We start from the raw sequence: 120,826 nt of genomic DNA on the forward strand, positions 1-120,826 counted from the left end.
TTACATAAAAGTGCTGCCTTGGACTTGATTTTTACTTTGGTCTAATGTTTTCTTCTAATCTGGGATCACAAAACACAAAAATACTTAAGAAATTCTTGTTTTTTATTCAGCTGATTGTTAAAAAGGAAGATTATTGTTTATCAGCTCCATGTTTTCAGGGGTAAAAAATGATTTTATGTGACCCCTAACCACAATTCAAGAATGATACTATTTAGCTGATGCAGATGGATACTTTCTGTCATGTTTAGGACAAGATTTTCCCTGATTAGTCAACATCTTGCTTTCATTTTAACATCACAGTAAGAAGAGCAAAAACATCCATCAACTTATTACTCAGTAACAGATTTGAGCACACACCCATTTATTATATTTGGCTCAATAAAACAAAGGTTGGAGGAGTAGGTTCCACTTTTCATTGCTGAAAATAATCTCAAAACAGTCTTTTCTACCTTGTTTTAATAAAATATTGCAAGTTTAATTTATTGCAGACCGGGTAAAAAGAAACAAATTCACAATAATGTTCATGTTTTTAATGTTTGTGTTTGTAGTTCGGGGGTCGGAGTTGTACGATCCTGAGAACTTTCAACTTAGCAATTTTGGCCCATGGTGCAAAATGTTTTTGACACCGCTGCACTGTAAACCCATATAAGTAGAATCTACTTAAAAAATCAAGGTAACTCGATGCCTTAAATGTTTTAAGTAATGAAGCATTAGTTGAATGAGTGAAGTGGACTATGTTCAATGTATCTGAGCCCCTAATGGAATAGAACATTTGAGCTGAATGGACTAATAGCAGTAACAGGAGTAATAACAGTAACTGAAGATACTTAGTTTAAACAATTAAATTAAATTGTTTATTCTAATTCCTGTCCAGGGTGTATCCCGCCTCTCACCCATAGACTGCTGGAGATAGGCACCAGCTTCCCCGCGACCCACAATGGAAGAAAAGGTAGAAAACGACTTCTTAACTTCTTCACTTATTGAAATTCTAAATATGTCTTTCATGAAGGTTTGAACCAGCAACCCTTGGGTTACAAAACAAACTCCTACCACCGCCATGACCCGGGTACCATCACAGTGAACCTCTGTTAAAACTGGTTTAAAATAGATTTTTGGCAGGTTGGTGAGGTTAATGTGTTGCTAACAGGAAAATCTTGGGTTGTTTGAGCTCAAACATATAATTACACTAAATACACTAAAACAGGCCATTAAAATTAGTTTACTCAGAAATAACAATTAATGTAAAGAAACGAAATACAAACTCAGTTTGAGTTGAAACTAATAAAAGGACTTATAAATTGTTAGGGTTTGAAAACTTTTGTATTGTTTTTCACTCATGTCTGCTCCAAGTGCTTTTCCCTCCTTACATGTCACAGAAAGGGAGATGGGTCAGACGAGTGAGTTATGCTTTTATCAGCAACATCTAGGGACTGGTATGAGTCCTCACTCACTCTCTCTCTCTGCTTAAGATCAAGACACATGAACCCTGACCTTTCTGACCCCACACACACACACACACACCCTGAATGTTTGTTGAACTGTGTGTGAACCAGCATGTATAAATAAAGAGGGTGCTAATGCTTCGTAGTCTGTATTGCACAGCTACCCTTGCAAGCAAGTAAATCTGACTCTGTGTCATTCCTTGCCTCTGAGTTGACTAATTAATACCTAACATAAATACAATTACAATGAAAAGGACATGGAAAAGTTCAGCTTAATCTGAATTAACAAATGATATCAATAAATTAGACCCATTTAAGTCATATAAACTCACTATCTTTGAGTTGAATCAAAATCTGGGTTTACAGTGTGGTTTCAATCCTTGTCTGAAACACAGATGGGTGGTAAAACAATGTCAGGATGGAAAGAGATCAGCAATAGTCTTAGAGAAGCAACTGGTCTGCATTTTGATCTGTACCATTCACGAACAAGGTAATCTAGAGTACTTTACAGGAAAATAAAGGAACAAAGCCGGATCCCTCCTGGACGCCTTCCTCAGGAGGTGTTCCAGGCACGTCCCACCAGGAGGAGGCCCAGGGAACGACCCAAGACACGCTGGAGGGACCATGTCTCTCGGCTGGCCTGGGAACGCCTTGGGCTCCCCCCGGAGGAGCTGGAGGAGGTGTCTGGGCACAGGGACGTCTGGATGTCTCTGCTGCCCCCGCGACCCGGTCCCGGATACAGCGGAAGACGACGAATACGAGTAAAGGAACAAAGCTTTAAAAAAAATCATTGTAAACAAGAAATATGTTTAAAAAGAACAGAATATTTTCAGCATTACATAAAAAGAGCAAAGAAGTAAATTTCAAAACAAATAAAAGAGACAAGACACAATGATAATAAACAGATAAAGTCATGTTTGACCTTTATTGGATAGATGTAGTGAACAGTAATATTTCCAGTCCCGATTTAAAGAAGCCAACAGTTAATGTAAATCTCAGGTTTTTGCAATATTAAAAACAATCACCCACTGGTCTTAGACTAGATTAGCTATTACAGTCCTGGACAGTGTAGATAATTAACTTCTGGTCCCAGACTGTTTATCTTTGCAGAGAGGAGAAATCCGACAACAAGGTCTAAGCAATGGCAGATTTCTCATTTATTAAAAGGAATAACATGGCTTATATAAGAACAGACATAGAGGTGATCTCTTAGATCTGTTAAAGTATTCATTTAAGTCATTATGTTTCAGGAACAGCATGGTGCCTTAAATAGAATGAAAAACCAAGAAAATCTGCAGCGTCATTGTTCATACCTGACCACCTCTAAGATGTATTTAATCTCAAGACCACTCAGTTCAACAATAAGTTTTCCCATTTTATCCTTTTACAAATTGGGAATGGTGTGATATGATCCAATTTCTTGGTTTCTTGGTCAGGACTCTGGCAGCAGCGTTTTGAATAAGCTACAGTTGCCTAAGTGATTAATTAGGCCAATTCAATAATCTACAGAAAATAAAGGCATGCACCAGTTTTCCCATGTCTTGATTGGCTCTGGAAACCTTTTTTGCAGGCTTAATGCAGGCTTAATGTAAGGCTTTGCGGTTGCTAGCCTCATACAGTGTAGTTGATTCCTGATCTCTAACCCTTTTAACATTCTTTGGACCAAAAACAACCACCTCTGTCTTGTCTACATCAATTTGGAGAAAATACTTGGGAATATTTGGAGATATGACTCCAATAAATGTTCAACCTGCAGGTTTGACAGGGTCCAAAATACAGGTCCTTCTCAAAATATTAGCATATTGTGATAAAGTTCATTATTTTCTATAATGTAATGATGAAAATTTAACATTCATATATTTTAGATTCATTGCACACTAACTGAAATATTTCAGGTCTTTTATTGTCTTAATACGGATGATTTTGGCATACAGCTCATGAAAACCCAAAATTCCTATCTCACAAAATTAGCATATTTCATCCGACCAATAAAAGAAAAGTGTTTTTAATACAAAAAACGTCAACCTTCAAATAATTATGTACAGTTATGCACTCAATACTTGGTCGGGAATCCTTTTGCAGAAATGACTGCTTCAATGCGGCGTGGCATGGAGGCAATCAGCCTGTGGCACTGCTGAGGTCTTATGGAGGCCCAGGATGCTTCGATAGCGGCCTTTAGCTCATCCAGAGTGTTGGGTCTTGAGTCTCTCAACGTTCTCTTCACAATATCCCACAGATTCTCTATGGGGTTCAGGTCAGGAGAGTTGGCAGGCCAATTGAGCACAGTGATACCATGGTCAGTAAACCATTTACCAGTGGTTTTGGCACTGTGAGCAGGTGCCAGGTCGTGCTGAAAAATGAAATCTTCATCTCCATAAAGCTTTTCAGCAGATGGAAGCATGAAGTGCTCCAAAATCTCCTGATAGCTAGCTGCATTGACCCTGCCCTTGATAAAACACAGTGGACCAACACCAGCAGCTGACACGGCATCCCAGACCATCACTGACTGTGGGTACTTGACACTGGACTTCTGGCATTTTGGCATTTCCTTCTCCCCAGTCTTCCTCCAGACTCTGGCACCTTGATTTCCGAATGACATGCAGAATTTGCTTTCATCCGAAAAAAGTACTTTGGACCACTGAGCAACGGTCCAGTGCTGCTTCTCTGTAGCCCAGGTCAGGCGCTTCTGCCGCTGTTTCTGGTTCAAAAGTGGCTTGACCTGGGGAATGCAGCACCTGTAGCCCATTTCCTGCACACGCCTGTGCACGGTGGCTCTTGATGTTTCTACTCCAGACTCAGTCCACTGCTTCCGCAGGTCCCCCAAGGTCTGGAATCGGCCCTTCTCCACAATCTTCCTCAGGGTCCGGTCACCTCTTCTCGTTGTGCAGCGTTTTCTGACACACTTTTTCCTTTCCACAGACTTCCCACTGAGGTACCTTGATACAGCACTCTGGGAACAGCCTATTCGTTCAGAAATGTCTTTCTGTGTCTTACCCTCTTGCTTGAGGGTGTCAATAGTGGCCTTCTGGACAGCAGTCAGGTCGGCAGTCTTACCCATGATTGGGGTTTTGAGTGATGAACCAGGCTGGGAGTTTTAAAGGCCTCAAGAATCTTTTGCAGGTGTTTAGAGTTAACTCGTTGATTCAGATGATTAGGTTCATAGCTCGTTTAGAGACCCTTTTAATGATATGCTAATTTTGTGAGATAGGAAGTTTGGGTTTTCATGAGCTGTTTGCCAAAATCATCCGTATTAAGACAATAAAAGACCTGAAATATTTCAGTTAGTGTGCAATGAATCTAAAATATATGAATGTTACATTTTCATCATTACATTATGGAAAATAATGAACTCTATCACAATATGCTAATATTTTGAGAAGGACCTGTATGTGATGTTTTATCAGAGTCTACCTGCCGAAACGGGGATCAGAACCACTATCAACTGATGTAGGAGGTACCAGTTTACATGGCTGATGCTGGAAACAGCTGGAAAGGCTAAATTATTAGAGCTGATTGAGTGACGATCATCGATCTCCTTTGGTAAATATGATTTTTTCCATAACAAAGCCTTACTGCCGTTTGCTGTAGAGAAATATGTCTTTTGTTGAGTTGAACAAAGATTTCTGTTAATTTTATGCAGCCTGAAACATATTGGTGTCAAATTGTTCATTCAACTCTGTTTTTATACCACTTTTCAATCCCGTGAGAACCAAAAAACAGACAATTTCACAAAACACGACAGGGGTCATAAGGTCAAACACAGGAAACAAGAAGGTTCAGCCGTAAACTTTCAAACACAGAAATTATTTTGGAAAATAGGTCGTGTCTCTCAATACCAGGAGGCACAACTGTACAGAACCAAAATATAAATTGGGTTTTACGTCTGTTTTAAGTGAACTGATGACCTCTACGTCTCAAGAACAAACAGGAAGCTCTTCGTCCCCTCTGAGATTAGCATCAACATGTTTACATCCTGTATTCCTCTCTTCAGTGACATTAAGTCTTTTTGTTCGTCCTACATAAACCAAACTGCTTATTTGCTGAAAGAACATTTCAGTATTTACAAATGTTTGCATTACTTTTAGAACCTTCAGTGTCTGCAGCAGGATGCTGCAGATCTTCTGCAGAAGTCTGTAGAGGGTAGAAGGATCAGAGCCAGAGACTTAATCAAGCTAAACAAGCTGATAAAGAAGGCTGGTTCTGTTCTGTGGATTCCTCTAAAAAACCTCTGGAGATGATTGTGTTAAGAAGGCCTCATGAAATGAAGAACATGACAGACTACACTGAATATCCTCTTGATCACAAAGGCAGATCTGAGGTCAAAAATGGGTTCAACTTTCCATTAGCAAAGTGTCCCTAATAAAATGGCTGGTTGTGTTTTTCTTCTGAACTGAGAAGCTCCTGGGAACCTACTGGTGGAGCTGGAAGTTGCTGGTGGGAAGAGATAAGTGAAAGATGATAGGTGGTAGCTCAGAACAACCGCTGTCTTTGGTTAAATCATTTATTTTTAAACGTTTTTTTACAGGATTGTTCTGTCAGGAAGTTTTACTTTGAAAGGGCCGATGTCTTCAGCAAAATGCTTTGAAATATTCTTTCAACCCAAACAGCTAAAAAGCCTCATTTTCAGACGGATCCGGGCTGCAGGTGGTTCTTGTTTCCTAAGAGAAGCAGAGACTCAAACAGATTTCCATCACTGTAAAATAACTTATTTTATTTAGTTGAAAAGTGAGACAAACAAAGCTGTTTACAGGAATCAAACATGCACAGTTTAGGTTCTCTGTTCTGGGAGTCAGAAAATCAAAACGTTAAGTGATGAAGAGGAGCAGAGCCAAGTGGGGAGATTCCTCATACAATCATTAATAATGGCACATCAACACAACACATTTATTTAGACATAAATGCACATTGTTGTTCATTTCAGCTTCTTTTATGTGATTATTTTTGTTAGATTTCCTCTTTAAATGTAAAAAATATTTTGAATCTTGGAGAAACGAGTCATCCTTCGATGTAAATTTGGGTTTTTTTAAATATTTCAGCGTGTTTCAGAGCAGAAATCATTGATCTGAAGAGAAAAGCTGCAGCTCTGATTCAATGTTTAAAACTGACAGAATAAAAAGCTTTAGGGTTTCGTTATTTAAACTTTTAGCAACTAGAGGTTTCTCCAAAATCAAACTGAAGTTAAACAAAATAACTGAAAACAGAGCAAGAAAAATGCAAACATTTATAGGTGTAGCTGTATTTTTCTGCTTCAGTCGTCACAGACTGGACCCCTTTAGACAAATACATCACTTTTTGTTTTTACATCTTTTATTAACAATTAAAATATCTGACAACTGATAAATATTTCCATCCATGTTTGATTTTCTGTCGGCAACATGTCTTTTAAAGTTACAAATCAAAAAAGAGGAACAACATCGGAGCGGAAATCAGTTACTATTAAGGTTATGAAGCTGAGTTTCCTCCGTCTGTTCGTCTAAAATAGATTTTCTCACACAGTTTATAAAATTTAATAAAAGATGAATCCTAGCAGTAACTTTCCACAGCTGAACAGGTTCACTTTCTGCTTACGTACAGAGTTATTTAGTGAATGCTTTATATTTAATAAGTGACTTGAACGCATTAAAGGCTGAGCTCAGAGCTTTTTCTAAGAAAGCAAACCCAGCGTCTGTATTTCTGCAGCTACGGAGCAAATGTCAAACGTTTCCTGACTTGTTCCACAGACGCTGCTGGAACATTGAGGGTGTGTCTGCATTTTTACTGCCAGCTGATTAAAAGAAAACTCTGAACTCTCCTTTAAGGTTTCTGTCACATTCGCCCAGCAGGTGGAGCCATTGCACCACCGACTGCCAGCGTGCTCCTTAATAACATGTTTTTACTCCCCGATGAAAGTTAATGAAGGTCAGTAAAGCAGCTTAGTCGCCAAACAACTGAAAATATCCCAGGAGCCGCCATGTTTAATGTTACAGAGCAGCGGTTTGAAGATACAGACTCGTTGCACAGATCAAAGTGCTACAAAAGCACACTCGGATAAATCTGAAGGGCTTTTATTTAGGAGCAGATGAAACTAACTTAAATAGGATTTCCCATGATCCTCAGCAGCAGAGGCAGAGATATTTTTGAGCGGACGAACTGGAGGACAGACGGATAAAGGTGTGTGTTGGTTTTATGTATGCAGGCAGTGTGTGTGTGTGTGTGTGTGTGTGTGTGTGTTATCCAGTGGAGCAGCATCCTCCGGCGGGCGTGGCCTGCGGCTCGTCGTCGACGATCTGTACACCCCGCCTACTTGATGATGATTGGCTGGCTCCGTTGCCCTTTGCTCTCTCCTCCGCCTGAGCCGTCTCCATCATCCCTGAGGGAAAAACAGGAATTAGAAAGTGTTGCCTGGAAAGTTTCCTGCTTATAAAAAAGAACGGAGTACGAAGACGTGAAGGCAACAGCAACTGATGGGTTTTCAACTCAACCTGCTTCAGTTGGGTGGAGGTTTAGGTTTGGAAGACCGTCTAAAAAGTGGTTAGAGTAAAAATCTCTCACCTTTCAGCCTCTAAAAAACTAAAAAGAACAAAGCGGTGGGTTTGGGGCCGGATCGGAACCTTTAACTGTAACCCAGGGAGGCAGAACCAACGGTTACCATGACAACCAGGAGATATGACTGCATGACTTCATGCTTCGGTGGCTTTGAGTCAAACATCCAGCAGAGACGTGACAATGATTTTCTTAGGATATGATATCTGAGAGTAAAAACGGCGCTCAGTGTCTGCTGAGTGATCGGCGCGAGCAGCTTTGTGAGGACCTATGTTGGTAATTTAGGCCTATGTGCCTCCTCTCGCTTTAAAATAAACTATGGCACCTTCAGATATTAACTGAAGGCTTAAGCTTCAACCCATAAAACCATTAGGTTGCACTAAGAGGCTTCATGTAGCCCTATTTAGTTTAGTTCATGAATAGTAGACAAAGCGAAGGCGAGCAGAGAAGATGCTGCTTCATACTCCTCTCTCCAACCATCCTGAAGGCGAACAACTGAAGGAAAAACTCAGACCGGTTAAATTTCCATGACTGAAGATTTCTGTCAGCTAATGCGCTCAAATAGAATAGAGGTTTTAATAACAAAGCAACATCATGGTGGGTTGACTCACTTTAATGTGATTTTATGGCTGTAAAATTATTTTTAAAATATGCAATGAGACATTTTCCCAAAACAACACAGGACACACACTCTCACACCTAAAGGACGACGGAGTACCCGGAAAGAAACAAGGACTGCACAGGGAAAACATGACAAATAGGTAGAGGGACCAAACCAAACTTATTACAGGTAAACTGTGTGCAGTTTGGTTTTAATGCAGAGGACTAAGATAGGACCGAGGAAGAGGAGATGATGAGTCCCTACTCTGCAGTTTTAATCTCATATTGTTGCTGCTCTGATCTTTGCTTTGTTTCAATTCAAAAACCTGATCTTGTTTTCTTGAAATAAAATATTTTGGCACATTTACCTTATTTCTGCAACCTTCCGCTTGATATGAACATCTACAGCTGAACTGGGTGTTAGAACCCGGAGAAACCAAAAATCAGGATCAGATTCAGCTCTGCTCTTACGTTTACACAGGTCCAAGAACAGCTCCTCGATGCCTTTATTTAGCTTGGCTGATGTGTGGTAATGTTTGGCTCCCACCGACTCTGCATAGCTGCACAGAAACAGAGGACAGAGGTCAGCAGGGAGAGACTCGTCAGCGCCATCTGTCTGCCTGCAGCAGAACAGCTCAGCATGAGTAGTTGTTGATTTTGCCCAGTGCTCCTCACCTCTCAGCGTCTTCCACTGAGACGTTTCTGTCTTTGTCCAAATCTATTTTATTACCTGCAGAGACACAAACGTTTCACATGATAAACATGGCTGCTTTACAACCAGGCAGATTTCCAGTAGATTTCTAGAGATCCAGTGGTGTCTGACAAGGCTGAATACACTAGTGGTTTATAATTATTAAACTAGATCACAAGTACAGAAATATCACGTTTACAACACTTCTCATCCGCTTGGAAAACATTACAAAAGATCTGGATTTATAAAAATGGGTGTTTTAGAAATAAACCAGCGAACCTCTGGTTTCAACAACAAAAACTACAGCTTTAACTGACAGTTTGGACGAGTTAAATATAATTCCGCTTGTAAAGAATTTCACTTGTTTTTACATCTTTTTTAGCTGCATACAAAAATAATACAGTCGAAAAGATTTTTAAACGAGTCAGAGTTGATGGGAAGATGGATGGAGTTAAATCCAGGACAATCCTGAAGGAAAACCTGCGGACGACTGGAGACTGGGATGGAGGTTCACCTTCCAGCAAGACAACCACCTAAACATAGAGCCTGAGATACAATGGGATGGTTTAGATCAAAGCAGATTCAAGTGTTACAATGGTCTAGTCAAAGTCTTGGTTTAAATCGAACTAACGATCTGTGGCAAGACTTGAAAACTGAAGTTCAGAGACTCTCTCCATCCAGTCTCACTGATGTTGAGCTGATTTAGGAAGAAGAATGGGGAAACATTTCAGTCAAAGCTGGTGGAGACAAACCCCAGAAGCCCTGCAGCTCTAATTGCTGTGAAGGGTGGACCAAGATCCACTGATGCTGCCTGATCAGCAGGTTAAGTGTCTTAAAGACACAAACTGAGAACTCCATGAATGAAACACAAACAGCTGTTATGAGACTGCAGCGTCTTCATCCACCCGCTGAATCACATTTCCAAACTGCATATTCAATCTGGTCCGAACACATGATGGCCACAATTTAATCCAGTTAAAACACTGGAAAACATCCTCCCATGAAGCCAGAGCTGCAGCAGCCATGACACCAGCAGCAACACAACAAACTCAAAGTTTCTCTTTAACCTGAAATCTAGATGATGGAGTCTGATAATGAACAGTTTTCTGAGCAGTTTTCCTCTGCTGATATGTTCAGTTTTATCTGACTCCTTACTTCTCTTCTGACCTAAACAACAAGTGATGAAATAAACACAATCATACCTGCCAACATCACATCAGAGGCCTCAGTTTGACTGAGATGTGTTGCTGGACCATTTCCTCTCAGTAAATACTACGGTTTTCTGTCAGTAATGTTTCTCTTAGCTCATTTTTGCAGTAACTCACCTATTATGCATAAACAAATCTCGTTTCCCAACATTTTCCTCAGCTCTTTCACCCAGTTCTTCACCTGCAAACACAAACACAATGAGAACAATCTAAGTAAAAGGACACCACCGATATTTTTGTAGTTCTTTCATTTTAGGAAAAATGTAACATTTTGGGCAGTGTTTACATTAAACGATTTCTTTCAGCTTCAGATAAGCTGTGCTTCTGGACTCGTTGCTGTTAGTAAATCCGGCTTGTTTTAAATCTTTTCTTACCGGAACATCAGGCAGTTTCTGCTTCACTAACTTTGGTATAAAAACATGTTTTTCAGGAAAGAAAAACCTGAGATGATTCCAGCAGAGGGCGCTCTCACTCCAGTGTTTACTGTTCTTTAGAGCAGAACTAATGGGATGGAGAAGAGCGATAACTCCACATTTTCTCCTTTTAATAAAAGTGAAGATGACCTTAGAAGACCTCTCCATCTTCATGCTGTGGTCCTGAATAATTTGGTGGTTCTCACAAATTTAACTTCCTGACAGCCAGATTCTCCTGGGATGAAGTGGAAAATCAACTAGTGGTGATGCATCTCTCAGGGTCTGCGTTTGGTCTTTCTCCGTGGTTTCCTCAGATTTTTAGAGAAGTTTTTCTGAGAAAAACCAAGTTTTCAGTCAACCGCTCCTTGAGAAACATCTTGCTGAAGTTCAAGTCCTATTTTCGGTGTTTTCTCTGGGATCAAACAGAAAAATCTGTTCGATGTCGGGAACTGGTTCAAAATATAGACCAAAATCAGGAATGTCTTAAAAAATAAAGAATCAGTTCAGAGTCTGGAAAACAGATTCCCTAATTTGTACAAACTCCTGAATCTTTTAGAGAGTCAGGATTCTGTTTTTGGGAACAGTTCTCCAACAGAAGACGGTGTGACTTCTGTTGACCTAGATTACCGATCGTTACCTTCTGAAAGGAGTCTTCGTCTGTGATGTCGTACACTAGAATGGCTCCATTGGAGTCTCTGTAGTAGATTGGACCTAACGCGTGAAAACGCTCCTGACCTGCCGTGTCCTGCAAACACACAAGATCAGGTTACAGTTTTGTACTTGAACGCATCACGATGGTGGCATGAACCCAGGATCAGAGCGCGTCTTACCCAAATGGCCAGGTTAACCCTCTTCCCTGTGATGTTAAGCTTCTTTGTGAGGAAGGACGCCTGCAGAGGAAGAGGAGGAGTTAATAATTGAACAAATCACTCCATTAAACACGGAGGCATTCAGCCAGAGTGAAGAATTACTGGAGAGGAGCTACAACACTTCATCTGCCTTTTAGCCAGACGTTTAGGAACATTTCTGGTCATTTCATTCGTCTGAAACACATTTGAGATCAACTGGTTGAACATGCAACATGTGTGTGAGGTCTTGTGGAGACAGAGGTCATCTGAGGTTAAAGTCTGGATGGACAAGGAGACAATCACAGCAACAAGGGATGGAGACAGGACAGCGACACGGGGACACTTTGGCTCAGTCGCGGGTTCCATTCCTGCTTCCTCCCCTGCTACATGTCTACCACCCCCTGAGCAAAGCACTTATCAGTGAATGAATGTGTGCCTGTTTGTGAGTTCGGCTTGGCCAGTGTGGTTCTGGTGTAAAAACAGACCCACTGGACCCACTGGTTGACCCCTGGATCAAGTTACAGTTGGTGCTGGATCAAGCTTCTTTCATTTTCAGTTTATATGCAGATCCTAACCATAACGACACCTCCACCATGCTTCACAGATGGATGTAGACAGTTAGGCCTCCGTTCTACAGCAGCATAAACAGCTGTAGCCCGACGTCAGATGAGACTAAAGACATCAGCGTCCAACAGCCTGAAAGACGTCGTTTTTTTTGTACTGCTGTCGTTTCATCCTGGCCCACAGGAAGGAAAACACATTTACCAACATCAGTGTGGAAGTCCTCAGCTTCTGTAACCTTAGATCTGCCAGTTTAACTTGAACCTACAAACCGCCTCCAGCAAACAGATTGCTCAACACGCATCGGGCAGGAAACTGAAACTCAAAGTCCATTTGGGGAACAGGTGTAGCTTTTAGGCCTCCAGTCGTTGGAGATTTAATCTAAAAGGTTCACATAGAAACAATCGGAAGGATCAGAAGCAGATCCAAACACATTATTATTTCCTGTGTGACATTATTTCTCAAAGACAAGCAGACAAACATTAAATATGACTGATTTCTTGTTGAAGACACGACACAAACTGCAGCAGCTGTTTTTATTGATCCTAAGTGTTTTTTTATCACCTTTTCTCACCGGCGTCCCACCCATGACACGGAAGCTTATTGTGCAACATCTAAACTATGATATGAGCTGCACTCACAGTCCCATGACAAACCATGATGTTTCATTAATGTAGATCTCATGCCTCGTTTATCGCTCATCCCTTTCAGTCTGAGGATCTGAGTCGCTGGAGCAGCTGAGAATTAATCGTTTATCTGCATCCAGCAGTGACGCTGCTCATGTGAGAAGATGAGCCCTGCAGCCATGGGAGGCGGCGGCCGTGTGACTGCAACGGGGTCCAAACCCCTCCTCCATCTGTCAAACACCTCCACTCACTCAAACAACCCAGTTGATACAATTCTTCGCCTCGGTTGTGACAGACCGCAATTCCCAGAATGCAGCTCTACAAGTTAAATCTGCATAAAGAGAAGAGAGTTGTGTGTTTAACATTTCAGCTGCAGTTGTAGCTTTGGGGCATCCTGGTCCTGACCATCAGAACATCCCAGATGCAGCTGTAGCTCAGGTCCAATGTCTGGCATCAAAAATGATGTGCAAAAGTCTTAGGTCAATGTGCATTTCTGTATTTTCTTTCTGCATGAATTTAGAAAAGCGAAAAATTGAAGCAAGCGTAAAGAAATAGAAATATCACCAGGAAGTGAGGTGAAGCAACAATAACATCCACCTTCAGACTTTACATGTCTTCCTAAAAGTATTTACGCCTTAAACATTTCGCCATGTTACATAATCAAACCTTAGTGTATTTTATTAGGATTTCATTTGACCAAAACAAAGCAGTGCAGTAATCTGAAATGGAGCATCTCTAAAAATCTATTTTAAAGTCTTGAGAGAAACTCACAATTGGATCTAGGTCTGTACTTTGACTAGGCCATTCTGACACATGGATCTGCTTTGTCATTTGACGCTTCAAAAGGGGCATAAGTATGGAAGATGATGCTCTGAGAAGGGGGAGCTCTGTGTGTGGAGGTGCTCTAACACTGAACATCACCCTAAAGGCACCATGGTGGTGGCAGCATCTTGCTGTGACTCCACAATTGACACTGTGGAATCTTTCCGCTTCCTGGGAACCATCATCTCCCAGGATCTCAAGTGGGAGCCAAACATCAGCTCCCTCATCAAGAAAGCCCAGCAGAGGATGTTCTTCCTGCGGCAGCTGAAGAAATTCAACCTGCCAAAGACTATGATGGTGCACTTCTACACAGCCATCATTGAGTCCATCCTCACCTCCTCCATCACCATCTGGTACGCCGCTGCTACAGCCAAGGATAAGGGCAGGCTGCAGCGTGTCATTCGGTCTGCTGAGAAGGTGATTGGCTGCAGTCTACTGTCGCTCCAGGAACTGTACACCTCCAGGACCCTGAAGCGGGCAGGGAAGATTCTGGCTGATCCTTCCCACCCCGGTCACAGACTCTTTGAGACTCTCCCCTCTGGCAGGAGGCTGCGGTCCATCCGGACCAAAACCTCACGCCACAAGAACAGTTTTTTCCCATCTGCCACCAGCCTGGTTAACAAAGCCCGGAAACCACCCTGACACTCCCCCCCCCCCCCCCCCCTTTTGTTTTTCGCTGACAGGACACCTGTAACCTGTAACTCTATGTGTTACATTAACGCTCAGCTTGGACTCCTGCTTTAGTTGCACAATGATCACCTGCACTGTTGTATTGCTCTATATTTACTCTCACTCACTTAAAACTGTGCACATATATTTATATTATATTGTAGATATGTTTATACTGTTTAATTTGTACTGTATTGCACCGACTACGCCAAAACAAATTCCTTGTATGTCCAAAAACGTACTTGGCAATAAAGCTTTTCTGATTCTGTGGGAAGCTGATCAGAGTTGATGGAAGATGGATGGAGTTAAATCCAGGTCAGTCCTGGAGAAAAACCAGCTATGCCTCTTTTAAACTGGCTCATTTTAGCCGGTGCAGCTCTGCACCACTCGGTTTCGCTCTACTCGGTACAGTAACTGTTGTTTCCACTGACCCACCGACGGCTGAAGCCCCGCCTCCAGCCGTGAGCGCTGTGCTGCTATTAACGTTACTGTGGTGAAGCTCCAAAGTGTAGCTGAACAAGTTACAATTTTGGGCTTTATAAGGAAGTTTTTGTCTTATCTATGGCAATAATGAGTAAGAACTTTAAAGTGCAAAACCGTGAACTTATGACCTTTGAAGTTAGTTTTAGGTGTGATGTTGGACCCGTTTGATCCAATGAAGGCAGTCTGATTACAGGTAGCTGCTCTCTGCCCGCTCCCTCCTCCTGCAGACGCTGCTTCGCTAAAGGACCGTCAATAAATGTCAGAACCAAACACGCTGTTTCATGGTGGTTTTGTTTGATGTGTTTTTGGGGGAAATGTTTGTGCGTCTGAACACCTGATTTTATGGGTGACCAGCTGGCTTAGGATGTTATTAAATACAGCGCCCCCTACCTGCGTGTAATTCAGAAAGCTGATGTGTCCTTTTTCTTTTCTGTCAGCCTTCAGGCTGGTTTATGATCTGTAAATGGTAAAATGACATGTATGACCTTCTCCGGCCACTGTGGTCCTTAATATTATTGTAGTCTCTTGAGTTTTATTAACTTTTCCCTGCGCTGTCTCAACGAAAACGATATGGAAAAAACAGTAATGGAAACGCTCTCAAAGCGAGCCGAGACGAGTCGGGTAGGGCCAAATCGAGCCAGTGGAAAAGGGGCATTACTGTGTCCTCCACTACATGGCTTGTGGCACACTGCTGCCACTCTTCCATACAGATCAGATTACAGGAGTTTATGAGCTGTGCCACAATACTTCCACTTTTCCTCAGACTGAATCTTTCACCTTTAAGCTGTTTTCTCTTTCGTTTTCCCCTGAAACCTGCAGAAAGTGAGAGTCTCTGCAACCTGAGCAGCAGATAAACAGTTTAAACACTCTGAGGATGAGCAGCAGATCAGGAAGAGGATAAATAGTAGGAGGAACCCAGCATAACTGTACCAATCTCTCATGTTTGTCTCCGACTGCTTCAACAGACTTTATGTACAACATGTGAGCAATATTAATGCCTCACTGGGATCCGTTTTCTGATTATTCCTGAAAGAAAAACATTTGAAAGAACTGCTACTCTTCCCAGGAGTGGATGTCACAGATAATCCTCTCCGAAGTTGGACCTCAGCACCTTGCAGTGACCAAGTCGACCATGAACTCCTCCATATATCAAACTATTCTAGAGTTAAATGTAAAGGCATCGGCCCAACAGCTGACGTTTGGCCCAACCTGGGTCCCAAAAAGTAGGAAATCTAAAACAGGACGAGTGAAAGGGAAAGAATAAAGACAAAAAATATGAGAGGCTGATAAACTCAATAAGGTCCTACAGGTTTTGGGTCAAGGGATGAACTAACAAGTCCTTGCAAAAATATTTACACCACATGAGCAGGACAACAAGGCTGAACATCACCCTGACCACCATGCCCCATGGCAAAACATGGTGGTGGCAGAATCATGTTGTGGGGATGCTTTCTTTCCAGTGGGATGGTTAGGCTGGTCAGAGCTGATGGAAAGACGGATGGAGCAAAATATCAAGGACAAAACTGGAGAAAAAACCTGTTAGAGGCTGCAGAAGACTTGGGACCGAGGTGGAGGTTCACCTTCCAGCAGGACAACCACCCTCTGTTTGATTTTCATCAATATACAAAACTTTGTTTTGGTCTATCTCATACATCCCAATAAAACACACTGAAGCTTCATCAAGCAATATATTTAAACGTTTGAGACCTTCTAAGAACATCATGACTTGTTTTATTCTGATGTGATCACACAGAGCTGCAGATGGAGGCTTTCGATTAAAAATGTAAATAATACTCTTCTTTCAGGACATGTGAGGGTGCCATAAATATCTTTTATGGGAGTGAGGTGAGAGCGGACATCCTCTCTCCGCCCAAAGCTTCTGCGGAAGTGGGTCCAAACACTCTGATCGCGTCAGGAAGTGAAACCAGAACCATTCCCGGGTCTGGATCAACAACCCTCACAAACACCTGACTGCCCCCCTCCCCGCCGGATCGCAGCTCCGGCTCCAGCCACGACCCTGCTCAACCCCTGGGGTGGCTTGGGCTCACCAGCAGCCCGGTTCGGTGGGTTCGGGTCCCCCTGGACGTCTTACCTGCAGAGTTGTGATGTGTTTGTCGTTGAATTTGTTCTCGCAGTATCTCAGCACCAGAGACGTTTTCCCCACGCAGCCTTCCCCCAGTAAGACCACTTTAAAGGAGTAGGTTCTGCCGCTGCTCCCGGCCGCCCCCGCTGTTGCCATGGTGTCACTTTAGTCAGGAAATCCTCGAGATTTTATCCAGAAAAACAGACGCTTATTCTCGAGCTGCTAACAATGCTAACCCCGTCCGAACCTTACTCCGACTTCCGACTTTAAAAAGAGGCTAAAAGCATCAGAGCAGCTCCGGTCCAGCTCACACGACCCTGACTTTCAACAGTATCCGTCGGCTGCGAAAGGAGAACGGATCATAAAATGGGAAACGGGTCGTTTCTCCTTGATTCTTACGCCTTCTTTTCTCCAACTAATGGCGTCAGTCTGAGTTAACAGCTAGCCAGCTAGCTTTAACCAAGGTCGTCTATTTACAAGACGATGACTCACTCTGAGAAGATTTAAATGCTGGTCTTTAACCATCTTGTATTACGGTAACGTTAATAATAATTTCAGCGTTTGTCTCTTGATAAATGAAGTTTTAATTAGTCAATTATAAGTCAGATATTTGTCTCAAGAAATGTTCCTACTTTTCATGCTTAGCTGAAGAGCTACAGTATCATTCCACATGTTGATACATTACAACCACAAACTTTACTGTATTTTATTGAGATTGTATGTGATTGACCAACATAAAGTAATTCATAATTGGGAAATGGAAGGATAATTATATGGTTTATATGTTTTATTTTACACATAAAAGTGTAGAGTGGGTTTATATTACTTTTACACCCCCTAAATAAAATGCACTGCAACTAATTTCTTTTAGAAGTCACCTAATCAGATAAGAGAGTCCACCTGCATGTGAGTTATTCTCAGCATAAATCCAGCTGTGATGGCCTCACAGGTTTGTCAAAGAATATTAGTCAACAAACCTAATCAGAGAAGCAGCCAAGTGGCAAATGTCAACTCTGGAGGAGCTACAGAGATTCGCAGCTCAGGGGGAAGAATTTGTTGCACAACTATTAGTTGTGCACTTCATAAATCTCACCTTTATGAGAGAGTCAGTATATATATTGTTGGGAGAAGACCAGAAGAACCTGTACAGGTCCTTCTCAAAAAATTAGCATATTGTGATAAAGTTCATTATTTTCCATAATGTCATGATGAAAATTTAACATTCATATATTTTAGATTCATTGCACACTAACTGAAATATTTCAGGTCTTTTATTGTCTTCATACGGATGATTGTGGCATACAGCTCATGAAAACCCAAAATTCCTATCTCACAAAATTAGCATATCATTAAAAGGGTCTCTAAATGAGCTATGAACCTAATCATCTGAATCAATGAGTTAACTCTAAACACCTGCAAAAGATTCCTGAGGCCTTTAAAACTCCCAGCCTGGTTCATCACTCAAAACCCCAATCATGGGTAAGACTGCCGACCTGACTGCTGTCCAGAAGGCCACTATTGACACCCTCAAGCAAGAGGGTAAGACACAGAAAGACATTTCTGAACGAATAGGCTGTTCCCAGAGTGCTGTATCAAGGCACCTCAGTGGGAAGTCTGTGGGAAGGAAAAAGTGTGGCAGAAAACGCTGCACAACGAGAAGAGGTGACCGGACCCTGAGGAAGATTGTGGAGAAGGGCCGATTCCAGACCTTGGGGGACCTGCGGAAGCAGTGGACTGAGTCTGGAGTAGAAACATCCAGAGCCACCGTGCACAGGCGTGTGCAGGAAATGGGCTACAGGTGCCGCATTCCCCAGGTCAAGCCACTTTTGAACCAGAAACAGCGGCAGAAGCGCCTGACCTGGGCTACAGAGAAGCAGCACTGGACTGTTGCTCAGTGGTCCAAAGTACTTTTTTCGAATGAAAGCAAATTCTGCATGTCATTCGGAAATCAAGGTGCCAGAGTCTGGAGGAAGACTGGGGAGAAGGAAATGCCAAAATGTCAGAAGTCCAGTATCAAGTACCCACAGTCAGTGATGGTCTGGGGTGCCGTGTCAGCTGCTGGTGTTGGTCCACTGTGTTTTATCAAGGGCAGGGTCAATGCAGCTAGCTATCAGGAGATTTTGGAGCACTTCATGCTTCCATCTGCTGAAAAGCTTTATGGAGATGAATATTTCATTTTTCAGCACAACCTGGCACCTGCTCACAGTGCCAAAACCACTGGTAAATGGTTTACTGACCATGGTATCACTGTGCTCAATTGGCCTGCCAACTCTCCTGACCTGAACCCCATAGAGAATCTGTGGGATATTGTGAAGAGAACGTTGAGAGACTCAAGATCCAACACTCTGGATGAGCTAAAGGCCGCTATCGAAGCATCCTGGGCCTCCATAAGACCTCAGCAGTGCCACAGGCTGATTGCCTCCATGCCACGCCGCATTGAAGCAGTCATTTCTGCCAAAGGATTCCTGACCAAGTATTGAGTGCATAACTGTACATGATTATTTGAAGGTTGACGTTTTTTGTATTAAAAACACTTTTCTTTTATTGGTCGGATGAAATATGCTAATTTTGTGAGATAGGAATTTTGGGTTTTCATGAGCTGTATGCCAAAATCATCCGTATTAAGACAATAAAAGACCTGAAATATTTCAGTTAGTGTGCAATGAATCTAAAATATATGAATGTTAAATTTTCATCATGACATTATAGAAAATAATGAACTTTATCACAATATGCTAATATTTTGAGAAGGACCTGTATTTTCAGGTTGCCACAAACCAAGTAGGAGACAATGAAAACAACTCTAGGCTTATGATGAAAATATTGAGTTATAATAGAAACAAATTTAAAGTTTATATTAAAGCTAAAGTGAGTGGTCAGTTTGGTTACTGTAATGTTTTACTTTTCTACTAATAAAGTGCTAAAACGGAGCATCCTGACAGAAAATACTCAAAGTACCACAGTTTTTTTCGTCAGCTTCCATAAGTATTAATTCATTTCTTTTTTTTAATCTCAGTGTTTGGTTTTGTGTCTTTGCTGAGTATTTTACTCTTTATTATGTGAAGTAGGAACCCCCTGGTGATTTATTTTTAAAATAGTTTTTGATCGTAGTTGTTTATCATGTGCAGAACATCAATAAAAATAATTACAAACGTTTTGCAGTGGTGAATCATTAGATACGTCTAAACTGCTCTCTGAGACGTCTTTAACTCTTAATTAGGGCTTTAAACAGTAAGTAGTTTATAAAATGACTGAATCCCATGTTTAGAAATGGCAGCAGAGTGAGACGTCCTCACTGTAACATACTCTCTGCTGTATCACGTGATAAGGGCCATCAGGGCTGCTGGAGTTTCTCACGTTGGCTCACAGACAACAAACAAGCTGAAGGAGGAAACAGGGTCCGTTTCGTGCCCCCGTTTGATAACCAGACGTTGTCATTTCGTGTCTATCTATTTCCATTTCGTACCCCTGTATCTAAACCAGGTGTTTCAGTTTATTTTTCGCTGTATAAGTATTTTCAGGAGCCATGGCGAGTAATTAGTCACATATAATTATCTCTTTCTATGCCACTCTAATCCCATTAATTTTGGTTCTGCCATTTGGCCCATTTTTGCCCCTAAACAAACCTTTTCGCATCCATGTCTACGTGGGTGCTGGACATGTAGTGCCTGTGCAACTTTGTACCGTTGCAATCCTGTGGTTTTTTCGTACTCATTTCAGTCGATACGAAATGACGCCGTTTATCACAGGACGTTTACCGAGTCTTCGTCATTTGGTGGTTGCCAAGCCTGCTCTTGGTTCCTGGTTTGGTTTAAAGTGATTTTCTTATTTCCCCTTGTAAAGTACTGTAAAGAAATGTGGTTGTATAATATCTACCAGCAGGAGTCGTTTTATTTTCCATCAGGGGTCCCAATCAGGCAGGAGGCAATTGGACAAAATGGAACTAGAACCACAAGCAAGGAAAATATATTTTAATAAAAGTTTCAGAAATAAATATAGGGGAGTGTATTAAATTACAGACAAGATTTGAACATTTTGATGACTGTAACTCCTAAAAATGTTAAATGCAACATACAAAAACCTCTTACACAATCGTTTGAGTACATGGATATGAAATTGCTTGTTTGCCGAAACGACTTAACTGCAAAGCAGTACGAAATGGCTAAATGACCAACACCGGTCAGGAGAAAGTTTAAATCACAAAAATGAAGTCACTCAAAACAAACTGGGCTGCACATGTTTATATTTCATATAAATGAAGTAATATAGTATTTCACCCATGTAATAATAAATGTTTGAAGATTTGTTTTCTAAACATATGGATAAATCCTTAACTGCACATGTATGTTCAGTGTTTGTTTACTACATGCACTTCTCATATCATACCTGTCTTATACACTGCTGAAAAAAATAAAGGGAACACTTAAACAACACAATATAACTCCAAGTAAATCAAACTTCTATGAAATCAAACTGTCTACTTATGAAGAAACACTGATTGACAATTAATTTCACATCCTGTTGTTCAAATGGAAAAGACAACAGAAGGAAATCTTTGGTGATTATCAAGACACTCAATAAAGGAGTGGTTCTGCAGGTGGGGACCACAGACCACTTCTCAGTACCGATGCTTTCTGGTTGATGTTTTGATCACTTTTGAATGTTTGTGGTGCTTTCACACTCGTGGTAGCATGAGACGGACTCTACAACCCACACAAGTGGCTCAGGTAGTGCAGCTCATCCAGGATGGCACATCAATACCAGCTGTGGCAAGAAGGTTTGCTGTGTCTGTCAGCGTAGTGTCCAGAGCCTGGAGGTGCTACCAGGAGACAGGCCAGTACACCAGGAGACGTGGAGGAGGCCGTAGGAGGGCAACAACCCAGCAGCAGGACCGCTACCTCCACCTTTGTGCAAGGAGGAACAGGAGGACCACTGCCAGAGCCCTGCAAAATGACCTCCAGCAGGCAACAAATGTGCATGTGTCTGCACAAATGGTTAGAAACCGACTCCATGAGGATGGTATGAGGGCCCGACGTCCACAAATGGGGGTTGTGCTCACAGCCCAACACCGTGCAGGACGCTTGACATTTGCCAGAGAACACCAGGATTGGCAAATTTGCCACTGGTGCCCTGTGGTCTTCACAGATGAAAGCAGGTTCACACTGAGCACATGTGACAGACGTGACAGAGTCTGGAGACACCGTGGAGAGAGATCTGCTGCCTGCAACATCCTTCAGCATGACTGGTTTGGCAGTGGGTCAGTAATGGTGTGGGGTGGCATTTCTTTCCGTGTGCTCGCCAGAGGTAGCCTGACTGCCATTAGGTACCGAGATGAGATCCTCAGACCCCTTGTGAGACCATATGCTGGTACGGTTGGCCCTGGGTTCCTCCTAATGCAGGACAATGCTAGACCTCATGTGGCTGGAGTGTGTCAGCAGTTCCTGCAAGATGAAGACATTGAAGCTATGGACTGGCCCGCCCGTTCCCCAGACCTGAATCCGATTGAGCACATCTGGGACATCATGTCTCCATCCACCAACGTCACGTTGCTCCACAGACTGTCCAGGAGTTGGTGGATGCTTTAGTCCAGGTCTGGGAGGAGATCCCTCAGGAGTCCATCCACCATCTCATCAGGAGCATGCCCAGGTGTTGTAGGGAGGTCATACAGACACATGGAGGTCACACACAATACTGAGCCTCATTTTGACTTGTTTTAAGGACATTACATCAAAGTTGGATCAGCCTGTAGTTTGTTTTTCCACTTTAATTTTGTGTGTGACTCCAAATCCAGGCCTCCATTGGTTAATAAATTTGATTTCCATTGATGATTTTTGTGTGATTTTGTTGTCAGCACATTCAACTTTGTACAGAACAAAGTATTTAATGAGAATATTTAATTCATTCAGATCTAGGATCTGTTATTTGAGTGTTCCCTTTGTTTTTTTGAGCAGTGTATTGTCAGATTGTTCTTAACTATTTCATTCAGGGGTTCATTTACTATATTCTTTATGCATCAGTTCACTCGTTCAAATAAAAAAAAGTAGATTATACTGTAAACCTTTAAAAGAGACAAACTTGATACAGAATGATGAGGTGTGCAAACATGACAAATAAAATTAGGTGAATCAAGAGATTATTGATGGAAAAAGATATCAAAACAATGTTAAATGTTAAAGATAAGACAAAAAGCTGCTTCGTATTCTATAAATAATCCATTTATATAAAACTGGGTCTAACTTCAAAGCCTTAAATCGAAAGTGAGAGAAATTTCTGTCCTGGAAACTCCTAGGAACCTGGAGAAACAAAACAACCTGGAAATATCTTGCAGTGTAGCTGCTTGGCCACAAGATGTCAGTGTTTCACCGAAAAACATAGAAACAAGAAACTTTAACAGTAAAATATTACAAACTATTGTTAAAATAGCAATAACAGTTATTTCAAAAACAATCTTCGGTGATTTAGACTTTTTAAAAGCAGTATTGCTACCTAAAATAGAAATTGAATGATTTTTATTTTTCCTTAAAAATCTAGAAAAAGTTAAAGGAGCGTTTAAGTGTTGATTTCACTTATTCGCATACCTTGGTTTTGCACAGAGGTTCAAATAATAATAATAACAAATAATAACAAAAGCAGTTCCTGCACTGGAGTTCACATTAAACCTTAAAGGACGATTGCTGAACAGGCCCATTATTAAAAGTCTTGCAGAGCCCCCTCCTCTAGGTGGCGCTGGACTGGCCACCTAGAGGATGACCCAGCCATGAAATGTTTGGACTCCCCCCGCAGGCGATGCATGACATCCTCGCCATTGAAGCTTCAACTGATGGACAGATAGTCTCACATTTGGGTCCACTCAATGACTGCAAAAAAAGCCCAAACCATCACTCCCCACCACCGTGCTTTACAGTTTACATAAGGTGTTTATGCTGACATTCTACCTTTGATTTTCTCCAAAGAAGGTGCTGTGCCTTATGGCCAAATTTCTCATCTTCTTATTCATTTAGATGCAACTTTGCAAATCAAAGCCATGTCTACTGCTGGGGTGATTGAAACCTCCTATTGTTGCAAAACAAGCCCATACCATAATCAATCTACCACTGGGTTTTCTTCCAAGATGGCGCTGATCTTTAAGGCCACATATCTCTACTAAGGTGTTATCTGCCCAAGTCTTGTGGTTCATTCAGAGACAGATAGGTTAACCTTACTAAATAACTCCAGATCCTTGGCCCTCCACCACCGTCCTTGAAAGTTGACATGAGACAGTTTGATCTCATGTTAATTTGAAAGGAATTAAAAGAAAATGTTGCTTTTTTTTCTTTTAAATTTCAACTCATTCTTTACTTCTTTTAATTCAGTTGAGTTTTAACTTGAGTCAATGATTTTCCATTTCACCTTTAGGATTTTGCTAAACATCTACTACTTGTTTGAAACAAAAACTACAACAAAAAAAGTAATTTATGGTTAACGTAATTGTTTCTTTAAATGAACGCTGAAGCCGGTGTCTGTCTTGTTTTTCCTCAAGTCGCCTCATATTACATCATCACCGCCTTTCTGAGGGTGTGATAACATCTTCATATCTCACCTTTTCCTGCCCCCTGCCCCACAGCACACATTTCTAACATAGTAAGCTTCACTGTCTGATTTCCATAAAACGCACTGACACAGGAAGTGAACTGTACTAATCATTAACCTAGAGCTGCCACTCTTCAGTCTCTTTCAGGACTGAAGAGTGGTGAAGACATGTGGTCCTTCAACGGACCTGACGGGGGTAAAATTAAAGTCCTGAAGCCAGATTTACTTTGTTTATGTAGGAAATTAGCTTGAAAATTGTTTATGAAAGAAGAAAATTAATAATATGAAGTCTTATCTTTGGTCTTTCCTTATGGCCTAACAGTAATATTATATGCATATATATTTTATGGTTGGATAGTTAAGGTAGAAGTATCACCAAATAACAACAGTTAGCACCTGAAAACATGTCACAAGTTCAAATAATAGAATCACGGCATGAAGATAACAATAAAAGAACATGAAAAATCAGCTGAGAAAAACAGTTCAAACAAATATTTAAACCGTTTAAAGGAGTATAGAGCGAAACAACCTTAAAGAAAAACCATAACTACAAACTGATAAGAAGAGATACCACAGACGTAAAAAATATAAGCAAAAAAGTGTGAAACAACACAAAATAGATACTTAAAGAAACAAGCAAATGACTAAAAGAGACAAAACAGATAAAATCCAAATAAACAGATAATAATTCATACAGTGGAAGACACAAATAAGTCTCAAATTACAGAAAATAATTATTTAAATTAAAAAACAACTATTATAACAAGTCAAAGGAAATTTTTAAAATCTGAAAAGTGTGGAGTACATTTGTATTCAGCCCCCCTCAGTATTTATAGAACAACCTTTCATTAAAGTTACAGCGGCAGGTCTTTGCCTCTACCTCCTTTGGGCATCTAGAAACTTTCCACAGATTTTCTGTTGGATTTAGGTATGGACTTTGACTAGGCCACTCTAACAGATGAATCTATCTATACCATCCCATTGTATCTCTGGCTGTATGTTCATGGTGGTTTTCCTGCTGGTTTTCTCTGACTAGCTTCCCTGTCCCTCCTGAAGGAACAAGGTATTTTAGGTCTCATCAGCCGAGTGGACCTTCTTCCATATGTTTGCTGTTTATCCTACATGGCTTTTGGCAAACAGCAAGCAGGAGTTCTTATAGATTTCCTTTCGGCACTGTTCCTAAAAGGCAAAGATTTGTCGACTATACGCCTAGCAGTTGTCCTATCAGCAGCAGAGAGCACAACTGTTGTTAGGACAACTACCACCTGAAGCACATCTTAGCTGCTTCTCTGATTAATGTCCTCCATGCTGTCAGTTTAGGTAGACGTCCATGCCTTGGTAGGTCTGCCGTTGGTCCATCCTCTCTCCATGTTCAGATGATGGACTGAACAGAGCTCGGTGAGATGTTCAAAGCTTGGGATTGTTGGGCTGGCGTTCATTTTGGGGTGTCAGAGTAAAGAGGGCAGAATTTGAAAGCAACTCAATTTCTTTCATTTTATCTGTAAAACGTTTCAAAACCAAGCATGATTTAAAATCCCAATAAAATGCATCTAGCTTTGTGGTTGTAACATGACATGTGAAAAGTTGAAAGGGGTGTGAATACTTCTGCAAGGTGTCGATAGACTTGAAATGGACAAATCAAAAGACAGATAAGACCAATAAGAGACCAGAAGAGCAAATCCAGGAAATAAGAGATGAGGTGCAAAATACTACTGCAGAACGAAAACTGTCCAAAAAGACTTTGCAACAATTCAAAATAGATCCAAATTGTGTTAATGTTAAAAATATCACCAACCATCACAGAACTCATTAAAAATACGCAATTTAGTCAATCGAAACTTTTTTCCATAACTTACACACAGTGAAGCCAGTTAGAATGACCTCACATATTTCCATTTTATATCCCATAATAATGGAGGATGTTTAAAGACATTTTCCTTACTTTCCTCAAAAACCCAAACTACAAAAAAGTGTGAAAAACAATCAGAAGACTAAGCTGTTAAGGAGAGTGAAGACGCTGGCTGAAGGACAAAGTCATTAATTTTTGGAGGCATGTCCTGAGGTCTGATGAAACGAAAAGTGGCAGCATCGTGTTGTGGGGGTGTTCTGCTGCAGAAGGTACTGGTGCAAAACATCATGGTGAAAGAACACTACATTTCAAATCATCCCCCAGGATGTTAAAGCTTGGACCGAAAACCATCCATCCATTGTCTGTACCTGCTTATCCATGCATGGTGGCGGGGTTCTGGTGTCTATCTCCAGCTGTCACTGTGCGAGAGGCTGGGTCCGTCAGGAGCAACACAGAGACACAGGATAAACAACCATGCACACACACTCATACTTAAGGGCAATTTAGAGAAACCAATTAACCAATTAACAGTCATGTTTTTGGGCTTGTGAGAGGAGAACATGCAAACTCCATGCAGAAAGAATCCAGGGAGTCCAACACAGGCGCTTTATGCTGCAAGATAACTTTGCTCAAACACAATGGGTCTTCAGATGAAAACATATTGACTTTATTTAATATTTCTGTGTGCAGCTGTAACAAGTTATCGTCCTTATCAGTTCGTGTAACACTTTTCCAGTGTAGACAATTTTTCTAAATGAAGTTTTGCTCATTTTAAATTCTTAGATTTGCACAGATTTAATGTTTCAAATCATAAAAAGTTTTCTCGACTTAAATGACAAACATATAATAATTAGTGTAAAAAGAATATCTAATATTTTCTCTCCAGCTCCAGTCATGCAGCTGAAGGAATAAGTGGTTTATTTAGACGCAGTGAAGCTGTTGAGTGATTCCCCCCTGTGATCACAGGGGCAGGCTGTGCATATATAAGTGGACAGGGTTTTCACGCCGCCTTGCTGAGTGGAGGGACTCACACACACTGCAGATCCACGCGTTCAGCCTGGAAACAGACCAAGCTGCAAACTTCAGCTCACACAACCTGCTTTTGCCCAACTTCTTCATCAGAGGAACTACAAACATCTGAAGCTGAAAGTTTTCTGTCTGATTCACCCCTTTTCCTTTTTGACACTGCGCTGCAGCTGGACAAGAAACTTTCACCCTGCGTGGAGAACCTGTGCGGGACATGCGGGGGTTTGGGGCTTTGTTGGCTGCGCTTGCGGTTCTCTCGGCCGTTTTGAGGAGCTCCGAGGCCGGGGTGAGGATGCAGAACGGCGCGCCCGGGGTGCAGAAAGCTGGAGAGGCGACGAACAGTTCCGTTGTTGACCGGGAGGAAAGCTCCAGAGCAGCGGGACAGACCACCTGCCCTGACCGCTGTCGCTGCGAGGGGGACGGGCGGCTGCACCGGGTGGACTGCTCGGACCTGGGGCTCCGGGAGATACCGAGCAACATGAGCGTGTTCACATCCTACCTGTAAGTCATTAAACAGGGCAAAGCAGCAACCTGTTGCTGTTTGCCTGCACAGATCATTCACAGGTTGTTCTGTGAGAAAGCACACATGTTATGTTGCGGTGGGAATCAGAACACCTGTCTGCGCTGCATGTTTCTGTCTGCGCATGTCATGCGGGGTTGGCGGCAAAAAACTTCATTTACTCTGAGAAGTCATTAGATGAACCTGAAAACACCTGATCCATCTCACTGTTTCTGTGAGTAAACATCAAGACGTTCTGGTTCCTGAAAATCAAAGTTCTAAATTCTTTCTGGTACCTGGAAAATATTTCCAGATTTACTTCAGAAGGTCTTCAGGTCCTTCCACCAGGCTTGATATTATGACCACCTGGCCAACACTGTGCTTTCCCTGACTTGTTGGCACATGGACCCCACTAGACCCCTAGTGGTGGGTGGTGACACCAAGATGTTCGGAGGTCTTTAAGTCCTGCAAGTTGTGATGTGGGGTCTTCATTGCCACATGTGCTCAATTGTGTTGAGATATTGAGAACCAGAAGAGCAGGACAATTCCTCAAACTCCTTCTTCAGTCAAACAGGGCAGCATGATCTGGGGTTACGAGAATCTTTGTCCAGATGGATAAAATCATGAACAGTTAAAGTCCAAGAATCAAAATCCACATTTTCTTCCTCAGCAGATGATAATTAAAGGTTTGGAACGGCCTAGTCAAACGTTAGAACTAAATCTCTGGGGTCACCTGAAGAAGAAAACAGATGTTCTCACAGTCTGAGAGATTTGGAGAACTTTAGTAGAGGAGAGTAGACAAGATGTGGGATGGTGGCAGACGGCTACCTAGGAAGTCTGGAGGCTAAAATGAAATCAAAAGTTTAAGGGTGTTCATACTTATACATATGTCCTTTAAATTAAGTTTGGTGATAAAAGTTAAATTGGAAGCATTTGAAATAAGCAACTAAAATATTCCTACTTCCTACTTTTCATATTGGTGCATCCCTAATTTTTTCCAAGGATGTTCTAAACTTTTCTCGGACTATTTAGCAGCTTTTTAATAAATTATGTCGGCATTTAAAGACCGTAAACTGGTTCTACAATGGATTTGTGTGCATTTTTTATGTTTTTTAGGTGTTTTAATTTATTATAGAAATGGTAAAGTTCATAAAGCTTTAAAGAAGATAAACGGTTTCTGGCACCACAGGAAAGTTCTGGTCCTGCTAGTTCTAGGTGAAGACTTAAGGAAGAATCAGTCTGAAGCAACTTGTTTTGTCTTCTTGGGTTTTGGAGAGTCTCCAGGGTTTTTTTTAAGACCTCTGATTGTTGCCAAGAGTTTCTAAAAAGTTCTAGGTGTTAAATAAATGTTCCTTTGTGGGAAATTGGGGGGTGAATGGGGTTAAACTAGCGTAAATAAGTTTCAGCAGCTCTGAAAGACGTCTGAGGACCTGAGTGCTGTTTAAGTGTTGGGGTTAGGGTTTCCTGAAAGCAGCTTCAGAGGTGTCAGATGTCTGCTAGGATCTCTGGGGTTCTGAAAGAGCTTCCAGGTTCTGGTGTGCTTGTTAAACAACTGTAGTCAGCTTTTATTGTTTCTACTCGAGCGTAAATTCTTGTAAAGGCAAGACAATAAAATTAATTGAAATGTATTTCGCCTCCCAGCAGGTGACTGACTTTGATACAACACATATCTCAGCTCTGGTGAAGCATTGCGTCATTGAGGGGTGTGTTGTGTGGAAGGGAAACCGGCTTTTCTTGGCTGCAGCCTGAGAGCCGGACAATGTCTTGGATTTAAATTTCACTCTCATTAAGGAAAACTCACTTCTATTCAGCACGGCCTTGAGTGTGTGTGTGTGTGTGTGTGTGTGTGTGTGTTCCTCAGGGTTTGTCTACGGAGGGCAGATGGACGCACAAAAACACGCACCGACAGTCGATCAAAGGCTCTCTGGGTCTTTATTAGAGCTGCAATCAGGAACTGAATGTAACAAAAACATCAAGGCGTTCCTTTGAGAGCGCAAAGCTCAATTTTTAAAGTATGCCTTCCAACCAGGCGTAAAGTTGTCCAAGACAGGAAGGAATGCCTGTTTCTACAGAATAAATTAGACTTTTACATCTGATGTTTGCTGGTATTTGCATGAGCAACATTTAAGCTCATATAAAATTACTTATACAAATGTTTTAATTATAAAGGCTGCAGAACAAGTTCTGGAATCATAACATAACATTTCTGATGTTCTAAACCTGTCTGCTTATAAAGTTTTATGCAAATTAGATTTATTGTCAATGTACAAACTAGAAGCTGTGTGCATAAAACTAATATAAGAACAATTAAAATGACTCAACACAAGTAATAATAAAAGTTGTTTCTCCAAATGAAGTCTTCTTTAATGATTACCGCAGTCTCAAATTATTTGACCCATTTTAAAACACATTTTAATACTTCTTATTAGGGTCCTGTTTTGTTCTGCAAACATGATTTATAATCAGCAGCTTCTGGCAGCGATCCTGAGGAATCTCAGCCTGATCTTCATGGCCAAAGGCCTCCAGCTCATTAACAGTTTTGAAGTTTGGAGTTTTTGAGCTGTTTTTAAATCCCACCAGAAATCTTCAACAGAATTCAAGTCAAGGCAACTTTGCTGGTTACTCTAATATCTTCCATCTTCTTCTGAAACCAAGACTTGGTGGCCATTTCCAGGTTTGCTTTGGATCATTGTCCTGTTTCAAGGTCTAATGGCGCCCAAGGTTCCTCACAGAAACCTTCATATTTTCTCTCAGGGTTTCCTGATGCTTCATTGAATCCATGTTGCCCTAAACATGTTGCAATCTCAGCTTTTTGAGATCATTCAGCCTACTTCATGATGTCAGACAATTCACAAGACAGGTGACAGGTTTTCACACAGGATCTGGTTGTTTAAGAGCCTTCCTCCTTTAATAAATAAAATCATATTTATACAAGTTGTGTTTGAGGACCTGAAACATGCAAAGCAGCATAGTTAAAAAAAACATCTGTGTCACCGCAGAAACCTCTGATCACGACTTTAGATTGAATCAATCGGTTAGAAAAATCAGCCGACTTCTTACAGTTGTCCTGTTATCAGCATCTCTACCAGAAACCAACCAGCTGGAAGGAGCTGAGATTGTGTTTCATCCCAAACTTTTACAGCCTTCTCAGTAAAGAGTAACTGATATCAGACATCACAGTTAACAACCTCCAGGCTTCTGCCTGTCTGACCGCCATCAGTGTGAATGCTGCCATCTGTCAACGCCTTTATGTATGTGTGCTCTAGCTGCATGCCTAAGCAGCGCTGCCTGAAGCGTGAATGGGCCTGTAAGTCTCCTTTCTCCCTCTGACTGACAGGAATGCATTTAGCCTTGCTGTGATGAATGAACCCATGTGCATATGAAGGATTCTGCTGCCACGCCCCCTCTGGCAACCTTATTGGACTTCCTGAGCTTGGACAACTTAGCCACGGCTTTACGTACCTCCTTTTGGTTCTTGCTTTTCCACATTCAAACCGAATGGTCCGTCAGGGCTGTCTTGAATGTGTCGGTTCTCTACAGTCCACCGCACTCTCACACAGGTAGCTCAAACATGACATCACAGACAGGTGGATCCATCTTCCTCAGAGGTCATGAGAGAGGTCAAGCAATCAACAGAAAGTGATACAGAAGAAGGTTTAAGCGCGAGGCTCGTGTTTTAAATGTTCAGCTCCAAAAAACACCATCTCTGAGTAAACTACTGGTCAGTGGAAGCAGAATGTTCAGTCCACTGATTATTGGAGTTATCAGATAAGAAATGCAAAAATGAGGGAAATTAACTGGTTTAAAAAGGTTCAAATTACAGGAAATTTAATTTTTATTTTTGTGTTTTGTTCCTCCCAACTTGATGGGAGGCAGAAGATTTTTCCTTTCTTCACCGAAGGCTCTCTGAGCTCTTGAAGATGTAAGTTAAAGGTCATGCCAAGGTCAGACCTTACCTTGCACTTAGTAGACCTGCTGCACAGATGGGCTTCTGCTCTGTTGTCCTTTACTGAATTGTTTCTCGAACTGTGGTACAGGCCTCGCTGTGGTATTAATACAATTCATATAACCAAACAGATGAGCAAACACAAAAATCAGTTTTCGAATGATAATTTTATTGATGAATGGAATAAAGACTCTCCAAACCAACCTGGACCTACATGTAAAAAGCAATGACTCTGAACATAACTCTGTGAGTCCTTTAAATCACTGTGGAGGATTGTTGACCTACTCTGCTTTGCAGAATTGTTTTTAATTTGACACATCTGTATTGTTTTAGCATGACTGACCTGTTTAAGGTCATGCCACAGCAACCCAGTTGTATTTAAAACCAGAGTTTGACTAGGGCATTTCAGTACCTTAATCTTGTTTGTAGGTTTTTTTTTTACCTGTTCAGAGGTGGACTCACTGGAGAGCTCCACAGAGATGATGTTGGGATCCTGAAACTTTGCCCAGCCCAGAAACAGATTAATTTTCATTTAATAAGGAAATATTTTTTTGGGAGTTTATTATCAAAATGATGTAGACAGTGTTGGTTTTTGATATGAACAACATGGGTAAGCAAATTTATCTTTATCAGAGTCAGACAAAGGTTGCCCTTAAACTCAGAGAAACTGAACTTAGCCGAGGTCCCATAGGTTTGGTCTTCTCATGTTCCTGAAGTTCCTGTTTAGATTTCATGGAATCGTCAAAGCGTTACACTCCTTTTCTTCTTTGCTGCTTCCTTTTTCTATGACAGAAAGTTTACAGCAATAAAATAATCACATTTTAAGTAGATTTTCTCAGGCCTTGGTCAAATGATTTGATCCTAAAAACACAAATTATTCAAATGTTATTAATATTTAGCATTTTTTGTTTTCAAATCTCCCTCATAGCTGTTGTAATTTTGATCTGCATTAATTCGGATTTACTCAAATCTTTTCAAGTAAAAGTCTCAGTTTGGTTTTTGCTTTAATAGATTTGAGAGAAAGGCAGACTCATCATAAGGAAATAAAAAAAGGTGAAAAGAGGTGTTTCTATTTATATTGTTTTTTATTTTAAGCATTTTTTAAACTGCTCTGCTCTAACAGAAGACATTTTTTCTGCTTTATAAATGATGAAACATCTCAGATGTGTGACGGATGAAGCGGCTCAGCTCTGCTGTTACCGTAGCAACAGGAGGAAACTTTTCCTCCTCCATAACTCAGAAATGTATCGTTCTGAGTAATAAAAGGAATGTTTTTGGCATAAAACCAGCAAGTTGAAAATACTAGGGCAGTGGTGTTCAAAGTGGGGCCCGGGGGGCATTTGAGGCCCTGGGAATGACTTTGTTTGGTCCTTTACCACAATAAAGAATGGCATAAATTTATTCTGCCAGCTCAATCAGTTGATGCCGATAAAAATGTAAGGGTGATTTTCGCTGAGTGGAGGCTTTCAAAAAAGATACAGAGAAAATGTTCTTAAAATGGAAAATGTATTAATCTTTCATCCACCATGTTTTTTTGTTTTTATTTAATCCGATAGTAAATAGGACCACAAAGCAGACTTTGGCTAAACCATTTATCAAACATGAGAAAATAAAGCAAGTTCTAGATGCTGAAAATACACACAAAAAATCCAAACAAAGATAATCAACCTGAAAAGTTTTGGACATGTGCGCTACTTTATTTGTTAGTTTGTTTGTTTTTAACTGGACAAAACAGCAAGACCTGATTTATAGATCCCTCTTCTACATCAAGACAATGTTGCCCCCCCCAGATTTAGCAAATTTGTAACTTTAGAAATGAAGTAAACATGCAATATTTGAACAAAATGAACATAGTAGTCTGATTTCTGTAAACAGAAGAAAGGGAATCACATGTTTTTCTTATTTAAACAAAAGCATAAACATTTTAGGTCAGTTATTTTCTTGGACTACAAACAGGTTTGAGTCTGGTCTCAACAACAACAGGATATGGGTCTCTTCTTATTTGAAAACACAATTTAGCCAGGTTGAAGGAATAGTTAAGCATGTCTGCCTCTAAGTAAAAGTCACTGGATGTTTATGATCCTATTCACTGTGAAAATAAAGTAAAAACCAAAAACAGCATCAATAAAAGACAAATACTTTGTGTTGCACCTAACATTTTCCATTTGAAAAGATTTTAATAGGTGAAAATGACAGTTCACATGAACTGCATTTGGTGTTTGGCTAAATTTGTCCAACTATTGAACTGCAGTTGGGCCGCACATTCAACATCTCGTGCCCTGCAGGATTTTGCTTCGATGTTTCTTCTGACTATTTTAGTAGTTTTCATTGTTTTATATAAATAAATACCAAATGTTGTTGTTCTTACTGTGCCATAGCTTCATTAAACTATCAGGAATTTTCATCATAGAGGAGTTTGGTTATTTGGAGTTCAACCTGGGTTCTTGGCACAGAGGTGAGGTGGTTCTGGTTGGGTTGGACTCCACCGAGGATTTGCACCTTGTCACGGTGATCCTTTTTGAGGCGACAAATGTTTGTTTTTTGGGAACCTCAGGATTTCATCTTTGCTGTTTGCTTTTTGTTGTTGTCTAAGTCTATGGAGATAAATTTGTTCCAGTATTGTTGCAGGCAAAGAATGTTTCAAAGATGGACTTTTCAATCAAAAACTAAGGTTTTGAGTAATTTAAAATGTGTAGTCAAAGCTGGACCTATTTTATTGCGGTTTGCTGTTTTTCCAAGGCTTCCACTAAAGGGTGGCGCAAGGATGCATTTCTATTGGTCCGCGCTTGCCTAAATAAACAACAAAAAGGTCACGACACTGAAGAGAAAACCAGATCCAGTAATTCACCCAATCCAAAATTCACTTCATAGTCCAGCAGCAGAAAAATTTAATATGTTCAAATGGTGTCACATCAAACAATATCCCCGCTTGTCACACGCTGACCTTCAGAGGAAGCCCCACCCTCAGAAGTGTGGAGAAAAGAAACATAGAAAAAGTAATCGGTAAAATAAAAAAAATTAAAACTCGCGCAATTCATAAAACACAGTCTCCAAAAAATTATTGTATATTACTTCAAAATCTTATTTTTGACTGAGAGGTTTTTTAAAGTTCCATTTTTGAAACATGTTCTTTGCTTGCAACAACATTGGAACAAAGTTTTCTCAATATACTGGTCTGGAACTGGGAAAAGGTCCACTGATCCCTCCAGGGTGTTTTTCTTGTTCATGAACAATGGATGGATGAAACAGGAGATGAATGAACGTATCAATAGTAAGGACGTTCCCTCACCCATGGTTATGGGATTTGAGTCATAAGCTACAAACCAAGATCCTGGACGTTAGAAGCTGAAATGAGCTTCCTATGTAGGGTGGCCTGGTTCTGCCATAGAGCCAAGATGAGAAGCTCCAACATCCAAGGTAGCTCAGAGTAGAGCCACTGCTTCTCCACATCAAAAGGACTCTGCTGAGGTGGTTCATCTGATTATGATTCCTTCTGGATGTACCTTTGTTTTGAGGTTTTCAGGCCTGTCCATGCTCAGATCTCTCTGGAGCCACTACATGTCCTTTCTGGTCTGGAAACTTGGTGAGATCCCCCAGATGGAGCTGGAGAATGTTGTTGCTTCTACATCCTGGATCTGTTAATGCCACAAACTGATCAAACTGATGTGGAATAAGTGAAGGTCAACAGGTGAATTGATTTCTGAAATAAAGTTTTCTGCAAACATGAAGAATAATTTCAATAAACTAAAACATAAAAAGACAGCGAACCAAAAACAGACACTAGTGGCCTTTTATTTTTGTTATTTTTTCCAAAGTAGGCAGACCGGAAGTGGGGTGGAGAGAGGGAGAGACCTGCAGCATAGGTCTTCGAGGTAGGGACCCAAGACAGCTACATCGAGGACTACATGGGTTGCGCGCTGTACCACTACACCTCGCACTTTGCCCAAAACAGACATTTTTACTGCAATGCACTGTAGCATCACACATAAATCCCTCTTCATTGCTGAGTTTATAGATGTGCTCCTTTTCTTTCAATCTTCTGCCCTCCTTATCAAAACTTTAGACTTCTCCTTTAATGTTTAGAACTTGGATCTGTAACCTAAAAAGTGTCAAACAACATCAAAAACCCTAATAAATCTCTCTGGATCAGTGTGACACGTAAACACGGGAAATGTGATAACAAAATGGCAGCTTTGTTTATAATCAGGGTGAAAGTAAATCACCAGAACAGCAGCACAGTGTAGCAGTAAAGATGAGCTTTGGTTTTGATAAAGAAGCAACATAATGTTTATTTTTACAATATAATGTTCAACATTTTTTAATTTTAAGGCTTTTAAAAGATAAAAACATTTCTCACAGAAATCACAACAAGCATATACAGAAGAATAATAAAAATACACACCACAAATAACCATCAACATGGACATCAAAACTATAAAGGAGCACTACAAACAGTGTTAAAACAACTGAGTCAACATTTACAGCCAGAAATGTGTATAAATATTTTAAATAATTTAGGGTAGCTACTCCTGCTGATAAAAGTGGATGGATGGACGGATGGATGGATGGACGGACGGATGGACGGATGGACGGACGGATGGACGGACGGATGGATGGACGGATGGATGGACGGATGGATGGATGGACGGACGGATGGATGGACGGACGGATGGATGGATGACATATCCAGAAGTCCTGATCGTTGTCTATATTCTGTCTCCCAAACTTCAGTCTGACCTTCAAACGTTTCCTCTTTGCACACCTCGCATTCTGTAGGTCCCTTGATGACATGGAGACGTCTTTTAGCATCTTGCGGTCTGCTTTTCAGGTTAACTTGCTTGGACAGCCAGACCTTGACTTGTTTCAGTATTTTGAACTATTTTCTTTACAGTAGAATGGCTGATTTAAAATTATTTTAAGGTCTTTCCTTACCAGACTCATAACCTGCTACAATCTTCTCCCTGAAGGCCTCAGACAGATCTTTGGATGTCACCATGATGTTCCCTCTCAGTTCAACAGTCAGGAGCACCAAACTGAATGTCTGAGGTTTTAATGATGTTGTTATCGTGTACACCTGACGTGATATTGCATCAGTAACCATTAAACCAAAAGATGATGTCCAGACCAACAGATCATGACTATATGAACTGATTCCTGACAAAATGAGTCATCAGACCTGAGCAGCTTCAGGTTTCCTTCAAAGTAACTGATCTGCCAGAGCTGTTGTTTGTCTTCTTCAGACTGATCTGACTAACCAGGGGATGAACAAACCCCCACAGGTTTTGCTGCCCCAGGGGGCCCCCCACTGACCCGCCTCCCAAAACACTGAAAGAAGAAATGAAAGAGGACAGAAACAGAAAGAGAGGCCTCACTGTCACACTACGCCTCTTTTTTTCTTCCTTTCTGCAGAGTTTGTCTTTCTGCTGCCCACCGACATTTGAATAATCGTTTGATATCCATCAGTCTGAGCTAGAGGAGACGCAAAAAGGACAACCCACACCGTGTAGCCACACAATCAAAAGGCAAAAACACACAAAAAGGCTAATGCATGCATCTCAACTTTCATCCATCTCTCCTGCTTCTTCAAAACTTTTAATCCTCAGAAACATCTTAAGGTCCTGGACTTGGATCTGTTACTCCAGCTGAGACTCACAAGATAACAAAAGTTAATAAGTGCCTCAGGATCCATGTGGTATATAAACAGAAGACGTCAGATTTAAAAACATGGCAGCTTTGTGTTTAATCAGGATAAAATCTTTGTTGAATTAATCATCTGAACAGTACAAACTAATTGCAAAAGGCCTACATTTATTAATTATATTTTGGTGATGTTAATTAAGTATTTTAACTTTGTCTCTTATTGTTGTACCTTTAATTTTTAAAATACATGTTTATTTTTCTCAAATTTTGGCTTCAATAGGCTAAAGTTTATTTAGGCAGTTTCACTGCAATATTATTCAAAATATTCTTAATTTCTTTTTATAAGATAATACATTTTTTCTTATAACTTTTATTTTAATTTATTCTAATAACATTGAAAAAAAAGTCTCCGCTTTGTTTTTCAAATATTTAAATATATTATGTACATTTTTGGTTCTCTAAATTGAGTTTATTAGGCTGGTGAATAACATTTTTTAACAGAATTTATATTTGCTTGTAATATGATTCACATGTATTATATTTTCTTTAATTTTAACTTTCTAAATATTGTTAATTTTGATAGGTTAATTGCAACTGAAATGAGAAGGACGCTGGTTTTTAGTCATGGTACATTTGTTCTTTTACCTTATTTTATTGAGACTTTATTGGTTTTTATTTCCTGCATATCTGATTATTTATGTATTTGTCTTGGTTATTAATGTCAGGGTGTGTCACCTTTTGGACTCTGTGTTGGCTTTGTATTTTGTTTTCTCCTCAGTTATTTTGAGTGTTAGGTTGTGTTTCTCTCCCTCCTCGTTCATAGCTCATTTAGTTAGTGTTATCTTTCTTAGTTATGACTTAGTATGGTTTTCTCTTTGTTGTCATTATTGCTATTATTATTATGTTTATTATTATTGTGCTCTGTTTATCATATTTCTCCAGCCCCTCTGGTTAGGTTGTGTTTACTTATTGTTTACATCCTAGTCCTCATGTTCTCTGCTTCCCTTCCTGTCAGTTCAGTCTGTGTGGTGTTAGGTTTCGTTACTCTGTAATCTGGTTTGCTTTATGGGTTCCTTGTTCGTTCTTAGGTTATGGTGGTCCTTATGTTCCCTCTAGTTTCTCGGTTCATGATTATTCTTTACTCTCATGCTTCATTTGGTTATTTGTTTATAGCTTCGTTTTGGTATTGTTTATTAGTCCGTTGTCATATTTTAATCTATGTATTGTTTTCACCTGTTCCCTCTGCCTTCCTGACTCCTTGTCACACCTGTTCTTAGTTCCTTGATTACCTGCCTTTGTTCTCGCTCTGTATATTAGTTAGTTTTGTTTCATTATCCTTTGCTGGTTCCTCATTTCACACCCGATCACAACCCCTGATTAAGTTCAGCCTTTGCTACGTTCCTGCAGTGATACTCGAGTAAGATTTGGACTATTTTCATGCTTGTACCTGCATTGAGTTTTGTTACGTTTTGCTTCGCCTTGAAACCCACGTATAAAACTGAAGACGATTCACAATGCTGCTGCCAAGTTCTGGTCTGCGCTTTGGTCCACCCCAAAACCACAATGTGACAATTAAGCCTTGTTCTCCTCTTCTGCGTCTTTTTGATTTGATTTGTGTAGTCTTGAACATTTTTAGTACATTAATATTTTATGGTTCCAGTTATGTTATGTTTTTTTTTTCTTTTCCAGCGTGTGTTTAAATGTATTTTGAACCCAGCAAAACAAATCTACCTACGGTTAAAAATAAGGTAACCATGAACATTGGACCTTGAATGTACCCAAAGATGTGTAAGATTATTTTTAAGAATAATGCTTTTTCTATGCTTTAGTATTATTTTTAGTACTTAAATGTCTTCTCTTAACTAACACAAATATAAACGAACAGAAACAAATGAAATGAACACAAATCGAAAATTTCAATGAGTTTTGACCAAGATAAGTACATCAAAAACACACAAAAAAGTAGTTCTGTGCTTCTAACTGCCCTGGCTAATGGCTATTTTATCCACAAATTTTCGTTCCAATTCAGTCTTTAATAATACATGACAAAAGAGAATCATTCTCAGCCCCTTCCTGTTAGATATGTAGTGATAAAGGACAGAGTTTAGGCACATGCTGTAAGTACGACCACTGCTCCGGGATACCACATGTTTATATAAGCATATGTCGTAAAATGATCAATTAAAAATAATTACATTCTCAAAACATAAAAGCACCACAAAACACCCAAATTTATATAACAACCAAAATAAAGCACACAACATACCAGTCTGGGTCGCCAATGCGGTTGGCTGCTCAGTCAGCTCAATCTTTTCATTTTTGTGCCTCATATATGTATCGCTGCACTCCCTCATCTGTTTAGACAACAGTATTAACATTATCTATCTAGCTCTATCACAGGAAGTTATTACGCTGTTGTGTTTACATCTGGGGTGCCTTGCCCTTGCTACACTGCCCCCCCTGGCGGTGACCATTGGTGAGTGTTTAGCTGTTTCAATATCCATCCCATATATTTCTTCATTCTATTCAAAGTCAGTGCTCTAACTTTGAGTGCTCTAACTAGTGTCAAAATCTTAGTCTTAGGTTAAAAATCCATAAAACATTACAAACAGGTGCATAGTTGAGATAAGGCCTTTAAAGGTTTTTTATTACTATGACAGTATCAATGTTCAATATTCAGATTTGTATTATGACGATGATGATGCATATCATGAGTTTATGCTTTATTGAACTTAATTTATATTTTTTCATTGTGTAATTTATTCCATATCAGATATTTTAGTATATTATCTGAAGCATATTTTGAAATTATTCATGGTTATTATAGTAATTTCCGAAATGATTTCATATTGGTGGATTTATTAGCTGTAGTACCTGATTCAAAAACATAATGTTAATCTTTCTGTACTATATCTTTGATTTTAATATTTGTTTTATTTTGTATTTTTCAAATATGTAATTTACTCTAATCAATTAGAATATTTTTCAATTCTATATTTAAACAATCTTCTGTACTCAGTTTAGTTTAATACTAGTACTTTACCTTTCAACATTCAATATTTTTTTAGCACTATTTAAAGTTTTTAGCATATCATTATCTCCCGTATTATGCACCCGTCTTTTGATTAATATTTGACTTTATTAAAGCTCAGACCGATTAGACTTAGGTCTGGGCTTTGACTGGACCATTCTAACGCATGAAACATACAAAGATTTTGTTCTTCTTGTAACAAACAGAATGAAAACGCTGAGAAAGCAGTGAGATGCTGTGAAGTCACAGTGGTCCTCAGAAAGTAGTGAAAACCAGAACAATCAGAGTGCTGTTCACTTCATATGAAGTCATATGACATAACTTTTTCCCCAACAGGGTAATCGGGTTATTCTTGTAAACCACCACCATCATCTTCGTCATCTTTGTTGCTGTATTCAGTCCCTCATGTCATGACTGAAGGGAATCAAAACATGTGAAACCCTGTTGGGACTGTCTCTGTGCCGGTGCTTGTGGATTCGAAAATAAACACACAGTTTTTAGATATTATGTGACTCTAAGTTCTGAATGGAGATTTAGTTTTACTCAAGTGGAAGAAAACTATCTGTTTTATTACCACCTCTCAAAATCCAATATGTCACTGAATCAAACCTTTTCTTCCCTTTTCTTAGACTAAACAACTATTTTTAACAGATTATATCCTAATGCCTCTAAAAGTTAGAAGTTTTGCAGATTCTTCTTCAAATGTTAACTGAAACTAAGCATAATCTAACCTTCCGTGAGTCTTTCACAAATCTACCAACTTTAAATGAATCTTCATGCCAAATTGTCTGAAATTTCCCACCTTAGTGACATTTAGGCGTCCCTCAGGGAACACTCCGAGTCCCTAACATTGTGCAAACCCCAGGAAACCTTTAGAGAACATTCAGTGATCATTTCTACTACTACTGCATTAATGAATTAAAATGTTCTTTTTTCTGAATGTAATGATTTTTGAATTAAATTGGATAGTATAGTGTAAATGACACACATGATTCACCTAGAATTAGTTTGTCTGAATCCCAAGGCTCCCACCTTCACCATCCACTGCATCTAACATAATAAGAACAAGATGATGGATTTAACAGACTCTGGGAGATGTTCAAAGCTTGGGATATTGTTGTAAAAACTAACCATGCTTTAAACTTCTCCAGAATGTTCTCCATGACATATCTGCTGTGGTCCTTGATCTTCATGATGCTGTTTGTTCTTTAATGCTCTCCAACATACCTCTGAGGCCAGAAATAGAACAGCTGCAGAGCAGCTGACTAAGATTAAATTACACACTCTATTAATTAGGCAACGTCTGAAGGTAATTAATTGCACTTGTTTTAATTTAGAGGTATCAGAGGAAAGAATGGTGAAGACAAATGCATTATTCAGGATAGAGTGATGGCTAATGTTGATCCCTTGTATGTATGAAAAGTACCGGTCCTGCAGCCTTCCATCAAGCTACATATGTTCATAAAACCTAATTCATTTTCTCAGACTGTTTCCACTATAAATAATTTTTTAACCATTTATGTAATTTTGGGGTCATAATGGTAAATATTTATGTTCAAATCCAGTATGTCGGCACGTATAAATCACAGAGGGCTCATTCTGGCTTAATGAACAACTCACTGTCTGGAAACTTGTCTTCACAGTCTATATAACCATATATTTATGTGAGAACAAGCTAATGAATGAATGAATGAATGAATGAACAGAATCTGCTTTAATGCAGCAGTAAAATCCAATCAGCTGTAACTCTGTTAGCCTTCTCAGAGCCAAACAAACCCTCTCTGTGTGCCAGCAGTCTACCTGTGGACAGTGTTGTAAAGCTTGCACACATTAACAGGCTTTATTGAGTGTTGAGAAAGTTCCTTAACAACAAGTATATTCAACATGAAGACACGCCCTCGAGCGTTTGAGACAGAGACAGCCTGTCTCTGAGTCCCTTTCAGACCCGAGCCTTCCTAAGTGGAGAGACGCTACCTGCCGATTTTTATCAGGCAGAGCAGAAAAAACGAGGCAGATAAGGAAAAGAAAGGAGGAAGAGCGTCATGGTTGCACGCAACGAACAGCAGCATGGATCCTGTTTCTGGGAGCCAAACACTGATGTCAGGCTGTTTTGACTTTAATATTAATCTCTTTCAAAAATGGCAAACTGATGGTGTTTAACAGTAAATAGAGATGAAGTCACATCAGATTGCTGACATGCAGAAGATTGCATGTGTGTAATTCTGGTGATGTTTTGTTAAAAAGGGGCCAACAGGAAAAGAGACTCCTCGCTTTAGACTTCACAACATTTATTTTCTTTCTGTTTTGTTTGTTGTGTTTCTACCAGTTATTGTTCTACATGTTCAAAGCTTAATGTTTCTGTTACGTCATTTTATTTATTATATTAATTATTTTATTTATTATGTTATTATGATCAGTTTCTATTTAACATTTTCCAATCGGTGACTGCTATTGCAAAGCATTGCATTTTTATTAGTTTAAATTGGACAAATAAACCCTGTAAGACTGGAATTTTCTCACGACTGTCTCAAACTTTTCTGTTTAACTCACCCTTGCGTCTACAAATGTTTCCATATGCACGATTTCCTGTTCTTTTGTAAGAAACCTTTCAGACAGTTTCTCTGTTGTTGCTGTATGCTTTATAGTTTTCTGACAAATTGTCTCAGAGTGCAAAGAGGTCACTGAATTATGCCAATTGAGTTTAATGCATTTGGACCTGGAAATGTCTTGTAAAGTGTGGATTTGAAAGGTGTTTTTACATTATGACATCAAAAGCAAAAATCATAAGCATAAAAATAATCATGAGCATGCAGCAGATCTTTCTGTCACTTGCTTGCCAGAATTTATTCCCATATTACCGACAGTTTTTGAACAATTTGCATTTTTTCAGACCTTTGAATTTTGTGGGGTTTGGGGTTTTCTCTATGAGAAAGAGATACACTGTGTTATCCTTCTCACACCTGCTACCCCCAAAAATTTTCTTTTGAAATAACCATTTCTAAAACAAGCAGACAATGATTTTGAGCATATTTTTTATCATATTTTTGAGCATATATATCCTTATTTTAGAGCAATCAGTCTGCTAGTTAGATTGATCCAGGGATTTCCACTTCACCTTTTATGATTATTATATATATTTATTTATTTATTTCACATTGCACAATAAAATAAAATAGATGCTAAGTGTCATCACACAAACTAAAGTTGCAAAAGATGCAAAAAACAACATTTGTGTCACTTAAACCTTCTGGCTATTACAGACATTCAAGTTTCATTGCTTGTTGTTTTTGTTGCTCTGAGTCTAAAAATGTTTTTTATCTAAAAAAACAAACCACCCTCACATGATCGCTCAGACAGCAAATAAAGGCTTCCCATTAAATACATACATGTTTTCCTGTGAATCTTTTATAAATGAGTTCAGAATAATTTTAAAGCTTGTTTTCCCAGAGAAAAAGCAAAGAAACCACGTCTGCTGGGAGGAAGAAAAACCTCCCAAGTTCATTCATCCATTTATTCCTGCTCTCCTTCATGGTTTTCCTGTTTTGTCTCTGTGTTTCCAGTAATTTCTACTCCGGTCTTGTTTCTCACTCAGGTGTGTGTCGACTCTTTGAAGGGGCCGTAAACTCCCCCGTGTGTTTTTTTCCAGTTTCAGATTTTGGCTGAAGGCCAGCCAGACTGTCCTCACAAAGACGGAAAAGTTAGCAGAGGTCTCAGCTGTGGGACCGAATGTTTCTGCATGTGAAATTCACTGAATGGCCTCAGTGTTCCATGTAGCCATCTTTAATAATTCATGAGTCATTAGCCCTGTTTATACTACTGATTTATGTTTTTGTTTGTTTTCAGATGTTGTTTCATGCTCCTGCTTTGTTTTAACTGCAAATTCCAGCTTATTTGTTTATATTTTAGCACTTTTTATATATTAGTCCTGCAGTTATGAAAGCTGTTTGATCAATCAGGATGTAAATATAACTCAATTATCCTATTTTCTTGGTCTGTCTGCAGTGATCTCAGTATGAATAATCTGACTGGGATGTCCAGTGGAGCTTTATCCAACCTGTACTTCCTGGAGGAGCTGTGAGTCGCTTTAACTTGATTTCATTCCCTGCAGAAATAATATTATCTTACGTGTAACGTCATAGAGATTTTCATATAAAAATGTTTGATTTCAGCACTTAAATGTAAGCAAGTCTTCCTTTCTGATAATTTGCCACCTTCTTAAAATCTTTCTTTGTTTGACCAAATATGATTTGAAAAGTTATCCTTTTAGTAATGTTTTTGTCATTTAGATGATATTTTAATTGTCATGGTAGACTACTTTGTTTCTTTAAGGGTTTTTGGTTGAAGTCTTTCAGCTGATTTTAGGTATTCCAGAGTCTTATGGTCAGTCCAGACTACAAACTGCACATCGGCCCCTTCCAAACACTGTCACCATTCTTTGAGAGCCAGCTTAACAGCTAGTTCTCCATCTTCAAAGTCATGGTTCTGTTTAGCAAGAGGGAGGCTTCCAGAAAAGAAGACATATGGGTGAATCTTGGCGTCGGAGAAATGAAGCCCAAAAAAGACAATAGACTGGTGAAACTCCAGCCCACAAAGAACAAAACCACCCCAGCAGGTGCAGAAGAAGGCCGAATGATGCCTGCCTGATGTTCAGGAGCAGACAGAGTATACTGGGGTGCGGTGCCAGGTAATAAATCAATAGGACAATCATAAGGTCTGTGAGGAGGTAAAGACGTTGCCTTGTGTTTGTTAAACACCTCTGACTGGTTAGTGGTTGTTTTGCTCTTATCTGATACCAGTTTCCCCCAAGGCTCTCTTTTTGTGCCTCAGTTTATGTGTTTGTGGTTATTTTTGTCTCTGTAATGTTTTTTATGCTTGTTATGCTGTAATTTTCAATTCAATTCAGTTTCAATTCAGTTTATTTATATAGCGCCAATTCACAACACATGTTGTCTCAAAGCACTTCACAAAAGTCAGGTACATACATTCCAATTAATCCTAATCATTGAACAGTGCAGTCAGATTAAGGGCTTTATATGTGAGGAGGAGAATTTTAAATTCTATTCTGGATTTAACAGGGAGCCAATGAAGGGAAGCTAAAATAGGGGAAATATGATCTCTCTTTTTAATTTTCATCAGAACTCTTGCTGCAGCATTTTGAATCAGCTGAAGGCTTTTAACTGCATTTTGTGGACATCCTGATAGTAAAGAATTACAATAGTCCAGCCTTGAAGTAACAAATGCATGAACTAGTTTTTCAGCGTCACTCCTCGACAGGATATTTCTAATTTTGACAATGTTCCGGAGGTGAAAGAAGAAAATCCTAGAAACCTGTTTAATATGGGATTTAAATGACATGTCCTGGTCAAAAATAACACCAAGGTTTTTTACTTTATTACCGGAAGTCAATTTATTGCCATCCAGGTTAAGTGATTGACTAAGCAGTTTCTTTTTTAAAGACTCCGGTCCAAAGACGACAACTTCTGTCTTGTCTGAATTTAGAAGCAGAAAATTTAAAGTCATCCAAGTTTTTATATCTTCAAGACATGCTTGTAGTCTATCTAACTGGTTGGGTTCATCAGAATTTATGGATAAGTAAAGCTGAGTATCATCAACGTAACGGTGAAAATTTATCCTTTGCTGCCTGATAATTTTACCTATTGGAAGCATATATATAGTAAAGAGAATTGGCCCGAGTACTGAACCCTGTGGTACTCCACAATTAACCCTGGAGTTTAAAGATGATTTATCATTTACAAGAACAAACTAGAATCTGTCAGACAAATAAGATTTAAACCAGCCTAGCGCTGGACACAAGTCCATTATCTGAGGCTAGAAGAATATTATTAGTGACTTTCTATTTTTCATATATTTTCTTTCTTTTTCAGGTTTTTCAGGTTTTTTTGTCTATTTATAGTCAGTTCTCCCCCTTTAGTCTTTTAGGTCTGCTTGCTGGGTTAAACACCTTTATTTAGCTACTGCAGTGATCCATAATTTGCAAAAAAAGGATCCCTTCTCTAAAAACATGAAGGTTCAGAGCACGTTAAATATGTTGGGATGAGTGGAGGTAGTTATTTGCTTCTGTAATTTTGCAGACACTTTGTAATGTTCTTAGTCATCCTATTGGTCCTCCAACCTGATCAGATCTGATCTGTGGTCAGTTACTGCCGGACTGAGATGGATTATCTCTGAAGTTTGGGTGTCTGACCGGGCAAGGGGCTCGAATATCTTTGAGGATGTGATATGTAATCTCATCTTTCCTCACCTCCCAGCAGCATCGTGTCGCGTATGAAGGTTTTCCCAAAGCTCAACTGGCCTAAATTAAAAAGCAGCGATGCAGCTGGGAGAGACGGGCTGACCTCACCGAGACCTGAACATGACTCTGGCCGCTGTTCTGCTCTGCTGCCAGCTGTGTGTGTGTGATATTTGTCACCATGGCATGAGAAACGTCATGACGGCGATAGGACACCGCAGGCACGCAGAGAGGCTGAACTCTGAGTGGCCTCTGAAAAACAAACAGACTTGGAGGATTCATTATCCTTCGGTGTTTTTACACTGGTTCGGAAATCAAGACTTACTGGGAGATTGTTGCACCCTTGCAAACACAGAAATTAAAAGCTGGCTTAAAGTCAGAACTCCTAAAGATATGGTCCCTTGCAAAAGTATTTATACCTTGGAACTTTTTCACATTTTGTCACATTCCAAACACAAACTTCAGTGTGTTTTATTTAGTTTTCATGTCATAAACCAGCCCCACGTGGTGCATACTTGTAAAGTGAAAGGTCCAGATAGGGTTTTGAAAACTTTTCCAAACAAAGATGTTAAAATGGTGCATGTGTAAGCATTCATTCCCCTTTACTCAAAAACCCCTGAATGAAATTCAGTGCAACCAACTGCCTTCGGCATTCACATATTCACTTTCTCACAGTTCAGGTGGGGAAAATCTGTTGACAGGACAACTATTAGTGATGCACTGCATAAAGCTGGCCTTTATGGAAGAGTGGAAAGAAGTCCCAGTGATTAGCTTGCAGCAAGCGATCTAGAGGATGCAGCAAACATGTGGAGGAAGGTGCTCTAGTCAGATGAGACAAAGGTGGACCTTTCTGGCCTCCCTACACAATCACCATAATCCTAACGGTGAAACAGAAAGGTGGTAGCATCATGCTGTGGTCAAGCCTGTCTTTCTATAATGGATGGAGCTAAATACAGGACAATCCTGGTAGAAAAACCTGTTGGAGGCTGCAGAAGACCTGAACCTGGAGCGGAGGTTTACCTTCCAGCAGGACAACAACCCTGAGCATACAGCCCGGTTCAGATCAAAGCATAATATAAATATATTAGTTTAAGTACTAATGACCATTTTGTTCCTGACCACCTGTGCAGAAGTCAGATCTTTGGATTAAAAACATCTGCTATAGTAAAAATTATGTAGTTGCATGATTTTTTGGGTGGATTGGTGGATGGGGGGGGTGGATGGATGGGTGGGTGGCATAAATGGACATATTGCTGTGTCAGGAGTGCTGTGGTGGAGGACCCCGGATTGCAGACGGACAAGGTGGTGAAAAAAAAAAACGATTACAGGCATGGATGACAAAAGAGAAGTGGTGATGTTTCCGCGATGAGCAAACAGACTGATGGAGTATATATGGAGCGTGGTACAGGTGAAACAAGAAGACTGATTAAATGATGCAGGTGGACCGAATGAAGCTGATTACAAGTTGACAGATGCAGAGAGTGAAAACGAAACGTGACTGGGACAAAATAGAAATCCAAAGATACAAAATAATCGGGAAAACATAACGTACACAACATGAACAATAATAAGAACCTAAAGCACAGCCAGGAAAATAATAAATAGAAACAAGATCCAAAACGTAAACTGGAAATAAGAATAACTAAAACCCCAACAAAAACCAAAACACCCTCAAATCATGACATTCTGACTAAATCAAACACAAAGTCATCAGGAAGACATTTTTTGTTCACCATCTTTGTTTCTGTGTCTCTCAGACGTTTGGCAGGAAATGATCTGTCCTTCATCCCCAAAGGAGCGTTTAACGGCCTCTACAACCTTAAAGTGCTGTAAGTGCTCATATGTTTGTACTCCAACAGTTTTTATGACTGTGAATGTTTCCGCAAGCCATCACTTGGAAAACATTTGGACTTAGGCATGTTTTTTTTACTCTGAACATTATCCTTCCGTGATATTCCTGTTTGTCTTTAAACCTTATATTGTTGTGTTTTTGCAGTATGCTACAGAACAACCAGCTGAATTCAGTTCCTGCTGAAGCTTTTAACAACCTTCACAACCTTCAGTCACTGTGAGACAAATGTATTCTTAAAAAACACTTTGTTTTTCCGTTTAGATAAGTGTGTAATTCTTCCTCTGTGTTGATTTGATTTAAATATTTGCTTCGCTTTTAAACGCTTATTCTCTGATGCTATGTTAGCCATGTAATGCTTCTGCTTTTTCATTTTAATATCAGACAAAGGCAGCCATAGTGAAAACAAAAGACTGTTTTTTAAATGATGATTTAATTTATTACTGGCTTTGTCACCCTTGTCAGCAACAACTACCAGCATTTGTAATAACTGTTAATGAGTCTTTTACATTGCTATGGAGGAATTTTGGCCCACACTTCTTTGCAGAATTGTTAATATTTAGCCATATTGGAGGGTTTTCCAGCATGAACGGTAAGTTTAAGGTAACGCCACAGCATCTGGAATGGATTTAAAGTAGAACTGAACCTCAAATCCCATTTTTGCAAATAAACTGTACAAACTGGACCTTAAGTGTGCCACCTTTATGTTACCGTACATTTGTTTTACATTTTCATGTAAACTCGTTTAACTCTGCTATACACACTGCTAAAAAAAATAAAGGGAACACTAAAATAACACATCCTAGATCTGAATGAATTAAATATTCTCATTGAATACTTTGTTCTGTACAAAGTTGAATGTGCTGACAACAAAATCACACAAAAATCATCAATGGAAATCCAATTTATTAACCAATGGAGGCCTGGATTTGGAGTCACACACAAAATTAAAGTGGAAAAACACACTACAGGCTGATCCAACTTTGATGTAATGTCCTTAAAACAAGTCAAAATGAGGCTCAGTATTGTGTGTGACCTCCACGTGTCTGTATGACCTCCCTACAACGCCTGGACATGCTCCTGATGAGACAGTGGATGGTCTCCTGAATGATTACCTCCCAGACCTGGACTAAAGCATCCGCCAACTCCTGGACAGTCTGTGGAGCAACGTGACGTTGGTGGATGGAGTGAGACATGATGTCCCAGATGTGCTCAATTGGATTCAGGTCTAGGGAACAGGCGGGCCAGTCCATAGCTTCAATGTCTTCATCTTGCAGGAACTGCTGACACACTCCAGCCACATGAGGTCTAGCATTGTCCTGCATTAGGGGGAACCCAGGGCCAACTGCACCAGCATATGGTCTCACAAGGGGTCTGAGGATCTCATCTCGGTACCTAATGACAGTCAGGCTACCTCTGGCGAGCACACGGAAAGAAATGCCACCCCACACCATTACTGACCCACTGCCAAACCGGTCATGCTGAAGGATGTTGGAGGCAGCAGATCTCTCTCCACGGTGTCTCCAGACTCTGTCACGTCTGTCACATGTGCTCAGTGTGAACCTGCTTTCATCTGTGAAGACCACAGGGCACCAGTGGCGAATTTGCCAATCCTGGTGTTCTCTGGCAAATGCCAAGCGTCCTGCACGGTGTTGGGCTGTGAGCACAACCCCCATTTGTGGACGTCGGGCCCTCATACCATCCTCATGGAGTCGGTTTCTAACCGTCTGTGCAGACACATGCACATTTGTGGGCTGCTGGAGGTCATTTTGCAGGGCTCTGGCAGTGCTCCTCCTGTTCCTCCTTGCACAAAGACGGAGGTAGTGGTCCTGCTGCTGGGTTGTTGCCCTCCTACGGCCTCCTCCACGTCTCCTGGTGTACTGGCCTGTCTCCTGGTAGCGCCTCCAGGTTCTGGACACTACGCTGACAGACACAGCAAACCTTCTTGCCACAGCTGGCATTGATGTGCCATCCTGGATGAGCTGCACTACCTGAGCCACTTGTGTGGGTTGTAGAGTCCGTCTCATGCTACCATGAGTGTGAAAGCACCACCAACATTCAAAAGTGACCAAAACATCAACCAGAAAGCATCGGTACTGAGAAGTGGTCTGTGGTCCCCACCTGCAGAACCACTCCTTTATTGAGTGTCTTGCTAATCGCCAAAGATTTCCCCCTGTTGTCTTTTCCATTTGAACAACAACATGTGAAACTGATTGTCAATCAGTGTTGCTTCCTAAGTGGACAGTTTGATTTCACAGAAGTTTGATTTACTTGGAGTTAAATTGTGTTGTTTAAGTGTTCCCTTTATTTTTTTCAATTCAGTTTTATTTATATAGCGCCAATTCACAACAGTCAGGGACATACATTCCAATTAGTCCTAATCATTGAGTCAGAGTTAGTTATTTATTAAAATTGGATAAAAAGTTTTTCTGTCTAAGGAAACCCAGCAGATTGCATCCAGTCAGTATCTTGCAGCATTCACTCCTCCTGGATGAGCATGTAGAGACAGTGGACAGTCACTGGCGTTGACTTTGCAGCAATCCCTCATACTGAGCATGCATGTAGCGACAGTGGAGAGGAAAAACTCCCTTTTAACAGGAAGAAACTTCTAGCAGAACCAGGCTCAGTGTGAGCGGCCATCTGCCACGACCGACTGGGGGTTTGAGAGAACAGAGCAAAGACACAAAAAGGACAAAGAAGCACTGGTCCAGGAGTACTTTCTATGGGAAGGAAAAGTAAATGTTAATGGATGTAGCTCCTTTAGTCGTTTCATCTAGAAAGAAAGAACAGATAAACTCTGAGCCAGTTTTCAAGGTTAGAGTCTGAAAGAGAGCACATAGAGTTAGTCACAGTAGAAGCTCAGTCAGTAGCCATGTCTAGGAGAGAGAAAGGGTTAAACACTGAAAGACAGGGCCATGTGGATCATCGGTAGATGGTGAGCATTAAGTTGTTGCCAGCAGAAGCTTGGACGATGCCCCTCTCCAGAAAGGTGTCACAGGTAGACACAGAGTCAGGCCAGGTGTAGTTTCTAGGAAGAGAAAAGAGAGAACAAAGTTAAAAGCTGAAATAACAGCAAATAATGCAAAATTGGAGAGTAGTGTGAGAATGTAGCGAAGAGGGTGAAAGTGGTCGTTATGTCCTCCAGCAGCCTAAGCCTATAGCAGCATAACTACACAGATAGTTTCAGTTCAGATTATTTAGTTAAACGGCACTTATTTACAACAATGTTGTCTCAAGGAACCCCACAAAGGGTCCCACTGATGTTATACTAAAAACCACAAGGATTGGGATACCTCTCTCTGTCAGACTGATTATAACCATTGGAAAAGAGAAGGGGTCATACAGGTAGCAGAAATGGAGGGTGTGTTTGCACCTCAACTATAACTGAGCCGGTTTAGGCTAAACCTGACTCCCCCTTACTCCAACCAACAGGGAAGGAGGAAGGCTCCTTCCCTGATAACCTAAGCCACTCTAACTATAAGCTTTATCAAAAAGGAACGTTTTAAGCCTAGCCTTAAAAGTAGACAGGGTGTCTGCCTCACGGACTAAAACTGGGAGCTGGTTCCACAGGAGAGGAGCCTGATAACTAAAGGATCTGCCTCCCATTCTACTTCTAGAGACTCTAGGAACCACCAGTAAACCTACAGTCTGAGAACAAAGTGCTCTGTTAGGAACATATGGAACCATCAGATCTCTGATGTATGATGGAGCTAGATCATTAAGGGCTTTATTTGGATAAATAAAGCTGAGTATCATCAGCGTAACAGTGAAAATGTATCCTATGCTGCCTGATAATTTGACCTATTGGAAGCATATATATAGTAAAGAGAATTGGCCCAAGTACTGAACCCTGTGGTACTCCACAATTAACCCTGTAGTTTAAAGATGATTTATCATTTACATGAACAAATTGGAATCTGTCAGACAGATAAGATTTAAACCAGCCTAGCGCTGTTCCCCTGATCCCTACAGCATATTCCAGCCTTTTTAAGAGAATATTATGGTTGACTGGATCAAATGCAGCACTGAGATCTAACAGAACCAGTACAGACACAAGTCCATTATCTGAGGCCATACGAATATCATTAGTGACTTTCAGCAGAGCTGTTTCAGTGCTATGATGAGCTCTGAAACCTGACTGAAACTCTTCAAACAGGTCATTGCTGTGTAAATTATCACACATTTGATTAGCAACTATTTTCTCAAGAATTTTAGATAAGAATGGAAGATTGGATATAGGTCTGTAATTTTTCAAGTCATCTTGATCAAGTGAAGTTTTCTTAAGTAAAGGTTTAATTACAGCTACTTTAAAAGCTTGTGGTACATATCCATTTACTAAAGATAGATTAACCATATCTAAAATGGGGCTGGTATTCAGAGGGAACACTTCCTTAAATAATTTGGTTGGGATTGGGTCTAACATACAAGTTGAAGGTTTAGATGAAGCTAATATTTCTGATAACTCAGGAAGCTCCACAGGATCAAAACAGTCCAAACACAAATCAGGTTCTGCAGTTATTTCCAATGTTGTCTCACTTGCTGAGGATGAAGTAATCATCTTCGGGAGTATGTCAAAGATTTTCTTTTTAATAGAATCAATTTTATTTAAGAAGAATCCCATAAAGTCATGACTGCTAAGAGCTAAGGGAATGGATGGCTCAACAGAGCTATGACTATGTAAGTTTAGCAACTGTACTAAAGAGAAACCTAGGATTATTCTTGTTCTCTTCTATTAATGATGAGAAATAAGCTGTTCTGGCTTGGCGAAGTGTCTTTTTATACAACAGTAGGCTATTTTTCCAGATTAAGTACAAGTCCTCTAGGTGAGAAGAGCGCCATTTGTTCTCCAACATTTTCTCTAACATTGTGCTTTAAAGTACGTAGATCTAAATTAAACCAAGGAGCCTGCCTCCTATGAATAATTACCTTCTTTTTCAAGGGGGCTGCATTGTCTAATGCATCACGCAATGATGAAGAAACACTATGAACAAAAGAATCAATTTGTGAAAGGGATGAAACAGAATTATTGCCCTCCACTGTGCTTTTCAGTAATAATGAGAAAATTAAAAGTAGAACAGATTCTTTAAAGGTTGTTACAGCATCGTCTGATAATGATCTACTATAATGAAATTTTCTTTCAGGTGTGGAGTACTCAGTTAAATTAATCTCAAAGATTATTAAGAAATGGTCAGACAGGACAGGGTTATGAGAGAATATTGTTATGTCTTTACACTCAATGCCATATGTCAGCACAAGGTCCAGAGAATGAAGACAAAGGTGGGTAGATTTGTTAATGTTTTGAGCAAAGCCAATTGAGTCTAAGATAGCATTAAAGGCTATATTTAGGCTATCACTTTCAGTGTCAACATGAATGTTAAAATCCCCCACTATAATAACCGTATGTGTATTTAACACTAAATCAGATAAAAGGTCTGAAAACTGATATAAAAATTGACAATAAGGGCCTGGTGGACGGTACAAAACAAGAAACAGAAGTTTTGAGTAGTGTATATGTATATTTACACATATATATACATATATATATATATATATATATATATATATATATATATATATATATATATATATGTGTGTGTGTGTTTTTTTAATGGCACTAGAGGCCTTTTATTTTTCATTTTCCGACCTTAGGTAGACAGGAAAGAGGGCAAAGAGAGGGGGAGACATTCGGCAAAGGTCGCCGGGTCCGGGACTGAAACCCGGGACAGCCGCATCAAGGACCAAAGCCTCTGCACATGGTTGCGCGTTTAACCCCTACACCACCAGCGCCGCGTCCAATTCTGCAATATTTGTCCTAAAACCGTCTCAGTGTTGCTCTCTTTAGGTTGAATGGTGGCTCCTGCAGTTGAATTTTCCAATTGATCCAAACGGTACAGCTTGGTACATGTCTACATCACAGCCACGCATTCAGGTATAAAACCATCTCACTCCACTAGATCCACTTTAAGTCCAGACGTGGACTAGCCCAATTCTTTTTGATTAATTCAGACATGGACTTGCTGTGGTGGGCTTGCTTGTGTTTTGGATTACTGTCCTGCTGCGTATTTCAAGTGCGCTTTAGCTGGACTTTCTCCTTTCTGATTTTCTACCGGACAGCAGGATTCATTAACTTTTGCTTTAGGACTATGGTCAATCAACAGAACCATCTCTTAGAACAGTTAGCTCCAGACATTGCATAGAAATATCTGTGTCCTTTAAATTTAACTCATACAAACTCGTCCTTTAGTTTCATTTTACTCTGCTGGAAAGGATCCCCCCCACACACACACATGATAACGTATGTGGTGCAGGCATTGTGTACTCTCAGCCTGATGATACACAGTAATTATACTGAAACTGTACCCATGTGTGTGTGTGCGTGTGTGTGTGTGCGTGTGTGTGTGTGCGTGTGTGTGTGTGTGTGTGTGTGTGTGTGTGTGTGTGTGTGTGTGTGTGTGTGTGTGTGTGTGTATGTGTGTGTGTGTGTGTGTGTGTCTGTGTGTGTGTGTGTGTGTGTATGTGTGTGTGTGTGTGTGTGTGTGTGTGTGTGTGTGTGTGTGTGTGCGCGCGTGTGTGTGTGTTCAAAAAAGGGTTTAAGAATGGAGATGTATTTAGGACTAAAGTCTCTAACTTATCTGATGGGTGATTATGTGAAGTCCCATCCTTCTCCTCTCTTTGTGGCCCAACAGAGGAGCCATTGTGAGGATGGTCACTCAAACAGACACAAAGCTCTCCACAAGCATGTTTCTGTAAGACAGCCTAATGAAAGACTTGTTGGTTTTTATATAAACCTTAGAGGCACCACCAGATTAATAAAGAGAGGCAACTGGCTGAACATTAGAAGTATTTGATTCTTAACCACAACTCCTTTCACTGATAATATTTATGAAATAAAAGCTCTGAAATATATCATACCTGTATCCTAAAATAGGGCCTACACCCAGGTTTCAGGTAAGCCCTTGGCTATAATTCTTAGTCTCACCGGCTACAAAGGGCTGTGGTAAAACATTAATGGGCAAATTTTAATAAACGGTTTTGCTCTTTCTTACAATGGATATTGGTAGGTAAAAGTTTGCTTTATTTTCTTTTTAAAAAACTAAAATGCAAAGAAAATCCACAAGTTTTACCACTTTCCAGTGTTGCTGGAAATCTAAATGGTCTGCAAACAATTTTTTTAGACTGAAACATTTACTCAGATTTGCCATTTATTGCTCTAAATGCCGCTTGTAATTATTTTATTTTGTTTTATTATGTTTTAACTCTGTAACATACAACATATAAGGCTTTAAGTATTCCTGTAGGTAAAGTTTTATGGAACATTCAGTTCATCTGGTCTAGAAGAATAAATACGAATTCTTAAAGTTCTGTTGATAAATAAAGCACTCCATAATATTCTGAAGCTCTTTGCCTTTTCCAATACAAAAAGGAACAAAAAGATAGATTTTCTTAGAAAAACGTCTGCCCTGAAAATATTCATCTGCTAAATAAGACCAAAGGAAGAACTTTGTTGAGTTTGTAAATATATATTAAATACTTTACTTCCCTCTTGAATAAGAATGCTCCTTAAACACACTGCACAATAAGTTTGTGCCAATTAAAATGCCTTGGTTGGACCTGAGAGCCTGCTGGCTGGTTGAGAGGCTCTCAAGCAGCCAACCGATCATTCCTCCACTGCTGGTCAAACACTTGATGCCTAATTTTCCTCTTAAGCTACTTCAGATTTAGCTGTCTTTCATTTTGTGTTGTTTGTGAGCACAGACCTCTTCTAAGAGGGCTTTAAAAGGTACATCCGTTGTTTGTTCGTGCAAACACTTTAAATAGCATCTCTTATTTGACTTTGGACTTGGATAGCAGTTAAAATCCAATCCTTGCTGAGATATATGGACACAATCCAACATTCCTCAAACTACTCAGAGATACCTTTATGAAGATCTGCCAAGGGTTAACCAGAAGTTTCCTAATGCCTATCTGATCGTGTGTTTCTTCATAGTCGCCTGGATGCCAATCATATCTTCAGCGTTCCACCAGGCTGTTTCTCTGGGCTGCGTTCCCTTCGCCACCTCTGGTTGGATGATAACTCTCTGACAGAAGTCCCAGTTAAGGCTCTCGCAGAGCTGCCGACCCTGCAAGCCATGACGCTCGCCCTCAACCACATCACTCACATCCCCGACCACGCATTCAGCAAGTTGGGTCGCCTGGTGGTGCTGTACGTACACAAAAAACACAGTGAATAGAGAATAAAATGAGAAAGTCTGTGCTTTATTTTACAGACATTGATTGTGTCTGTAGCAGCTGCTTTTGGACTAACAGAAATGCATTTATTTGGAAAGAAAAAAGTTACATTAAAAACTAGAAATGGAGTTTTTTCAGTTTATTGTCGTCTGGACTTTGACTGGTCCATTGCGACACTTCTTTTCTTTTTCAGTCATTCTATTGTAGATCTGCTATTGTGTTTGGGATCATTTTCCTGTTGATGACCCAGTTTGGTCCTGTTGGATAGTTAATCTCACATCTGTCTTTAGAAATCCTTGTAATAAGGAGTTCATGGTTGACAGAACGTTCCCTTGTCCAGGCGGCTGAAAATCAAGCCCCAATTATGACTCCTCCAACATCGTGCTTAACAACTGGTTATGAGAAGTTTGTGGTTAAATGCGATATTAACATTATATTACATCAAGTCATCCTGCTGTATTGTTTGTAGAGAGAAGAGACTTCCAACCCATCCAAACGAGCCATCCTTTTTTGATGAAACTTAACATTAAACATGCTAACTGAGGCCACCTGTGCAGCATGAGATAAAACTCTTGGGTTTTGGTGTCATTTCTCTGAACTTGGGCTCCTGCAATGTCCACTCCTAGTTTCCAGAGGGATTCTGTGATGGGGACAGCAGTAACAGGGTCTGGGTATATGTTGCATGCTAAAGCTAGGATGCTATCCTCTGCAAATAGTAAAAAACAATTGGTTTGTGTTGAGTCCATATCATGTTTATGGTTGATAAACCTAAACAAAAAGGTTTGGCAAATTAATTCTTATTGTTAAGTTTATTCTGGGGCATCTGAAGAAAGTAGAATATCAATGAAAAGTTAATTTAAAAAAAATTAAATTTAAAAAGTGAAAGTCATGTCTTTACAAACAGAACAATGTATTTCAATTATTTGTTTGTCTTTATAAAGCTTTTTACAGCTAATAAAACGCCAAAATTTAGTTTCTCAAAAATTTTGAATACTACATTAGAGCAATAAAAATAGAATTTTATAGAAAAATATGGTCCTACTTAACAGTATTTTCATGTACTGTACATGAATTAATTCATGCAAAATAAAAATGAATGGTTGAAGTATATTTCTGTGTTTGTAATCTATTAGTTAATTAAATAAACTTTGTACAGATTCACCTATCGGATATTTGCTGTACAGAATATAAAATATGACTAAATAACTAAATTATTAGATATAACAATAATTTTGGTTTAAATCCAGCTGCCACACTTTATATTGATGGAAATGAATTAGACGTTTCTGTTGGGTTTTGTTGTGAGTTGCAGCAACCAATCCCTGTTTGTCCATGTTAGCTCTTTAATAACATGCAGACTCCCCGTTTGTGTCCGTGTGACGGCATTCAGAGCGGCGTCATTGAAGTCCGCTGTCATTTCTTTTGTCCAATCGGTTTGAAGCTAATTTGCATGAAATTACCAAAAGGAAAAAACCTTCTTGAGAGGCCTCAGGGCCCCTTTTAAAAAGACACATACACACTCTTTGTACGCTTCATTAGTCCATCAGTTTCTCTCACTCTCTCCGCAGGCATCTCAACAACAATAGGATCGTTTCCATGGGCACCAACTGCTTCCACGGACTCCACAGTGTGGAGACGCTGTGAGTTTCCATGTGTGTGTTTTGTTTCTGATGAGGAGTCCAAGCAGTGAAGGTTAATTCAGGGTCATTGAGGCAGATTTTTGTTCTGAAACAATTTCTGGTGGACAGATGTAGATTGCTTTTATCTCTGTGGGTCTTCTTCAGGTTCATGTCCAACCCAGGGAGCTTTGCTTAAGAAAACCTTAATAACAAAACAGAAATGAGTCAAGAAAATAAAACTACAAAAGAAAAAAAAAAACACCCAGAACACCCACCTTGTCTTTAAACTGGTCAGAATATTTCAATATATGGAGTCGATCCTGTTAATATTGTTCTAAATTAAGTGTTAATTTTCTGTTTTTCCATTCATTTTGTAACTGAAGAAATATCTGAGAACATTTTGACAGTGAAGGACTTTGATACAGACAACAGCAGGAAGGTGGAGAAATATTTTAGATAACCTCCTGCAAAGGGATAAAAGATAAAACAAAATCCCAAAAAAAGAAGACAGACTGAATCAGGAACAGAGGAAACCTGCTGAATTTAACCAAAGTTCAGGTTGGTAATATTAGGAGCAAAACTAATGTGGCCGGAGATGAAAAACACCTCATAATACAATTAAAATCTGATCAAATATAAATTAAATAAAAGGTCAGCAGAGTTGGGGCAACTGATCAGGAATTTGTTGCTTTTTGCAACCATGTTCAGGACCTTCAATTTTTCCTTGTGTCTCCATTTTTTAGCCAAAGCAAATATTGTAATTTTTTCCTAGAAATAGAATTCCATGGATTTCCAACCCAGAGAAAATATCTGAGCTCAAATCAAATTTGCTATTTGCAAACAACTTTTGATGTATTACAGTATTATATTCTCATGCATTGATTTGAGTACATTTACCCAAAGGCTTGGGGAAAAAAAAATCCTTTAATTAAGGAGTACTTTATTTACCCGCCACCAGTGCTTTCTTTCATCCTCCCATCACAAACTTAAACGTGTAGAGCAGTGTTTTCCTGGTCCTTAAGGCACGCTTTTAGATGTTTCTCTGGTTTAACACATCTGATTAAGATGGTTGTAGTTCAGCAGAAGCTTGTTAATCAGCCATTAAATGAAATCGTGAGTATTGAAGAAGGGAAACATCTAAAACATCCAAGGCAGTGTGCCTTGAGGACCAGGGTTGGAAAACACTGCTCTACTCGTTTACGTTTGTGATGGTAGGATGAAAGAAAGACTTTTCCTGGAATACCTTCCAAACATCTGTTCTGCTTGAAGATCAGGCCTAACAGTTGCTTTGGAGACTTGATGGAGCAGCTAGTTTCTAGAAACCATTTCCTAACTGACGAAGATGGCACAGATCATTCTTTGTATTTTGGTCCAGTATGTTCTCTGGTCTTTCCCATTTGAAAATAAATGTACTCACTCCTAAATTTGCAAATAACATGCTTGTAAAATTTTTCTACAAACTTTGTTTTGAGAAAACGTTTCAGAGGAATATTTTAATGGTGCTTAAGAAGTAACATAATGAAACAAAAATAAAAACAGAATCAAAAAGAAGCTCCTCAATGATAAAACAGAATAGCTGCAACTCAATATATAAATCACCGGTAACAACGATGAAGGATAGAGTCATCAAACGAACCTGTGTGATAAATAAGCATGGTGGCTGAGTTGGTAGCACTATTGGTTTGCAGCAAGAAGGTCCTTGGTTCAAATCTGGGCTTTCTCTAGTTTACATGTTCTCCTCATGCATGCATTAATGGGTTCTCTCTGGGTACTCCAGCTTCCTCGCACAGTCCAAATATAACCTGGTAGTTCTTGATGAAATGGGCAGATATTTTATCTATATATTATGAATATCTAATACAATGAACTGATTCAAAGGAGTGGGAGGACACGAGCTAATTTACCATCAACAAAAGATCCACTCTAGGAGATTGGATTTCTTCTTGAACTCCAAACATTGGTTTATTTCTTTATTTATGCAGGCATCATTACTGTAAAAGTGAATTTATGGCCTGGTTTGCTTCTTGTTGTCATCAAACACAGAATAGCAACGGCTTTACCGATGAAAAAGAAAGAAAATAAATCACTAAATCACACGGATAATTTGCTGATTGATATCATCATGCGTGTGTTTTTCTTTTCCAAATCAAATAATTACTTGTTGTAGGGAGTATTTACAGAAAATAACTGAGGAGCAGGAATATAAATGAGCGTGCGTGCATGATTTACTGTATTTCTGTGTGTCGTCTGAGGAATGCGTGTGTGTACAGAAATGTTTCTGTTTTCTCAGTCAGGCCAGCGAAGCAGGTTTAAACACTTTGCTGCCTTCATTTGGAAATACTTGAAAACAAATGTGCATTGAGTCGACTCTGTGTGTGGCCCGGACTCTACGCTAATCTGAATTATGCACACATGTGTTTATGTTTGAGTCGGGAGGCTGTATACCTGTACAATCAGCAACAATAAACCACAGCCCACTCTGATGCTCACCCAAAACTACAAACACAAACGGAGGGAAGCAAATGGAAACGAGAATTAATTAATTAAATCGTTTCAGTTCAGCTCTATTTCAACCTTAAGAACTTCTGATTTCGGCTGTGAGCAGAACTCAACGGCAGATGTTTCTCAGGAGGCGACAGGAGGAGAATAAACTAATTTATTCGACAGTGAAAGTGAAAATGCAACTGAAGCTGGAGTCTGAAAATAAAATGAATGTTGTCACACGACAGCCCCAAACATTTTACTTTTGTGGGCTTTTATCCGACAGACTAACACAAACTTGGGTATAACTGTCATGTAGAAAGAAATAGGAAGAAACTGTTTTAGAGAAAAAACCATAAGAAGACCTGTTTGCTGTTTGCCACAAGCCATGTAGGAGACACAACAAACATGTGGAAGAAGGTGCGCTGGTCAGATGAGATTGGTAGGAGGTTCAGCTTCCAGCAGGACAACGCCCTAAACATACAGCCAGAGCCAGAATGGTGGTTTAGATCAAAACATATTAATACTTGCTATTTCTACCCAATCGGACTGGGAAGTGTCGTCACAATCTATCAATGTAATTAATACCTTCCTGCACCCTAGAACACTGTTACCCAGGCGATAGACAAAGGGAAACAGTAAATAAACTTCATTAGTGTCATCATCAACAGTTAAGTCTTTCAAGTAAAAAGTCTAAACTAACATGGATAATTATGTTTATTTATTTAGCGCAAACCATCATCCATCCATCTTCTATACCCGCTTGTTCCATACAGGGTCACAGGGGAGCTGGTGCCTATCTCCAGCAGTCTACGGGCAAGGGGCGGGGGTACACCCTGGACAGGTCGCCGCTCCATAGCAGGGCAACACAGGACAAACAGCCATGCACACACCTATTCATGCCTAAGGCCAATTCACATAGGCCGCTTAAATAAACAGTAATATTTTTGGACTGTGCGAGGAATCCTGAGTACCCAGAGAGAACCCACGCATGCACAGGGAGAACATTCAAACTCCATGCAGAAAGACCACAGACCGTGAGTCAAACCAAGGCCTTCTTGCTGCAAGTACCAACTGCGCCACCGTGCAACTCTGCAAATTAACAATTCAATTAAATTTATTCATATAGAGCCAATTCACAACACATGTTTTCTCAAGGCATTTTACAAAAAACAAAACAACAAACGTCTTCTCAGGCCACCATATTGAAAAAATATGGCACGTCAACTAAAGAACAATTAAATTTGGTCCACTTCAATTCAGTTTACAGTCCAACTTCACGGCTGAGACTCGTGCAGAGATGACAGATGAACTCTGAATCTGATTTGTTTTTAACCAATTTTGGCATTAATCAGAATTCCCCTCCAAATGTAGCGCCTATGAGAGAAATAAATGTATCTTACCAACCCACCTGCACCTGATTCAGTAAAATTTTATCAGCTTACTATAAAACGTGAAGAAAGCGTAGATCTTCAAATGGTTTGTGGATCTCTTCAAAACTCTAAAACGTCTGCGATCCCAACCCTCTAACCTCTATTAAAAGCTCTTTGGAAAGAACGCAGCCCAGCTATTGTTGTTAGCAGTGATCCTCTGAACACACACATGGACTCATGCTCAGAACCAGACTGAAACAATTTCAGTTTAATGGTATTTTCACAATGTGGCAGCTTCATTCTACACACAGAATATTTGTGTGTCTGTGGAACAACCACCTGCATCCCAGAGATGGATGGGAAGACCTAATTGAAGCCACATGTGGACTGGAGGAATGCTCTAGTCTCTACTGGTGATGAAAGAAAAGAGAGGAGGAAGGAGGGACAGTTAAATATTTCTTTGATAAAGTCAAAAGATAAAAAAAAAAGATTAAAGCCAAACATGAAGTTGGAAAACCAAACATTCACATGAAATACTTTTTCAGCTTAAATCACGACTCCGCTACATCCTAAAGATGTTCATTTGATATTAGAGCCAACAGCCATCTGTTTTTCCAATGCAGAGTTGACTTTACCTTAATTTAGCTCTTGTACCAGGAAACAGATCAAACTCCCAGTGTAAGGTGGATGATACAAGTACTGATGTGGTGTTTCAACCTTACAGAGTTCCCATCTTGAAAATCTCACACCAGTCAAGATGTGGAAAGCAATATACAGGTCCTTCTCAAAATATTAGCATATTGTGATAAAGTTCATTATTTTCCATAATGTAATGATGAAAATTTAACATTCATATATTTTAGATTCATTGCACACTAACTGAAATATTTCAGGTATTTTATTGTCTTAATACGGATGATTTTGGCATACAGCTCATGAAAACCCAAAATTCCTATCTCACAAAATTAGCATATTATTAAAAGGGTCTCTAAACGAGCTATGAACCTAATCATCTGAATCAACGAGTTAACTCTAAACACCTGCAAAAGATTCCTGAGGCCTTTAAAACTCCCAGCCTGGTTCATCACTCAAAACCCCAATCATGGGTAAGACTGCCGACCTGACTGCTGTCCAGAAGGCCACTATTGACACCCTCAAGCAAGAGGGTAAGACACAGAAAGAAATTTCTGAACGAATAGGCTGTTCCCAGAGTGCTGTATCAAGGCACCTCAGTGGGAAGTCTGTGGGAAGGAAAAAGTGTGGCAGAAAACGCTGCACAACGAGAAGAGGTGACCGGACCCTGAGGAAGATTGTGGAGAAGGGCCGATTCCAGACCTTGGGGGACCTGCGGAAGCAGTGGACTGAGTCTGGAGTAGAAACATCCAGAGCCACCGTGCACAGGCGTGTGCAGGAAATGGGCTACAGGTGCCGCATTCCCCAGGTCAAGCCACTTTTGAACCAGAAACAGCGGCAGAAGCGCCTGACCTGGGCTACAGAGAAGCAGCACTGGACTGTTGCTCAGTGGTCCAAAGTACTTTTTTCAGATGAAAGCAAATTCTGCATGTCATTCGGAAATCAAGGTGCCAGAGTCTGGAGGAAGACTGGGGAGAAGGAAATGCTAAAATGCCAGAAGTCCAGTGTCAAGTACCCACAGTCAGTGATGGTCTGGGGTGCCGAGTCAGCTGCTGGTGTTGGTCCACTGTGTTTTATCAAGGGCAGGGTCAATGCAGCTAGCTATCAGGAGATTTTGGAGCACTTCATGCTTCCATCTGCTGAAAAGCTTTATGGAGATGAAGATTTCATTTTTCAGCACGACCTGGCACCTGCTCACAGTGCCAAAACCACTGGTAAATGGTTTACTGACCATGGTATCACTGTGCTCAATTGGCCTGCCAACTCTCCTGACCTGAACCCCATAGAGAATCTGTGGGATATTGTGAAGAGAACGTTGAGAGACTCAAGACCCAACACTCTGGATGAGCTAAAGGCCGCTATCGAAGCATCCTGGGCCTCCATAAGACCTCAGCAGTGCCACAGGCTGATTGCCTCCATGCCACGCCGCATTGAAGCGGTCATTTCTGCCAAAGGATTCCCGACCAAGTATTGAGTGCATAACTGTACATGATTATTTGAAGGTTGACGTTTTTTGTATTAAAAACACTTTTCTTTTATTGGTCGTATGAAATATGCTAATTTTGTGAGATAGGAATTTTGGGTTTTCATGAGCTGTATGCCAAAATCATCCGTATTAAGACAATAAAAGACCGGAAATATTTCAGTTAGTGTGCAATGAATCTAAAATATATGAATGTTAAATTTTCATCATTACATTATGCAAAATAATGAACTTTATCACAATATGCTAATATTTTGAGAAGGACCTGTATAGCAATCAATTCATAAATTTAATCTTCTACCCAGGCAGATTGACTTATTAGACAGGCGATCCAGGGACAAAATGCTCAGATTAAGGTGCCACTTCAAGTTTACCAGAAGTTGTACAGGCTGAAGGACATTGCTTTGGATGCCAGAGACAAATTTGGTGTATCAGCTCAAAGCTTATTTGATGAGGATCTGGTGGCATTCTGGAGATTAATTTCTTGCAACATAACTAGTCATTGAAGTATAGAATTCATGCTTTGGTTTAGAAGGTTTTTGCCACACATATATTGTAAAACTCCCATTGTGTCATTAGGCGAGAGGTGGGGTACACCATGGACAGGTCACCAGTCCATCACAGGGCAACATAGAGACACACAGGGCAAACAACTCATACCTAATGGGAATTTAGAGTAGCCAATTAATCTAATTTATGATTTTGGACATTGGGAGGAAGCCGGAGTACCCAGAGATAACCTACATATGCACAGGGAGAAAACGCAAACTCAATGCAGAAAGACCCCACGTCAGGATTCCGACACAGGACTTTCTTACTGCAAGACAACAGTGCGGCCATTTGGTAGGATCTGCATGTGGCAGATAATTCCCCATACAGAGGTAATAAAACAAGACAATGATAAGATGAGAAAAGATTAGCCTTTATTGTCTCTCTCAGAAGAATCAAACTCTTGTTGTAGCAGAACACAAATACAATCTAACAAAAATTTACAAGGCCAGAGTACCAAGAACATTACACAATGCTTGACCCAAGAATTCCCAATCCATCCCCAGATTTAAAAAGTTTATACTTTTGTTATTCAAGTATGTTAAGAGCATGCAAACATTGTTCCCAGATATTTGGACTTTTCCAGCACAAAGTTCGTTTGTCTAAATTTAGAACAGGCGAAGGAAATCATTGGAGGTGTTGCAGGTTCCTGAGTTTCTGGCTTCAGAGCTGACATTACTGGTTCAAAGTATTTTTCCGGGTGTACAACTGATATCCACATTAGAGAACCTACTCCCAGTCTTGAATGGTCCATTCCTGTTATTAATGGGTTATAAAGAAATAGTTGTAGCATAAATAATTTCTTTAATAATTTCCTAATTGTTGATAAAATGGGATATAAAATAGAATGACGCTTTTAGAACATTAGAAAAAAATGTTACATCAGTTGTATTCATTATGATTAATCCACCACACATAAAAGCAAAGACGAGATGTTAGTGTCCTCACAGCAGAAACAGTTTTCTCATAAATATTTCTTGTCTTTTTTATCAGGGATTTAAACTACAACAGCCTGGTTGAGTTTCCTACGGCCATCCGCTCACTGAGCCACCTCAAAGAGCTGTGAGTCTGAACTTTCTGGCTAAAAAAGTTGTTTGTGTGAAAAAACATCTCAGGTTAACACCAATTCCGAAGTTCTCTTATTTGAAACATTACGAAGGAAGATATCTATACTGGAAAAAAGGATAAATATAATTTCTTCTGTCTCTCTCTTCAGGGGTTTTCATAGCAACAACATCCAGTCCATTCCAGAGCATGCCTTCACTGGGAACCCCTCACTGATTTCCTTGTAGGTACCAATGACCCAGACAAATCCTACCAAACATTTAGATTAAACCTAGTTCAATTGTAAAATCTGATCCTTGTTCACCTGGATGTATTTAAAAATTGTACCCAAAGCATCTCTTTTCAGTCCAAAACGTCCCCTCCCTTATTTTTCTATTCTGTTTTCCGCCTAATAAAACAAAGAACCTTTTTGTTTTTCAGGTTTTTCTATGATAATCCAATTCAATTTGTGGGACGGTCGGCCTTTCAGAACCTGCCGGAGCTTCGGACACTGTGAGGAAAACACACAATCACCTGAATCAGTTAAAACACTTTAGCTTTTTGCAATGTGTTCTCATTTTAGCCATTTGGAAGCTAATGTATGCACCTAAGCATTCAGCAGCTAAATTAACTTTTAGAAATAAAATAGCAAACTAGGTGTTCTTATCCAGGCTAAATATTAAATTACACTTCTTTTAGAAAATGAAAAGTTACATGTTTAGTCATTAGCCTACATTTAATCTATCTTTAGACTGTGAATGTGACTTGTTGCTAACAGAATGACAAGGAAGGCTGGAGTAACCAGAGAGAATCTATGTATGCCCTGGGAGAACATACAAATTAATGCAGAAAGACACCAGGCTGGGACTCAAATCCAGGACCTTATTGCTGCACGGCAACAGTGCTGGGCCACCGTGGAGCCCTGTTTATGGGAATGTCACCCAAGCACAATATATTGCAAGCTGGAAAACTACTGGAATTAGCTAATTATTTTGGTGCTAGCTACAATTAGCAATTCAAGACAAAAGCAATATTTCTCTCTATGTTGTGCATTCAAACACTAAAGGAATATGTTCGTAAATACAAGTTGTGCAACACTTTGTTAGGTAGTATCCACCATTCACCCCCTACTGGCCATTAAACTTGAAGCCTTGCAGATGAATTTCTGGTGATCCAGGTGTTATCTTCTTTATGTAAGCTTAAGATGCATCAACACTTTTTAAAGTCTAGGTTGTATTAACAGTATGATTCCTCTCTGCACTGCCAGAGAAGCCCATTGAAGTTCTGAGCTTTCATTCATTCACAGAAGGAAAGTAAAGGTCAGTTTAAGGTGACTCGGTATTTAGCCTGAGCCTCATTAAATCGGGTGCTAATTACACAGAGAATGTAACTCAGAAACTGAACGGTGGCCAGAATATTTTCTGTTTCCTCTGCGTAAATCTGCTTCTCGAAAATTTGAACTTTGTCTGGTTTTCTCCCAGATCTCTGCACGGAGCAGCAGAACTCACAGAGTTTCCAGATCTGACGGGAACCAAAAGTCTGGAGAGCCTGTAAGATGTGCACACACCCTCACAGAGGAATGTTTCATAGCTGTTTGCTGTTGTAGTCTCCTTCACCGTGTGTTTCCAGATCCGAACCCCAAATCAAACTGTTGTTATTAAAAACTGCAGTTATTATTCTTTCTGGCAGGCTGTACATTTATTTTTCTGCTTCTTGGCCAAAAATTAAAAAGCCAAATGTGGGCCAAATTTCCATGTCATAACAAACACGTTTACAGTGTTTGTTTTCTTGGATTTTTCCATCTAAATTCATTTCTGAAGGAGGTATGTGTCCAAGTGTAACCAGTAGGTGGAAAAACAAATTGGTGCCAAACAAGCCATCCCACAGTTTTCCATTGTCCACCTTTAAAATGACATTTTTCTGTGTTTCAGCCCCTAGTCTGACGCAGTCTCATCCAATCATTGCTCATTTTGTTCAATCAAAGGAGCTGTGAAAAAGTGTTTTCCAGTGACAGATTTCTTTTGTTTTTACTTTAATGTCACACTTAAATGTTTTTTTAAACTCATTTTAAAATTGGATAAAGTAAGGTCTAGAGTAAATACAAAAAGCAGTTTTCAAATAATAATTTCTGGTAAGGAAAAAGGTTATCCAAACCAGCCTGGTCCTCTGGGGAAAAGTAATTGCCCCCTTTTGTTAAATTTTGAATTAACTGTAATTAAACAAAATGTTTTAGAACGCTGAGCTCAATTTCACTAGGCAAATCCAAGGCTGATTATTACCTGATATGCAGGTAATAATTTATAAAGAACCTCTTTGATGGCTGAAAGATCTCAAAAAACATAATCTAAAAACATTCAAAATCAATAGAAAAACAAAGTTATTGACATCTATCAGTCTGGAAAGGGTTGGAAAAGCTATTTTCAAGACTTTGCGACTCCAGTGAACCATGGTGAAAAAATAGGAGGAAACCTGCAACAGAGGAGACCCTTCCCAGGGTCAACCAAAATTACTACGAGAGCTTATTCAACCAGGGGTGTCACAAAAGAATCCAGAACAACATGTAAAGCTCTGCAGGCTTCACTTGCTTCAGTTAAGGTCAGAGTTGATTCAGCAATAAGAATGAGAGACTGGGCAAAAATGGCCACCATGGCAGATCCATGGGAACCAGAACTCAGCCACACTTTGGTTATGCAGTAGGACAATGATCCAAAGCACAGTAGAAAGGTCACCTCTCAACGTTTAAAAGAAAAACAAAAAACAAAATTAAGTTTTCAATTCAACTCAAAAATACTTTATTGATCCCAAAGGGAAATTCAATGTTCTTGTTACTCATATTATACAGGTCCTTCTCAAAATATTAGCATATTGTGATAAAGTTAATTATTTTCCATAATGTCATGATGAAAATTTAACATTCATATATTTTAGATTCATTGCACACTAACTGAAATATTTCAGGTCTTTTATTGTCTTAATACGGATGATTTTGGCATACAGCTCATGAAAACCCAAAATTCCTATCTCACAAAATTAGCATATTTCATCCGACCAATAAAAGAAAAGTGTTTTTAATACAAAAAACGTCAACCTTCAAATAATCATGTACAGTTATGCACTCAATACTTGGTCGGGAATCCTTTTGCAGAAAAGACTGCTTCAATGCGGCGTGGCATGGAGGCAATCAGCCTGTGGCACTGCTGAGGTCTTATGGAGGCCCAGGATGCTTCGATAGCGGCCTTTAGCTCATCCAGAGTGTTGGGTCTTGAGTCTCTCAACGTTCTCTTCACAATATCCCACAGATTCTCTATGGGGTTCAGGTCAGGAGAGTTGGCAGGCCAATTGAGCACAGTGATACCATGGTCAGTAAACCATTTACCAGTGGTTTTGGCACTGTGAGCAGGTGCCAGGTCGTGCTGAAAAATGAAATCTTCATCTCCATAAAGCTTTTCAGCAGATGGAAGCATGAAGTGCTCCAAAATCTCCCAATAGCTAGCTGCATTGACCCTGCCCTTGATAAAACACAGTGGACCAACACCAGCAGCTGACACGGCACCCCAGACCATCACTGACTGTGGGTACTTGACACTGGACTTCTGGCATTTTGGCATTTCCTTCTCCCCAGTCTTCCTCCAGACTCTGGCACCTTGATTTCCGAATGACATGCAGAATTTGCTTTCATCCAAAAAAAGTACTTTGGACCACTGAGCAACAGTCCAGTGCTGCTTCTCTGTAGCCCAGGTCAGGCGCTTCTGCCGCTGTTTCTGGTTCAAAAGTGGCTTGACCTGGGGAATGCGGCACCTGTAGCCCATTTCCTGCACACGCCTGTGCACGGTGGCTCTGGATGTTTCTACTCCAGACTTAGTCCACTGCTTCCGCAGGTCCCCCAAGGTCTGGAATCGGCCCTTCTCCACAATCTTCCTCAGGTTCCGGTCACCTCTTCTCGTTGTGCAGCGTTTTCTGCCACACTTTTTCCTTCCCACAGACTTCCCACTGAGGTGCCTTGATACAGCACTCTGGGAACAGCCTATTCGTTCAGAAATTTCTTTCTGTGTCTTACCCTCTTGCTTGAGGGTGTCAATAGTGGCCTTCTGGACAGCAGTCAGGTCGGCAGTCTTACCCATGATTGGGGTTTTGAGTGATGAACCAGGCTGGGAGTTTTAAAGGCCTCAGGAATCTTTTGCAGGTGTTTAGAGTTAACTCGTTGATTCAGATGATTAGGTTCATAGATCGTTTAGAGACCCTTTTAATGATATGCTAATTTTGTGAGATAGGAATTTTGGGTTTTCATGAGCTGTATGCCAAAATCATCCGTATTAAGACAATAAAAGACCTGAAATATTTCAGTTAGTGTGCAATGAATCTAAAATATATGAATGTTAAATTTTCATCATGACATTATGGAAAATAATTAACTTTATCACAATATGCTAATATTTTGAGAAGGACCTGTACAGGTTTCTTCAGAGAGACATTGTAGATGCTGATGGCTGTGGGCAGGAAGGATCTCCTGTAGCGCTCCGTCTTACAGCAGATCTGAAGAAGCCTCTGACTGAAGACACTCTGTTGTTGAAGGACAGTCTCATGAAGAGGATGCTCAGAGTTCTCCATAATGTTCTTCATTTTATGAAGAATCCGTCTTTCCACAATGATCTCCAGAGGTTCCAGAGGAGTCCCCAGAACAGAGCCAGCCTTCTTTATCAGCTTGTTGAGCTTTTTTAAGTCCCTGGCTCTGATGCTGCTTCCCCAGCAGATGATGGCAGAAGAGATCACACTTTCCACAACAGACTTATAGAAGATATGCAGCATCTTGCTGGAAAACATTGAAGGTCCTAAGCTTCCTTATGAAGTACAATTCCATGATGCAAACAGTGTTTGACCTATTCCAGTTTCTCTTAAAATCTACAATCATCTCTATTGTATTATTCATGGTCGAGATGAGATGATTGTTTCCACACCATGCCACAAAGCGGTCCACCACCTTCCTGTACTCAGCTTCTTCTCCATCTCTGATCCACCCACAACTGCAGAATCATCCGAGTATTTCTGCAGATGACAGGAGTCTGTCTTGTACTGGAAGTCTGAGGTGTACAGAGTGAAAAGGAATGGTGAGAGTACCGTCCCCTGTGGTGCTCCTGTGCTGCTGACTACCTGGTTAGACTCACAACCCTTCAGTCTCACAAACTGTGGTCTGTTTGTCAGGTAGTCTTTGATCCAGGAGATTGTCGAGGCCTCCACCTCAGCCTTCTGGGCCTGTATTCACAACGATTCCTAAAACTAAAAGTAGCCCCTAGTAACGTAATTCTAAGAAAAGTCTTAGAATTTCTTGAATTCTAAGATTTTTCTTAGAATTTTTCCTCAATAAGATGAAAGTTATTAACGAACCATCTTAGGCCTTACAGGTGCTCCTAACGTGAACAAATTTCAAGAGTAATGAGAAGACTTTCAGTGAGCCTAAATGTGTCTTAAGCAGAAAAGATGGTGGAAAGACAGAGAGAAAGGAGAGATATTCTCCATGCAATACACTGAAATTAGAAGACACATTCAGCTCCATGGTGCAGGGATCCACCCCCTAACAGTTGAGTTGAGTAGATGAGCACATAAACATCTATAACAATCATACAATTGTTAATATAGAGATAAGATTAACTTTATTATCCCCCTGGGGGGGAATTAAATAGTTTTGGCAGCAGGACAGGGTAAAGGTGCACCTCTAGTAAGGAGGGAAAATAATAGAAAAAATAATGAATAGGGCTCACTGAGATCTTTGTGAAAATGGGCCCTGGAGTTTCTAACAAAGCAAATCAAGTTGAATTGTGTTAAATGGAGAAATCAAAGAATATGATCCTCACAGTGCTGCTGGCTTTGTCCAGATGACAGTGGGTTTGTTGAAGCAGATGTATGAAGGCATCTTCAACTCCAACTCCACGGTGATAAGCAAACTGAAGGGGGTCCTGATAGTTTATTGTTTGCTTACTCAGCTGGGCCATCAGGAGCCTCTCTAGGACCTTCATGATGTGGGATGTCAGGGCAACAGGTCTATAGTCATTGAGAACTGATGGGTGAGTTTTCTTTGGTACCGGAACAAGACAGGAGGTCTTCCACAACACCGGAACCTTCTTCTGGGTCAGGCTAAGGTTGAAGAGGTGCTGCAGAATCCCACAGAGCTGCTCTGCACAGGCCTTCAGGACACGATGGCTGACACCATCTGGACCTGCAGCCTTATACCGGCTCAGTCTCTTCAGCTAACTCCTTACCTGACAGAGGTGGAAGGGCAAAGGGAGCATCAGCTGTACACCTCCTTGCTGTCTTTTATCTTGACTTTAAGTTGCTTCTGTATACTCCTCAATAATTCCCCGTCTCCCTCCCTGAAGGCTGTTTTTCTGTGGTTAAGCAGGTCCTTCAGGTCACTGGTGATCCAGGGTTTGTTACTGGGGAAGCATCTCACTGTTCTGGTGGGGATGGTGTTATCCTTACCAAAGATTTTATAGTCGGTTACACACTCAATCATGGCATTGATGTCCTCTCTATGTGGCTGGCACAGTGCGTCCCAGTCTGTAGCCTCAAAACAACCTCGCAGGGCTTTTTCAGCTTCCTGTGACCACCTTCTCACTGTTTTCTTTATTACAGGTGAACAATGTGTTTATATTTGGAGCAGAAAAAAAACAAGATTGTGATCTGATTTGCCTAGTGGAGGTCTTGCTTTAGAGATGTACGAGTCCTATTTGCATAAAACAAATCCAATGTTTTGTTTTGTCTGGTAGAGCAGCTGACAAACTGTTGAAACATTGGAAGTAAAGCAGAGAATGAGGTGTGATTAAAATCACCAGATATTGCCACAAACGTATTGAGGTGTTGTGTCTGTAGCTTAGCAACAACTGAGCTTATGACATCACATGCAGTGTTGGCAACAGCTGATGGTGGAATGTAAGTCGTTGCCAAAATAACACTGGTGAACTCTCTGGGTATGGGTTCTTTCACAGAATTGATAAGATGTGTTAGGCATTTTTGGTTGACCGCCGACTATATGTGTTTCTCACACCTAGCATTCCAATACATTGGCAGAGTCACTAGCACTGTGCTAACAATGGGTTTTTCTATCATGTATGGAAGCATTTTCAAGAACAGCAAGTATTTGTAAAAATGCCAGTACTTCAAAATGTTAAATATATCAGTCTTTAGCTGTTAATTAATACTTGCCAATACTTTTCACCAGTAAGAGTTTCATGCTATTAAATGTCTGAGAAAATATTTAACAGATTTTAAACATTTCAAGGACTAGTCATGGACAGGACTGAGCGATTTGAAAGAGCAGTCAAAGTCCAATGAAATATCTTTGAAAAACATTTATTAAGCCAGAAGAGCTGCATCCATAAACACCTAGATCTGTTTTAACCTGGTCAATAAGGTCCAGAGGTCCAGATGAGGTCAATAAACCCTGGCTATTAGTTTTAAAATACTTAGGTTTAATAAGGCAAATATATTTAGGACAAAATGGGGGTAACAAGCCAACTGAACATTGAAGTTGTGCTCATTGAGGGGGATATAAACACATGTAACACATTTCCTTTTGTCTGTCTATCTGTGATTTAGGACCATCACTGGAGCTCAGATAACGTCTCTTCCCAGTTATATGTGTGAACAGCTTCCAAACCTGCAGCTGCTGTAAGTCTTCTCACCATCTCCATACCAACAAGTCCTTTCTAGTCCCTGCTCAGAGTGGCCAACACTCTTTTGGACGATCCTGTTGAAGCAGAAATGTTTCCAATTTCATGTGCTCCAAGCTGATGCAGGTTTAGGGTGTGTTGGATGTTCCCAACAGCTGCTGACAACTAAAACTGTGTTTGTGTCTGCAGCGACCTCTCGTATAACAAGATCCAGACTCTTCCAAGCTTCTCTGGCTGTGAGAGCCTCCAGAAGATGTGAGGTTTATCTTCATTTTATTTAATTAAGGACTTTATCTCTCTATTCCGGGTCCGGAACAACTTTTGTCAATCTCTGAAGCCTGTAAGGCACATTTATCAAGTCCTCAATTTCCATAGCAACCAGTAAAATACATCCAGCTGTGCATCATGGGAGTAATTAGCAGTGGTGTTGTCTGTTTAAGACCAATCAGGAGAAAGGAAAATTCTTTAAAGTAAAAAACATTAAAGTGATGCTATGGAAATACTGTGGCTGAGCTCCATGTGTTTTTGTTGCAGTGACCTCCACCACAATGAGATAGAGGAGCTGAGGGAGAACACCTTTACTGGTCTGATGACCCTGCGCTCGCTGTAAGAACACACACTTTGAAGGTTTAATTAGTCTTCAGATCTTGACCCATGATCCCAACTTAAACCTCTTTAAGTACTTCCAAATGGAAGCGATGATCTCCGATTAAGGTGGTCTGCTTTTTTGTGGAGCAGCTGTCGTGACACAAAATCGACGAGGGAGTAACTCTACTATTCCTTGTACTCTGTCTATGGTAGCTGAAAGAATTCAACACTTTTCAGTTCAGGAAAATTAATGCAAATACAAAAAAAACTAGAAAATTCTGAAAATATTTTAATTTGACAATAAGCACTGAAAATAAACTGAGGTCAGCATGAGTCAACAGGCTCATCTACCAAGATTATTTAGGCTTTAGACAGTATGGAGGCAGTCTGGAGAGAGGAAGGAAATATGAAGTATTAACATTTGTTCTGCAGTTAACATGTTGCTGCAAAACATTTCGAATGAAAATTTTCAAACATGTTGAATGAAATAAACCAAAAACAGCCCAAAAACGAAGGAAAGGGGGCTGATGAAGAGGCCACAGCAGCTGGAGAGGCTGGTCATCCTCAAATCCTTCTGGAAATACAGGGATTAAAGGTGAGATAGTTGCAAACTGAGGACAAGGTTGAGCTTTTGAAGACTGGAAGAGTTGTCAGGACTCTGAAGACGTGAGGTGTAGCTGGGGCTCCCGAGAGTCAAGGAGTGGCCGTGGCTCTAATGACTAAAGGAATAACTGAAGGAGTAGCAGAAGTTGCTGCTGAAGTTGATTGTAGAAGCGATTGTCCTGTGGAGGGGGACGTTATTGATGATGAAGGATGTTCTGATGGAGATTCTGGACATGACGGGGGTAACGACTCTAGAGCCAGTGAAGATGATGTTGGCAGTGCAGCTATTGATGCGGCATTGTGTTCAGGCAGAAATGCTTCATGTGGCTTGAAAGGAGATATTGCTTGAGACCTATTTTTAAGCTGATTTAAAGAAATTATGAGAAAGCTGAAAGAGTCTGAGATGTGATTTTGGCAAGGATGAAGACTTTTGTAGTTCTCTAACCATAAACCTGATACCGATGCTACTATTTTACTCCTTTTTCTGTTTTGTAGGGATTTATCCTGGAACCGGGTGTCATCTGTGAAGCCAAATTCATTCTTTGGTCTAACAGCTCTCTCCAAACTGTGAGTTTTTAGTGCTACAACATCAGAGTCTCTTCATGGTTTTACAAACTACCTGTGATGTATTTAGATCTTTCATGGGGGGGGGGTCCATCTGAAGATGTAGCCACGGGCCCCCTCAATAGGTTAACCTGGCCCTGTTTATCACATTAAGCAATAAAATCAGACTACTGATGGTGGGAATAACTGAAGCGTTTTCTGTTTTTGCAGTGACCTGTCGTCCAATCAGCTGTCCTCTCTGCCTCTTACTGGTCTGCAGAGCTTAACTCACATTCGGCTGGTGGGAAACGAGCAGCTGATGGAGTTAATACCCCGAGAAGACCTACCACGAGTCAGGTTGATTGACACTTATGACCAAGAATTATTCCCTTACATTAAGAGATTTCCCATTTCACTGATTTATATCACTCACTTTGATCAGATTTTGATTAGGATGTTCTTTTCTATGTACACTAGAACTTTCCTAGGAATAAATGCTGAGAGCTGTAAGTGTCTCCTCAGGTTGATGGAGCTTCCATATGCCTTCCAATGCTGTGCCTTCATCTCCTGCGAGAAGAGAGAAGGAGAAGGAGGAGGTTTATCCTGGGAAAGGGAGGAGGTGGCAGACTCTTCTTCAAGAGACCCTCCTTTCCATTTCAGTCAAGGTAATTTTTCCCACAAAAAGGTTTCCACAAGAAACAAGCCCCAGAGTTCCTGCAGCACCAATTTCTGTTATGAGCCATAACAGAAATAATTAAAAAAAACAAAATACAATAAAACACAAAATGGGCACAACTGAGAATATAAATAAGTTGAAATTATACAGAAATACATGCATAGAAATAAATAGGGTTACGGTTATGTGTGGGTATGTGTGTGTATAACTATATGGACAGTAATAAAGAAATCCAAACAAGGAAAGTATTTTTGTGTAGCATCATTTGAATTTAAACATTTTTACCAAAAAAACATACATTATAACTAAAAAATAGCCGAAAGCTGATCAAATAAACCCTGGTAAAATAAACTAATAAAACAGAATTTTTTAAGTTTTCTTCTAAACATGTAAACACATTTATCTGAGGATGAAGATGCTGAATAAAAGTGGCCCAAGAATAGAGCCTTGAGGGACCTCACTTCATCTTGTTTTGCTCAGATTCACCAAATACAGGGATACAATGTCATTTAACAGAATTAGGCAGCACAAAAACACATTTAGGAGGTAATCTATATATATTTGTTATATATATGTTGTTTGCTTTTTTTCTTTTCTAAGAGCTGAAAGCTTTGACATACGAGTATTTTGTTGAAAATATCTTATATCTTAAAAGTAGTTTATAGTTACAAACACCCTTTTTATCTTTTTCCAGCTTCTATAAAACTCTAAAATGTTTCTGATTGACCATTTATACATTTATGCAGGGATTTCAGTTATATTTTTGCAGTTTGAATTGACAATACAGTTTCTAGAGTAAGCCCTTAGAGCTCCTGGCCACTCCACCGTTGATCCTCAGCCAACTGTGGTCCCTTTGGCAATTTTTCACCTGCAAACAATTTTTGCTTTTGCAACATAGCATCCGAAATCATTCATGATAGAAGAATAAATTGAACCATGTTGAATTAAAACCACTTTTACCTCGGAGTCTTGAATGAGTTCATTTGATGAATGAAATAAGATGCTTTAGAGTTTGGAGGCTGATTCACGGCTGTATGTCCGCAGTGGACCAGGACTGGGACGATTTTCTGATGGAGTTTGAAGATGAGCCCAAACCTCAACACTCTGTTCACTGCAGCCCAACTCCAGGTAACAAGTTATTCAGAACTATTATGAGCCTCATTGAATGCGATTAGTTTTTGCTTGCCTTTAAAGTAAACTTAAATTTTTTGAGTTTTGAAAGTATTTCTATATTAATTTCAGTTGAATGTGAAAAACTAAAACATTTCAACCATATAATACTATTTTAAATGTTTAAATTCAATATATTTTATTCGTTAATGTGTAACACCACAACTGAACGGACCCAAATGACTCCAGCAGGAAAGTCTAAACAAGCTTTATTAAAGATCTCAGGTAGAGTCGTCCTATAACCAGCCACGGTTCCAAGATCATGGATGGAAGTGAAAAAGTTGGGTTCAATTTGTGTTAGAATGAGGAAATGTTTGGCTTCACCTTCATGAAGTGGTCTGAAGAACAACATGTGGTTATAGTCTGGGCCAGCAGGGTGGAGGACAGGTCCAAACTCCTTGACCCCTAATTCCAGAGTCCTGAAGTTCAACAACAGTTTAAACCCAAAATTCATAATCCAGAATGGCTATCCAGAAAGAGCAGCGTCATAAACTAAAAGATCCGAGGCTGAGTCAAAAACCAGTCCATATCTGAGTCACAAGAACCCGAGTGATTGCTTGAAAAACAGAACAGGTAGGAATGCTGAGACAGGGCTGCAGACGATCTGGCAGGAGAACACAGGTGACTTTCATAAGCAGTGGAGCAGGTGGAGTCAATCAGCCAATCAGGGAGAGAGTAGGTGATGGATTTGAAGCTAGCTGAGAAAACTGAGATGTGAGTTTAAAGTGTTACATAAAGAGCTGCACAAAAGCAACTGATTTCATAATAGAAGTAGAACGATGGACAGCAGGTAAACAGTAATTAAATGAACATTAATTTGTTGTTATGTTGTTAAAGGAACAGTTTGACTTTTTCTCAGGACCTTTCCGTCCCTGCATCCGTCTTCTTGGCAGCTGGATGATCCGCGGCGGGGTTTGGCTCATGGCAGGAATCTCATTGGTCGCCAACGGTCTCGTTGTCTTTTCAGTCTTCTTTTCTGCAGCCAGCATGGTCACACCCCCGAAGCTCCTGATTGGTCTGCTGGCTCTGGTTAACAGCCTAATGGGCGTATGGAGTGGCTGGCTCGCGGCGGTGGACGCCTGGACGTTTGGCAGCTTCTGGAGGTTGGAAATTAAGACTGAGACGCTGGGTTTAATAAGGTTATTTGATTTATTTGTTGTTCCAGTGTTCTAATTAATTTTCTGTGGCAGGTACGGGGTGAAGTGGGAGAGCAGCTTCCTGTGTCGCCTCAGCGGCTTCCTGTGTGTGTTTGCATCTCAGACGGGACTCTTCCTGCTGACGGTCGCAGCTCTGGAGCGGTGTTTGTCCGGCGCAGGTGCAACACAAAGCAACAAAACCGACAGCAACAGTGGTTAGGGAAACTTCAACACAAACACACACATACACCGCTTTATAGTATTCACACCATTGGAACTGTTCAACATTTTGTCACATTTTAACCTCAGACTCAATATTTTACAGACCAACAGAAACAAATGTGAAGTGCCAGAAAAATCTGAAAAGTGTGGTGTGCATTTATATTCAGCTCTCTCTGGGTCACTGCAGTTACCACTGCAAGTCTACTCTCTCTCTTGCAGCTTTGCACATTTTTCTTGGTAGAACAGTTTAAGCTCAGTCAGATTGGATGAAAGCGGTCTGTATTTAATTAACACTAGAGTTTTTTGTTTGTTAACTACTGATTAATTATTCATATGCTCATGAAATCATCTGTTGAACAGAAAGGTGCAATCCAATGTAAGTACCAATATTAAATGAAATGTGAATGGCTCAGTTGATCTGGGTCTGTACATCTTGGTAGAACACTTCTGCTCTCCTTGTTGTGCTTGTGGCAGGTAGGGCGATTTGCTTAACCTTTTCCTTAAGTTGTCCTTTTCCATCTTAAAGTGTTTGTGCCACAGCTTCCATCCACTCTGTGATAATTTCCCAGTCAGTGAAAGGCTTTTTGTGTTTTCCTTAAATCAACTGTACTTGCAGTGAACACTCGTATGCTCACAGTTGTGCTTTAAGAGGCTGTGTTATCAGCTGTGTAGCTCGCTCATGCTGTACTTCTAAGTTGATTTATTTTCCTTGTCCTACAGTCAGACCCAAGCTGATAGCTTTGGTGGAAGTTCTTATGTTTGGTTTAATAATGTCTCTTTAAATTTCCACTCTTTATAAGTCCAACTGATTCAGAACATTTAAGGCAGACTGGCCTTACACCTTAAGGAAATTAAAAGGAAAGCGTAAGCTTCTGTTTATTCAACTTTAGATGTGCGATTTTCATTGTCCACTTTATGTATTTCTGACAAAGGCATCTTCTTTTACTCACTCATCTGTGCACCACCAAGTCATTGTACTTTCAGCAAGCTGGGAACTTAGCAGCTTTTAACAGTAACATTAATAGCGCCACAGTGCACTACACTGAAGGCTGGCGGCAGAGCTTCAGCCGCCATAGCTGCAGCCATCAGTGGGTCAGTGGAACAAGTACCTCGGTGGAAACACAACTGGTACCGTACCGAGAGACCGAGTGGAGTGGAGCTGCGCCCCATAAATGGAGCCAGCGGAAAGGGGGCATTAGCAACCTGCATTCGAGGACCCCACATAGCTTCTTTTTTTCATTTTCCGGCAGTTGGCATACAACGATGTGGTGCTTTACTATCACCAACTGGTTTGGAGTGTGGAAAAGAATGTCGCCGACCCACATAGCTGTTCAAAAGTCCGATGCAGCAGCTGGCAGGAATAAAATGTTTATATCTATATAGTAAATGAGAAAATACTCTCTGGGTCCGGATTTGGACTGCAGTCGGGGTTTTGTGGAGCCCTGATCTAAACCATCCTTGCATCTCTGGCTGTATGATGTGGGTGGTTGTCCTCCTGGAAGGAGAACCCTCACCTCAGTATCAAGTCTTCTGCAGCCTCTGACAGGTTTTCTTCCAGGATTGCCCTGGATTTAGCTCCATCTAACAGTTTTCTCATCTACAGTTTTTTCCACCTGAGCTGTGGATCTCTGCAGCTCCTCTAGAGTTACCATGGGATTTGAAAACCATGTATCCTCTACTTGCAACTTCACAATAATACTTTCCTTACTGTTGGTCTCTCACAAAAAATTACAATTAAAGACATACTTGAATACTTTTAAAGGCTCTATATGAAAATAAACAAAAATACACCAGAAAATTAATTCAATAAATGAATTAATTGAATGAAGACTGAATAATTTGATATTTAGTTTGTTAAAATGTAGAAATATATTTGTATGTTCAGCCACATGTTTAAACTTGTGTTTCCGCAGGTCATTCTTTGTCTCCGCTCTTCATGCGTTTGTCCATCTGTCTGTGTTTCCTGCTCGGCTTCATCATCACCCTGCCTCCTCTGATGGCGGGTCACAGTAGCTCCTCCTTCTGTTTGCCGCTCCCTTCGTCGTCCTCCTCCTCCTTCCTGGCCTTTTCTGTCTCCTTGGTGCTCTTCGACTCGCTCTGTTTCCTCGTCATGACGCTCGCCTACACTCGCCTTTACTGCCGCACCACCAAAGCTTCACCAAACTCTGATGATGAGGCGGTGTTGACTCGTCACGTCGCCTGGCTGCTCTTCTCCGACTGCCTCCTCTACCTCCCTGTTGCCTTTCTCTCCTTCTCCTCCCTCCTGCGGCTCCCCGCTGCCGGCCCTGAGGCAGCGAAGGGAGTCCTGCTGCTCGTGGCTCCGCTTCCAGCCTGTGTAAATCCGCTCCTCTACCTCCTCTTCAACCCACTCGCTAGAGGGGAGTTGTCATCATTGGCAGCACGCACCTGTGTGGGTGCAGTGAGGTCAAAATTACAAAGAAGGGAAGCAACAGGAGGTTGGCAACTGGATTCGACGTATGATGAAGACGCAGAGAAGCAGTCATGTGACTCGACACAGGCGCTGGTGGTTGTCGAAGGTGTGAAAGAAGAGGAGGAGCAGCAGTCGGTGTTGGTCACCCATCATCGTTAAATGGACACAAAACTCACTCATGTAGGGTTTATTGGTCTCACCTGACAGAAGCTCGAATATTGGTCCCATCGGCTGTAAACAAAAACGTTTTCAGTCTGTAAGTCATTGCTCCGAGATAAGTCTGTTTCAGATGGGTCCCGTTTTTAAAGTTGATCTGGCCCCAACCATAAAACACCACAGAGGATTTATTCTTACAGAACCTTCAAAGTCTTTTTCATTTCAGGGGTTTCAGGGAACATTTGGTTCTCACCGGTTTTTAAAATAAGGTAACTCCAACCTCAGCTGGAGAACAGAGCATAAAATACTACACTGTGCCACATAGAACCCCATTCTTCTTTCCAGCATTGCTTCAGCTGAACCACAGCATTTCCTTTAGGTTTAGATCTGGACTTGGACTAGGCCATTGCATAACCCGATTTGTTTCGTTTTTCAGCCATTCTGATGTATATCTGCTAATGTTTTTGTTAACGGTGTTCTGTTGATGACCCAGATTGGTCCATACTTGACCTGTCAGACAGAAGGACTCACATTTGACTCCAAAATACTTTGGTATACAGAGGAGATCATGGTCCACTCAATGACTGGAGGTTCCTGTGGCTGCAAAACAAGCCCAGATCATTAGCCCTCCTCCACCGTGCTTTGCAGTTGGTATTTGTGCTGGAAGGTTATGTTCGGTTATGTTTTGATGCTTCATGAACATCTTCTTTGGTCATATCACCAATAAAACAACAATGAAATGTTTAGGTACAGATTCCTTCAATAATCCTTTAGGTAGATTGTAACCTTACAGTACAACATGCATCTTGTAGCCCAAGAGCTTAGACTGTGTAGACTGTGTACTGATCCATATTGATGAGTCTATGGCCCAGCCACTAACCTAGGTACTCTGTAAAATTGAGATTCCCCCTTTAGCTTCTCCACTAAAAGTCGCAACAGGGAGAAGCAGTGAGAGGAAAGGGTAAACAATGCCAAAGTAAATGTGTATATGATGAATCTTTAGCCAAGCACTGCTATGGCCATGCTTAGGGGTTGGGGCTCCCTTGTTGCTTCTGGGCCAGGATAATTAGCAGCAATTGATGGAGCCATGAATACTGCTCTCTACCAGAAAATCCTGAAGGACAACGCCCGGACCTCAGATTGGAACCTGCAGTTGGATTATGCAACTGGACAATGATCCAAAGCACAGCAGAAGGTCCAGCTTTGGATGACTTAAAAAAACTAAGCAAAATGACCAATTTTTTAGTGGCCTAAACAAAGTCCAGAGTTAAATATGATGCAGATGCTTTGGTGTGATATTAAAAAAACGTTCAGGGGAAAAACCTTCCTATGTAACTGAATTAAAACAATTCTGCAAAGAAGAGTGGGTCAGATTTCCTCCACAGTTGTTACTAGTTATCACTAATGCGTAATGGGTGCTATTCCTGTCAAGACTGGAACTCCCAGTGATTAGGTTTAGGGTGTAATTACTTTTTGATTATTTAAGATGCACATGATTCCAGAATCAACTGATGAATTTTTGCTCTACTTTACCAGCTGTTGTCAGGTGAGATCAAACCTACAGGTCCAGCAAATGTAGCAGCAGCTAAAGAAGAGAAGCTCCCTATGAACTTCCCCTTTTTAGCCCTCAGTTTTCCTTTTTTTTTCCCTGCAGGGAACCGTCCAATCTAATCGGAGGGTTATAGACACTCGCGGGTATCATGAAGGGTTTCACTTTAAAACAGGTCCCAGTTTTACAGCAACGTTCTAACAAACGCTGCAGCAAATGTTCACGCTAACGCCTCGTGTTTCTGCGAGCGAGTGTGAAAACTGCAGCATGCATGAGAGTTTTGTCACAGAGTCGAACCTCAGAATGAAAACAGGAGTCGAACCAAGAGGAGAAAAACTAGCTGGAGAATAAAACACAAATCATCCATTCATCTAATTTGAAATATTGACATCTTTCACTGATTAAGATGACTGAGATGAATCATTCTGGCTTTATTTTCAGATCCCAGGTGTCGTGTTTTTTGGGCGCATCATTTATTAAAAGTAGTCTGTTTTTATGTGTAAACTGTGTTGTAAATAGGCGCTACTGTGACAATCTTCGTGTTATGTAGACTGTGAGAAATCTGTTTTTTTAAAGGTTTTTATTGTTTGTATATTACAGTTTAACACTCGTCCCTTTCATGTCTGTCGTGTGAAGCGGGGATTGTGAACACTGTTTCTACATAAATGTGACCTAAAATACCTTCAGATTTTCTCGACTCCCCTACTAAACCTTTGTGGGAGAAACATTTTCTACTGCATTTATTTATTTATCTTGTTAAAATGGTCTGGCATTACATATTTTTTTAAAGGAAAATCTTTAATCTTTGCTTTCTGTGATGATTCAATAGATGTTAAAGAGTAATCAGTCCTGATTAAACCAATGCTAAGCTTTACATTTGTTGGGTTTTCACCTATAAAACCGTCACTGTTTGCTCTTCCAAGCCATTTCTGTTGTCTTTTAAATCACAGCATCTTTACATATTTTGTTTGTTTTTATCTTGCTAAATAATAAACAGTTTTCTTGACATTATACGTATAACAAGGAAGTGTGCCAAATCAGCAACATTTACGATCCAGAAAGCCATTTTGCAAAATCTAAATGACCATTTGAGAAAAGATTATTTATCAAATTGCAAAGAAACTTTGATTCATAAATAAATTAAACAACCACAATTCTTATTTAGTTTTTTCAATGTTTACTCAAATAAAACATTTAGCCTTTAGAAAAAGAAAATGTATTTCTTTTTTTTAGTAGAGTTCTCCATAACTGTGGCAAACTAAAGGGAAAAAAGCCCATAGTCTAAAAACAAATTGCAAAAAGTGGATGAACAAATATCGTTTTTACTTTTGGTTTGTGGAGATTCTATCCAAATATTGCATGGAAACTCTTACAGCATCTAATAAAGCCTGTCTTTTATATTAAAAGCGCATTTCTAAATAATTTTGGGCCCACATTTTAAAAACCACTCCGTCAGAGTTAGAGACTCTTGGTCCAAACCTATAATACAGAACCGTGTTTCACTGTATTCTTACTTTTCTCCAGGCTTTGCGTTTAACTGAACAGTAAACTTTGAATTTTTAGACATATGTTGCAACACAAGATTTGTTTTAATCCTTTATTTGATTAATTTGTTGAATGTTGTGTAAATAATCAGGACACAGGAATTTTCTGTACAATTGGGCGTATCAAAAAACTAGTAAAACTATTTGACAAAGTAATAATCAATTAAAAGTAGAATGTTTTACATATTTTAAATACTGCAACTGTTATTAAGATATAAAGAGGATCCCAAGGACAAGTGCACAATGAAACAACAGCTTGTTATCTCTACTGGTAAATATGCTGAAACAGTGCTTCAAGGTAATAATTGGATAATTACAGACAATAACATTGACTTCATCATTATATTGAACTGAAGCTGTCACAGATTAAAAGAGTTCAACACCCAGAAGGTACGGTCCAGTTTGGTCCTAAATATTGTCCATTAGTGTAATCAGGCTCTTATGGTGCCTCCAACAGTTGGTCAGAATAGTAAGTTAAGGTCAGCAAACACAAAGGTTGCTACATAGATACATTAGACAGAGTAACTGCATTTATGTAACGCTTTTCTAGTCACACTGACCACTCAAAGCGCGACCTGCACACATTCCTGCACCTGTATGCAGATTGGTAGGCAATTTGGCGATAGGTGCCTTGCAGAGAGGCACATCGACATGTGACCAGAGGGAGCTGGAAGACCGTTACTTAAGATATTGTTAGGGACATATTTTGGGTTTGTATGAAGCCAAGTGGTTCCATAGTGCATGAGCCTGATGTTTAGCACAGTTGTCCAGACTGGAACAAATAGCTACATGAGGGCACCCAGTGGTAAAAAAAATATCCCCCTTTTCTGGGCAATTTGCTTAATGTGATAAATCAGTCCTGGTGCAACCCCCCATAAACTCCTACACGTGCTAACTCTTTGAAAATCGAACCATTTACATCCCTTTTATTGCACTTGGACTAAATCACCTCCAAATCCAACCGTTCATTCATAGGTTTGTAACTTTGTGCTAACCTCTGCAATCATAAACAGCAGTATGTGGAAACTTAACGATGCAATTTGTTTCACCTTGATGAATCATATCACTTTTGTTACAGCGATGTTCAACTAACTGAACGTTTTTTGCTATGAACAGGGTACAATATTGTTATGTTTGTATGTATGTTGGATTCCCTCTTAATTTTCCTGCGTAATCGTGTGATTGTTCATTTTAGTTTATCTCACAACTTTTTAATCTAATTATGTTTTTGAGCAGGTTTATTATTGATATTAGAACATAATTACCACCAAACTGCCGTAGTACAAAGAGCTTCCAAATTTAAAACACTTTAAGGTGACTTCCAAGGTTACTTGTTACAAAATTAATTATCAATGTGATTTCATTTATTTTACTTTGCATTCCATAAATGCACAGGTGGATGGAAATTATTGTTTTGCTTTCTGCTTTCCACCCCCACAGTTAGTCATTCATAACGACAAAAACAACAAACACTAAATACCAATAAGAACTTTCCTGAAAAGTTTGTCGTGAGTTGATGTTTTTCTGTATGTGACGTATTGATTTCTGGTTGAAACACATTTTCAGTGTTGTACTTTTTATTTATAATGCTTTCTCGCAGAAAAATGTAAGACAAACAACAAAATAAAATGTGGGTGGAGTTTAATCTACTACCCCGGCCCATTACAATATGCTCCATCCATATGTGTCTCCACAGTAACAATCAAAAGAATATATAAAAAAAGAATATCTACAAAGCATGACTATGAATGTGTGCTGTGTTGAAGTTTGCTGCTGCACTTTTCTGTGATCGACACTTAAAATGTAAAAGAAATTATGAACACATAAATGGTTCTTCCTTCCAAATGTTCTTCTTCTCCTCTTGTAAACATTTGTAAAGCATCTGAGTGTTTGTTGGAGTGTAGTTTGTAATATTTGGCTAGAAGTTAGAGCTTGTGATGTAAATAAAAACAGCAGTGCTTCAAATCTCTTGTTGAATCTGTTTTTATCCATACGTCTTTTTCCACCAGGGGGCCTTCAACTATGATGGGTTAATAAACAGCGTATGTACAGTAAATGTAAACCAGGTTATTTTCTGTTCATTCAATTTCAAGTGTTTAAAACTTGAGCTCACTTTCAATTTAAATTCGGAGCACCCCTGAACGCCTCATACACCTGCACTGTGACGCAGTATTAAGAGCGCTGGCGTCATCACCGATGCTAGAAAGAACATAGGTGCTATAGATTAATACAGATGAACTTCTTACATGTAAGAGACAAAATAACTACAAATTGATATAATTTTAGAAATAATGAGTCAAATCTGCTGTGTTGGAGAGGATACGAACCTGTGAAGAGGACCTCAGTGTTGAGGAGAGCCCCTCTGGTGAGTTAGCATTTAAGCTAGGTTATATTACAAGTTAATATTGCCGCATTAATTTGTTTTTCTAACTATGCTAACAAACTGTTGGTGAAATATGTTCAACGCAATAAAAATATGTGCTATGTTTAAGTAATTTGGCCACCTAGTTCAGCCAGGTTAGCTAAGCAGCTAAGCTAATGCTATCGGCTAGAACTGAAGACTAGCATTACTTCAACATGTTTTTACTCAAGTACAGAGCAACTGATCATAACATCTTATTTAATTTATGAAAATGATATAATCAGACAGACAAAAATCTAAAGTTATGTGCAAGAAATAACATAAAGCTTCAAACTTTATTTACAAAGCACTAATATAGTAAAGTCTGAAGCCATTACTTACCGTAGGAAAGGTATGTCTGTTAGATTAGTGCTACCAGTAATTATATACAGGTACATTGCAAAAGATTGGAAAATCAAGAAAAAGATCAATATTCTTCATCAGTCATTTCAGCCAGTGGAAACTTATATTATATAAATTAATTATACATACAGTGAAATATTTCCAGACTTTCTTGTGATTTTGATGATTGTGCCTTACAGAGAACAAAACTCAAAATTCAGTGTAAATACATCATAAGATCAATAAAAAGGGAAATTTGAAACTGAAATGTCAGGTTTTTGAGAAGTATCTTCATTTCTATGGTACCCCAAATCATCACTGACTGTGGAAACTTCACACTGGACTTCAACCAACATGGATTCTGATCCTTTCCACTCTTCCTCCAGACTCTGGGACCTTGATTTCCAAATGAAATGCAGAATTTACTTTCATCTGAAAAGAGGAATTTGGACCTCTGACCATGGAATCTGTTTTTGTTTTTTCCCAAATTCCACTTTTTCCATTCACAATATATGTATTAACCCAAAAATGGTGTGTAATTATAGAGTGAATGAAAAATAATTCAACATATCAACAGCTAAAGAATTCCACATTTACTGTTATTCAATTTTCACAAATACAGGTCCTTCTCAAAATATTAGCATATTGTGATAAAGTTAATTATTTTCCATGATGTCATGATGAAAATTTAACATTCATATATTTTAGATTCATTGCACACTAACTGAAATATTTCAGGTCTTTTATTGTCTTAATACGGATGATTTTGGCATACAGCTCATGAAAACCCAAAATTCCTATCTCACAAAATTAGCATATCATTAAAAGGGTCTCTAAACGAGCTATGAACCTAATCATCTGAATCAACGAGTTAACTCTAAACACCTGCAAAAGATTCCTGAGGCCTTTAAAACTCCCAGCCTGGTTCATCACTCAAAACCCCAATCATGGGTAAGACTGCCGACCTGACTGCTGTCCAGAAGGCCACTATTGACACCCTCAAGCAAGAGGGTAAGACACAGAAAGACATTTCTGAATGAATAGGCTGTTCCCAGAGTGCTGTATCAAGGCACCTCAGTGGGAAGTCTGTGGGAAGGAAAAAGTGTGGCAGAAAACGCTGCACAACGAGAAGAGGTGACCGGACCCTGAGGAAGATTGTGGAGAAGGGCCGATTCCAGACCTTGGGGGACCTGCGGAAGCAGTGGACTGAGTCTGGAGTAGAAACATCCAGAGCCACCGTGCACAGGCGTGTGCAGGAAATGGGCTACAGGTGCCGCATTCCCCAGGTCAAGCCACTTTTGAACCAGAAACAGCGGCAGAAGCGCCTGACCTGGGCTACAGAGAAGCAGCACTGGACTGTTGCTCAGTGGTCCAAAGTACTTTTTTTGGATGAAAGCAAATTCTGCATGTCATTCGGAAATCAAGGTGCCAGAGTCTGGAGGAAGACTGGGGAGAAGGAAATGCCAAAATGCCAGAAGTCCAGTGTCAAGTACCCACAGTCAGTGATGGTCTGGGGTGCCGTGTCAGCTGCTGGTGTTGGTCCACTGTGTTTTATCAAGGGCAGGGTCAATGCAGCTAGCTATCAGGAGATTTTGGAGTACTTCATGCTTCCATCTGCTGAAAAGCTTTATGGAGATGAAGATTTCATTTTTCAGCACGACCTGGCACCTGCTCACAGTGCCAAAACCACTGGTAAATGGTTTACTGACCATGGTATCACTGTGCTCAATTGGCCTGCCAACTCTCCTGACCTGAACCCCATAGAGAATCTGTGGGATATTGTGAAGAGAACGTTGAGAGACTCAAGACCCAACATTCTGGATGAGCTAAAGGCCGCTATCGAAGCATCCTGGGCCTCCATAAGACCTCAGCAGTGCCACAGGCTGATTGCCTCCATGCCACGCCGCATTGAAGCAGTCATTTCTGCCAAAGGATTCCCGACCAAGTATTGAGTGCATAACTGTACATGATTTTTTGAAGGTTGATGTTTTTTGTATTAAAAACACTTTTCTTTTATTGGTCGGATGAAATATGCTAATTTTGTGAGATAGGAATTTTGGGTTTTCATGAGCTGTATGCCAAAATCATCCGTATTAAGACAATAAAAGACCTGAAATATTTCAGTTAGTGTGCAATGAATCTAAAATAAATGAATGTTAAATTTTCATCATGACATTATGGAAAATAATTAACTTTATCACAATATGCTAATATTTTGAGAAGGACCTGTATAGCAAAGTGCTGTGGTTCAGCACAACACTGAATGCTTTTGCAAAAATATTTCCCCATAATTTCCCCCTAAGAACAAAAAACATTATGTGCGAAATAAAGAATCTAGCGTATGTCACAAAATCCTCGTTTTATAAAACAAAATACTTTTTTGTGTACCACTCATGCTCTTGCAGCCTCTCTCTGGACAACAAAACATGGAGGCTATTCCCACCCATCAGCCTGTTAAACAGTTAGTCACCATGGAGACTGAATGTGGGCTGGTGGATGGATGTTGTTGCTAACCAAGGCGTTAGTCTGACATCTCAGATGGCTCCTCCTGCTGCCTGAAAGTCATGTGTTGTGAAAGTTGCTGGTTGATGTTCTACCTCTGAAGAAAGTGTCAGTCTTATCGATACCTTTAGAACAAAAGAAACACAGTTTTATTTGATTTCTTTTTAAATGACAATTAGGTTACATGTTGAATCTTTTAGAAGAATGACGTGTGTCTCAGTTCGCTTCCAGTCTTGGAGTTTCCTTCTCGTTGAAGATCCTTCGAAGTTGCTCCTACTTGAGTCATAACTCCATATCAGACATTTTTAGAACAGCTGATGACTAAATCTTTATGATAAATCCTACTGAAGTATATAATTGGCTCACAGTCCCCCTCTTCCCTTTCTGGGTTGTCAGACACATTTCAGGATGTACTGATTTGGAACAGTGACTACATGGCTCTGCTGCTGAACTCAGAGATGAACAGCTCGTCCTGCAATAGCAGATCATCATGTAACTGACTTAATAGAAACCTTTATTTAGCTAGAATGAGTCACAGTAGCTCGTCATTCAGACTCACTGGCTGATGGCTGATGATGTGGATGAATCACTAAACAAAGCAGTCAAAAGCCTTAATGTGGGTGTTTTTTACACTGATTCAATGTTTGGAAAACTTTTAAATATCAAATGTTCTTGAAGGTTTTCTAGATATAAAATTGTGTCTATCCTCTTGAGAAATTTGATCAAGTTTAATCTAAAACTGGACTAAAACACATAATCAAGTCAAAACAAATTCCTTGTATGTCCAAAAACGTACTTGGCAATAAAGCTTTTCTGATTCTGATTCTGATTCTGAAAAAGTAGCTGAAAACAATCCACCAAATGAAGAATTTTACTAAAGTTGGCTATTTAGTCAGAAACAGAGACTGATCATGTTAACAGGTGTGGTGGCTACTAACTGCAACCAGGTGTGTTTGAGGGTAAAACAGACTGAGGGAGTGAAGAAAGAAAACAGTTAAGGGGAAAGGAGAGCATTAGAAAGTCGACCTATCCTGTTTACATCCGTCCATCCATGTTTCTGCTAAACCCTTGGAGGCTTGCAGTCAGACCGGTGCCTATCCCCAGCAGTCAATGGGCAAGGTACGCCCCTGGACAGGTTGCCAGTCCATCACAGGATCAACAGGACAGACAACCTCACACCTAAGAGCAATTTCAGTATTCACCAGTTAACCTGGTACGCATGTATTTGGATTGTGGGAGAAAACCTGAGCCCTCGGAGAACATCTTAACTGAGCACAGAGAGGCCCGTCTGGGATTTAAAGCCAGAACCTTTTGCTGTAAAAGAGCAGAACTAAAATCTGCACCACCTTCAGCCATCTGGATGTCATCCCTTGTATACATTTTCCCTCCAAGCAGCCAAACTTTCTTCTAATCTTTTAAATTGACCTTAATCAGTTTTTATCCAGGCTTTCTGAAGGTCATCTAGTTATTCTTTAGACTTCGGACACTTTTTTGTGGCATTAGTGGCCATTATTTCACAGTAGAGAAAGGGGTGAAGACATGCAGCGAAGGTTCCAGGGTCGGGAATTATAACTGCTTCGAGGACTCATAGCCTCCGTATACGGTGAGCACGTTCTACCTCTACCTCATTCAGTTCTAGCCAAGTACCTAACCATTTTTGTTTGCTTTTTAGCTACCATTTTTTAGTTTCTTTATATTCTCTTTCTAGTTCCTTTTTAGAACAGTACTCATACTTGTCGTCTTCCGCTTTATCCGGGACCGGGTCACGGGGGCAGCAGACTCAGCAGAGACGCCCAGACGTCCCTCTCTCCAGACACCTCCTCCAGCTCCTCCAGGAGGAGCCCAAGGCGTTCCCAGGCCAGCCGAGAGACATAGTCCCTCCAGCGTGTCCTGGGCCTCCTCCCAGTGGGACGTGCCTGGAACACCTCCCGAGGAAGGCGTCCAGGAGGCATCCGGTATAGATGACCGAGCCACCTCAACTGGCTCCTCTCGATGTGGAGGAGCAGCGGCTCTACTCCGAGCTCCTCCCGGATGGCCGAGCTCCTCACCCTATCTCTAAGGGAGTGCCCGGCCACCCTACGGAGGAAGCTAATTTCAGCCGCTTGTATCCAGGATCTCGTTCTTTCGGTCATGACCCAAAGTTCATGGCCATAGGTGAGGGTAGGAACGTAGACCGACCGGTAAATCGAGAGCTTCGCTTTTCGGCTCAGCTCTCTTCACCACAACGGACCGGCACAGTGTCCCCATTACTGTGGCAGCCGCACCGATCCGTCTGTCGATCTCCCGCTCCATTCTTCCCTCACTCGTGAACAAGACCCCGAGATACTTAAACTCCTCCACTTGAGGCAAGAACTCCCCTCCAACCTGAAGAGGACAAGACACCCTTTTCCGGTCGAGAACCATGGCCTCGGACTTGGAGGAGCTGATCTTCATCCCAGCCGCTTCACACTCGGCTGCGAACCGCCACAGCGCATGCTGTAGGTCTTGGCTAGAGGGAGCCAGCAGGACCACGTCATCCGCAAAAAGAAGAGATGAAATCCACTGGTCCCCAAACCAGAGCCCCTCCGGCCCTTGGCTGCGTCTAGAAATCCTGTCCATAAAAGTTATGAACAGGACCGGTGACAAAGGGCAGCCCTGCCAGAGTCCAACATGCACCGGGAACAGGTCCGACTTAGTGCCGGCAATGCGGACCAAACTCCTGCTCCGCTTTTAGAACAGTCTTGTGTTTTATTTTGTATCTTTCTTCAATTATTTAGGTCCTCTTTGGTCGACTTGTTCTTTGACCCCCAAGCTTTTAAAGGACCTGTTTCCAGCCGTAGTCCTTCTACCTATCAACCATCAGCCTCGGTTTCATATTTCAGTCTGAAAGCTCAGCATCAGTTCTGGGTGGGATTCAGGTGTTAAATCAGTTGTTCAAACCCAGCTGAGGTGAGTCACACTGAATTATTTCTAAAACAATTGCACAATTATTCAGCACACACCGCAGAGCTCTGACTCATCTAGTTGTTGATGAGGTGCAGTCATTATATCGTAAATGAACCAAAATGGATCTTAGGTGTAGCTTTATCTGTGTTAATGTTTAGGACTCCATAAACTTTTTTTTTTTCTTACCAGAGATTTATTATTCGTTCAGACTGGCTAATTGAAAGTTTACTCTTTAAGAACACTGTCATCATTTAACATTTGTAGCTAGTTTTGTCCAGTTGGGATTCTTAAGGTCACCTTTTTTTATCAAGTCAATGCCTGAACTGGCTGAACAAGATGGTGCTACATCCCCATCTACTGGACAGATATAGAATTACAGTTGGACAAAATTATAATGACACTTTCCCCATACATCTTATTAAACTTAATAAAACACAGCCTGTGTTGCTGTATTTTCACACTTCATTGTAAACTGTTGTACCCTTTCAAATTAAAGTGCAATTTGACTTCGTAAATGTCCTTCATGCTGGCTGATGATGGGACTGCATGATGCATCAGAATCTTAAAATCTCAGCTTCAGTCCGTCGGCCACCTTCAGGTAAATTTAGCTAGTACTCCCCTTCAAAACTGCTTTAATATCCAGGTGCTCTGTTGGATTACATCAGAGGACATCGGAGTTCATTTAACTCATTGTCATAGTCAGAAAACCAGTTTGAGATGATCTGAGCTTTGTGACATGGAACATGATCCTGCTGGAAGTTGGCATCAGAAGATGGGCTCACTGTGGTCATATGTGGATCGACATGGACAGCAACAATACTCAGAGAGGCTGTGGAGTCTCACTTATTCTGTCAGTGTTAAAGGACCCAAACACGCAGGCAAATATCCCACACATCCTGATAGCACCATCACCAGCTGCTGCTTACTGGATATTTTTTTATTTTTAAGGCAATTCTCTGTAAACTCAAGAGAGGATTCGGTATGAAAAGCCCAGTACATCTTTTTTCTTCCTCCATTCTGATGCTCAAGTTGAACTTCAGCAATGCGTTTTCATCATGTCTAGATGGATACATCTGGACTGTCAGTAGGATGAGAAGATGCATATGGGGGATGTTTGTTACATGTTCAAGAATCTTTATTATCCCCTAGGGGCAATTGATTGCACAGCAGGTAGTAAACGATGTTCTTTGGAGAACACTGCTCTCTTGGGATGCCTCCCCTGGTGGAGTTCATGTGTATTTTTACTCTGTGAGTCGGGCTGCAGCGATCGTAGAATTATAATTTATAAGTTTGGAGGTGTATGCTTCACCCTTTGGGAGCACTACTCCAGCGGGGACTGGGCATATACTGATTCCTATATGCAAGGGCCCCAAGAAGGGCTGAAACAATTAATCTGATTAAACTATTATTGAAATAATCCTCAACTATTTCAGTAATCAAATAATCGTTAACTGGACTATACAGACTATAAAACATGCCATTTGCTAAAAGAACAACCCGCTCAGAGCAGTAACTAAGCTAAAATTGATGAAAACCCTTCTTTGTAAATATGCTCTATCGAGAACTCCTAGCTTTAGCTTCACCTGGTTCTTATTCTGTAGAAAATCTCCTGCTAAGCACCGTTTGCTATCCCATTATTAATCGATTAATCGGAAAAATTGTTGACAGATTAATCGATCAGCAAAATAATTGATAGTTGCAGCCCTAGCCCCAAAGGGGTCTTGGTATTTATTGGATTATTCATTACAGCTGCATCTATCCTTTTAATTGAGGTGAGTGCAGCAGCTGGATGTGCATTGCAGCTATGGTTACAGGAGCTTTAAAATTACAGATTGAAGGTTGAGGGGGAAACACTTTATTTAATAATTGGCATTTTATGATTTAGATGTTTATGAAAAATGGACTCTGATGTTGGCTCTTTTTGTTGTTGTTTTTATTTGCCAGGAGAAATAAACTCATTTAGGTTAAATAAAATATTCTATGTAAAAGAGTCAGTACCGATTAAATGTTCTCTCTGTGTTATCTTTGATATTTCTCATTGCTTCAACTGAAGAGGTGTGGACAAATTCAAATTATTTCAGCATAATCTTTGTATCCTTAAATTACTTTTGCTAAATATTCGATCTTTGTTACATAATTCTCCTAAACCCTCACTCTTCTTTATTGATTTGAAAATAATAATCGTTAATTTAAAAGAAAAAACATGTTTGCTGCAGGTTTTGTATATTTCTTTTCAATTAAAAAGCAGAATCAGTCATAGATTTGCACACAAGAAGAGCGTAATGGAGGTCAATTTTTGCTTCCAGGAGGATGACTGTCTGTTTTATGACTGCGTCAGATGAGTGAACACCTTTTACCTTTTCTAGTTTAAAGCTCAAAGTCCACCTGACAGACACGGGCGACCCAGAGAAACGCACCACTAACTGAATTTAAAAAATAGCTAAAGGAAGTGATTCTGCCGGCTGGAACCTCACAAGACGAAGTTTGATATCGGGAACATTCGAAGAAATTGAACTCTGGAGCTGAATCCGCTCTCACACATGGATGGTACCTGAAGGCAAGCAGGTCGGATAAAGGTTGTCGCTGTGCGACTGGCTGGTAGCCATTTTGGAGACGGACACAGGTGTGTTTGAGCAAACATGTTGAGCTGATCTGAGCTGGTTTCTGTTTAAACAGGATGGTTTTATCAGGCTTTAGAGGAACCGTGAAGCCTTACAGCTGAAACAAAGCAGATAGCGATTCTTCGGTTTTTAACTGCTAATTATGTCATTAACTATGTCATAAATATTCATGTGTGCATACATGTCCTCTTAATGTTAACGTTAGAGGACAATGCCAGGACCTAAAGAAATTTACATTTATAGTCAAATCTCAACCTAACTAGTTATATTAAATAGGATTTAAAGAGTAGTTCGATGGTGGACATATGTGGACTCCACCTGTAGTTTAGGCAACATCTAATTTTAAAGCGTAAAGTTTGTTATGTGATTTCTCTTTAGCATCGTGCTGTTGGGTTCAATTTAATTTGCACAAATATAACATTTAGTCACATGTAATGTTTCTATGATCTGTTCAAGCTGTTTGCTGCCAATGAGAGGGTTGTAGCAAACTGTAAACGCAGCAGGTTATGTAAAAGTTGACAATATATGTAATACCCGTGATGACGAAGAAGAGGCAATTTGAGCTGTCCATTGGCAGTCTGTAGAGGGATGTGTTCAGTAGGTTCTGGGGTCTGTTTTTGTTTGAACAGGAGAAGGATGTGACGTCCACAGCTGAAAATAGAAACATACTAATAGAAGAATTAAATTGATAGGGTTTAGTTTAAGGGGTGAAAGCCACCAGAATCCAAAACTAGAGTGTTTTGACAACAGAAAAAAACATTTATTGGCTTGAGACAGCGTCAGAATTAGGACTGGTGTATGTTTGGAGACCGTGGCAAAGACTTAAAGGTTTACACCTTCAGGAACCAAACCTACCCCTAAAATCATTATCAAAGACAAGCATCCGGGTGTCTTTTACCCATGACAACATTTTGATAAAACAATAAATCATAAAAAGTCTCCATAGTGTTCAATGTATTAATAAATTAATCAAAAATACTTTCAGTTATGATTTCAGCGACATTCAGTAAACACTAAACGTGGGTTTAGCAAAGCATATTCAGCTCTGAGGATTGTTAGCTTTGGTATTTGTCACTCAGCTAGCCTGTTTTTGATGTATATCAGTGGGAAACAACGAGGATCTAGAGCCGCACAGAATAGAAACTGGTATCTTAACAAATTTACTTTATATAATCTGAAGCTAACGGGGAACTGCTAACACAAAAAAAGCTACCTGTGCTAGCATCACAATCATTTAGCAGTTATTCCTTACATTTGTTCTCTGCATCATTAATCTTGGTTAATTTGTCAAACCTTTTTCTTGACAGTTTTATTTGTACACCTAATTTAATAAACAGCTGCCCAATCACTGCTGTGCTGCATTCTGCTTGCCTCTAATTGCTTAGTTTGGATGCAAGAAGCAGCAAGAAGGTCCTCGGTTTGACTAACAGCCGGGGGTCTTTCTGCATGGAGTTTGCATGTTTTCCCTGTGTATGTGTGGGTTCTCTCCAGGTACACCAGCTTCCTCCCACAGTCCAAAGACATACCTGTTAGGTTAATTGGTCTTTCTAAATTGCCCTTAGGTGTGTGAATTAGTGTGTTGCCCTGCGATTGACTGGCGACCTGTCCAGGGTGTACCCCGCCTCCCGCCCATAGACTGCTGGACATAGACACCAGCTTCCCCGCAACCCACTATGGAAGAAACGGTAAAAATGAGATGTATAAATATAAGTTTATATACCCTTTGTTAAAATTTGCCATAAAACTTAAAAACATAGATTTTAAAAACCTAATGATCAAGTTTGGCTTTCAGCACTAGAACCCTTTTGGTGGGAAAGTCGTATCTGTCCCAGAACCACCGTTCCCTAGTATTGCGTCTAACAATTGGTCTTGGCACCGGCTTATTTTTAAAAGTTGATGCGTCTGTAAAAAATACCCACTGCTGAAGTCCATTTATTCCTTCTTGCATTTGTTTGCAAGCTTTCCTGCAGTAATTAAGGGTGAGAATAGACATATAAAAGGACTTACTCCTCCACAGCATTTCTGGGGGTCAGTAAAACAGTTTTTTAATTTAATTTAATCTATGTCAGTCAAAAAAATTCAGTTTCAGGGTCTTATTCTGAATTGAGGCGACTGTGGCTCAGTAGAAAGAGTAGTCATCTTGCAATCAGAAGGTTGTGGGTTTGATTCCAGCTTCCTCCTGCACTTAACCTCAAGTTGCCTACCGATCTGTGTAGGTTACCAGTAAACTAAAGCATCCACAGTTTTTGTGCTCACCACCCCCCTGTCCTACAGTACATGAGTTATTGGAGATATGAATCTATGTTTTAAAGGACAAATGGATAAAAGTATTAAATTCTAGTCATATATTTAGCTAATACATTATGAGTTTTAAAAGTAATTATTGTTTAGTGGTGGGGAGCACCGCAGAGCAGCCAATCCAAAGCGCCATTTCCGCCTCCAGTCCAGCTTAATTAAACTAATTTAGAGCCGCAGATGTAACATGTTGTATAATAAAGAAAAACATTAAGAGGATGGGTTGTTGATATATGTTGATAAGAATAGTCTCCAACCTATTGTTAAGAGAAAAAGATCTAAAAATAAATAATGTCATTTTGTTAGAAATTCAATGCAATTATTCCATGAAAAAACTGCCAAACCTCTAAAACCTTCATTTGTTGTTAGTTGGTTTTGGCCAAAGGTGTTAGGAGGAACGTCCACTTGCAGTTCTGGGGCTACAGGTTGCAGAACCCTGTCCTAGCCAACACACTGGGCCCTACTATAGAGTGTATTATATAAGGGTTGTTATTGGGTGAATGTTGTAACATGACTATGTAAGACCAAGATAAGAATACAACGTATATATACCAGTTGTATGAGCTGAACTTTGTTTATAATTTTGAAGGAAAGGTTAACCTTCAACTTTGGATCTTTATCTAACTGTGTTGGATCATCAAAGCATAGAGCGTAGTACTCAGACCTTGATCCTCCTCTAGTTATTCATTTTATTTAGTCTAAAGTATATTTAATACATTGTAATATTCTCAATCTCATGAACAGCAGTATAGCTGCAGGTGGAGATCCTCCTGATTCCTCCACGTACCAGCACAGCGGCGCCTCATGTATGGCAGCATGGAGCCTGGAGCCAGTGGGCCACCGCTCCAGGTTCTTGGAGAGAATGAGGCACTGCAACAGTTCTTCAGCGGTGAGATGTTCCTCAGATCTTTACAGTTGCAAAACAAGGTTTCCAAGCTGATCCCGGCACTTTATGCGGTCCCAGTGGTCCCTAAAGAAGTTATTTGCACCTATGTATGTTGGCTAAAATGAGTCCAGGGCTATTTAAAGAACGTTCTGGTACTTTTGAGAGATAGAGTGACAACTAGTCCTTGATTTACTACCTTTTAAATATACTGAAGCTGTATTTAAGGCAGATCTGAGGCAATTAGAAGGTTTCTTTACCTTCCTTAGTCAAATGCAATGGTAAGAAGAAGTTTCTTGGAGATATGTCTGACAAATGGAGTATCTCCAGTATATCAAAACGTTTCACTTTATCTTCACAAGGTTTAAACATCTATAAAGAAGCTGAAGAAGTGTTTGAAATGGTTGAAGAGTTTAGAAGGTTGTTCCAAAGGTTTCCAGGGATTTAAAAAAAAGATTTAAGTGAACTTTGAGAAGTTCAGGTAGACCCTTTTAGGTTATTTTAATGAACTTTATTTTAAGTTCAAAATCAGGTTGATTCAAACATCTCAAACATGCAAGACTCCAGTCTTTTAAGTACCAAAGCTTCCCATCCAAATAAGTTTCTGTTTGGGGATCAGATGGAATAGGTGTCAGATCTTTAGATGCTGCTGATGTTGGTCACCAAAAAAGGTTGTGGCAACCATCTCTGTCCTGTTTATCTCCTTCTGAAAGATGATTCAGCAGAGATTTCAGAGGTAGCCCAGGATGTGTGGTTCTTGTAGAAGTTAAAATTATCATACCTCTGGTTTTGTGGATCGTGCAAGGTAGTGAAGGTGTTCATTGGTCTTTTAATTTCTTCTAATGGTTTTAAGTGTATTTTTAAATAATTCTTGCCTCCCTAAGAGAGAAATAAACCATGAAATGACTATAAGAAATTGTGCTTGAAGACAACCTAGAAGACATTAGGAGCATCTGAGGATCCTGAAAGGTTTAAGACTCTTGGTAGGAAGTTCTCAGTGAAGTTTAGAGGATGTTGCATGGATCCTTTTTTTTTTCAGGGGAATGAAGAAAAAAAAGATATATTTTGATTAAAACTGACAACTTTGATCTTAGCCTATTGTAGTTGTGTATCACTGGAAGTGTGTCTGTCCTCATCATCTATGTCGTGTTTAAACCCAGCATGCTGTCCTGTCCGTGTGTCCTTTCAGGTCAGGATTTCAGTAGTGTTGCTGTAGATACCAGCATCCTGGAGCAGTACCTCAGTAATGACATGGACCCTAGCAACTTGTAAGTCTCCTAGACAGAGAAGCAAATATAATTCATAGAAACTCAATGAGATGGCTCAGAGTGATTGTGACGATTCAGGCACCAATAAAACACTTAAAGGTTTGACTGTAAAACAAGACCGGAGAGTGTTTTCATCACAAATTTGGAGGAAGCCCAGAAACCCTTTTATATATATATTTATAAACCTGTGGCCCTACAGCATTCTTGGTTAGTGGGAACTGCATTAAGTCACACTTCTGTCTTTAATCAGCCTGTTGTAGTCGCAGTACAGTGAGATTTAGTTTTAATGTGGGAAACCCGCTGCATCTCTGTCATATCTGAGCACATACTCTGTTATATAACATCCATAAAGTCAGCACTGACCTAGTGAGTTATCAGATAAGTAAAGGTTACTGACAGAGACATCTCCATTCAGGACGAATGCTCAACCAGAAACGATGATCACTAACATCAGGTTGTTTGTGGGGTTTTTTCCAGCATGCTTCCTGAGTCTCCTCCTGATTCGAGCTCGGAGGCCTGTTCTCCTCCACAGATACCAGGTAGTTTTTAACTGGTCCCAGTCTGTTATTAAATTGATTAAAGCCAGATTTCATTCCCTATTGTTACCAATGTAGCTACGCTTACTCCTACAGATACACTTTAAGTTGCCATGTCTGCTGTAGATGTCTACATACAGTGTTAATTTTATGCATTTTGAGTAAAAACTTAAACATATGTACATGCATAATACATCAGGATACATTATACTAAACATTACTGTAGTTTTTGTTTTGACCGTAATACATTTTTAACAGAAATACAGACCTATTGTCTATGCTTGTCAGGCTTAGTTGGTAGCAGGTGATATACCTACATCTACATGCATGTTGAGAGTAACTGATAGTGATCCAACGTGATTCATGATAAATATATAGTACAGTGTTTTTGTTCCAGTAGAAGTATGAGAATGGAGGAAATATTTACATTTATAATTTGTTTGTTTGAGTCTGAGGGATTATTTTTTCCCCATTGGCAGACCTCGGACACGAACAATCCGGTTGGTCCACGCGTCCAGAGGCGTCTAGAGCAAACCTCCCCACGTCCTGTCATTTTAAGGATCAAGTCTCCTCTGCGCCCAACCCTGACCGACTCATTCGACCCCCTTCCTGTCGGTTAAAAGATGGAGGCTCTGACTTTATGACCCACAACCAGCTGTGTGGTTTGGGCCTCACAGACACTTACATAAAATCTAGGACTCCACCTGAGCCACATGTTCTAGCCTCTAACAACCCACCTGAACACTACTTAAATTCAGGAAGCGCTTTGCAAGGTTACACTCCACCCACACCTCCTTCTCCATCCTTACCTCCATCCAGTACCTACATTTCCCCCATGACCGACCCAGGTATGGTCCAGCATCTCCCTGTGTCATCTTCATACCATGTGATCAGCTCAGTGCCCACTGTACACACCTGGTAAGCAAACCTTTGGTATTTGGACATGATTGTGTGTGAAGGTCTATCATGAAGAAATATTGAGACAACACAAACATTTGAACCTCCTCCACAGTTATTGGCACCCCTGGTGAAGATGTGTGAAAAGTCTTACAGTTAATTCATACTTGCATTTACTATTAAAATTTAACACTGAACCTATTTAAAAAATACAGTTTAATTTGACTTTATTTATAGGGCTGCACAGTTGGTAGTGCTGTTGCCTTCCCGCCCTGGGGTCTTTCTACATGGAGTTTGCATGTTCTCCCCGTGCATGCGTGGGTTCTCTCCGGGTACTCCGGCTATCTCACACAGTCCAGAAACATGACTGTTACTCTAATTGTCCTAAGGTATGAGTGAGTGTGTGCATGGTTGTTTGTCCTGTGAGTGATGGACTGGCAACCTGTCCAGGGTGGACTGTGTCTCTCCCCCAATGATTACTGGAGATAGGCAACATCCATCTTGCAACCTCGAAAGGATACGCGCTGCATGGACAATGGATGAATGGATTATTCATTCAGTGGTGAAAAAGGTATAAGAAGTCCTTTAAAATAAAGATATGGTGCTTGGAAAAAATGTTTTTTCTTTTAGAAATTTCTGTGTTTTTGCATTTTTGTCACATTTAAATGATTAAGATCATTTAATACATTTTAATATAAGACAAAGATAACCTAAATGTATAAAAAATGCAGTTTCCAATGATCATTTAATCTGTTCTGGGAAAACAGCTATGAAATTGTGAGAATATAATTGGCCCCTAGACCTAAAACTGGTTGTGTGACATCTAGGCCACCCATTTGGTTTTTCTGAGCCACCCGGAGGAGGGTTTGCTGGTGTGCTTTGGATGATTGTGCTCCTGGGTAATCAGAATGAGCTTGAGCTTAAGGTCCTGAACTGATGGCTGGACCTTCTCCTGCAGGACTTTCTGGTAGAGAGCAGAATTTCTGGTTCCATTAATTGCAGCAGTCATCCAGGTCCTAAAGAAGCAGCCCCAGACCATCATACTACCACCACCACGTTTGACTGTCACTATGATGGTCTGTTTCTGAAGTGCTGTGTTAGTTTTACGGCAAATGTAACTCGATACGCGTGTGCCAAAAAGTTCCACTTCTGTCTCGTCAGTCCACAGAATAGTTCCCACATGTCTGAGGCTGTGAGGCCTGCAGAGCTTAGATGTTGTCTTGGGTTCTTCTTTGACCTCCTGGATGAGTCATTGATGAGCTTTTGGAGTAATTTTGGAGGGCCAGGAAGGTTCTCCACTGTTCTATGTTTTCTCCCTTTTTTTTTCTTTGCCATTTCCAGCGTAATGTCAATGACTTAGTTCCTCATCTCTGCTAGAACGTCCTCAAATCAAGGCTTGATGTGTTGATGCTTGTTAAGATCTTTTAGCCTACTTCATGTTGTCAGACAGGTGGTATTTAAGGGCGTAATGTTTAGTAGAAAATGAATCTAAATCGTTCACAGACGTCTAGTTGAAATATGTAGTTCAGTTAAAATGTTTTCAACTTGTGGAACTTGTTTAAAACGTTAATTAGAAGTGTAAATGTAGACCTGTTTTAGCCCAGACTGAGTAGTGCACTGAAGAAAAAAGACCAATAGCAGCTTGCCTCCAACTCAAAACCCTTTAGTCTCTAGTCTTTTGCTTTCCTCACCGAGGTATCGGTCAAATTATATAAAAGACCAGAACCTTTCAACATGTATTGTACAGGTTCTTATTCTTGCGATAACATTATTGTTGTTTTCTTTAGAACAAGTTGAACTCTGGTTCTGATCTGCCTGATCTCTGTGTGTAGTTCTGCTGGGAAATTATTAAAGGACAAAACAAACGTTTTATCTTATGATAAACAGAAAATTCTTCAAACAAGACTTTAGATTGAAATGCGTGGTTCCATCTCTCTGTACACTGTAATTATGCTAATATGTTGTCATATTTACAACTATTCTCTTACACATTCATAGTATTAATGCAATATCACAACTGAAAAATTGATTAAATTAGTTTAATAAAATTCAAGCTTTCTTGAAGTTTCGGTTCGTGCTTTCTGCCATCTTTGTGCAGTTTACTGTTGTGGACCTTGTCATTTTTGATTTTAAGTCTTAACTTACCACTTTTAGACCAGGCAAATTTGCTTTGATTTAATATAATTTTCACATAAGTTGGTTTTGCATAGCTTTTTCTCTTAATAAATGAAATATTACTTGCAAACAGCATTTGTATATTCTCAGGTTGTCATCATATTAAAATCAGTTTTATTTGAGGAAAAAACTGAACCAAAAGAAATCTGTTAGAGGCGAATAGTTTTTTATTTCACTGTTAATGTGTGTGGTTTTGCTGGACCCTACTGGGACTCTAACTGGAAATGTTCACTTGGCAGAGTCTGGATCTGACTTAGAACAAAGGACTAACATGTGGAAAAGCACCATCTTCTCACTTTTTAAAGAAGATGGAGGATCTATATTGCCAGAAACTGAAAATGGGGTGTCATTTGGTCTTTCAGCAGGATAACAATCGATGCGATCGGACAGAGGGATGGTTCATCAAACACAAAATTTACTTTTCTTACATGGTTGTCTCAGTTCCTCGACTTGAATTCTAGAGAAAGCCTGTTGCTTGAGCAAAAGAGAAGTGAGGCCCCAGGACTCCGACCTAGAAAAACTGAGCATTGATGAATGGTTCCTCTCTCTGCTGCAACCTTGTGAAATGTTGTAGGAAAATCAGTGCTGACCTATTGGCAAAACAATGGTTCTACAAAGTATTAACAACAGGGGTTCTAAAAGAGTGTACTAATAAAAGATTATTTTAGGGCTTGTAACATATCTTTACCAGAGGTACCAGTAACTGCAGGGCACTCTAAGTAAACTGTATCTTCTTAAGAGAGTTAAAGGTATTGTATGAAAGGATTTATGATTCATTTGTGCCTATCAGAACAAAACCTTCATATTTTATCCCATGAAGGCATTCAGTGGTGTTGAAGGTAAAGTGGGATGTCATCAGCATATAACGGCATCCAACTGTTTAATAGTACAGTTATTTATAGGTCCAAAACTACCACGGTGTTATAACAATATGTCTTTAGTTGGAACTAAAATGAATTACAGTGACTCATCACAGGTGAGAGAGAGATCTGGGAAAATGATTTACCATCAGGAAGGTCACACCCTGGATTAAAAATTGGACTAAGACAATGTTGTCCAGTTATAATCCTCAGGGCCTGGTGTCTTCTTTGTTTTAGACATTACCACGGTTCAGTTTAGGCAGCCTCTGCAGAACGTGATGACATTCTGTGAAGGAAACTGGACTTTATGATAATTAGAGCTCTTAAAACCGACAAACCAACAGTTTTTACAGGTGAGTAAAAGTGGCTGAACCCCAAAGGGGACAGGGTCTTCCTGCTGCTGCACCAAAGCTATGGACCAGACTTTTGTTTCAGTAAGATCCGCCTAGCAATATCAGTAATTAAAAAAAACTAATGAAAACATATCTTTTAAAAAATGTGTTGATTATTATAGTGTTGCAGAGTTTTAATTGGTTTGATGATTTACAGTCAGTCAGTCATTTTCTACCACTTATTCCATAGTGGGTCACAGGGGAGCTGGTGCCTATCTCCAGCAGTCTATGGGCGAGAAGCAGGGTTCACCCTGGACAGGTTGCCAGTCCATCGCAGGGCAACACACAAACAACCACACACACACTCATTCATACACCTAAGGTCAATTTAGAGTGACCAATTAACCCTAACAGGCATGTCTTTGGACTGTGGGAGGAAGCCGGAGTACCCGGTGAGAACCCACGCATGCACGGGGAGAACATGCAAACTCCATGCAGAAAGACCCCAGGCCAGGAATCGAACCCAGGACCTTCTTGCTGCAAGGCAACAGTGCTACCAACTGCGCCACCGTGCAGCCAAACTATTTTATTTGTTTATTGGTTTTGCGTAGTTTACCTTGACTTTCCGTACCTTATCAAATTATTGATCAGTTCTCTCTTATGTTATTGTTTGGTTTACTTTTATTTTGTCTGCACAGCACTTTAATGTAAATGTAAAGGTGCTTTGTAAATGATGGTTGAATTTGAATCTGTTCTCTGTGAACTGGATCAGTGGTAAACAATAAATCATGGTTTGAATGTAAATCTTGAAAATATTTTAATATCTTATTTTTTGTCAGTACCCAGGACAGTAAAAGGAGAAAGAGATCTGACTCTGAGGGGTCGTTTGCAGCAGTTGATGCTGCATGTTGTGAAGATGATGGGACTCGTAACACTGGGACGGGGAGCACTCTAAGTGGACCGAGTCTGGGTTCCTCCCAGTTGCTTAGATGGGAACACTACAGGCGAGAACATTGGAGCACTTTATGCAACACTAGCTACCAAACATTGTAAGCAGAGATTCCTCTGAATCAGAGAGTTTAATCATGATGAGTTGGGAATTGTAACACACCATTATTTTGTCTGTTTTAGGGAGCCTCCTGGCTACCACATTGATACAGATAAAGGCTTTAACTACTCTACAGCTGATGAGGCCTTTGTGTGCCAGAAGAAGAACCACTTTCAGGTCACAGTTCACATTGGTGTGGCTGCAGAGCCACATTATGTCAGAACGCCCAGCGGACTGCAGAAAATTGGCCATTTCCAGATAAAAGTGTTTGGGATTAAGGTTCGCAGCGATACGAATTCCCAAATATTCTGTTTAAAAATGGAAAACATGATGTCTCCTATTATTACTCTGAACCTAACTTAGCTTCCTCTTGGATGGATTGGACCTCAGAAACACTAATACGAGTTCTATCAAAACTGTCTTTTTTGTAGCTTGAAACACCCAGCCATGAGGTGACCATAGAGCAGTCTCAACCCGACCGCAGCAAGAAGCCTTTTCACCCTGTCAGGTATGGGTTACAACTACATTACACTGGATTATTCTTCACAGGTCAAACAGTCTCATAACTTCAAAATCTGATAAACAATCTGAAGAGTAAATATTTGCTTTTCATGGACTTAAATTACGACAACCCAATGTTTTATCTGTTTTTATTTATCCCTTAAAATGAAAATGATTTAACTACATGTACACCAAATCTAACTTTTACTCAAACAAAAGATATGTTTCTAACTGAGGAAATGGTTAGGACACCCTAATCCCTAACAGTTAGTGTTACTCCCTTTGGCTGGAATAACTTCAGGGCAATGCTTCTTGTAGCCATCTACCGTCCCTGACATTAATCCTGGGAAAGTGTGTCCCACTCCTCACTTTCAATTGTGAGATCTGGGCTTTAAAGTCGACCCAGGACTTTCCATTTCTTAGTTATCAGCCAGTCTTTGATGGACTTACTGGTATTTATTGGGTCATTGTCCTGCTTCTGGGTCCAGTTCTGCTTCTGCTCTAATTCTTCAACCACCCTCTGATACACGGTAGAATTGAGGTTCTTTTCCTGGAATGATGCATTTGGTTCATCCCAAACATGTCCTCATTTTGGTGTCCACATTGTTTAATTTTGACTCAACTGCCTAAAGAACATTATTAAACCACAAGTCCTGGTTTTTTGCTTACGTTCTGTCTGGCAACCTTCAGTCTGGCCTTTATGTGTTTTCCTTAGAGAGCAATGGATTCCTCCTTGCACACGTCCCATGAAAGTTAAACTTGTTCAGTCTCTTTCTGATTGGATAGACATAAACATTCACATCAACAGTACCAAGAGCCTGCTGCAGGTCCTGTGATGACATATCAGCGTTTTTGGAGACTTCTTTTAGCATCTTGCGGTCTGCTTTCAGGGTGAACGTGCTTTAACAGCTAAACCATGTTGGCTGATGTTTGAAATGTCCTTCACTGGCAGACTGTTTTCAGTACCGAAATTCTATTAAGACTTCTTCAAATGTCTCAACAGACCTATAAGTTGAATTATGTTAAATTTATGTCCACGGGATACACCTGTGTATAATTTTAACCATTTTCAGTGGGAATAAATGTGGGGATTTTGTAATTTATTCCTCACCAAAAATGTTATTTTTACATTATATTTTACAAGAAAATTTAAAATGTATGTCCTTCATTTATTATTGTTCATGTGTGTGACATATATTTCTTGGTGTTGTTGAAATTGTTATTAAATACAGATATTTACAGATATGTTAGAAAACCCTCAGGCTTTTGTATGATGTCCTTATTTCTAAACTAACTGTATGTTACACCAGATGAAAGCACAGGAAGGCTTCTGTATATTTCCTCAGGATTGCAAATGTATTAGAAATCCAAGCAAAATTTGATACTTCAGTTAAAATTGATGAAAGCAGCTGACCGATTTAAAAATAAAAACCCCCCTAACTCATTTAAATAAAACAAAACAAACTGTATGAAACAAATGAAAACACCTAACAGAATAAATCAAAAGAACACTAATTCTAGTGTAACACCCTAAGAATTACCAGGTAGGTTGTCAGTTTTTCAGAAGCCCAAAAGAACATTTTCTTATGTCCTGCTTTTCAATTATAATAATAAACTTTGATGTCTATGCAGTTCTCTATGCACTGCCCTTGGTGATTAGCTAACTTTTTGTCAGCAACAGTCAGCTGCCACAGAAGAAAGAAAAGAACTCCTTACTTAAGGTCCGATTTCTTGCTATTTCAACTCTTGGTCTCTGAATGTACAGTTTTGGCAGCTGTCTCTTAGCTTGGCTCTCGACTGAGTCTTGGTGAAATAGCTGTTTAATAATTGTAGCATCCCTTCAAGAATGGGTGACAATGGTGCTGATCTTTCTCGCAAAAGGTGTCTGATATCTGGGCGGTCCCAACTTTGATAGTTGTTGCCAATGTGCTGGGGAACACAACTTAAAGAGACTTACATGATTAAGCTGAGCTTCTCTCCATGATGTGATGAGAAAACAATTCTGTGTCCATATATCTGGCCTTCATATAAACCACCTGAACAATGTTTTGCCATACATTGTCACCAGGTCAAGAGCTTTGTTTGACTAAATCTATGGTTCTTCAAGGCCATTTTATGTGACCTTAAGAAAGACAGTTTTGTAGGTCACAGTTCACATTCAATGTTTTTAGTTATACATTTTTCCATTTGTAGTACTTTTAATGTGTTCTAGTATATACAGTCAGCTGTGGAAAATATATGGCAATATGGGCTTAGCAAAGCAGTAATGTGTTGATAAAGACTAAAAATAGTCATAAAACAGGGTGTTAAGGAAAGTTTAGCCAAGATTGTTAAAGCAAGCAGTGTAAAGTCTGCCTGCTATGTAAGACAAATACAAGTAGATTCACTGTAGAATACTCTTTATTCTTGCCCAACACAAATTATGAGAAACAAAAACCAGATAGATCTACTAAAGAGATTTGAAATATCTCTAAAACCATTGGTCCCCCTTTTCAGAAATTTAAAGGATTATTTTTACTTCTAAAGTAAAATCTTCAAGTATGAAATGTCCAAAAGCTAAATGTTGCAGTGCATAGATTACAATGATATTGTACGTGTAGGTTTGATACAGATAAGCAAATAGTTTAAATCGAATACTATATTTCCCAAGAGTGGGCAAAGAGGCTGGCATTTTGCCAGAATCTACATGTAGTGGGTCATGAGGTCTGTTTCTAAGCTTTAAAGGGAAAGCAAAACAGAAATGTTGCAACATAGATCTAATATAATTGTAGAGTAACTGCATTCTTAACATTTGAAAATACAATATTATCTTATCAAAGTTTGAGGTTAGATATGGCATTTATTTCTGATTTGTTAAAACAATACACATTTGAGCAACATTTTTGTACCTTCTGTAACCAAATATATGAATCAAATTTACATTTTGTTTGTGGGCAAAAAGTGAAAACGTGATTTCAGCATTGAGGCTGTGTTTAGACCTAATTTAAATAATACTCAGCGATAAGTCTATATGTAGCCCTGTCGCCTAGATACCATGAGAGTTTCAGTTTTTAGCATCAAGAATACTTTCCAACCAGAAATGCAATAAATATGGCAGTGAGCCCACCCAAAACTGGCACACATTGCTGGACATTTCTCAGCAGAATAAAGCATCAAATTATATTTTTCCAAACTCAGAAAATGAGAAAATCATTTTAGTTGCTATAGTTTGCTAGCTAGCTAAAGCATCTCAGCTAGCTGAACTAGTTTTCACAAAACTAGTTTAAAAAATACATTTATTGTTTAAAATACAGTTTTAAATTAAAATTGATCAACACATGAACACCCATTTTCAAATTATTACTTGATTTGAACTAAAACGTCATAGCTGCTAGCAAGCTAACTAAGCTAACAATGGGTCAAAGTGTGTATAGCTGCTTTATGTCTCATAAAGCTTCCACTATTTTTACCTTTTAGTTACAATTTCAGTAGGATTAATAGCAGAAAACCCTAAAGTGATATATTAAAAATAATGATCTGTCATCATCCAGGGTCAGTTTGCATGGTGGCAAAATAACCAAAGTAACTCTTGGCCGACTGCACTTCAGCGAGACAACAGCCAACAACATGAGGAAGAAAGGCAGACCCAACCCTGAACAGAGGTATGAGAGTGAGTACAGACAGTAAAGAATGAACAATGGTGGAAATGCATGCTCACTGTGTGCTTGTGTGCAGGTATTTTCAGATGGTGGTCGGCCTTTGTGCTGCCGTCAAAGACGAGACTTTTCTTCTTGCTGCTCTGGTTTCAGAGAGAATTATTGTTAGGGTAAAATCACCGGCTTTAAACCATCAATTAAAATCAATTAATCAATCAAACTATTGAATTAAACTGTTGTCGTCCATTTTAAGGCGTCTAATCCAGGCCAGTTTGAGACCGACAGTGACAACTTGTGGCACCATGGGTCAGTGCCGGAAGCTGCGGTCTGTCACGGTCGAGTTGGCATCAACACAGACTCCCCTGATGAAGCCCTGGTAGTATGCGGTAATGCTAAGGTGATGGGTGCCATCATGCAACCGTCTGACTGCCGGGCCAAGGAAAACATACAGGAGGTAGGATAAAACAAGTTGTATTGTCCAGGTATTTCAATTTAAAATTTGCTGCTCAATTTCCACTCAATTTCTGGATTCTTTTAAACTGTAAAACATTTTTACGTCTTCTGTTAGGTCGACTCTGAGCAACTGCTTAAGAGAATCAATCAGATGAGGATAATTGAGTTCGATTACAAGCCAGAGTTTGCCTCCACCATGGGAATTGATCATACCCATCAGACAGGTGCTGCTATTCACTGCTGGAACTGGTATATTGTGGTTTCTAAAGTGTTCAGCGTTTCATTTTTTATTCAAATCTTTTGATATCTCAGGAGTAATAGCTCAGGAGGTGAAGGAGCTGCTTCCATCGGCAGTCATGGAGGTCGGCGACATCACCTGCTCAGATGGAGAAACAATACAAAATTTCCTCATGGTTGACAGGGTATTTTTATCTATTTGTTTTGTTTCTGTATTAAAATGTGCAATGCTTAACAACTTATAATGACAAAGGAAATTAACAAGGTATCCACCACATATTTGGACCAAATCCTACTAAAGAAAAAGGGGCTACTGGAATACATGAATCATAAGCCTTCTCCAATACTGAGGGACAATGTGCCTTCTAAAAGGCCACGAAAAGATACGAAAGTGTGTTTCATTATTTGTACCAACTGGGACCGTTACAAAAATGAACAGAGTCATTGGTCAGAAGGCAGTAGGGTGCAATGATGCAATGATGATAGTTTCATCTAGAATAAATGAAGACCAAAAATGATTGGGTCATTTGTTCGTTCTGTTGATTGTTCCTTATACAAGTGTGGGGTCTTTCTTGTCCATGTAAGCAATATTATGGGATCCATTCAATTCCTCACATCTGTATAGCTGGATGACAGAGCATTCTCTGGTTCTACCTGGCTTGTATTCAAGGTACTTCCACAAAGGTGATATTAAACCACCGAAAAATTCATAAAAATGCAATTTTACAATGGCAATCGACTAGCAATCCTATAAAAAAGTATTTGAATTTTGGTTCACTATTTATTGCAGAATTCTGCTAGATTGGAGGGACACTCATGGTTCAACATCTCAATCAGATTTTACATCCAGACTTTGGCTTGGCCACTACAGAACCGTAAATTTGTTTAGATGCATAACCTGAGTGTGCTTATAATGGGCCAAATACTTTTTCACAACACGGTACTTAACAATCTAACATTTCACAGGCTTTCACTAAAAAGAACCACACCGTAAGTTTCTTAGCATCACTTTCTACCAATTGCAGGAGCAGATCTTCATGGAGAACGTAGGAGCTGTACAACAGTTGTCAAAGCTTACGGACAACCTGGAGACTCGTATTCAAGAGCTGGAAGTTTGGAACCGCCGACTAGCAAAGTTGAAGAGCCTGACGGGTAGCCTGCGCTCCACTAGGTACTCACCTTTATTTATCTTATCTATGCATCTGTAGTTCGAGAAAGAAAAGCATCCTAAGTTTAAAAAGTAAGATATATATTCAAAGTTTGTATTTAAAAATAAATTAATTAATTTAATTTAATTAAATAAATTTAAAAAACTTGGTTCTGGCTCAAGTTGTTGGATGTTTTGGTCGTTCCTCACTGTGGCCTCCGAACCAGGATGGACACAAAAAGGATTTTTCATTAAGAAAGCTACTAAAGGACACTGAACATATGTTCAAGGCACAGAGAAAAACAGACTAAAACAAACCTTGCCGAAACGTACCACAAAATTAGATAAGCATAGAAAACTTCTGTAACAAAAGCAGGTTGAGCAAGGCTTTTTGAAAGGTTCGCTGATTCTTTCTTTCTAGATTTTTCTGGACTCAGCTCTCCACTCAGTAACAGACATTCAGATACATTTTTTGAGCATAGCAAAGGTCGGGGCAATAAAGACGCTGACGTTTTGGAGGTTCCTTCACCCATTTCAGTGAAATAAGAGGTTAGTTTGGTTTGATCTAAATGTCTGGCCTGGACATCTTGAAGAGACCAGGAGAAAAACAGTTCAAATAGGTGAAAGGTCAGACTGGTGGCACATGGGGTTAAGCACCCGACCCATGCGCCACCCTTAGTCCTCAACGCAGGCTGTCATAGGATCAAATCCTGGCCCCTTGACTTTTACTGCATTTCCTTCCTCCGCTTTCTCCACCCTATTTCCTGTCATCTTACTTAAAAAATGTGACATGTAAAACAGAAGAATAACAAAAGGTTTCTCAACCTTAGTCCCAGGTAACAATTCTTAAAATGCTGATGTTATCCCTTAAATTGTCATATTTTTGTTTAAACAAAAAAGAAAGTTGTTGTTGGTATTCATTCACATAAAAAGTAGATTAAAGCATGTCTAAAGTCATTAGTTTCAAAGTTTCTTGTGAGGAAACAGGTTTGGAACACCATATCAGCTTCATTATTGTTCTAAGTCAAGAAACAGATTCCTTGCAACTATGCAGCACCATAGAAAAACTAATAAAATGATTTTATTGCATAACGAAGGCAACAAAGAAACTGCAGCACAGGTTCAAGGACAGGTGGTGTTCTGAAGGCTCCTCCAGGAATAAGGTGCTTCAACCAACATGAATACCTTCCATCTAAAAGAGACTAACGCTTCTTCAACATTTATCAGGACCTGCTTTACCATGCTTTCTCTCACTCATTCCTAATTGGAATAGTAGTCGATGTGCAAGGCTGTGCTGTGTCAGGTTGCTGTAGTGCTCAGGCACTGTAGGTCAAGGACAGTCACGAGGCAATTGAAAAATGTTTTCACCTTGTCACCGTACTTATACTGATAATTTAGATGTTTTCTTATCCTAAACACATACCATAATCTATATGTCTGGGGACAGATCCACCAGTTGCGTATCAGTAGATAACCCTATCTATAACTGGAGCTCCAGCAGACTTCACCATTACTCATCTGAATGCTAAATAACTTGCCACAGTCACATGAAGCAGTTTACCTAGTTTCATTGATCCAGTCAATCCTCCGCCTTCCTGTATTGTTCCCAGTTAGGAAACAACCTGCATCATGAAGACCGTGGAGCACAGCAGCGAGAACATTGTGGAGAATTTTAATGCAGGGTTAGAGCAATATTCCAAGCTTTGAGCATCTCCCAGTGCTCCGTTCGAGCCATCATCTGAACATGGAGAGAGGATGGACCACCTGCAGACCTACCAAGACATGGACGTCCACATAAAGTGTCAGGCTGGGCAAGGAGAGCATTAATCAGAGAAGCAGCCAAGAGGACCATGGTAGCTCTGGAGGAGCTGCAGAGATCTACAACCAAGCTGGGAGAATCGATTGACAGGAAGAGGGAATTCCCATTTAGAGCAAACATGTAGAAGAAGGTCAAAGGAATCCACACCATGCTAAATGCATATGGTGTGCAACACATGGACATCCTTTTCAGTAGGCTGACATGTCTGTATAAAAAAAACAACTTAAATTATTTTGATTTACCCTAATATTGAGTTCAACAAACATGTTTGTATATTTGGCATAGGTCAATCAATCAATGAGTTACCAAGGTTTTTAACATTTGTTAGTGCATTGATGAAAGTATTACCTAGTCTTTCCGGGATATTATACTAAGGTGAAGTTCTACTGTGTCTCCAGCAGTAAAGCTCAGGTTCACAACAGCGCGTCAGCAACACCGAACCCAGAGCCGTGTAAGACTGCAAAGGCTCAAAAGAAGAACCAGTGTCAGAAATTCATCCACCTTCTGCAGAATAAGATCTTCCTGGCCAGCGTCTTTACCTTCCTGGTCACTATGGCTGTCTGGTGAGGAAAGTTATATTCCTACCTGCCATTCCATCTAAAATTAAAATACCAGAAAAACAAATTAAAGTTGATTTCTTTGTTTTACGTCTGTTTGGGTTTAGTATAATCTCCATTTCAGCTCTCTACCTGGCAAATTTGAAGGAAGGAGACATGGGCAACCATCTTGGTCACAGGTAAATATCTAACACTGTTGTTTTGACCATTTAGATGCACAAACTGGTAATTAACTCTTGATAATTCTCATCTTCCTGCTTCATTAGGGAAGTCTAAACATAAAATTTCCATATCGATATGTTTGTTATGTGGTTGCCATGACATGAGCAGTGCATAATGAATTTATTCTTTTTTCTGGTAGCAACAGCAGTGAATCACCTGTGCCAACAGGGGCTTCAACTACTGCAGGTACTGTGCTCGCTTAATCAATCTGGAGATCCAAATCAGCTTGTTGATTTTTAATTGCTTCTGTCAAACAGGTTTATTTGCCTCTGGTTTCCTTTGTTTCAGCTTTAGACCCCACTACAATCGCATTAAAACATGCATTTGACATTGAATGATAACCTGAATAAATACCAAAACTAGTTTGGCAATGATGACTTAACTTATTAAGGGAAAAGGTTTAGCCAAACCAACTTGTTCATATATATAAAGGTAATTGGCCCTAATAACTGGTTGTGCCTCCCTCGGTGACAACAACAATCATCAGCTATTTGCAATGACTGGTGATGAGTCTTTGGTCATCACTGGAAAGATTTCTGTCCACTCTTCTTTGCAGAATTGATCTCAGATCAGTCACATTGGACGGGTTTCGAGCATGAACTGCCTGTTTAATGTCTTCCCACAGTAACTCAATGGGATTTAAATCTAGAATTTGACTAGGCCATTCCAAAACCTTTATTTTTTGATGCAGATAAACTTGCTGGTGTGCTAATCATTACCCTGGTGCCTAACCAAAGTGCTCTTGAGCTTATGGTTGATCATTCTTCATTATTTGGCTGCAGAGCAGAACTCATGGTTCCAATTACATCAAGAGATACAGGTCCGGAAGCAGCAAAGCAAACCCCGGACCATCACACTACCACCACCATGTTTAACTGTATAATAATGTTTGTGAGATATATTGTTAGTTTTAACCAGACTCTTTCCTTTCAAAAGGTCTGTCTCTTCAGTCCACAGAATATTTTTCCTTTTGTTTATCTTCGGTTTATTATCGGTTTATATGTCATATGCAGGTAAACACAAAGTTAACAATGCAATGAAAAGCTCAAGATAAGAAGAACCGTTCCACTCGCTATAAAAACAAAAAGTACTCACAGTGTGCAATAAAAAAAAAAAAAACAATAAGCTAATAAAGTGTCACAAATGTGGTCAGTGCAGTATTATCGTCAAGAGTTCAGTAGTCTGCAGTCTTGTGGATCATAAAGATGTTTTTGGTAAATGGGAGGCAGGTTTTTGTGTTCTTTTGGGTCAGCAGCGGTTCTGACCTAGGATTTCTCCCATGGAGGCCATATTTGCCTAGTCTCTCCTTTTTATTGTTGAATCATGAACTTTGACCTTAACCGAGGCGTGAGGCCAGCGGGGCTTCAGATGTTGACTTTGTAATTCTTTCCAGACTAATAGACGTGAGTGACTTTGTTTCTCATTTGTTCTTGGATTCCTTTAGACTGGTGCATGATGTGCTGCTGTATGAGATCTTTGAGTCTACTTCATGATGTTAGACAGGTTCTATCTAACTGATTTCTTGATTGTGCTGGTAAAATCTGGGTTTAAGTAATGGAATTGCACCAACAATGTGTTTAACTACAGTTAATTCATAATTTAAACAGTGGGTAACAGTAATTGCTTTTTCAGTGCGGACCAGATTGATTTGGAAAGCTTTTTTTCCCTTAGTACAAAAAATCCCCATCTAAAAAACAGCTTTTTGAATTATCTCAGTTTATGTTTTTTGATATTTTAAAAGTGTTTGATGGTCTTAAACATTTTAATGCGGCAGAAAAGCAAAAACTCTCTCTTTTTTGCAAGTCATATCGTAACAGTGACGTTCAGGAATGTTATTGCATGTGGCAGGTCTTCCTGATATTATGCACACCTATGATACATTGACCTTTAAAGATATTACAAAATGTATTGAGTTAAACTTAAGCAAGAAACACATTTCAACCAGGTTGATATGCTAACAACAAGTTGCACGTGTCCCTTCCAGCCTCAGTAACAACACATCCTGGTTTCTGGCCTCCTGATGTGAGCTTCTGTAACCTGTTGTACTGTGATCAGGTGTACTGCTGCCCTTCATCTGCAGAGGGCAGCACTGTCTCCAGCACCCCAGCCACTGAACCAACCAGAAGCATGACAAGAACAGGTAACAGCAGCCTAGAGTACCCAGCTAAATTAGGTTATTCAAATGAAAACATCATAAAATAGGAGACATAGGCTTGTGTTTTTGTTCAACAGGAATAAGACAAGAAAACGTTAACCACAGCTTGAGAAGTGTTGGAGACTGTGAGTATTCTGTTACACATCACTGATACCATCTGACGTCAACGAAAATGATATTTGACCAGAGAACTGTGCAAAACACAACACTGCAGATTGAACAGAGCTCATTGAGTTGTCTGAAGCTTGGGAAATTGTTTTAGAACCTAACCCTGCTTTAAACGTCTTCACCACCTTCTCCCTGACCTGTCTGCTGGGTTCCTTGGTCTTCATGATGCTGTTTGGTCTCTAATGTTCTCTAACAGGCCTCAGAGGTCAGAAACAGAACAGCTGCAGTTAGACTCAGATTCAGTTACACACCGGTGGACTTTGTTCACTAATCACATGAAGGCAGTTGTTAACATTGAATATTATTTAGGGATGTCATAGATATCAGGGCTAAATAAATTTGCATGCCTGATTTTTCAGATTTATATATACTGTATATGTACAAACGTTTGCATCATTTGCTTCTTTTTCACAATTCTTTATTTCTTTGTGTTCTATTACATAAAATCCTCATAAAATACATTAAAGTTTGTGGCGGTAATGTGCCAAATTGTGAAAGGGTAGGAAGATGTTTGCAAGGCAGTGTACATACAAAGAAATATTTACTATTAACTGACAGATGTTTCTTAGAAGGTTTTTCGTCACGTTTTTTCATACCTACTTAAAAACCATGGAGACTTTTTATCAAACTAAACAGCTGTTACTCTTTTTCTCTATCAGGGCGAAACACAACAATTCACACATTCATGATTAAAGAGAACCAGCAGGTGATTGATGGCAGATACTGCATGAGGGATGAATGTGGGTAGGTAGATAAATTAGGTCTAAAGAATACATTTGCTTAAAACAATTATGTGTAAGTTTTAAGTGATGTTCATTGAAAAAAATGATCCATAATTAATTTAAATGTAATGCTTGAGACTAGTTATATTAACATTTGTCTGTTTTATTTTTTTTAGGCCTGAAAGATACGTTTTTAGAGTTCCTATCAGCCAATTTGTCCCTGTCAACATGAGAATCACACTGCTTATGAAGTAAGAACTGAATGGAAACAGAAAATAAAAGTATTTTTACATCTTACAAAAACACCTCGTCTATAATGTAAGGGCTAAACGTTTTACTTGTTTGATTAAAAGATGCTCAGTAACATAACATTTGATTAGAGTGTCTTGCAAAACTATTCTTACCCTTGACATTTTTCATATTTCACTTAAGGATTAGAAGTTTTTCTCAGCTGCAATTAGCTTGTCAGCATCATAACACTCCTAATAACTGCTTTTTAGTTTACGTTAAAATGAGCTGCTTCGTTTTAGGGTCAAATTTTACACTATAAAGAATAACAAAATTACCCTTAAAACGTAATTTTACACCTCATAATAGATCCTTTGACTGTTCTGTAGTTACTTCCTACGAAGTTTATTAAAGAGTAAAAGTTTGCCCAAAAATATTGAACTCCTCTGTTGCTACCAGCTAACAGTAGCTACTGTTTTCTGGGTCAACTGAGTTGCTTTGCCTGCTTTTTCAGGGTAAAATGTTACGATTAGGCTATGGCTATAAACTACTCAGTCTTGTTAGCATGAGCGCATTTTTTGCTAACCATTTTCTAGTTAATGGTAAACTGAGCTGCTTTGGCTAACAAATATTTTAATGGTAAAACCTTACAGTAATGCAAATAAATGATTTAATCTTGTTAGCATCATGTAGCATATTGCTACCTGCTTTCTAGTTAACGGTAAACTAAGTCACTTCCTCTGATGATTGTTTCTGGATAAAAAAATGTAATGGCTGACAATAAGTGAAAAATAAAAATGTTTATGGTTGTTTTTCAGTTCTACTGAGTTGTTGGTGGTCCATCTATGTGCTGTAGATGAGCCCACCCACTGTTCTGCTCTGCTGAGCGCTACCACAGCCTCTGACAGCAGGTACCCATCAAATACACAGGTAAATCTCAGCTAGGTTTACAAAAAATAATAATTATTGAAGTTAGATTTGACACTAAACCATTATTATTGTTATTAAATGGTTAATAACAATAATAACTTTTTATAATATTATTGCTGACAATGTAACAAATGTTTACGTATTAAGTGAGGGTTTTCGTCCAATTAAAAATAGGCTACATTAAATAATGGGCATGTTATTAAATAACAAAAAATGTGAAATTCAAAAATCTGAAGGTTTCATGAATTCATGGCACAAAATTCATGTAAATTAGATTCAGACACTAACCTGTACTGTGGATAGTATTCAAAAATAATTACTCACTTAATGGCGAATTTAGGACAAACTATGAAAACAGTTGTTTTCTCTGACGTCCTCTTGACCATTATCATTTGATTCATATGTCTGTTTCTGCAGGGGGAACATGAGTGGCCTCTTCATGTGGCTCGTCTTCATCACAGCTCGTATTACTTCCGGTCTGCAGTAGCTGTGAGAAACAAATTATTTCTGTTTTCATGTGACATAAATCAAAAACAGCTAGCCAGTTACAAATGCATAAGAATATTAGTAAAGAGAATTTCATTTAATTTAAATGACACATACCTGTTATTGGATCCAATTTTACTATTACAGATTAACAGCAGAAAGCTATATTTGACAAATATTGTTTTTATTTTATTAGAATAGACATATAACATAAATCCCCCAGAATATTTGATATGAAAATGATTTAAAAGCAGTGGAAATGACGAAACTATTACCCGTGTTTCTGCAGGGTCAAGCAGACTGCAGTACTGACCATCACTACGTGGGGGCGCTCTTTACAGATTATCACTTCAACTTCTACAGACGCTGCACAGACACATAAACATGAGCTCCTCACAGAGAATGAATTAAAACCAATTAAGTCAGATCCCTGCTTTCACTGCTTAAGTCAGACAAAGAAACCGAAGAAGACTTTTATTACTGTGCTGTAATGTTGTTTTTATAAAATGCAAATTTTTTTGTGAAAGGAAGCAAATTATAAAAGCCGTCAGCAATGAAAGTGTCTTAAATTACATAACTAGTCCCTTTAAATCTGTTTGGCACACGTTTGTTGCTTTGCTGACCTGGGGACAAAGCAAGGGAAATGTATCCAGAAAAACTGACACTGCCATTTAAATGGAGCAAAAATCTGCTGTATGTAGTTTTTTCCTGAAATATTTTTATTCCCAGTGAAGGACTTGGAAGTTTTACCTTTGTTTACGTAAAGCCTGAATTTGTACAGTAATAAACATGTGCTTAGGGGTTGTTAAAATGGCTGTTCAGCAGTTTGCACTTCTGTTGGCTATTTAAAGCAAATAAATCTCTTCTAAATCTGACTACAATTAAATGCTTTAAATGTTTTTTTTTTTTGTAGTTTTTGTTGTTGTGAGATCCATGTGCTGCGAAGTAGTATGCAAAAAAAAAAAAAAAAGATTTTTAACAATTAAACAACAAAAATCTGAAATCACAAAACTGTCAAAGAAAACAAGAAGCAAATATGAACATTATTAAATGCAAACTTTGTCTTCTAAAAACCAATCCAATTTCATAGCCAGAGATTTACCTATAAAAGGTGCAGTGGCCCAAAAGGTGTCAGCTTTTGTGGATTATTTTGATGTAAACCTGGTTCTGGTCCTCCTGTGCCAGTGTCTCGCATGCTTTGTACAGTATGTGTTACATGTTTCGTTTCTGGAGGCCTCCTTATTTAAATGGGTCGGCCTTTAGCTGGGTCTTGCTGACATTTGAGGCGAGATTTAGAGATAACTCATTGAATCAAGTGTGTTGGAGAGGAAACGTGCACAAAACTTGTAAATCCTTGAGAACTGGAGTTGCCCAAACCTGTAAACAGCTCAAATGTGCTATCTTAATTTGTAATCGCTTTTCCATAAACTGTCTTTTATTGTGTTAGTCTGAAGAAAAATGTTAGAAGTTTTTTTATTCAACTCTAGAAATCAGAATTTCCTAGTTTGCAATTTAATTCTCGCACCAAATACCTTTAGCGCTATATCTGATAGAGGCTCACAACCACTGTAGCCCTCAGCAAGTTTACGCAAAGCTAGGAAAAGAGTTAAAGGGATAAGGGGAACGGGATGAAACGGGAGTGGGTCTAACTAATACAAAGTACTTTGGTTACCTGAAGGAAAGATATACTGATGTCGTGTGAGTTATTTATGAATGTAAAACTGTTTAACTTAATCTTTTCTATGAGCTGAACTGAGTGAATCCTGACTGCTTTAATAAAATGTTGTAAAATGTTATTGCATGGTTGTAATGTTTTATATTTTGTAGGAAGTTTTAAAGTCTATAGCAATAGTTTGACAGTTTGGACCTCTCTCTAGTCTAAAGAATGTGGTTTGAAAAAAATAAGAAATAGGTCAGTCTCTGATTGGCTTATCAGCCCCTCGAGATGACTCCTTCCCTACAAGTGCTGAGAGCTAAGCTGTGTTAATGTTAGCAACACAGAACCTCAAAACTTTCCCCAACTCTTGTCAGAAGAGAGTTATTATCAACGTCAAGATTTGATTACAATGTTTTGCAACATTTGTCTGTATCTCTGTAAAGCTGTGCAAGATTCAAATTTTTCCTCCACATCGTAGACTTTTCATGTTACTTAATTACTTTA

The 120,826-nt window shown here is 39.7% G+C and overlaps 3 protein-coding genes across 9 annotated transcripts; 2 read left to right on the top strand and 1 right to left on the bottom strand.

Moving 5' to 3' along the window:
- Positions 1-6,132: 6,132 nt before the first annotated feature.
- On the bottom strand, positions 6,133-17,429 carry rab21 (RAB21, member RAS oncogene family). The gene is made up of 7 exons (XM_047390205.1): positions 16,978-17,429; positions 11,707-11,766; positions 11,514-11,621; positions 10,581-10,644; positions 9,240-9,294; positions 9,036-9,124; positions 6,133-7,791 (listed from the first exon to the last, which is right to left on the bottom strand). Exons 1-7 carry the CDS (start codon positions 17,122-17,124, stop codon positions 7,652-7,654), a joined length of 663 nt encoding a protein of 220 aa, XP_047246161.1. The 5' UTR covers positions 17,125-17,429; the 3' UTR covers positions 6,133-7,651.
- Positions 17,430-26,150: 8,721 nt separating this feature from the next.
- LOC124883073 (leucine-rich repeat-containing G-protein coupled receptor 5-like) lies at positions 26,151-86,285 on the top strand. 2 transcript variants are annotated; one of them, XM_047389956.1, is made up of 20 exons: positions 26,151-27,913; positions 44,531-44,602; positions 48,536-48,607; positions 48,775-48,846; positions 56,615-56,830; positions 58,425-58,496; positions 65,988-66,056; positions 66,211-66,282; positions 66,480-66,551; positions 67,520-67,588; positions 73,629-73,700; positions 73,892-73,957; positions 74,237-74,308; positions 75,389-75,460; positions 75,668-75,793; positions 75,959-76,101; positions 77,157-77,240; positions 78,142-78,385; positions 78,473-78,597; positions 80,554-86,285. In XM_047389956.1, the coding sequence occupies exons 1-20, from the start codon at positions 27,627-27,629 to the stop codon at positions 81,228-81,230; spliced, it is 2,754 nt and encodes a 917-aa protein (XP_047245912.1). In that variant the 5' UTR covers positions 26,151-27,626; the 3' UTR covers positions 81,231-86,285. The 2 variants fall into 2 exon arrangements, with proteins under 2 accessions (XP_047245912.1, XP_047245911.1); XM_047389955.1 differs by having other exon boundaries at positions 26,153-27,913; positions 78,473-78,633.
- Positions 86,286-86,517: 232 nt separating this feature from the next.
- Positions 86,518-120,461, top strand: LOC124882660 (myelin regulatory factor-like protein). 6 transcript variants are annotated; one of them, XM_047389115.1, is made up of 24 exons: positions 86,518-86,685; positions 98,151-98,295; positions 99,479-99,557; positions 100,035-100,096; positions 100,573-101,011; positions 105,197-105,406; positions 105,489-105,684; positions 105,837-105,913; positions 109,437-109,547; positions 109,621-109,711; positions 109,795-109,995; positions 110,110-110,218; positions 110,307-110,416; positions 111,257-111,402; positions 113,596-113,760; positions 113,862-113,933; positions 114,116-114,162; positions 115,961-116,116; positions 116,209-116,256; positions 116,959-117,043; positions 117,198-117,272; positions 118,068-118,179; positions 118,597-118,668; positions 118,955-120,461. In XM_047389115.1, the coding sequence occupies exons 2-24, from the start codon at positions 98,211-98,213 to the stop codon at positions 119,045-119,047; spliced, it is 2,841 nt and encodes a 946-aa protein (XP_047245071.1). In that variant the 5' UTR covers positions 86,518-86,685; positions 98,151-98,210; the 3' UTR covers positions 119,048-120,461. The 6 variants fall into 6 exon arrangements, with proteins under 6 accessions (XP_047245071.1, XP_047245074.1, XP_047245075.1 ...); XM_047389118.1 differs by having other exon boundaries at positions 98,154-98,295; XM_047389119.1 differs by lacking the exon at positions 86,518-86,685 and adding an exon at positions 94,790-95,113 and having other exon boundaries at positions 113,599-113,760.
- Positions 120,462-120,826: the final 365 nt, after the last annotated feature.

The sequence above is a fragment of the Girardinichthys multiradiatus genome, chromosome 17 (assembly GCF_021462225.1).
Source record: "Girardinichthys multiradiatus isolate DD_20200921_A chromosome 17, DD_fGirMul_XY1, whole genome shotgun sequence".
In the NCBI taxonomy this organism is placed as follows: domain Eukaryota; kingdom Metazoa; phylum Chordata; class Actinopteri; order Cyprinodontiformes; family Goodeidae; genus Girardinichthys; species Girardinichthys multiradiatus.

Excerpts from the sequence above, each read along its gene's own strand:
- rab21 (XM_047390205.1), bottom strand. The coding sequence starts at position 17,124 with ATGGCAACAGCGGGGGCGGCCGGGAGCAGCGGCAGAACCTACTCCTTT. Across the intron at positions 11,622-11,706 it reads GGGTTAACCTGGCCATTTGG|GACACGGCAGGTCAGGAGCG; the intron begins GTAAGACGCGCT and ends GTGTGTTTGCAG. Across the intron at positions 10,645-11,513 it reads ACGAAGACTCCTTTCAGAAG|GTGAAGAACTGGGTGAAAGA; the intron begins GTAACGATCGGT and ends TTGTGTTTGCAG.
- LOC124883073 (XM_047389955.1), top strand. The coding sequence starts at position 27,627 with ATGCGGGGGTTTGGGGCTTTGTTGGCTGCGCTTGCGGTTCTCTCGGCC. Across the intron at positions 58,497-65,987 it reads CTCCACAGTGTGGAGACGCT|GGATTTAAACTACAACAGCC; the intron begins GTGAGTTTCCAT and ends CTTTTTTATCAG. Across the intron at positions 66,283-66,479 it reads AACCCCTCACTGATTTCCTT|GTTTTTCTATGATAATCCAA; the intron begins GTAGGTACCAAT and ends TTTGTTTTTCAG.
- LOC124882660 (XM_047389115.1), top strand. The coding sequence starts at position 98,211 with ATGTATGGCAGCATGGAGCCTGGAGCCAGTGGGCCACCGCTCCAGGTT. Across the intron at positions 109,712-109,794 it reads CAGAGAGAATTATTGTTAGG|GCGTCTAATCCAGGCCAGTT; the intron begins GTAAAATCACCG and ends GTCCATTTTAAG. Across the intron at positions 113,934-114,115 it reads GGCAACCATCTTGGTCACAG|CAACAGCAGTGAATCACCTG; the intron begins GTAAATATCTAA and ends TTTTTCTGGTAG.